The sequence below is a fragment of the Lepidothrix coronata genome, unplaced genomic scaffold (assembly GCF_001604755.1).
Source record: "Lepidothrix coronata isolate B3197 unplaced genomic scaffold, Lepidothrix_coronata-1.0 Scaffold95, whole genome shotgun sequence".
NCBI classification, from domain to species: Eukaryota; Metazoa; Chordata; class Aves; order Passeriformes; family Pipridae; genus Lepidothrix; species Lepidothrix coronata.
Window position 1 is genome coordinate 1,603,158 of NW_016690275.1, and position 144,179 is coordinate 1,747,336.

At 40.7% G+C, this 144,179-nt stretch overlaps 1 protein-coding gene and 1 long non-coding RNA gene across 2 annotated transcripts; both read right to left on the minus strand.

Annotated features, from left to right (window-relative positions):
• Positions 1 to 10,063: 10,063 nt before the first annotated feature.
• HMGA2 (high mobility group AT-hook 2) lies at positions 10,064 to 117,040 on the minus strand. Its single transcript, XM_017822211.1, has 5 exons — positions 116,183 to 117,040; positions 113,420 to 113,506; positions 105,852 to 105,902; positions 32,562 to 32,594; positions 10,064 to 13,209 (listed from the first exon to the last, which is right to left on the minus strand). Exons 1-5 carry the CDS (start codon positions 116,291 to 116,293, stop codon positions 13,162 to 13,164), a joined length of 330 nt encoding a protein of 109 aa, XP_017677700.1. The 5' UTR covers positions 116,294 to 117,040; the 3' UTR covers positions 10,064 to 13,161.
• Positions 76,444 to 91,369, minus strand: LOC108500867. Its single transcript, XR_001876039.1, has 3 exons — positions 91,321 to 91,369; positions 76,913 to 76,992; positions 76,444 to 76,602 (listed from the first exon to the last, which is right to left on the minus strand). It is a non-coding gene; the product is annotated as an uncharacterized LOC108500867 (long non-coding RNA).
• Positions 117,041 to 144,179: the final 27,139 nt, after the last annotated feature.

Sequence of the window (144,179 nt, forward strand, 5' to 3'; positions counted from 1 at the left end):
TGTTTTGTATAACCCATGAATGAAAAAAAAATCTCTGAAGGCCTGAAACTTTTCACACATCTATCATGCTCAAACTGTGTTTTTTGCATGGTCATTCCTCTTTTATCCTCATCTAATGAGAATATACCTTTGCCTTCTAGCTGAATCTCACTGAAGTCTAATCTAGGTGTTCAGATGGACCTTTAGAGCACTGGCCCCAAGCTCCAGGGAAGTGCCGTTAACTATTACCTCCGCAGCTCCTGTGCATCTTCCCTCTCTTCCTTTCAAATGAGAAGGTTCTGAAACTGTTTTGGCCTGAGTTTGATAGCCTGACTTCTTCAGTGGCATCAGGCAGAGTGGTTTCATTGATTTCCTTGAGCTACACAGATTCACACCATCTGGGAAGTTGACACAAAGGATTTACAGTAAAAAGGTACATCGTATTTTTATTATTTCCTGATGTTGTTTTATTGTTATGGTGTCAGGTTCCAGATAATGATAATTCAAAACCCTTCTTTAACAGTCATTTTACTGAGCTGCATAGTTGGAGGTTTAGACTCCATTCAAAGGCTCGACTATATAGTTTTCACTCAAACTCATCCCAGCGTGGACAGCCAGAACAGCAAGACTGAGCCTGATGGTAATGTAGGTTGAGATAAACATTGGCATTAATGAATCCCTCTGAATTGCAGAAAATATCTGTCTTGGTTTAATATGTTTAATTGTAATACTACCTATAGCTGAGGAAATCTGATTAGATTTGGGCTCAGAGTCTCCTGTGCCCCAATGCTGTCATCAGAAAGAGCAGTGCTGATGAACTTTCCAAGAAGGTGCTGGTACTTATTTGAAGTATTTGTCCTTGCTGTCTGTGACATTAATGCAGTCACTGAGCAGCGTCAGCTGAGACGGTTGTTTTCTACTTTAAAATTTAAAACTTTGGGCATATTGAACTCATCATCAGCCCACAAAGAACACGACTTGACAGGAAGAGCCTGAAGTTTACTCATGTAGGTGCTACATTCATTACAGGAAAACTGTTTTTTTAGGGAAGATAATGAAGTATGTCTTGTGTACAAGCATACTTTGGCAAAATGACTTGTGATTGAGGACCCATAAATTCTTTAGCCTACAGTGCTAACTACCCTTTCTTATTTAATGAATTGTAGGAGGTGATCTGAAGAACTATTTCAAAAATTAGAGAAACCCAATGAAGAAAAATCAGAAGATAACTGTTTTATGCTACACAAAATGCTTCATAAAATCATAGACTCATTAAGGTCTATGGAAAAGACCCCCAAGATCATTGAGTCCAATCTTTGACTGAACATCACCACGTCAACTAAACCACAGCACAAAGTACTATATCCAGTTGTTTCTTGAACACTTCCAGGAATGGCGACTCCACCACCTCCCTGGGCAGCCTGTCCCAATGCTCAACCACCCTTTCAGCAAAGAAATTGTTCTTGATGTCCAATCTGAACCTCCCCTGGTGCAGCTTGAGGCCGTTTGCTCTTGTCCTGTTGCTAATTGCCTGGGGGAAAAGGCCAACCCCCACCTTGCTACAATCTCTTTTCAGGTAGCTGAAGACAACATGTAGAAGTGGTTAATAATCAGAGGGCTGAATTGATCCAGGGAGTCTTCTAGTAATATCTCTTACCTGAGTTCAAGAGAGGCAGCAGACTTCCCTGTGAGATCAGTCCAGTCGGCACATGGGGCATATGGTTGAACATCTCCCTGCCCGTGGGAAGTGGTGAATCAATTCCTTGTTTTGCTTTGCTTGGGTATGCAGCTTTTGCTTTGCCTATTAAACTGTCTTTATCTCAGTCCAAGATTTTCTCACTTTTACTCTTCTGATTGTCTCTCTCACTCCACTGGGGAAGAGTGAGTTATGTGAGGGTTAGTTGCCAGCTGGGGTTAAATAACAACATTAACCTAGCCTTTGACGAGTGGCATACAAAGGTATGGAAATTGCTCCAGGCAATGGGTTGTGCTGGCTCAGAGGGCAGATGACTATCTATAATGACCCTGTCCCTCTCCCAGTCTGCACTCAGTTATTTCTGTGAAACTGGGAACGGAGCCTGAATCCCATTCTGGATTTTATGCACCTACACTGTGCATGTGATGAAGAAAACTGACTTATCTCCCTTTGGAGTCACATCTGGAAGAGAAGTGCAAGGGTTAGAGCAATTGCTCATGAGTAGGAGTGCTCAGCTCAGCTCAGCAATGTAATTGGAAACGACCCATATTCCCTTGTTTTTGAGCTAAGTTAACATCACTGTTTCAGCTTCCTGAACAGTCAGTGGGGAGGGATGAGTGATTCGTCCCACCCAGCTTAGACCCATATTTTAGGAAGAAATAAATTGCCCTGTGGCTGATGAAAACCTTAGAAGAGACATCTAACATTTAAATGACTAAAGCTTAGTGACACACATCTCCTCCTAAATGCAGGAAACCTGTTTAATCTGGCTACTCTTTGACCTTTAACTGAAGAAAAACACACTAACTTTTCATCAACACCAAACACTTAACTTTTTTATTTACTACTATCCCCTTGCTTCCTGGGGTCAGGTTTCTCAGCTAGTGGGCGTTTGCCTCAATGGAGAACATGTTGTGGCTGCTCTGGTGTAGGTCCTTTCACCTCCATAGACTATGAGGGCACCCACTCATTTTACTGATGCTCTCAAAGTGACTTGAACTGTCTTGGTGCATGTGATGGAGGAGAACAACTTATCCCAAAGATTTGTACTGGTGACATAATTGCAAGGCCCAGTCACTGGGGTACTCAGTGCCCTTGGAGCAGGGAAGCCTTTGAACTTCTGTCACTGGGAAACAGAGACAGATACTCAGCTAAGGTGACCATAGCCTTACATTCCTGTGCATCACCTTTCCAGAAGTGTAAAATCAAGTCTGTATATCTCAAATGCCCATTGCAAAACAGTGGGGCTGGTGTAGATGTGCTGAATTACAAAAATAAGAAGTTCTCAGATGAAGGTTGGCTTTTCTCTGCTTAGTCTCCACTGGATAGTTCTACTGAAACCCACAACAACAGGTGAAAGGGAAACCTCATGTTAACCAATTTAACACTCTATGTACAGTACAGTAGCCTCAGGGAAGGAACTAAAGTGAGGACAACTTCAAGACCAGACTCTGTGAAGCACTAAGTCCCTCAGATCCTTGGAACAGGATGATCATTATCATCTAGACTGAGGTTCCTAGACTGTACCATGCTTGTGAGCTTTCAAAGGTACTTCAGAAGAAATTCTGATCTTACCAGTAAGGGTATTTCAAAGAAACTCTGTTGTAGAGTGTAATGGAGCTGGTGCACTAGCTGTGATAGTGTGGGGCAGACAGGGAGTGGTTACTTCTGAATAGTTTATTGATCTGTTAACTCATTTTTAATTTTCTAGAGTAACTCACAGCTATGCTTAAGCAAACAACAGAATGTTAATATTATTAGGAACTGTGTGTCAGTCTTTAACTTTCCACAAAGAAAGCAAGCAAGTTTTTGTAAATAGCACAATATCTGCAGCCTTCCATCTCAAACAGCTGGTGTGAGTAAGGGAAGCAGTTCCAACCTTCTAATACTCTTTGGGATGTCCTCTGCTCAGCTCTGCATGTGTGTACGTGACTGTTTTTGAACACTTTTCCATATCCAAGCCATGCAATTAGCCAAAATTCAGCATCCTGGATGTAGTTTCCTTTAGAAAGACAAATCGAGTCAGGCGTTGCCTGTCTTAAGCTTGCCTCTTTGTGAGGAACATGCTGAGTCTGATCTCTTGAGCAGAGCAGGAACAGAGTCATACGCAGCTTCTTTGCTCATAGGTTTAGTCTTTGTAGTCAGCACTTGGGTAAAACACTCTTGCTAAGCTTTCCTCTGGCCACACTTCCCAGTGCCATTTGCCCTGCTCTGTCTCTCTTTTCTCTGCTTCTGTTTTTCTCTTGCCTTTTTTTTCCCATATAATTTACTATAATAACACTAAAATGTCTTTCACAAGGTTTTGTCTACAGAGCAGAGGTTGAGACTTTAGCTGGACTTCACTTCCATGAAGTAGATTAATTATTCTTAAAACTCGTTGCCTGAAGCAGCTCCAGTGAAATTTCACCTAACTCCCCATTACTGTTTTCTTCCTTGCCTCTGTCATTTGTATGCACCTCCAACTATTTAGCCTCATGATTTGCAGGTTTTGGTGTTACCAGAAAAGCCATTACTGATCCATGACCAGTTACTTTCAGGGCGGCATGTCCTAAAAGTGTATTTAAGACCTTGAAATTCCCCATAATGTAGAGTTCAGAGAAGTGCAAACGTAAAGCTACGCACTACAAGCTGATCTAAGTCAAGGCCTCATGAGACAAAGGAAGTAGTAGAGGTCATCCTTTCCAGGTCAAGGATAATTACTGAAAAGAATGGAAATAGCCTTGGAGTTGTTAAGGGAAAGGGGATAGACAAAAGATTAAGAAGGCTTCCTGTGTTCCATAGGAAATGAAATCTTCCTATTTTCCTTTCTTATTTCCTATTGAAATCAGGAGCTACACCATTTAATTTTGTGTATTGGTTAAGAAAGATGGCAACTGTTTTCATGTAAAACACACACACAGATAACCAAACCGAAGAGGTTTGTGTCAGATTCTGATAGAGGGAAGCCAACTTCCATTCCCAGCACAAATAATTAAGTGCTGATGAAGCAATTTCATTCTAAAGATTTTAATCAGAAAATGTAACCTTTCTCTCTACAAAACTGTGAATAATGATGCACTGAAACTTACTTATTAAAAAAATGTACTTACTGGTCTGGATAATACAAGGTTTCTGACATTCATTCTGGTCTCCTACCTGAGCTGTGTCATTGCTGTGTTGTTGTTTTAAATACAATACAACACTCTGTTCAGTGTGCCAGGGGCACAGGTAATGGAGAATCACCAGTAGCCTTTGGAAAATTCAATTTTTTTTAAAAAGTGTTAAAAATATTTAGATGCAGTTATGGTCCTGATATATAGTTACACATATCCAAAACCAAATAGAGATGCACCTTGTGATTGTAAACTGCTTGCAAAAGTGAGAGTGGGGCCACCTCCACCTCCATGCTTATATATCATGAGCTTTGCCACACACAGTTTTGTTTAGGGTATGATCCCTTTCTCCCTGCAAAGATGTAGGGTCACTTATCGACCAGGCATGGTGGTACCTCTGAGACCTGTGGGACTATAACTGGACAGTGAGGTGAACTTCAAGGGCATTGCTCATAACACAACAGCCATATGTGGGGAGATCAAAAGTCTGCATCATGGGGAGAACTCCAGCGGGTGACACTCCCCAGGTCTTGGATCTCATTGAAGTTACTGTTTGTTTGTTAGGATATAAATGCCAAACCTAAACCATCCCAAACTGAGCACATTATGAACCTTTGACAAAAATAGTCTTAGTGCCTTAGACAGGTATTAATTTGTCTTGGCCCCAAGCACAGCTAGAGTCTAGGAGCAGTAATTAATTGCAAACACCTTCTGAGCATGTCAGACCTCATAAAATCCCTATCTTAGACTAGGATGTAGCTTTAAAGACAATATTCTGCAGTTATACAGAGCCAAAGTGACTTCCTCTGTGCATCTGTTGAGCTGATTTGTTTTCAAATGTTGATTTAAATTTTACTTCTTATTATGAGATATTGCTAAAACTATGGTTTTATGGCAAATGTGTTCCAATGCAATAAAAATGTGCTTATTTTTCTTCCTACTCCCTGAACTAAGAATAAAATGCCTTAAGGGGCTATATATATTTAATAGATTTTCTGAATTAAAACCCCCTTCAATTAAAATCATAATCTTTGGTGGTCCCATATAATATTTTATAGCTGACATTCATAAATAACATAATATAATCTTGTTTTTTGATGGGACTTCTGTCTTTGCTAAGTTTCCTTTCTGGCTAATTGTTTCTGCCTGCCATTGATTTTTCAGATCCACCCAGCTTTCATTTGTTATTTTCTTTTACTGATTATTTTAATAGCATGCCTTAATGTAGCATATGTTTGGCTCCAGTTTTACCCTAACCATTATTAACAACATAAAGCTCCTCCTTTATGTGACAGTGCTAATGTTTTTAGCTGTGTTTAATTAGCCCCATCTTAGTAGGGAAGCACTTTTAAGACTTGTGTCTTATCTCCTAATGTTTCAATTTCCGCTTTTTCTAGTAGATAAAAGCTAAATGTAACCATGGGCTGCAGGTTTGGAGCACAACCATCTGCAATCTCGTTTTAGAGTGTGAACGGGCAGATTGCTTCCCACTTAAACTTCTGCCACAGTGGACTGTTATTTTCAGGGTAATTGTAATTACATTCATGTATCTTCAGAGAATGTTAATTACAGGAAGATGCTTTCCTTTTCTTGAATACTGGATCATGTGCACTGCAAGTCTGGAGCAATAAAGGAGAAGCATTAAATCACAGGTGGGAAGGAAAGAAATGAAAAACATCTCCAATAGGCCAAAAGGTTGTTTGGGTGGCACAGGGAAGTAAAAGGTGTGAAGAAAAAAGACATGTTAAACCTTACGGTCACATGGAGGTGAATCAGCCCAGAGGGTAAGAGCAGCAGCAGAGCTCATCATTCCAACTGGAGGACATGAGGATGGTTGGAGCAGCAACTCTGCTAGAGCAGGACTTGCATGACAGGGGTGTCCTGAAGCAAGGCGGAGTGAATGCATCAGGTGGTTTCGCTCCTCATGTGCCTGTGAGGTGGGGCGGCAAGAGGATCGAGGTTTCACCATCGCTAATGTCTCCTAGCCCGGCGCACAGCCCATAGGTCCTGGAGCCGGGCAGGAAGAGCATTAACTTACATTGACTCTGCTGGCTATGAACGTCCAAACAGCAAGGATAATTGGATCATGGAGTCATAGAATAGTTTGATTTGAAAGGGACCTTTAAAAGTCACCTAGTTCAACACCCAGCAATGACCAGGGATACCTTCAATGAGATCAGATTGTTCAGAGCCCTGTTCAATCTGACCTTTAGTGCTTCCGTGTCTGTATTGTTCAGACAATGTATATAACACAGAGTGGCAAACATTCATTTGACTGAGCAAGTAGATGTAATAAACTACAGAATCATAGAATGGTTTGGGTTGGAAAGAACCTTACAGATCGTCTAATTCCAATCCCCTGCCATGGGCAGGGATGGTTGCTCGAAGCCCCATTCAACCCAGCCTCAAACATTTCCAAGGATGGAGTATCCACAGCTTCTCTGGACAACCTGTTCAATAAAGCTTAAAATGGTAGTATTTCTGAATCAAGAATCCATATAGCAATACAACCTTTATTTTTACTAAAGGCTATACATTCTTGCCCTGGTTTTGGCTAAGGACAAGGCTAATTTTTTGCAGTATCTGTGAGGGAGCGGAGCCTGGAGCTGTGTGGTCATGTCTAGGTTGTTATTCCATACCACTCACATAATTGCTGGGGAGTGGAAGTAAGGGATTCCCACTTCTGAGAAGAAGGGGCACGGCTTGTGGTTGGGGTAAAAGCAGGTGTGCAGAGGGTACAGCTGCCATTTTGTTCATTGTCTCTGGGTTGCAGCATAGTGGGTCAGTCGGGGAGCAATTGTATGTCAAACACCCTCTCTTTCGTGCACTGCTGTTATTAGTATTGTCACTGCTACTGTTTGTTTTCATATCTCATTGCTGTTTCCAGTAAATTGTTCTTATCTCAGCCCATAATCTCTGCCTTTTATCTCTCTCACCATAGGGGATGGAGGAGGGGAGCAGGGGTACCATTCCTAAACGAAAGCAATGCTTAAGTACTTTCGTATATTTACAAACTAATGTGATCGGGAAGATGGTGGGACATTAAAAAAGGAAAAATTGAGAGACAAAGTTCTATATCCGTGTATGCATAGGTGCTGGGGTAGAAAACACTGCTTCATTCAGGCTTCAGGTGAAGCTAGATGCATGACAAATCTGACTTCTCTTGTGCGATCAGGGGAACATGTTGTCATTGCACTGGATTCTGTTTCTAATGATGACTAGACCAGGTGGTTTGGTTTTGTAAAGAGCTATGGACAATTAAAAAGGTGTGCAAGGCACTGGCAGTGCCAGCTTTCAATAACTCCCCCCATCTTTGTATGGATGAAATGTTACAGGAGGGGAAAACAAAAGCAGAAACTTAATATGATTCTTGCCACAGGCATCTTGGATAAAGGACACTCAGCCGCTAGACAAACACAGGCCTCGATCCTGCAGAAGCCAACTAGTTTTATAAATACAGTCTATGGAATAAAGTGTGCAGAAATTTACTGGAAGATGTCCTGAGAAGGGAAGTGGGAGTGAAGCAAGCTGGAGGAATGACTACAAAGTAGAGAGGAGTTAAGCACAGAGCAGCAGAAGTTCAGCCACTTGGCCAATCCATCAGGTCAGTGGATTACAGCTGGAACATCATACCAGATAAAATAACAAGATGAGCCAAGTGATGGCAACCACAGGGAAGACGACCACCAGGAAGACTGAAAATTGGAACGATATTTTAATACCACCAAGCAGAGTGACAAGGCAGAAGAGGAAATATAATGTGATGAATGTAATTACTCACATCTGCCTGGGGACCGAATGAGTATTGTTACTTAATGCTTTTTTTGTGATTGTATTTTGGTTATTTTACAAGTAACTGAGCCCAAAGGAAACATGCCATGAAGCCCTTGGCAAAGCAGTGGTTATCTGGCCAACAGAGATTAGGTGGAGAGACTGCAAATGAGTGAACATAAAGAATGTGTAAACCTACACATCCCAGGAAATAATAACTGGACAATCCCCTAAGGTGAGAGATGAATGGCTGCCAACACGAATCACTGGACGTGCACCACAGACTTAGCCAGATGAGGGAGGTGATTGTCCTGCTCTACTCTGCACTCGAATGGCCTCACCACAAGCCGTGTCTGCAGTTTTGGGCACCATAATACAAAACAGATACAAAGCTATTAGAGAGCATCCAAAGAAGGGCTATGAAGATGGTGAAGGGCCTAGAGGAGAAGCCATATGAGGAACAGCAGAAGTGATTTAGGTTGTTCAGCTTGGAGAAGAGTGATGTGAGATCTCATCACAGTCTACAACTTCCTTTACAAAGGGAGACAGAGGGGCAGGCACTGATCTGTTCTAACTGGTGACCAATGACAGGACTCAAGGGAATGGCCTAAAATTGTGTCAGGGCGGTTTAGGTTAGATATTAGGAAAAGTTTTTTTACCCTGAGGGTGGTTTGACACTGGAACGGGTTCCCCAGGGAAGCAGTTGCAGGACCAAGACTGACAGAGTTCAAGAAGGGTTTGGACAACACTCTCAGGCACATGGTGGGATTCTTGGGGCTGTCCTGTGCAGGGCCAGGAGCTGGACTTTGATGATCCTTGTGGGTCCCTGCCAACTCAGGATATTCTGTGATTCAAATCTATGATTCTGTGACTTTAAATCTCACTGTAACAGGCCAAGAAACCATGCAAGAGCAAATGAAGAAGAGAAGTCAGAAAAATCCTGCCCAACTTGCCTGTGACAATCTTGGGGGTGTTTAAGTTTTAATGCAGTTTCCTGAGCTCTTCAATTTGTGCTGCAGACTGTACTCAGCCACATCCTTGTGTCTGCTGCTCTGAGTACCTGCTTTTTCTAACTTAATGGCTGCATAATGGAAACTCCATGAACTTGGATGCAAACTGCAATCTTGCCTAAAAAGAGAAGGCTTGTCACCTTGGTGGACTCCTGAGAGGAGGGTCTGAGATCAGGCAATAAAACCCATATCAGCCTGGCCCATGCTATGATGTTCCCTGTCTGGAAGGTAGGATTGCTGGTCTCCAAGTACATGGTTTAGTCCTTAGCTCAGCACAGTGAGTTCCAGACCAGGAATGGGAACCTTTTGGGGAGCCTCAGAAGATGTGTCCCTCTGCTAAGCCCCCACTCCTGGTGCCCCTAACAGCAAATGCACTTCTTCTCAGGCATATGCCTAGGGTCATGGGACAAAACAAAGGCTACTTGCATGTAAAGATTTTACAAATTTGGTCATTGTGACCAAACTTTATTACTCATTTTATGGAACTGTGACAAAAGTTTAGGAATCAAACAACATGGGGATCACAGAGGCTATTATGTTTATTGTGCTGAACAGACTGTGATAATCCATTAAAGGAACATTTTCAACAAGCAAGCGATTTGAAGTACAATCATAGACAGCAACTCTACATGAAGAACAAAGCAAAAAGTTAGAAGACGCTCAAAAGCAAAAGTACACTGTAGTTAAACATCTTGAAGTGATTTTTTTTTCCTGCAAACATACCTCTCTTGCAGAAATGGTAGAAGAGTTACATGTCCAGTCATAGTTAGCAGTGACCAATAACAGCAAAGAACAGTCGTATAAAATTTATCTCCCACAAAAATAAACTATACATATAAAAAAATTTTATGATGTTCTCACTGAGTCAATGGCCACATGCAATTTTTCAGTCTGAAAAAATGAGGTATAGTAGGCCCTAAGAGGTAGTAATGTGTTTTGATTGTACTACAATATATAGAAAATGTATGATTCAGTTCATCAGAGTGGTAAGTCTCTTGGAGGTTGAAGAGTGACATACACCCAGCAATTATTTCTGTGTCATCCACCGAATATCGTGGTTTTAGAAAATGCAAAAAAACCCCCTTAAATCCTAAAAGGGACTTCCTAAGGCTTGATTCAATGCCCTTTGATGTCAGCAGAATTCCTTTTACTGCCTTAAAGTGACACTGGAATTGGCCTGTTAGAGCTACTGTATAGCTAGGATTTCTCTTTTACTTAATATTAACATGTCTAGTTGTGATACTCCGATCAGCTCTTTCTCAGCAACTTCCACTACTGAACTCTCAGTCTTTCAAGGAGGTCTGCATTTCTTGACACTGCCTCTTGGAAGAAGCCAGTAAGTAGTTATCTTTAACTGCATTTGGCTCAGTACTAAAGCCATACCAAAGGATGCCTTCCTGAGAAACTACCCAGGCCCAGTTATTAATACAATGGTACAAAGTACTGACTAGGAAAGAGAGGAAGAAGGGAAATAAAACAGAAATAGAGAAAAATGAAATTGGAGGGAGGAGAGAGAGAAAGAAGGAACAACAAAAGTCAGAGAGGGGAGAATAAAAAACCTCTACATTAGAAGCATTTAAAATAAATCTGGCTGAAACATTACAAAATCACATATGTCTAAAATACATGAAAATACTTGTCAAGTATTTTCTTACAATCTACTAATTTTTTTTTTTAAACACATATTTGTGATTGCATTATGCAAAAGCTGAGCTTGCTGCTTTCCACCTACAAAGCTTCAAGTTTCTTTGAAGGTTTTTTTTGTTAGTTTTTTTTTTTAATATGAAAGTAATTTAAAATGTGTTCATTTTCCACAAGTTATTTTACAAAAATAGTTTTGAACTAGGGATTAGTTGCAGTCCTAACTGTTTCAAACATCTCAAAACTAATGCTGAAAGTAACAAGTTCATTCCATTTAAAGTCTGGAGGTAGGTCTTTGTCAATCAATTAGTCCATTCCTTTAAACAATTCATTTGAGGTACAAACTTGGACAGTAATATTTAAACATTACAGCTAAATTTTTTCTATGTCATGTAGTGTCACTGAAGAAAATTATCCCACAAACCTCTCAGCAATTCAGTACAAAAATATATTCAAGTTAACAGTACATTACACAGAAGTCTAGCAGAGAATAGGGTAAGTACATAAAACAAAACAAAACAAAAAAAACCCCAAAATCCACACAAAGAGAAAAACACCCAAACAAATCAAGCGAAAAGAAAAACACATAGTCATGCTGAAACACAAAAAAAGACATTGCTTCCTTAACTGCAAATAATGTTGAAATAGAAAGAAAGGGAGAATGCAGATACTCATTATCTACCCAATAAAAATTTCCTGCATTGAATGTGTATAGCAGCATGTATTTATCAGTCTGTTGAGTTATTTGTAAAAAATCAGAGGTAGTATTGAATAGTGGGGTAATATTGCATCTGGTGCTAAAAGTGCTGCTTTGAATGAAAAGATGGAGAAATGCCACTGGCACAGAGGTGCTCAGTGAACCATCCTATGTCAAAATACATTGCTTAAGGTAATGCACGAGCTTAGTTGAGGTACATGGTGTTGGTTATAACATTGTGACTGATGTGTAATGAGGAGATATTCAATTCTTTCAAAATACTGGTACAGGGTGAGGGGAATTAGTTAAAACAAAGCAAAAATCTGGATTATTTTTGTTCAGATAAATGTATGATTAATTTTTAGGTACCATTCTATATGTTTTAAAACACTTTTATCGATAAAGACTTAGTCATTAATGGCATAAGAGAGTTTGGTGTCAGTCATTTTTGTTTCCACAGAAAATGCCTCACTCTATAGAGAGCCAACTCCCTGGCTTCCTATTATCCAGGTGATAAGGGCTGTTCATTTTGTTTACTACTATTTCTGCTGATATGTTTGTATCTATAACCATACAACGTATCTTTGTCTTTCTTCCCTTTTGCAAAATGAAAGTACCATTTTCGTGTTGATTTCTTTCTTCTGATTACCAGCTGAATGAAGTGAAAGATCATCTTTCATTTTTTTCCTGAAATAACAGTAAGTCTTATCAAAAAAATAAAAAATCAAGTACAAGTCTACAAGAAGGTTACAAAAGAAAAAGAGTAGTAGCTATCCTTATCTTTGGTGATCTAAAACAGGGAGTTCACTAAGCAGGGAGTGGGTTGCTGGAAGTGTCTGCAAGGCATAAGTGTTACAACACTCAGCCTTTCCTATTTCAATGCCCATTATAATGACTATGTTACAAGTTTCTTGTTTATATGCAGTGCAGTGATGACATAAACCTGATTTGGAGCTGTTCTGGACCCATTCACCCTTACTTAGCAACTCAAACAAACTATTAATAGGAAAAAAGAAAACAGTAATTAAAAGTTGCATCGTTAATCTGTGTCCCCTTTCTGTTACAGCAGTTTTTCACTAAACCTGGGACTGTGAAGGGATTACAAAGATGATTAGTCAAATCCTTTTTAAGGTTATGTGATTCCCCTCGCTTCCCCCCCCCCTCCCCTTTCAGGCAAAAGTGGAAAGATCATGGCAACAGAAAGTAAGTGGTCAAGGCAGTGTCTTCTCCCTTCAAAAGACTGCTGATGAGGTAGAAATTGCATGGTGCGGTGTCCTAGTCTTCCTCTGCAGACTCTTGTGAGGACGTTTCTTCAGTCTCTTCCTAGAATACACAAATAGGAATAATATATGATAATAATATGACCGTGTATCTTAAGCTGCTGCTTCACTGTTCCCTCATGCAGCTGACAATTACCTCCTGAGCTAATAAAATGCTCTTTACAGCTGCTGTGACACCTCAAGAAGCCACCCTGGGGAGGAGAGGACCTGCTCTTTGATCCCACCACTTTGCCTTGCCAGGTTTTTCTTCTACCCCAGGAGACGTCAAGAAAAAGTAATCTGTGCCATGCTCTGTCATAGGTCTCCTATGGCCAGCAAACATGGGCAGCTAGAAAAGAGAAAGCGTTTTGAGCAGGTATCCAATGTTAAGCTGTTGCTCTCCTTCTCCTCCTCACTGGCCCTTTTACTGCTTCATGTTTACCTTCAGCAAGCCTGACCAAATGTGATGCTCTTATCCTGATTTTTTTAATGAATGTGCAGTACCCTTCAGGACATGGGTGGTGAACTGGGGGCAATAAACATTTATAATAAAAGGGGCTGTCAGTGAAAAGTTGTTTTTTATCAAACACTGCACATCATTGCCTAAGACAGCACATGAAAAAGATCTATGAAGAAGAGGAATTTGCCTCCTCAGCCAACTGAGACCTTTGAAGAATGACCGCTTAAAACAGCTTATAACAGTCTTCATACTTTAATAGATTTGATTTTCCACATGGCTTCATTTTGTCTGGGTGGCTAACTGACACAATTTATAACTCTCTTCCTTTCCCAGGCCACTACAGTACACCATTCAGAAAAGCTTGCCTTAAAGCTTGCCTGCCTTATGCGACCAAACTTCCATTCATTAGTGTTTGAAACACCTCAGCTGTGAAGGGCTCCTAAATGCTACCATGTGTGACACTGCTGTGGAGGAGCAGCATCAAGGAAAAACACTGTGCTTTAATCACAGGCCACTGCTCACTGCAATCTTCTTTCATAAGGTTTTGACCTCCCCCCCACCTCACTGCAAGAAAAGGCTGAAAAAAAAGCTGTAAATCCAGGGAACAAACATAACTATAAATGAATGGATGACAGCTTAAAAAATATAACCATAGCAGCATCAAGCCATGAGATTTCACACTGGTTTTGTTTAGTCTGCTTTGGGTTATGTGGGAAAAGTGAAAAGTATGAAGGAAATGCTCCCTCCTCTTCCTTCATGCCCCCACTCCTGCTAAAGCTTGGGCCTCAGATATTTAAGCCAGTAGGTTTATACCTCTTGACTAGGTACCAGGCTGTGACCCTGGGGTACTATCTTGAGCACCAGACACAAAGAAAGATGTAGCATGATCAAAGCCACGGACAGAGGAAAGAGAGCAAAATCAAGTGCCAGCTGCCCTATAACACTGAATTTTCAATTAATACTTAAATTCCAGAGGACACTGATCTATCACAAGATGAACAATTTCTTCCTCACAATAACTTTTGTCCAGTTGTAGCAGGTTATATTCACAGTGCTGCAAAAAAATAAGATCCCCAACTCACAAAATGATCAAGTGAATTTTACTCTGTCCCTGGTGGCATGGGGCTGGGGGGGATCTGAGCTCACACCCCATTGAATCCAGTAACTGTTACAACATTTCAGTCAAGAATAAAAATCCTATCTTCAGGCACCTAACAGAGGGCTGATTTGGGCTGCACGTGGAGAGACAGTACAAAATATGTTGGTTTGAGCCTTGGTAATTCAGAACTCGGAATGACCGTGGAAAACCCCAGCTTTGCCTCCAAGCCAAGTATTTCAGTTAAAAATTACAACTGTGGGTTCTGTGCTCTTAACATAATACAGGTAGACATGTTTTGATATTTGATGATGATCACATGCTTAATTTCTTACAGCACTGTGGTCAGCTCTGAGCCTCTGATTATTGTTTCCTGGAAGGCAGCAACACACGTGTGGGTACAGAGCAGCAGCTCTCTTTGTTTTATGCTTGGCTTGTCAGGAGGCTACTGAAACCTGATGAACTCATTTTCCATGAAGGTAGACTTCCAATCACAGTGTAAGAAGGATGGGGGAGAGGCAAAGTATGTGGAAGGACAAACTTCAAAGCCAAGCCAGGGTGGCCACAAGAGAGCTCTTTTTAGTTAAAAAGCCATCCACTCTAGTGCTTTTTACTGTGAATCTCACAGTATTTTTTTTCTTGTAGCCCCGCTGTAGTGACAAAGGGAATTAATGAGAAGCTCTTCCTTCATGCAATGATCATGCAATGAAGGAAGAGTTGCTCTCATCTGCATACGTGCATGCAAATGTGTGTACCTGTAGTACCTCGAAGAATGAGAAACAAAAAATTAAGATAACCCACCCAAATATTTAAATAATAAACTAATTATTAAAATATATTTGAGACTGGCAGATTTCAAATTCACATCAGTCTTGGGAAAGACTTTTTCATGAAGAAAAGCTGTCAAAGGGTTCAGATTGTTGTTCATTCCTTGCAAAAGTCTAAGACAGCTCAGTTACAGATGAGTGGTTTTAAACCAAACTATCATGCAAGTTTCTTGTCAAGACAACAGATGGAGACATGATTGCTGCTCTGAAGTGCTTACAATTCAAACAAAGGGATAGTACCAATCAGACATATATGCATGGAGGGAGCCAAAGGAAGAGGTCAGTAGAGGAACTGAAAGAGAAAATACAAATGTATAAGGCAGGAAAAGAGAGGGATTTTTTGCACTTGTGAAAAACTGGTTGCAAATACCAGAAGGTTGTGCAGCTGTGATCCTCAACCCACTCTCTAGCTCTACAGCACCCATACGCACACACACTTCCCAAAAGATGGAGGGGGCTAGGCGTTTTGAGAACTGTGCAACCTGTGGAAATTGAAAACCAGCTCTGTGCTGAGTCATTTCAGTAAAGTGCATTGCTTGGCAGTCAGGCACTGGGCACCTCAGGGGAAGGATGCTTTAGCATCAGCAGGCACCCTCTAGGAACTTACAAGTCATCACAGATCCCCGTCAAGGTCGATGGCATAACCATGTATCATAGGGGGTCCCTGAGTCAAAAGTTGAAGGAGGAACTGGGGTGGGAGTTAAACACTTTGTAAATCCAGAAATGCTTCTGATAAAGTTGAAGAGAAGGGAAAAAATTAGGAAGGAAAGCATGGTCATTAGACCAGACATCAGAAATCCAAGTCACTCAGTCAGAGCATGATAGCCATGCAGAGCATAAATTCAGCAACACCACAAGAAGCTTCAGGCACGAAGCAAAGGTTTCAAGTTACATGGCAGCCTTAACTCAGGTTGTTCTCTCTTTTTAGTTGCATTCACTGTAGCATGGTGACTTGTTAATTGAGCATAAGTCAACCCAATTTTGCCTTGAAGGGCTACTCCCCTGGTTTTTTGTTTTCTGCTGCAGCAAACTAGCAAGAGGCTGGGCTAGCAGACTGCAAAGAGAAACCTGAGAAAGCTACAAACCATGTCGAATCCAGCTAACAGGGCTGGATGGCCATGGCCATAGCCATGAAGAGCTCAGGGTGAATAGGATTAACAGCTAAAGGGCAGGGTAAATACTCACATGCATAGCTCAGGCTTTATTCTTGCTTCTAAGACAATATCTCAGTGACTTCCTATGCATCTGTGTATACATCCCCATACATGTATCCTCAGGGACTGATTGACACAAGGACCTGCCACAGAAGCAGTTTTACTTGGCATATACTGTCCTTGGTCATCCAAGGGTGCCATGCATGGGTATGTTTATCCTGAGTTGCTACAGGTCATAGCATGATATTGTATGACAAACTGCAAGCTAGCACCCTGAGCTGTTTCCACCCTTAACTGCTATAATTGCCCTGTCAAGCAGGGATGATAGGGAGCTGGTGTTTCTCCCAAAACAGAGCTGCAAGGCAGCTTTCTCCAAAGTTCCTATGTGCACAGATGTTTAACAGGTCTTTTCTTGAGCGGTATCACTGGCAAGGGGCTGGCAAATGAGGACACTAGCCTGGACCCTCAACTCTCACGTATGTTGGACTCCAGCAGGAGGGAAAGGACATATGTTTTGCAGTGACTCACAGAAGGTATCTGCCCTCAGAAGGGCTACTCTGTGGGGGACTGGTACCACTGTTGTTAGCCCTGATTCAACAGTGGTGAAGGTAACAAAAAGAACCAGGAGGCAGGACAGCAGGCTTCAGTTATGAGTACCTATTTGGGCTTGCCCAACACACAATTTTAAAATATGACAACCTTGGTGGCATCTGGTTGCCTGATTATAGGAGCCTGAGGCTGTTTTAGATGCCCTGGATATCTCATCTGGTAACCAGCAGATAATCCAGAAAGGTGCTGGTCTCCTGTGCCATGCCCACCTGCTCTGTGTGGCTGCCTGTGATCCCTGCAGGCACTCAATGGGCACAGAACAACTGTGTTAAGATTTGTGGATCCATGAACCCTCTCCAGAGCTATGAAGTTCCATCTCTGCTTTATAAGTTTCTCCACTGCGGAAAACCAAAATGGTGTATACTGCAGAAATATGCAAAGTGACAACCACTAGCACATGCACTTCACAGGTTCCTGGGGTGCATTGAGAAGAGTGTGGCCGGCAGGTCGAGGGAGGTGATCCTCTCCCTCTACTTGGCCCTAGTGAAGCCACATCTGGAGTGCTGTGTCCAGTTCTGGGCTCCTCAGTACAAGAAAGAAAAGGAGCTACTGGAGACAGTCAAGCAGAGGGGAAGAAAGATAATTAAGGAACTGGAGCGTGTCTCGTATGAGGAGAGACTGAGGGAACGGGTCCTGTTTATTCTACAGAACAGAAGACTGAGAGGGCATCTCATTAATGCATATAAATATCTCAAAGGCAGGTGTTGAGAAGATGGTGTCAGGCTCTTTTTGGTAGTGCCCAGCAACAGGACGAGGAGCACTTGCCATAAACTAAAACACAAGAAGTTTCACTTCAACATAAGAAGAACTTCTTTACTCTGAGAGTGGCAGGGCACTGGAACAGGCTGCCAAGGGAGGTCATGGAGTCTTCCTCTCTGGAGACATTCAAAACCCACCCAGTTGCATTCCTATGTAACCTGCTCTAGGTGACCCTGCCTTGGTAGGGGGTTGGACTAGATGATCTCCAGAGGTCCCTTCCAACCCTAACAATTCTGTGATCCTGTGATTCATTCCTAAAGTTCAGAAGTGGCACCATCTAGAACAAAGCTGTGCCACAAATGATTGTATTTAAACTTCAGCACCTTTTCAGGTCAAAGTCACGGCCCGACACCAAGATCTCCATTTGGTGATCCACATTTTGTTGGTGCAGGCTATTTTTCTGGAAGTACAAGCAGCCAGTAGCATCCTAGTGACCTCAAGAACAGATATACTTAGTTTGGTCTTTGTATGGCCTCTGCATTCCTTTTTCTGCTGGACTCGCACAAAGTGGTTACAACAAAACCTGATGAAGAGACAATTACTGGTGTTTGAGAGAAGCATTCCCCAACCTGCAGAAGGGCAACTGGTATTTTTGTAAAAATGTTTGCTCTGTTCTAATACCCTGGGGCAAAGCTTTAAGAATAATTGTCTTTACCCCATGAAATTCACTGGCAATTCAGCTGCAATTCAGTTTTTTCACCTTTTGCTCATGAATTTCCGAACTGCAGATTTAAAAATTTGAACCCATTTTGTGAAACGAACTTCAGGATCATCGTAATGCTGCATATGGAGCCTCTGAATTTGTCAGAGCTTTTATTTTATAATGAAGTATTAGCTATTGGCACAGATTTTGCTCGCTGCTTTCTAAGCCCAAGAGGGTAAGCTTGAATAGATACGTCAAAAAGAACTGCTGACAAGAGCAACTTGCAAACTGTGGACCATTGTCTGCTGTTAACTGCTCTGAAATCTACTGGCATGCAAGCTAGTATTTTCAGAGAAGACCCTGAAATACAGGGATAGGAACAGATGGCTACTATAGCAAATGCAGGGGCCCGGACTCTGCCCAGCTGAGACACAGTGCCATCCCGACGGCTCCACAGCCAATGCACCAAACTGCCGTAGAAAGTCTTACAGCACTAACAGACACTCAGAGTGCTGTTTCCTTTGCATGAAGCTTAGGGTGGGATCTGTTGCTTTGAGCTACTGTACTCTCTGCAAAGCACAACAGAGAGCTCAGTGACAGTATCACTCAGCAGTAAGGCAAAGTTGAATTCCAGAAGCTGGATTCAGAGCTCAAATTGTTGCAGATATGCTTCACATATCACAACGTATGCATTTATTAAGGCAGAAGAGATCATCATGACCATATACAGAAAAGGCCACACAACTCTTCTTACTGCTGGATTAAAACACAATTTTAAGGAAATTATGTCAATACAGAAACTCTGCATTCAAACACATATAAGTAAACCAGCCCACAAGCAAGCAATTTCTGTGCACTGCAAGTGCTAGTATGGTAGAAGGAGCACAAATTCTTTAGCTTGGTGGGTAACAAAACAGTTAAAGACTCTGCTCAGGGTATCTGAGATACCCTGCCCTCTCTCAGCACTGTTTCTGCAGTCATAGACTAAGGCATGGGACAGCCCATGGGATAGTGAGCAGGCAGGTCCCCCTGAGGAAGTAAAACTTTTAGTACTTAAATGACACTGAATATAAACAGAGAGACAAACAGAGAGATGGCAGATGGTGGGGCAGTTTTGGGTTGAGATTTAGGGACTGCAAACCAATATTCTTGCTTTAAATGTTTAAGTTCCTATGGACCTAGTGTCTAATGACCCACTTTGTCACGGATTTGATCATAGCATGAGTTCAATATTTAGATACCAGCAAGTAGCTGCTGCTTAACTTTACTGAAGCCCAAATGCTTTTTGGTGGGCATGTTTAGAGCTGCCTAATGCTCTTAGGAGCAGTCTAAGGGATAGCAACTGTCTTTAAGGTCATTTTGACTTAGCAATTTCCTCAAAGTTTTCACACTCAGGAAGGCAATCCATAACAGACAGCAAAAATAAGAGTGTGCATGAATGCAATAGCACTGGTTTGGATTCACATGTAGACTTATTTTGAAATCCCCATGCTCTCATTTGAAGTAGATACTTCAAGCTGGGTTTTCTCTCGTCTACTAGGAAGCCTCCTCACTAAACTGTTGTGTATAGAGGACCCATTTTCTTCTGTTGAAGACACTCCACTTTTATATAAATAATCAAATATTCTGTTAAAGACAGAAAGGGAGTAGAGGGAATAAAGCAAAAAACTGATGCTGTCCTGCAGGTGACCAGCATGTGGTTTTTGAGCTGCATAGTTAGTAAGCAAATTAAGTGTGTCCTCTCCTTTTACTGCTGGAATAGCACTGCTTGACTAGCAAAAAGGCTGCTCATGGGGATTACTGGATAATCCACATCCCCAGCTGTTGGAGGAAGTGAAGTAGCTGAGGCAGACAGACTGAAGTTGCTGGGGCTGTGCTGGGATTCAGCTGGTTCAGGTCAGAGAGAGTTACCATCCTTGCATGTTTAGAAACCACTCCTACAGATCCCCTTCCTCTTCTGGAAGAAGTGTCTCACCAGGCTTGGCCAAATTTTGGTCCTTAAGCAACAGGTTCAGGTAACTGGAGGGGACCAGGACACTGTGCAGGAGGATTCCCACAGGACAGGACAGGACAGGACAGGACAGGACAGGACAGGACAGGACAGGACAGGACAGAACACTCCTCTTTAAGTTAGAACAGCTTATTTTAAATATAGATTCAAGTATCTTCTTCCTGTTAGTTTAAGGGGGAATCAAAAACATTTCTCTATCTCCTAGCTTATCTCCCACTAGGAGAACTGTTTGATATAATGGAGTGATAATGAGTCTCTCTGGTTACTTTGATAGAAAGGGCTTATCTAACACAGGATTTTTAAATCCAGGAGGGCTTACACTGAGAACTTCCAGAAACAGGAATTAGGCTGCCTGACGTTTAGATATCCTAAAAATTACCTGCCTTGGGTTCTGCCTCTCAGCTTCTCTTACAGATGGGCTTGAATGAACCTCAGCTTCAGGTGTCCATATTTGCCATGGATTTTAGAGCAGCCCTGAAGTTAATTCAGCAAAGAACTTTCTGCAAGGCAGCAGGTCGCTCAGCACCAAAGCTTGTGCGGCTGAAGCCTTGAAATTGAGACTCAGCTGTCTAAATTACGTCAGGCCAGATTTCTTAAACGCGTTTTGGCATCTGAGTAGAGCAAGTGCCTTTTTGACCTAAGCAGGTCAAAACACTTTGAAAAAAATCTGTTCCCCATGTGATTAAAAGGAGACTGAAAATCTCCAGCAAAATCTCAGTACTGGTCAGAAGAATTTTGCAGGAAACACCATTTAAAGTCTGCACAGTCCTAAAGAGAAAATGGTGTTTGAAGCAATTGCAAGTGCTATGCTAACACTGACAGAGACGTATTTTGTCTTGGAGAGCTTCAACCCTACAAGACATAAACAGTTCTGGTGGGAAGGAAATAAAATATTAAGAAAAAGAAGGCAGTGGTGCTATTAGAAACATATACAACTGAGCTGGACTAACCCCAACTTTGAGAAGCTGCTCTTAAAACCTCTTGTGGAGGCTTAAACTGTAGTGGTAAACTGCTCTGCATTCACAGCCAAAATCCGGACTGAAGCATAAGGCAAGCAGAGGCTCTAATAATAGTCTCTAACCACTAATATGTATAGTCCATAATCAGATGAAAGAACAAAAGACGACGGATGCCAACCTTTAAAAACTCTTAGACTTGTCTAGTTCACTGAAATGCTGTGGGTGACTGCGTTAGCTCTGCTTTCTTGTGGCACTGAAGATGGAAAAGCCCAAAAGGATACCGGAGCCCCTACAGGTAAACCTGTAGGAGTCTGCCTTCCCCCTGAGCCTTTGAGGTACTCGAAACAGCACCAGTTTCTGTGCATATTTTATGCTGAATGACAGAGGAAAGACTACAGCAAAGGTCTCCCAGAAAGGAGTAGGGAAACACTAGTAGAGGCTTTGAAACTGAGGTCAAACCCACATCGTTTAGGTTCTGCCCCCCCCCCCCCCAAATTTAGAACATGAAAAGAAAAATAAAATAAGGCCTGTTCGATTTTGATTCTACTTTTCTTCTCCCCCTAAAATCGACCACTTGTTACAGACGGGAAGCAACTGCCAAAAGTTATTCACCTCCAATCCTTTATCACTTAAAAAAGCATTGTGGTTCTGCCCACAGAGCCACTGGCAACAGCAGTTTGGGAGCAGCTATCTATCTGCAATTATAAATAAAAAAATAAAGCGTCTTCCCTTTTGAATCCCAGCTGAGAGATTTTGTCAAGTGATCAAACTTGTCTGAACCTTGGAGCAGCAGCTTTGAAGTAATAAGAAAGAGATTGAAAACTTGCAGCCAAGAGCCGCACACACCTCATTAGGGTCCAGACATGCGGGAAGGCCGAGCAGCAGCCGCCGGGTCCAGTCCCAAGTACCCACTGGAAAGGGGCTGTGGGAAGGGGAGATAAAAGCGCCTTTCACACTGGAAGCGCAACGGTGACATTTTTATGAACGCCAGCCCTGAGGCTGAGCGGCCCATGCCATGCTACCGCCCACCAGGGCAGCCCTCAGCAGGGCAGGGCACGGGGCTCTGCTGCCACTACCATCATTGCTCTTCCTCTCCCCGGCTTTTCCTTTCTTTTTTTGTTTCTGAAGGAGAGATTTGAATGTACAGGGCTCTACCTTGCCAGGGCCATTCTCAGAAAAGCCCTCCAAAATGAGAAACATATTTCTGAAAGACAGCAAGCTCTACTGAGCCTATTCAGTACAGTTCACATGAGACTTTCTGGTGTAATTCAGAAAATGATTTTTTTTCTTAAAAAAAGTGCAAACCAAAACAAAAACAATAAAGCTTAACAGACTTGTTAAATGCTTTTAAAAATATCTGAAGAGTTTAATCATGGATCTTGCCACACAGACACTGGCAAGGCTGTGTGCTTCCAGCAACGCAGAGTATTTAACTTTGAGAGCTGAAGTTCTGGGTTTAATTTTCAGTTTCAGACTAAACAGCAGGTCTGCAGCAAAAGGCAGGCGACAGCTCCTGAACACAATGGGCAATGGAAATGCTTCTCTTGCAAACTTTACTGATTGTGTAACCATGGAGCACCTCTTTGTGCAGACGAAAGCGCAAAATCAGAGAGTTTTGTGTTGGTTTTAATAAACTCCCCCACCCCTTCTCTTTTTTTACTGCAAAGAATTCAGCTGCTATTTTATTATGTAATGCTGCAGGCTAAAAATATAACCTAATTTAAGCCACCCTGCCAATAAATCTACAAATACCAGGTAATCAAAAAAGGGTAGCTATGGTTTAATGACATACTCTTCTTGTCATCTTAATATCTTCAACTGCAAAAGCATTTAGAGTGATGCATTTAAAGGTTTTCTCCAACTTCTTGAATATCTCTACACAATCTGGCGGAAAGGGTGAGAAAGTTTGGTCCCTTCTCAGCATAGAGCAACAACCCAACTTTTCGAGCTTGATCTACACAGTGTCCTGCTACCACAGGACAAAGCTTTTTCTTTCTCTAGGCAAGACAGCCTGATTCAAAGTGAGTGAAGCTGTCCAACTTAACAGATAGTGATTATTTCATTTTGATTATAGAACCTTTTATGGGAATTTCTTTTCCAGTTGATCACATCTATATTCTATAATCAAATCAGAGAAGGTATCCTGGTGAAAATGTGCATTCAAAACGTGTTTTCTTTTAGGATCAACACAGATTTACTGTAATTTATACCTCAATGCTAATCTATTCTCCTCTTTCTAAACATAAAAAAATACTAATACAAATTACAGTTAATGCCTCACTATATAACAGAGCTCTCAGGAGACTATTAAAGCAATGTGTGAGTACCCTAACTTACTTTAACTGTGTCTTTGCTGTTCTGATTTCAGTTTCCAGAATTGCCTCAAAATAAGCATGGGAATCAGGGAAGGGGAAGGGGTAGAAGCCATTCACTGCCCTGAATCTGATATCTCCTCAGTCCTAGAGCTCACATGTTCCTCTTTCCTTCCTTCCAGATTCAAGTCTGGTTTCAATGGAGCTCTCATTTTTCTTCCCACTAATCCTGCCGTGAGATCAACCACTGGTAACTCTGTGAGAAATTAAATACCAGGATGTGGGAAATCTGAGATCTGAATTCAGGCAGAATGCGGGTGATTCTTTTTTTTCTTTCTCTCCTTCTCTTTTCCCATGGTTGCTGTGTGTCAAATAACTCTTCAAACCTGAGATCAGAGATCAGCCCTGAACAGTGTGACTACACCGACAAAACAGAGGCGAAGCAAGATGTACACTGGCAATATTATATCCTTTTCTAATATATGCAGCAGTCATTTCTAAAGTGAGATTTCAGCCAACATTTTCTGAAAACATTCTAGCACTTCCAGAAACGTCTTACAGTGAGATCAGTAGCAGAACTTCATCATGGTGATGCTCACCATCTGCTGGAGCAGACTTCATAAAGAATTTAACATTTCTTGCATTGGGATCCCAATGAAAAACGATCCATGAGATATGGATCAACGCTATGACGATGCGAGTGCCATGAGATATGGATTAACGCTATGACGATGTGAGTGCTACAATGCCCAACAGTCAGGCAATGGTTTTGAATAGCTTTTTTCCTTCCTCAGTCAGGGAAAAGCACATTTAGTTATTTAGGTCCTATAATGATGAACTCAAAACGCTTACAAACTGCCCAAAGGTTTAGATCCTTCATGCACTGCTCATGTCTGAAAACCACCTATGTATTTCTGTAGCCTTCAATGTGAAGTACCTAGGAGAATAATTCTCACTGCGTGGTCTCCTTTGAGGCTGTGACACTCCTATACTTCTTATTCTGTCTATAAAGACAGCAGTCCCATGACTACAATATCCAATGAGCAATCTATGACCTGAACAACCCCCCAAAGAGCAGCCAGCCTATCACAGCCTGTGCTTGCCATCTGTGTTGCTTCACTCCATCACAGCAGTAAGGAACAGTACAGTGAGAGCACCAACAGAAGTGACATGGGATAGAAGCTCCACCAGGAAAAAGATTTTAAAGTGTCTGTCATGATTTTGTTTTACACTGACTATAAATCCTTCACCTGAGTGGTCCTCTCTAGACTGCAACGGAGGAGGCATGCTCATAGCTTCAGCCTATCCACCCTAGCCTTAATGTTTGGCACACGTGTCACAAGCTGACAGGCTGACCGAGGAGCCAGATGTCACCCCGGGGTAGCATGGCAACACTGATTTCAAGGAACTAAATTCATCAAATTCCACAAACGCCCTACAGAGAACTGACAGAGTAGCTGTGAAATGCTTCTTATTTTTCTATTCCAAGAATGTTATTCTGGACAACAAGCAGACCTTAAAAAATTCCCCAGATGCCAGGGAAACCCCAAAATAAAATGAGATATTGGCTTCTTATTACTTCCTTCCGAAACATGTTTAAATATGTATATCAGTTAATAAGGACTGAGTATACTACTCTTTTCCCTAGTCAAACTTTCATAGTGCTGGTATGCAAATACTGTAACTTTCTTAGCAAATTATTTAAGAAACAAAAACCTATTTTCATTGGTCTTAACTTTGATTTTCTTTGTATTTATCTTATTACATATGCACCTCAGCATACCTCATTTTTAACATAAAATTTGCAACAGAATTTATACGGCCCTGAAATGGAATGGCAAAGATGGAGCAATTTTCAAGAGTGGTTACACAGGAGGTTTGTTTCCCTTGTTTTTCGGTGCAGCAATGAGCAAGGATACAGCCCTTGAGTATCTGTTAATAATATTTAAGTCAGGAAATATGGCATCTTTCAGTGACTTCAGCTGGATGTGGAGAAGACAAAACGATGCTGACTGTTAAAAATGCAGAGCCTTTATGAAAAGCTCAGGAACCAAGCTCTCAGCAAAGAGCACTTTCTTCCTGCGCAGCCTTCTCACGCACCTCATCTTTACTAATTAGTATTTTGATTATTTTTGTTCCTATAAGTCTGCAGACTGATCATTCTGGTATTTTCAACTTTCTGTATATCACTCTGTAAATACCTTAAAAGAATCCAGATTTTCAGAGGATAGCCAAGTGCTGCTGAGAATCTTGTATGCCTGTGAAGCAAGATACCCAAGTGTTAGCAGCACCGACTCTTGCTACTCTTGAAATCTCTGCCAAAATATGAAGTATGTGTATGCAAAAATAGCACTGTTCAATTTACACTTGACTGACATTTTTAAACACTGCTCAGCCATGTTCCTCAATGGTGCTTCTCAAGTACACACCACAATCCCTTCTCTTCTGGCTATTATTAGTGAGACTTCAGTTCATGTCAAATCACAGCCAAGTTCTGAACTGAATGGAGTACTTGCATAAACACCTTGCATAGCCACAGCCATGGGGTCAAACACAAAGCCACCCTGTCCATACACATCACCTGCCCATCTTGGGCTCCTTCCACAAGCAAGGAGGGGGGAGGGAAGAGGTGGGGAGAGGGTGAAGAGGAGCCTTGCTGGCTTAGGGAAGTGTTTCAGTTTACCCCTTCCTCCTCTAGCCTTCTACCACCAAATTTTTATAAAGGTGATTTTTATAAAATTGACTTTTTGGTAATGATCCTATGGCTACTGTGTTCATTGTGTGACACTGTACTTAGTGGCAAAGTCTTTGTCATCCCAGAACTGAGAGGTCACTGTGTACCTACTCACTATCAATAAACTACTAAAATCCAAAAAAATTTGCCTTATAGAGCAGCAACCTACCTTTTCAGATCACTGCATGTATTTCCAACTTTTGACTCTTTAAAAGTGACTGAATATCTGAATATATTCCTGTTCTGAAGGGTATTATTTCCCTTTTCTTCCTTTTCTTCTAGTTTTATAATGTCTCAATTTTTAAAATTTATTTACAGCCAAATTTCTGGATGCAGCCATCTCTAAAATGTTACTCTATCATAACTATGTAATAAATGACAATCATAAATACTTACAGCCTTGGGTACATGAGTCTTACAATGATTTGCATATTTAGGCATAGCCTTATTGAATTACATTATTCAGAGTCTATTCAGAAGTTATGTCATATAAATAAGAAAATATTTGCTGTCAGAAGTATGTGACATCCCTTTCTAGGCCTCATTCCAGGTTAGTGTTCCATCTGTTCATAGAACTCATAATTGCATCTTCTATATTTTCCCCCAGATTCTTTTTTGTTTTATTCCAAAAACCTGCTCTTTTTTTTTAAAGACATCATACAAATTATTCAGTCCCTTCCTGTCATAATAAACTGATTATAAAAAAAGAAGACTGAGTATGTCTTCCTTTTGAAGTCACATCATGCAGTTGCTACCATTTTGCCTTGAAAAGAGAAAGAAGGCAAGGATGTAAAGCCCAGTACCCTCCATGAGATTCCATTTACTGCATCCATGAAGAAAGCAAGAGGCTTTTCTGATTTCCCATGCTCCACAACATACACTCGCTCAGCCTGTGTTCACATGGTACCAAGAACCTCCAGTACATATAAGATGGCCCCTAGTGCTACCTTGGGGAAAACATTCAATATTTGCTTAAAAAAAAAAAAAGGCAATAATGAAAGAATGGTAACTTTCAGAGGATGTTCTGGAATGGCCTATATAACACATATGCACCTATCTTATGCTAAAGTACAAAATTCCATGTACTATTGGAAAAGAAAGTTTTACCCCTCTGGGATCTGAATTTCAGGAGTTCCCCTGGGAACTTTCTGACTCCCCATATCAGTAGATACAAAAAAAGTCCACAACACACAACACAGCTTGCTGGATGCAGTGGGAAGGGCAATGAAACCCCAGGGCACTAGCTCAATTTCCAGGGCAGAGGTTTTTCAATATTTCTACAGTCAAGGTTCAGTGGAGTAAGGCTGCAGTATTCCCAGTTTGGCAGGACACAGGGTGGCCTTGGACAGTGGCACTCACTCTCTTGGATGTGTATGTGCACCTTGCTTGGGTGCAAGGGATTTACCATCCTGTCAGTGACACTGGAAGCTTCTTTTCAATCTATGGAAGTGGGTCTCTTGAGTATTTCTACCGCGTATCTGTCTGAGATTTCCCAGAAGGGAAAAGGCTAAATTCACATGTGGTGGCTAGCACGTAACAGAACGCCTGAAGCTTGTCCAAGTGCAGATTTATTGCATGGCAAAGAGAGGGGATGAAGTATTTGAACCCTGGGCCTACTGGCCAGGGTATCCCAGCACACTGGACCTGCCACACAACCATCATGGGTCCCAGGCTCAGCTCTGCTCACAAAGTCTGTGACTTTTGGGCTGCATATGAATGTGCGAATCACGGATGTAGCTCCTGGGCTGCAGAGTCTGTCTGATGCTTTCAGCATTTACTGTGTCCTACATTGAGTAGACATATGTGATGGGTGCAATTTGAGGTGTATATATATTATGACTAATTAACATGCATAACTTTATTGATACCAAGATTGAGAAATGAGTAGCAGGAAAAAATATAGCAAATCTGCATCTTCTTTCCTATACAAAATAACACTTTTAAATGTTTATTCTTGTTGGGATTTGATTTTTTTTTGATGTTGTTTTAAAAGCATCTACTACATTTTGCATTAGGTAGAAAAGTATACTTTATGTGTTCTTTTGGCGTACACTTTTTTGTGCACGTTTTTCTATGTACACTTTATGTGTACTTTTCTGACTGATACAATCTTTTTTCTGATCTATACACTGTCCTGCTGACCTGGTATGCTGTCTTTTGGAATCAGATATTAAGGATCTGTGAGGATCTGAGATTTTAACAGATCTCCGAAAGAGATTATAAGATTTTCAACGGGCTGTTCTATATGCACAGTGTTTCTTCTTTCCAGAAATGATAAAAATAAAACATATCTTGTTTCCAGAAAACTTTGATAGCTTCAATTATGTTTCCATAAAAATATCTATTTCCTTTGTATTACTTAAGAGTGCAACTCCCCCATATAGCCGAGTCTACAGCTGCTACAAATTGCCTAAAAATGAGGAAATGGAAAAATTTCTACTTGGATTGTTTATTTTCACACCTTGATAAGAATATTACTACATCTTGATTGTAAAATCTGGCTCTACATTCTTTGGGGACAGGGAAGATTTCAAAGAGTCTTGTTTTGAGATTTAGGCAAATATTTATGTGAAAGTGCTAAACCTACCAATGTCATGCAGTCTGTCTGGCTATTTTTTCTTCATTTACTCAAGTAATTGTGAGAGTATGCATCAGTGATCACCACAAAGATGTGTGTAGACCACAGTATTCAAAGGTTTGTATTAATTATATGGGTGTTTAGATTTCCAGTGGATTTTACTGGTGCTATTTACTGTCTGTGTGGTGGTAAATTCTGAGAGCTCCGGGAATGTTTTAAAGATATTGCAAAACTTTATACAGGCATCTGTATGGCCCCAAACTGGACAGCAGATATCCATAAAGAGATTTAGAGCATGGCAGAGCCCTGCATGATGCTTAAAACCTGGGAAATGGTTATAGGAACAGAGCTGTTTTTCATAAAATGAGAATTTTATCTGGTCCTACTGCTTCTGTATTTTAAAAAATTACACAAGCCCAAGAGATATAGATGCTAGCAGCAATAAAAAGAGTAATGGTGATGTATGCTAACGCTCATGGAAATCTTTGAGAATACACCTACAACTCAAAGCACATGAGAGCACTTGGGATGAATCCTGATCAAGAGTTTCTGCCACTTGTACCAAGGGAGGCTTACCATCACACAGCAGTTCTTGACTGCAACCTCTTACAGTCCCCAATGATGAAGACAGGATACATTCCTAACTTAATCCAGACTGCCACATGGTAAAGCCATCTGGGAGGATATTTTGAAGGAAACAGATGGAAAAGGAAGAGGTTGCTCTGAATGTAGTATAAGATTTACATTATCCTCCATGAACTTCCATGTAGTCCCCATGTTTACACAATTTATCACTATTTCCTCAGACAGCTCAGATTAGGAAGCCTGCATTAGCTCATGTTCTTGTTGTTAATTCTCAGTCTGAACCTCCCTACTTTAAAGGGAAATTCAGTAGTATAAAAAGAAATCAGAGAAAGGCAACAAGACTTGAGTGAAACCCAGCAGCATGAAGTTCCTGATCGTCTCAGGAATTACATTGTTTTACCTCTCCTTCTTTCAGCCTGAGGACAACACTGTCATGGGCATTTGCTCACAGTAATAATTTTTGTTCTCTGCCATGCACCTATACCAGCAAAGCTGCAATTCTGTGCTACCATAAGCATGGGAGCAGGGTCTATTGATACCAGGAAGGGTTAAAGACATGTCAATAATTTCACTGAACATCCTTCAGGCCAAGGATTAAAAAAAAGAAATGTTCTTTGTGTAAAGACATGGCTTAAAAATAATTTAAAAAGTGTTATTTCACTACTCAGTTGTGACAACTGGAGAGTTGTAAACAGCCTTCTCTCTCTTTTCATGGATTCTTCTGTGCCTCCTTGCTTTCTGCACAAACACTTCCATTATTAATGGCAATGTCAAAGGACTTTCTTTTCTCCCTCTCTCTTTCTGTCTCTGACCACAGAGATGCTGCCAAGGCACTGCTGCAGGAGCGGTGGCATCCTGGTTGAAACACGCTACAGCATCCCCACCAGAATCAGTGCTTCAGCAGAGGGACAGGAAAATTCATACAGGGAACACCGGTGCTTTGGTTCAAGCGCCTATGTCACTTTGCCACCAATTAAATCTGTCATTACTTTGTTCTCCTACCAGACGACAGAGTCCAGGTCCCCTCTTTGTCCTCCTACACCCCAGACCAGCCTCAGTCTCTGGCATTTCTTACTGTCTTGCACTCAGGCTTGCACGACTATTGTTCAAACAAAACTTGCAGGAGTAATGCCCAGGGATCTTGTAGACCTGGTGGCACCACACAGGCCATTGGCAGCTATGGTTTCTGCCAGGCTAGGCTTCAGGCACAGCCACCAACTCTAGATCCCTTCTTCCTGCTGACCCCAGTAATATGTACTAGAAGAAAAGGCAACACAAACAGCCTCCTGGGAGTCTTTGCCTCCTGTATTTGGCCTCCTCTGCACAGCAGGGTTTAAGCCTCTGAGTCTCTCAGGTGCCACAGAGGAGATAACTGGCTTTGTGCACTGGCAGATTTACTATCATGTTGTAACAGGAATAGCCTGATTGCAGCCATAACATTTGAAGGATATAAGCGAGACCAGGGAGGGGAAGTATCTTTTATTAGAACAACTTGTGTTTTAAATTGTGTGGTATAGTCAGAAGGTTATACACAGTAAGTCCCTCAGAACTTACACTGTGTGTCTTGCATAAGCTGGCCCAACAAAAGACATTACCTGTCCTTGCAAAACTGACCTTACTTGAAAGTACTACTACATTCACTCTGTATGTTATGTCCACCATTCAGAGACACTAACCTGTGCATGGATTCACACTGCTGAGACTGTCTTGATTTCTTTTGTAGAAATCTGATTCCTGCACATGCTTTGGAGAATTACATCATTTTACCCCTTCAACTTATGGTTAGGATGTTTTCTGTTTCTTATGTAACAGATCCTAATTCAGATTACAGTGGATATTACAACAATATACACTGTACAATAATGTATTAAAACCATAAGGTGGAAAAGTGAAAGTATTATTCCCTTCTGAAAGCAGACCTCTTTCCAGAAAAGCTATGGACCCCTTATGCTCCTGACTCAGCAATCATCCATCTGCATGGAGATACAGCAGCACAGCCCATGGACTCTGGAGACCCAAGGATGGACTTGCTCTCATGCCCACAGGCTTTTCTGCTGGTGCACATGTAAGAGTGCTAGAGTTAGGTTCTTGGGGTTTTTAACACAGGGCAGACTGGGAAAAGAAAATGAAGATGACTGTAACTGCAGTGTTTAACTGGTTTCACCTTGCGGCTTGCATCTGTCCAGAGTGTTAAAGAAGAATAATACCATCCAATACAAAAAATTCAAATGTGTTAGTCTTTATGACGGATCCAGTCTAGTTACAAAGTTCAGTCTATTTTATTTTGTGGATTTAGGGAATCTTTAGACCAATGGGGAGACTGGATTTATGCATATGCCCCTCCTTGCTGTAATGCAGTCCCCAGCTACCTATGTTCAGGATACACAGAGATATCTATCACATGCTGGACTCACACCATGGAGGTGTGCACGTGTGTCTGCATTACCATTGCAAGGTGAGACATGCAGAAAGAGGACAATTCTAAGCAAGCACCATCCACTGCTTCCCCTTCTCTTTCCCAAGGGCCATCACGTGAATTGCTCTGATGGTTGTGCCTAGCAAGCCAACAGCTTTCCCCCAGCTCATACGACTGATGTACTTCCCTTCTTTCTTTACAGTAAAGGAGACCAGCTGAAATACTAAAAAGCTATTTCACTTAGTCTAAAGAATTTAAATTAGCTTTTCTTACCTGACCAGGCTTCTTTTGAACCACTTGTTGAGGCTGAAAAGTAAAACAAAAGCACAGTGAGAAACAAAATTCCCTGAGAGCACTTAACCGTGATTTCACAAATGCTAGGAAAAATGTTTTCAGCAATAGAAATAAAACACAGGCAAAGCCCACATTCAGAAGTGGAAAGATGTACATACCCAGCTCTCACACCCAGCCTCTCCTACACCTATCTTGCTCTGAAGTAGTTCAGATTACCATGGAAAAAGAGGAGTATGTTAAGTTTGTATCATTAAAACCAAAGTGAAGTCTAATTTAGCGTGTTACATCTTTCAGTTCTTCTATGGCACTGCTAGATTTCCTTTGCTCTATTAACTTACCAGACCATGGGAGTGGCCTGATTTTATAACTGTATTTTTTTGTCTACACTGATGCAGTTCTCTCTTACGACACTCTCTCAGCCATGAGTGGAGTGTCCTGCTGTGGGGAAGCCCTCTCTCTTGGTCGTGAGCACAGCTGGGGCACAGCTTGGACAGAGAGGTGAAGGACACATAGCCCCATTCCTGAGCCATGGCTTCCCACATGACCAAAGCCATCCCTGCCAAAATCAGGAGGCTGGGGTGGGCAGTGGTTCCGGCCTTGGAAGCTCTGGTTTCAGAACTTTGCATGAAGGTGATGCTCAGGTGCTGACCCTCTTGAGTCTACTGATGTGATTTTGGGACTGCCCATCCTCAGGCAGGTTGGCTGTATCCACCTGCCTATGCAGGACCTGGTGCCCCAGTGGTTCCTCAGCAAGTCTCCCTCCTGGCTGCTCCCACCCAGGACAGGGAAACATGGTCCTCACACGAGTCAAGAGACCCACCAAGGTGCCAGTGCGCTTCATCCCCACCTGGGGGAGGAGGAGTACTAATTAAGGAACAAATACAGACACGCTTAAAATCCACCACCACTACCCATATGATGTGATGATGCTTGTGGGTGCTAGGAGCAGCATGGAACAATAAAACCACAGATGAAGGATGAAATCCTGACACAGAAAGAACAAAAGAGCTTTTCTTACTTCAGAGAGGCAAAGCTCCTGCCTACCCCCCTTCCCTGCACTGTTTTCAAAGTCTATGAATCGCACCCAATGATTTTCTTTCTGCCCTTCCTTCCTGCTTTATCCCAATCCCAGCCACGATTTCAGTGCCTTGCTTGGGCAGAAGCCAATATGCTGTCCCTCTGCATGGCCAAAAACCTAATTTTCATGACAGTGTAGTAGGAAATAACTGGAATATTTCTGAATAAGCAGTTCAATGTAACTGGCCTTTCAGAGCAATATTTCAGTGGGAAGGATCAATGAAAATGTAAATTAAATGTAACTGATTCAATTCAGACTGCCCATCACAAGCGTCCCATTTTAACAAGAGATGCTCTGTTTATTTTCAGTCTTTTTCTAACTCAGCAGAATCCCAGTGCTGTTATATTTTTGTATCTGTGCCTCAGGCTCCAAATTCTGCTCTCAAATAAATATGAGGAAAAAAATTACATGACAGCTGGGTCTGTCTTTAAACTTCAGGGCGGACCCTCTTTTTTCCATTAAACTCCCTTGCAATGGAGCAAGTATTATCAAGGCACACGTTTTATTGATGGCTTCTCCAGGTGGACTGCAAGCCCTGAACTCGATGGACATTTGCTGCCCTTGGGCTAAGGAATTATTTGTTTCAAAGGAATCTCTCATAATTAAGGAACTTACTGAGCTCTTCTGTAATCTGCCACCAATGCTTTTCCACCTTATTTTCTTTTTTTTTGCCTTCTGATTACACCTGTGCATGTGTTTACTCCCAAACCACATGAAATCCACAGACATTTTTAGAGGCTGACTGTTTTCTCCTACTCAGAAATCCCCATATATTTTTGGCCATGCACTCTACATTCATGTGACTCTCACACACTGTGGCTCAATGAAATCTTCTGAAAGAGCTGCCAGCTCACCAAATTTTCCATGAATTAGGTCCTGTCCTGACACTTCAGTGAGAGGAAAGACAATGTCTGAAACAAGGCCAGCTCTGGCTTTCTGCCTAGTATGTGTCACAGTAATTCTACCAGCTGCCTTTCTATACAGCAGTTCATACTTTTCAGACCACCAAAAAGCCCCTTGAATACTTTCAGTGATAGCTGGGGCTTGAGCTGCCAGCATGTTTTTCCAGCCTCTGGCACCCAGTGGCTCTGGACTGGACCTAGAAAGGTTTTTGTGTGTGTGTTTGGTTTGTTTTGTTATTTTTGTGAATGGCTTCCACAGGGGACTCCGACTCCAGCACAGTCCTATCCAGCCATTCATAAAAAGCAGAGGGAAAATATTGTACTTTGCCCAGTTGGAAACTGTCTCTCATACTGACCAAGGCTTGTAAGAATCTTAGTCATTCAAGACCTTTGCTATCATACTGCTCCTTGGCAGTGCTTGCTTACTGCCAGCTAGGTTTCCACTGGATTTGGGATCTGGAGTTCAGTGTGTGATATGCTTTCTCCCTTAAATGGAAGCAGCTCAGCTATGCAAGTTCAGAAGCAGGGCTTAGTCCCTCAGCTGGTATTAGTGGCACACACCACTGACATAATAGGAGCCATGCCCACTCATGTCACACTGAGGGCTATGGCTTGTGGCAGCTGAATCACTGCAAGGGCCAGTTTTCAGGGGCATTGCTTTTCCTGCTTCAGCCTGGCTGTGTGGGAGAGCTAGTTGGACAAATAAATCCAGAAAGGTCCAATCCTGTAAGGACTGCATGCTTACTTAGGTCACCATGCCCAGAAGAACTGAGGTGTAGAGGAGTAACAAGAAATTTCAAAAGTACCTCTCTCATTTCTTTAACTGTTGTGGATGTGATGCCTTTGGAACCTTTTTGACACACTAGAGATACTAATGCCTCAACTCACTAAACTTTGTGTTCACTGAGTTATCTTTTTGGAGCTTCAAAAGAAACATCTCTGATTTACAAGCGTGTTGCAACTGCATGTTCAACTAACTGGAAAGAAAGAGAATCTGCCTTGGTTATTGAGAAGACTGGAACCATAAAATACCCACAGACAAGAGACTTTAAAGAGGTGCTCTGGAGGAAAATAAAGTTGTACACAAGACACGAGAGCTCTGAACTATTCTGTATTCTCCCCGCCAGGAGCCTGCAGAGTAACATGGCAGAATTTCTACTCTGTCAGAGGCTCTCTCACTAATGTCAGTGATCCTAAGTAAGGAGAGGTTCATGCAACACAGCACTTTCACATTTCATTTTTATCCTAGGTTTGAAAAACAGCTGTTGTACATTGCATGTATATCAGCTGAAGTTCCATACACTTCAAAGCAAACTTCAGGGTTTTTTACAAAGCCAACATTAAATATCTTTCTTAAATCTACATGAGACATAAAGAACAAGTGACAGTGTTGGAAAAATCCTATGACCAGGTCTTCAAATATCCATCATGCAAGAACAAATCCAAAATACAGAAGTATTTCTTTTGCCGGGTTTTAAATATTAAGTATGTGAGCTAAGGTAAAAGATAACAATGTAGAACTTCAGGCTAATATTCCTAACTTTGAACAGAAAAAAACCCACAAAACACCTGAAAAGGAATGTATAGGAAGTTTTTGATTGTTTTATCTTTGCTGTAAGTTTTGGATGCTCAAAGTCCAACTGTCTATCTTCTAAAAGACACTTCTTCCACTCCTCCTTTGTCACCACATCCCTCTTTCTTTTTTTTTATTTTCAAATTCTGTTACTTTACTCTTTGTCACTATCTTAGATGCATCCTTACAGCCTACCATCAAACAATTTCCTTGCATTCTATATGAGAAAATGTATATCATGTGATATATTAATATTCATCTTGTACCAGTGGCCAAAAGTTGTATCAAATTCAATTTGTCACACTTCTCATTCACTGGAGTCCTCTTATCCTGTGACTTTTCATAATATTAGAAAGCTAAGGAAGGAAAAGGGTAGATATGGGTAAGTCTATTTCAACTACTACGAGCAATACTGGAACATATTTTTAATGATCAGAGATAAAAGCACCGGTTTGAATGCAAATCATCTTCTGACTGCTGTGCCTGAAGCTCCAAGGGCAAGCTGCACACTCACAGTGCTCCTAGATTTTGTATTTGTGTCTTCCTCCTCAAACTGAGTATTATGAAAATGTCTGACTGATGCTTCTTGGCAACAGTGATTCTCTGTTTTTTTCCAACAGCCTGACACAGACATGACATTTCCATGGAGGTAGCTCTGCTGGTGAGACTAAATGACCATGGTGTAAACTACTATTCAGTTAAGATGACATTTATAGTGCTGACAGCTCAGAGATCATTAAAATAATTTCATAGGTCACTCAAACACTTGTAGTTCTAAATTAAAAGATGAGTAAAACCATATTTAGTCCTTTTGTCTACACATCTTTGAAAAATCAGCAAGTTCATATTATATCTGTTGAAACCAATATAATCCAAAATAAATCATGTCTTACAAGCAGTTCCATATGAGAGCAGAGTAACTACCATTTTGCCCTACAGCTTTAATTGGTTTGAGTCCAGCCTTTTTCTCCCTCTTCCAACAGAGTGATACAGCCCTGGGACCAAGGGCCCACACAGCCCACCAGAGAACCCTCGCCTTCAAACAAATCCACGTGCAGCTTCTTGATCATCAGCAGGAATCTACCCCAGATTGCATGGGACGATGTGCCTCCCATTTGCTCCTCAGGTCAAGGTATGCTCATGGGTTGCTTAAGAAATTATCTCCCTTTTGAGGCAGTAGCAGAAATGCTTCTTTATCCCATCAATAGTGATGGGGGAAGTCCACTCTGCCCAAGTAGGACTAGCTTGTGTTTTGGAAGCACGGGTCATGAATTCTCCTGCCTCCATCACATGTTTGCAGTCAACTGGCAACTGTGATGTCTGTGTATGCACACTGCTGTGGGTCATCAGAATCTAACAGCAAAACCATCTGGCCCTTAGAGTTCAAAGGATATTTCACAGTTCTCTGTGCAGTCCCATAAATGAGGCTAATAGTAATCTGTGGAGAATTCTGGCAAAATCTATGGAACTATTCTTTATTTCCTATCCCACTTGGCAATCCTCTGAGTTTTGAATACCAAATACAATGTCAGGTCATTAAAAAATATTTATTAGCTTTTAAACTGACCTTCCTTGACTGATGTTGGAAAAGCCTGCAGCATGTCAGGAGCTGCACCAATTAGTTGATAGTAAAGAGTATTTCTATTCCATTTGTTGAGGAGAGCAGAAAGCATGAGAGTTTTCCAAGTACACAAAGTGACTTTTAATAGTCATTTGACTGGTAACAAAATTTTATATTTTAATTGGCAAATTCAAAACACGCTCCTTCAAATAACTCTTTCGGTAGTCTGAAAATTCAGGCAAAGGCACATATATCCAGTTAGGTATGTATATATCCAATGGAAGTCAAGCAGCTGATTTCATCAGGGTTAGGATTTCATACGTTTTGTTTACAGAAACCTACCTTCACTACAAATCATCTGTGAATTGCTACATTTGCAATGGTTTTATATTCTGAGAGGAATAAAACAGTGAAAGGAATTTATTAAAGAATCAAATTCTGTTTTCTTTTATGCTCATATAATCCATTACTTTTCAGTTGCTTTGACCCAACCTTCCTCCCACCATTACAGATCTTCATAAGTACAAATTTAATGATTAGAAGGGGAGGGGAAAACCCATCATTTTTATTCATCTGCTAGCTGAACTGTTAGTTCAAGCACAACAATATTCTGTTGAGCTTATCAAGGATATAATCAAAACTCAAAGCACAGTAGCTGTCAGTTCAGTGCTCTTGATAGATTTTTATTAATTCTTATAATGTTTCAGCCAGTATTGGTTACATTTCTATAAAATATTTAGGGTAATGCAGCTTATGAAATAGCCATTTAATAAGCCTTATATCTGTGGTTCAATACTACAAGCAAAGTTTAAATTGGTGTACTGAGCTAAGATCAATACATTTTGTCAGCAGGAGGATCTCCTGTTGCTGACTGCTTGTGTTCAGAGTCATCTCTGCATTATTGGGTTCCCCTGTTTCTTCATTATCATCCATCATGTACTTGATAAGCTTTCCTGATGCATTTGGCTTAAGTTTAGTTTGGCATCCTGTGCATTTGCTGCTAAAATATTATGAAACATTTTCTGTCTTTCAGAATAATTCTAGTACATAGTTCAGTATTGAGGGTTTTTTAGATATACACATAAGGAAACATGAGCTGGCTCTTTTGTCTGGCAAACGTCATATGTGTCTGTCTATTTATAACTCCTTACATATAGTCTGTCGACTATTGAGAAAGCCAAAGGGGAGTTTTCAGTTATTTTTACCTATAGTGTAAAGAAAAAGCCCTACATTTTAGTAGACAGAAATAAATTATAAGTTACTCGCAAAGAAACCAAGCCCTCATTATTCAGGGATACAGTGATTGGAAACTACTTAGCTTTATACCTTGCAGACCTCTCCAGACAAATAACTATTGTGCTATTTATCTCCAGACTATCTTGTCTGTTTGGATACAGCAACTCCTGTGTTCACCATGCATTTCTCTTGGCCCATGTGGAAATGATTTTTGGTCACGACTAAACAGGCTAGATTTGAATTGATGACCTAGAGGTGGAAAGCACTGTATCACATTACCATCTGGTTCCAACTTTCGTTTTAGAGTCTTCTCTCCTTGATCAGGCACCTCCTGCCATATGGACTGAAAACCCAGGGCAGTTCCTGCTGCAGAGGCCATTCTCAACAGAAGCACTGACGGCTGCATGGAGTTGATCAGAGCTGCAAACTGTCATCAGTGGAATCATCTCTGGACCTGACTGCCAGGAGCTCTGGAATCCCCCTGACCTTTGCACTGGTCTCCAGTAAGGCAATAGAGTAAATGGCACTCTAAAGTTCCAAACAAGCCAATCTGCTGCAAAATCTGCTGCTGTTTGGAAAGTGAACTCTAAACTTCAGTGATTTTGCTCAAAATGTAACTATTGTCAGGTAACATTCGTCTTTCTGATCTCCTATGTTCATTCTTTGCCTCATTTTAAGGTCACAAAAACCTTCACTCATTTGGTAAGTGTCCTCAGTAATTTAGGAGTCTGAAAACATGCACATCCCCATTTTCCACAATGAAGGCTTATATACAAGTAATCAGTTTCATTTCCAGGCCTATGAAAGCTTCTGCCAACAACTGGCCCAAGCTTAGAGGCAGGAATGAACAAAGAACTGAAGTGGCAGTGATGGAAAACAAGGGGTAAACTGCTCCTCTGGGCAACACTGGGACTACAGCAGTGTCCCAGCAGTATCAGGTGGCAACTCTAACCCTAACCTTCTCCATGTCCGCCACAGTGCTGCTGCAATGGCCATGCCACAACCCAGACCTGCACTTCATAAGAGCTCCTGAAGGAGGATACTGGTGCAAATACAGCATGCACTTCCCTTGGCCCTTAGGCACCTTCATCACCCTGGAAAGGCAGCCATTCGAGCTACCTTGAAGGTAGTGAGATTCGAGCTAAGGAGTCTGTGTCCTCCCTTGGGTAGTTCCCAGTGGCAGCCTGTGGCATGTTTCTTCAGTTTAGTTGCATGCTACAAGAGCTGCAGCCTCCAGAGATTTGCACTTCATGTTTTAGCGAGGCGCATCTCAACCAGAGGAGGACAGCGTCAGAGTGGGCACTAGTTAAGGCAGGTGCAGGAGACTGTGATCTGCATAGAAAACCTACAGACTTCACCAATAGAAGAAAACAATCCAGTTCAGGACCTCATCCTGGCTTGCATACATACCACCTTTCCTCCTACTGCACGGAGCCATGTCTTCCAGACTGCCTAGAAGAAGGAGCTCTGGGTTGTGCTCCTTCCTTAACAACATCTGTTATGTGGCAGAGGACAAGATGGCGAAGGAAAGAATGCTTCCAGCTGCATGGCACAGAAAACTGTAGGGCAGTACTTGACACTGTCTGTGTTCAGGCACTATTCAGCTCACTGAGCACAGACACAGCTCTAGACATTGTTAGGAAGAGCTATCTGTCCCCTCATCTGCACAAACTGGGGTAAGGATACAAGGGATATAGGCAGCCTTTGGGCACAGTCATTTCTACCCCTTCAGGGATGTAAACAAAGCACCTTGTACAGAGCTTATGTGGTCAGCCCCAAGGGCGGTCTAAGCTCCTGCAGGAGCTTCCTCTTCCCATCCAACCCATTGCCTCCGTGACCTCCCATTGCCCTGTGATGGCTGGGCAGGGTTTTTCTCCAAAGAAAAGGCACATAGCGAAGGAAGGCCAATCGACCGTGCCTGGCTGATTTTCTGCAGCTGAGGATCTGGCCTGAGGCACTTCTCTTGAACTTCTTTGTCTGAGCAGATCCATTGGTAGCCACATGGCTGGCTGGGGATGTTTTTCTATGTCTGGGATATACAGATGTCTGATTTCTGTCTCTCTATTGAATAGATTTGACAATTATTACTGCCTCCAGGACACTGATGCTGCTAAGATTGTCTGTCAGAGTCCAACCAGAGACTGCTGATATTCTGGCATAGTTTCACAAAGAAGTCAGTGTCCAAAACAGAAATACATTTTCCACGTACTTGAAATATACCAGGGGCTTGGTGATGAGTTGTTGTAATTAATCCACTTCCTGGCTTGATATATTTTGGGATCATTCTGGTGTGTGGCATGTTAAATACTGAGCTCAGTTCATATTCTTATTTTTTAAATGGAAATTACATTCATTAGGTTCAAAGGCCTGACTTCTAGGCCCTCCCTGCAAAGCAAAAAAACCCGCCACCACCGCATTGCATTTCTAGTGTGATTTTACTCTTAACAGCAATTTCATCACATGAATCATTGTGAAATCCATGCAACACAGTATATTTTAAACAACAGTGGCAAACCCATTTTCTCTTTTATCTAGCTAGAACCCATTTAATAAAAGATCGCAAAGTCAACATCTACAATATCCTATTGTCAGCCTCTCAACAGCATCAGAAATATGAATAGTGTCTGAGTACACATGCTTCCCCTGGTTTGAGAGTGAAAAAAGGGGGAAGAGAGGGAGCAAGAAAGAGATTCTGTTCTTGATAATCGTGGTGTAATTTTGAAGTTGTTCTATTTATGTCCCTGGACAGACTCTGAATTTAGCCCAGTCTAGGAGAGAAGAATGCGACCATAATTTTACAGGACAATTACCTGACTGTCTAGCTATAGTTACTTAATACCCTTTTGGAAGCTACATATGACCTAAAGATCCTACTTGTTGCTTGGATCTAACAATGTGAACATCAAAGGTTATGTGTGTAAGGTATGCATGCAAATCTCCTGCAGATTTTTCATAATAGTATTGAAACCCGATACCAGATCAAGAATGCAGCGCCTGGAGCACCTTACTACAGCCCCACTCTCTAGTACAGCTTAAAGTGGTTTCCTTGCTCACAGAGCTCCATCGGCCTCTTGGAAAGTAGCCGGTTTTTAAATGTTAGGGTTGCTAGGCAGGGCTTGTGAAGATTTTACCAAATGCAGGTTATTTCAGAGAACAGGACTGATGGATATTTCATCTCACTTCCTGAAAACTCTTCCATATTTTGTTGCTTCTGTTGCTGAAGTGACAAAACCTGATTTTTCATGTTGCAAAAAAACCTCAACTAAATCCTGTCCTTGGCTAAATTCTGCCCTTGGTTCAAACCAGTTCCAGAGTCTACTCTGGTAGAGGTAAGTGCTTCCATCTCCCAATTAGTTACATTTTATTGTGCTTGGAACCTCGGTGGCTTGGGACATGCCAAAAATATACCAGTTGGTAGTATCTGTGGCTAGGTGGTCATGGCAGAAGAGGTGAAAGCAGCTTGCTGGATGAAGAAGAAGGAGAGCTGGTCTCCAAATGGTTCGGTAGTTGGCATAGAGAGGCATACCTTTTCTGGGAATTAGGTACCCTGGGTAGACAGAAACTTGATTCTGAACACAATGTGCCTCGGTGAGATCAGCACCAGACTGCTTAACAGCAGCTGCATGATCATTTTAGCATTGGCAGCAATGTGGCCAAGGATACTCTGCTACTTTAGATATTAACAGGTAAGGGTAATGGTGCAGAGCAAGGTCTTTCTGCTGGTAGTGGCTCCCAGGCACCTAAATGTCCCCACATTCTATGGCCATGACTGCCTAATCTCAAGCAAGGCTTTCTCTTGAGATGGGAGCCTTAAGAGTGTGCTTTGAGGCAAGCCCCACGGACACCACAGGTTGCTGTGAGCCCACTGCTCTCCCAGGCAAATCCCATGGCCAACAAGGAGGCCACCAGCGAAGGAAGGACAGCATTTGGAGGAGGGGTGGAGAAACAACCTGGGTCAGTGTGTGTACACCTAGGTGCTTCTGGAAATCTTAGGCTAGTAGGGAACAATGCCAGGAAGTTTTGGTTGGGTTGCACAGTGGGAAAGATCCAAAGGGAGAGGATGGAGGAATGAAAGTGGCAAGGAGAGATGGCAGGCAAGAAGGGGACCAAATTCACACCACCTCCTCTGCTTACGCACAAACGGGAACAAGGTCTTTGCACTGCCCATTATGTGGAAGGAACTGAGAGGAAAAACAGAAATACATTGTTCATATTTCTTTTCGTCCACCAAAGCACACAAGATGGCTGTATTGTGGCCATACTTTTTGTATGAAAAGTTTAGCTATAAATATCAGATAACTAAAAGCAATCACAATATTTAAATATGTAATCTTATATCTGAATATCCTTTCCATCTCTGCAGATCCTAAAGTGATTTGCACACTTGAAGTGACATGGGAACCTTTTAAAGGGATCTGTTTCACTCTGCGCTGCAATGCAGCCATTTCTGGGATGAGGGCTGACAGCAGCTTTAACAGCACAAGACAGCGTTACATACAGTTGGGGCATGAGGTGAAGAGTAGCGTATCCAGTGTATGTGGCAGGGGAGGAAGGATGTAATTATCCAGACTTGAATTTAGCTAGTACACCAGGCTCAAAACCCCAACTCTTTTGAAAAGTGCCATGGGAACTCTGATGACCACAAGTGGTCAAGGCCTTGATTTTACATCTCATCTGAAAAGCAACACCTCCAACAAAAACCTTCTTGAGTACCATGAAAAGGTATTTTTCCTAAGTGAATCAGAAATAAAAGGGAATCTCAGCACAGCAGCCAGGTGTCCTTGGAGGTATTTACTTTGTTTCTCAGTTAGCCTATATAATCTGATAGCCACAGGCACTTGAAGAAAACAAATCTTAGATGTTCTAAAGGGTGAGCCAATATATTATATGTCTTCCAGCTATAAAGTTATATATATGTAGGAATATGCTGCAATGCCTGTTCACAAGCAATTTAAAATCAGTTATCAGTCTTTGCTTTAGGTAGGTGTTGGTTTTGAATGCACTTGAGAAAACAGTATTATGTACATAAGAAAATGTTAGATGGATTTCACTCAAATGAGATACATGAAGTGCAGACCAGTAAACCTAACAGTTTGCCTCCTTTATAGGAAATCAAAAACAAAATTGTGAGTTTTAACTGACAGCAACAGATTGTCCTATTTTCAAAGAAAAATCTAGTTAGCAGAAACACAGGTATGTTTGTTCCTGACCACATTGGAAGCTTGAGTGAGCATTTGTCTGCTTTGCTGGACACATACAGGTATTATTTAACTCGTTACCCAGCTATTTCTTTATTTAATAATACTAATGCTATGAATTATTACGTATTATGTGCTTACGCCCTCAAAAGCAATTGAACTTAATGTTTAACATTTTCTCCTATTTCCTTTCTGCTGCTGCCTTTTCTGTAAAAGGAGTGTTTCTGCTTTTAGCCAGATTCATTGCCTACAGCATTAGAAAAAACCCCAGCAACAAACATACAAAATCCAAGCCTTCTCTTGCTTGTTACTTTACTCAGTTTACTATGCTCTCATTGTTTTACTTTAATCGATGGAGCTTGATATCATAATAATTTTCCTTAGTCAGTTCATAATATCAATTCTCCTGTAGGTGAGAAACAATATCTCAGGAAATAGCACCTGCTATTCAGGAATATCGCAGGAAATTTACATTTCCACTTTGTAAAGTGTTATTATTTTGGACTGACAACATTTATTTCATTATTCCAAAATATTTGGGTCCCTGAAAGCATGACAGAGAAACGGGTGTCCTAGCTGGTCTCTCACTAGCTTTTCATGGTCATTAGCGATTAATAGTGAGAAGACAAAACAACTCACTGCTGAAAGATGTGTGCCTCACAGGCAGCTCTCCCTGTTACCCTTACAGGAGTATGGGAGTGACTCAGCTGTTTCATCAGTCTACTCCTGCTTGGCCAGCCCTCCTTTGCAGCAGGGCTGATGTCTGAGTGCATCCTTTCTTGCTAGGCAAACAGCACTGAAGAATGAGGTGGTGGATGCGGCCAGAGGATTTATTTCCCTGAAGGAATACAGGATGCTTGAGCATGGTTTCTGCAGGCACTTGGATGTCTTCCATCTACTCTTTTATTCATTGAGTGTGAGAATGCAGTATTTTGGGACCATGGGCAGCAGAAGGAAAGCTGCCCCCAGCTAGATACTTGCAAGCCTTGCCACGTTCACAACAGCTGTAGCAAATAGCCCCAAAATAAACATCAGCCTTTCAGCACTTTTTCCCCCGCAGGGGCATTTTGCGGTGACCACCAATACAAACTCTAGCAATTTTACTGCCTTAGCATTCTCAGCACAGCCATGAGGTTGGGCAGGAAGGAGGGGACCTGTCAGAAGGAAGCTGCAATCCTGCTGCACATTTCTGATCCATTTTCTATACCACAAGGAGTCCATTCAGCTTTAGCATCCTTCTTCCCACCACTTCAAACTTATCTTTGTCTGTTTTGTTTTCTCCTTCCAAGCTTACACTGGTGGGGAAGAGTCACGCCCTGCAGTGCATAGCAGAGTACCTGCTTTGAGGAGCTGCGGCTGGGGCAGTGAGCGGTGAGGCTGCATGTTACATCCCCTCATGCTCGTGTCAGGAAACATGTGCTTCTTGAAATAACGGGGGGAGAGGGTTGTCCACAACAGCCCATTGTTTCTCCCAAGGAGACCACCCTGCCACCGAGAAACATACCAAATGGTGAGCATGAGGCAACTGGACTGAAGGTAGAAATATTTCTAAAAATGGCTTTAATTGTGGAGGTCTGTTGATCTCGCTCCATGGCTCAGGAGGAAGCGTGACTGTGGGAACATTCTTGCAGTTTGCCTCTTCTCAGCTAAGAGAACACATCCCAGAGAATCACTGCTGGGAGGAATGCCTTGAAGCAATTTTTTGTATGATGGTGTTTCAAGACATATCTCTATTTCAAGCTGCAGCACTGGAGACTGCTAAGGGAGGGCATTGAGTATTACTGGCTGGTTTAAAGGGAACTTTCTTTTTGGCTGGCTGCACGAATGAGGTGCAGCATAGGCGTGCATTCATCACCAGCTTCCCTGAATTAACTGTCCAGCCCCATGCACACCAGGGAGCTGCACTGCCATGGCCAGCACAAAGCCATCCTGCTGCTGGGGAGCTCCGTGTTACACAGTGCCAAGGGTAATGCAGATTCTTCTGTCATGGTGCAGGGACAAGACTGAAAGCTGCTGCTATGCCAGCAAGTCTAGGCTGCAGATGTGGCACTGGCACAAGCAGATCCAAAGCTATCCAAACTTGTATGAGCTTAGTTTGCTTCTCCTGCCCAAGAAGAAATGCAAAGAGGTATAAAGTTACCATTCCCTTTTCCAGATAAAAGGACTCTCACAAACCAGCTAAGAATTTTCCCCCCTTCAGGGAGTCCTGCCCAGGTACATAGATTCAGCGGTCAGTGTTGACGGCAAGGTCTTTCTGGCAGAAGAGAGCTGAGAGCTAGCATTGACTCAGAGGTTGCTTGCACAAGGGCTGTCTTTTAAAACATCATAGTGATAAAATTATGACTGTGTTGAGAGATGCTCATAAAATGCTGAGTCATTTCTTACTCAATTAAGGAAGATGTCACTGAACTTCCAAGGAGGCCTGAGTAGGTTGCTCCCCTCCACGCTGTGCTGAACTCAGAAATATCAATCTAGGTGACACTTTGGATGACCAGGGCTGCCAGTCAGAAAGTTTAAATGGTAAGGAACACCTCTCAACAGGAAGAATCAGTGATGAAGATTTGGAAATAACCCTTGCAATTACAATTAGCTGTTTGGTACCTTCTGCCTGGAAGTTTTTGTGCTACTAAAAAGTTATCTAGGAGAGATGGCAAGAAATGACTGCAAACCAGTTAACAGTCACCTTCAAGGCTTATTTAAAAGTCAAGATGAGGAGAAATGCCAATGTTTAACATTTAAACAGAAAAATGTTTAATTTTAAAACATTTTATGATTGCTAAATCAATATTAATACAGAATATAAACCATTTTACAGCCTCCACACAGGACTCTGTTGTTGCTCCCTTCCCAAGTAGTCTGTTTTTTGGGCAGATGAGCACTACCAGTGGAAGGTTCAGAAATGCTGGTCCTAACATATAACTCCAGAGAGAGATCTGATACCCTTTCTCAGACGAACTGCCCAACGAGTTCAGTGAGAGTTCTGCCTGAGTAAAAATACCAGGTTTTGGCCCATTACCTTCAAATGGATAGAACAGTTTATTTGTGGTTTGAGGTACTTCCTCCAGTCTGAACTTTCAGTTTTCCAGACTGAGCCAAAGAGGTACAAAGGGGGTTTCCCACGATCCCCCAGGTTGTATGTGCACTCCAAAGTGATCCCAAATTATTCTCTTGACTTTTGGGACTTGTGTTTGTACCTGCGACTGCTGCATTCACTGAGTAGAAGCTGTGGGTAGAGATGGGACGTCTTGACAATGAGCTTTAACTGAGTTGAAAAATAATCTTTCTCCAACGCTAGCCTCCAAAGACAAAAATATTTTTTTAACATTCTTTAGCCTTTATTCCCTCTGCACACTACACATGTTAAACTACAAATGTTAAAAGGCTCTTACAACCTACAGATGAAAACCAGGACAGGACAGGGCAGGAAAGCAAGATTAAAAACAATAGCCTATGGCCATGCTTCCACCATTTATTTCTGTGACTTTGCTGCAACAAGACCATCCAAAAAACAGTCAGAGAATATTCACAAGCAAACCTCACATGAGTCCACCAGGTCCTGCTAACACCACACAGCTGCCACCCTGTCCATTCACAGAATCACAGAGTATTCTGAGTTGGAAGGGACCCCACAAGGATCATCAAGTCCAACTCTTAAGTGAGTGGCCCACACAGGGGATTGAACCCATGACCTTGGTGTTATTAGCGCCAAGTTTTAACCGAGTTAATCTCAAATTCAACTCCTTACACATTTGAACTTCATTCATTCATTCATTCATTTGAGAGAAGACTCTGCAGTTCCCTTCTGGCTCCCTCAAGCCCATTTCCATTCTAGAGAGCACCCCCATGCTGAGGGCTGCAAAGCAGTCCCCAGCTCCCCTCCTTGGTTTCCCCTTGGTCCTTGGGAGGGGAACATGGAAAGGAAGTGGCTCTGAGATGTATTTTACTGATGGTTTAAAGCATATGGTCTGAATGCTCTGAATGCCATGGAAGATTACTGTCACATGTCCTAACCCATTGCCTATCTGTTGACATAGTATCACCTTTCATAAAATGCTGGATACCATTTTTCCATCAGCACTGCTCCAAACACAGGAATCACAGGCAGGACACAAATCCAAATAAGCCTTATATGCTAAATAAAATAAATAACAATCAGCCCCTTAAACATTTCCCCTTTGAAGGAATTTTCCTTATTTTAGATCAAACAGTTCCTTGGCATCCATGCTAATTTGTACTTTCCAGTGTCATAAATAACTAACACAAAGCAAGAAAAATACTGATTCAAAATAGCCAGATTTATATTTTTAAATTCTAAAATATATGCTCATGTCAGGCCTTGTACACTGGCACAATTTCTGAATGAATGCAAACAAAGCAAGATCCGCTTGAATGCATCCGACCCCCTAATGCATACTTTGCATAGCTCCAGGTCACTGGACCCAGACCAATTTACACCAGTTCAACAGTTAGCCTGCAAGGTTCACATGAGTGCGGTATGTCTGTGAGTACCTTCTTCCTCCCCTCTGCCTGAAACTTGTGAATGGGTTCATATCATGTATCTCGGTACACCTCTGAACTATCTGGATTCCATTCAGGTCTTGGACAGTTCAGTCAAGCTGGAAAATCCACATGCACCTCTGCTACCTCCCCTTGCTCCATACGTAACCCCCACAGATACTTCCCCAGACTGAAGGAGAGACATCACCTTTTCATAGGAAAACTCATTACTGATACGCTACTTTGGCATGGACTCTAAAATGTTACATTTTGGGGTTTTCTATGAAGAAAATATCTTCTGAAATGAGCAAGTACTTTCAGTTCAAAATTTTTCATCTGAAACACAATTTTCTGATAATATTTCAACAGAAACAGCCTTGTCAGTAGCTAACAAAGTTTTATACTCTGCTGTAACAGAGCACCTCTGTGTGCTTCTACTCCTGAAACCCATATCATTCTCAATCCCTACAAATTTTAGCTTTCAATATGGCCTGCAGGTCCATGGATTCCATTCACTGACTGTGACTTGAGTGCCCTGCTTTTATTTTCTCATCACCTAAGCAAAGAGGAGGTTAGCACATATTAAACCATCGAATTTGTCTGCTCACAAATAGTCTGGACACCAGTACATTGCTGCGCTCCCAGGGTTTAGACCATGTCAACTCTGCAGCCCCCAAATGGCCTGTAGCTAGAGAGTGGTGTGTGGGGGCTGTATGAGGTGTCTGTGGGGGCATCATCCTGCTTGTAGGTCATTTATTTACATCGAATTATCAAAAGTAGCAAAAGAAACTAAAGGAGAATGAAGAGCAATTAAAAACTGAATTAGTGGCATTTGACATCTACATCCTTATATTTCAAGGCATCCAACAAGTATTGAAGGCCCATAAGTCACACTGAATCTTCCTTGCAGGCCTCCTTTGTTAATAACTGCCTAAAAAGTCAGGCATCCTCTTCAAATCAACAGAAACTACTAAAGTGAGACCAGATTCCCCCTTCACTTGACCAGATTACGTTCCTTTAAACCTAGAATATCACTGCTGACTACGTAAGACCTCAGCCTCCTTAGTACTAAAGCTGACTTTGACGAAAAGATTAAACAAAAATTAGCAGTTCCTGTGAAACAAAATATTTGGATATTACACAGAATTAAAAATCAAGCCTTGGTTTGCTTCCTGCCAGTTGGACATGCTAGACTGAACATCCTTTTTAAATTCCACAGGTAATAAACTTGCACTAAATGAGGCTGGTCTCAGCACAAGTCTGTACTGATGCCAGGCCCAGTAATCTCTTTCATCTGTGCTGCTTTGCAAGCACTAAGGCTGCAAGGCATAGGGGTTCATGAAAAGACCTGCTTTATAGGTTCACTGATAACTTGATAGAGTTGATAATGCAATTATTGCTTGCTGGGAGCCGATAAACAGATTTTTGTAGTAGTGGCAGAGTAATGCCAGAAATGAGCAGGCCAGTACAACTCACAGGATGTGAACTTCTGCTTCCTAGATGAGTAAATAAAACAAATCCTTCTCCAAAGGATGTGCCTGTAACCCAGGCTCAATGGGGTGGAGGCGCAGTCAAGATAACTACAGTGGCATTCAGGTAAGGGCTGAGTGCGTGCAAATATGGCAACAAAAGGCCTCATGACACAGGATAACTAGATATGCAATATGAGAAGCCTAGTCATCTTTTCCTGATGAGACAGTCTCCAAGGTGGGAAGTGACCAGTGGAGAGGGAAAGTGAGAGCCAGCTCTGAATCTTAAGACAGGCATGCTTTTCCCACATGAGGACAACACCACTGCTGGCTGAGAACTTGAGCTGCCACTCGCACAGCTCTGCCATCAGCATGCACTGCAGCATGCCTTCCCTTCCCTTCAGACAAAAGTGGCCAGGCTTGCTCAGACCAACCATTTAAACTGATTGAACTAATCCCAGTGATTTTGCTTGGAGCAGATTAGGAAGTGCTCACAGACAGCAGCCGGCTATGTGCGGTCCTCCACTGGCAAGGGGTAGCTAGGACAACTTATCCTTTTTCCTCCATTGACCTCACCCACTCTGTACCATCCAGGCAATTAGTTCTTGCCAGCACACAGTTCTGGAAAGGAAGAAGCTTTGCTTTCAGATAATTTCTACTGCTTCAACAATGTGAATTGTCTTTATGGTAACACCAAACTGAATAAAACACTGAACTGAGGCACAGTTTTTAGGTTGTAGTAATTAACAAAGCCCCAAATACACCAGACACCAGAAGGTGCCATTGCCATCACCTAGTCTGACCTCCTCCACAACACAAGTCTTAGAGCTTTGCCCAGCAATTCTTCCATCAACATCATAATTTCAGGGTGAAGTAATGCATATCTTTTAGAAAAACATCCAACTGTGATTTAAAGACTGCAAGTCTTGAAGAATTCACCACATCCCCTAAGCAAGCGTTTGCCATGATCAATTGCCTTCTTTCTTTCAACATGTATACTTCACGAGCATATAGGAACTGAAAATGCAAAGGGTGAGTGAGCCAAGTTCTGGTGTTCTGGCAGGAGCAAAGAATCAACCTCCAATCAGTTTTATGAGGTTATTGTAACTGCCTACCAGAGGTTATACTATCTTTCTGGAAGATCTTGTGCAGAATTTAGCACAAGAAGAGCATTTTTCTCTCTTTGTGAGAACTTTTCAGACTGTGTTTCCCTCTCAACACTAAAATGGACTTGACAAATTATATGATTTTTGCACAAGGTACATGATCTACAATAGCCACCATGACGGTAACAATATCATGGCTCTTCTCTGGTCACAAGACTGGTTTGCCTGCCAAGCAGCTGGGGCTGAAAAGGCAGCTCCTGAAGTTAAAAGAGATCATGGTGCTATCAATCAAAGAGCACATTCTGCTTTCCAGCTATAGCTCTAGTTCCTCCATACAAGCCCAGACAAAGGGTATGCCATTAACATGAAACCAAAGTGACTTTGCCTTACAATCTGACAAATGTCATGCTAAAGGTCAGAGAAGTGGCAGTTGTTTGATGCAGCAACTGGTATTTCAAGTATCGAGGAAGAAAAGTTAAAAAGTCCTTTAAACGATCAAAAAAAGGCTCATGAAACAAAAACACCAACACAATGAATTGGTTTCAACTGAAATGGGAAATTCGTTGAAATGGACCCTTCCTCTTAGGAATCTCTGATTAAACAATTTACTGTTTCTGGACGAAAAAAAATAATCCTAAAAAAATTCCAAGCCAGTTCCAGTCAACTCTTACTCAGGCTGAAACCCACACTAGTGCATCTCAAATTTTGCTGCAGTTGTAATCAGAGCCCTGTGCATAACACAGAGAGGACACATCTCCTCACATATAGTTGGTATTGCTCATGAACAACACCTCTACAATTGAGAGGAAAAGGAGAGGTGGTGCTGGGAACTTGCAGCAACAGTGGGACATGGTTGCTCACAGCCCAGCTGCACAATAGCTGTGGGCAGGAGGGAAGCAATGAACTTGGAATGAAGTCCAAAACAAACATGCTGTCATCTGTTCCTCTCTTGAAGAAGACCTGAACTCATTAGCATCACTGGGATCTAAGGAGACAATTGTCATTGGGCTCTTTCTGTAATGCCAGGTTTTCTCTAATGTAAATCTTATCTTCCACACAGAGCATGTATTCTCCTTCAAGTTTTTTTTTCACCTGGAGAAATCAGGCCACTCAAGGGTATGTTTATGAAGAAGACCCTGAGCAGACCCTCATCTGCTAGTCCACTCCATCCAGCAGAGGCAGAGGTCAACACCTTTTTTCAGTGTATTCAAAGAGGCCAAGTGGCACAAGGAAGCACAGCCTTCCCCCTCCTCGTGCTAATATTTCCTATACTTCACGGGAAGGATAGCATTTTATTTGAGTCACCACAGTTTTCAAACAGTTATTCTTACCCTTTTCCAGTCAAATACATGGGAAATAGATCTGCAGAAAATGTGAGCTTGTGGCTGGAGACTGACCTCTGGAGTGACCCCTTCATGACTCTACTCTAGTCTCCAAGTGAATGTTAGAAGGACTTCACCTTCAATCACTGTTAACTGTGACCTCGTGACTACATTTACCTGCATCAATTTAGCTGCAGGCCTATCTCTTAAAGTTCAGCACTATAAAAAAACAGATTAGACACAATCAAGAATTAGACTTCAAAGACCTTTAGACTGTCACATGGAATTAACATACTGAATCACAATTAAACTATGATTGGCACTTCATAGCACTAGTTCTCTGAGGACAGCAAAACTAATTCTTACAGTAGACTTGGAAAAAAAGACTCTATTATTTAAAAGTACCTCTAATATCTATACCACTCAAGATATTCTCAGGAGGTATGAAATATGTAATTTTGAACATAAAGTTGCTTTCACATTATTTCATTATCCCTACGGTATTTTTGGCAATGAGTGTTTCAGTAGGTGAATTTAAAAAAAGAACAAATACAAAATAACGTTGTCAATGCACGACTGGAATTACAGCTAGCATCCCTTAATCGTGTCCCACTCAAACCATGCAACTCCGAGTCTACATGGCCCACGGCTGAATCTCCCACCATGGGCATTAAACGCTGTAATATGTTTAATTAATTCACCAAAACGCATGAAGGTCCTTGGACACCACAGTGACTGGTGCCAAGTGTTTATAGTTACAGCAACTGTTAATAAAACATCAGGCACTTCAGTTTTGGAAACTGATATGGAAGAGCTGAGAGGCTCTGGGGCCTTGAGATCATTAATATCTTCTGTCTCCTTAAGGTTAAAGAAACTGAACTTTTGTCAAGCCAGTGCCTTGAGTCCTTTCTGTACTCTCTCACTTCTCTGTAGATGTCAAATTTCCACAAGCGCACACTGTCAGGTGTGGTCCCATTGCAAACACAGGACTTGGAAGCTGGTGAAACACACCCAACAGGTCCTGAATGGGGCATGACCAAGGCAGGCATCCCACCAGATGTCCATCATGTCCAGGCCAGACAGCCTGGTCAGCTTACACAGCACCATAGTCATTCTCACTCCATTTTCCCCTTAATCTGTCAGATGCAACCTCTTACTTTCATTCACATTCATTCTCTCTTCAGAGCTGTCAGCTGGGTCTCTGGAGGCTTTCCATTCCTGTGACTGTCAGCTCAGGCAGCCTTTCTTGTCTCCCAGGTACATCAGAAAAGCCTTGCCTTCTCTGATAGTTTTGCCATGAGACCAAGATGGATAGATGGATAACCAGATGAACAGATGAAAGAAAAAGGGAAGATTTAGGGAGATTTCTCCAAAAGAGCTACCACTAGGCCAAATTACAGCAAATCTCTCACATTTCCTCCAAACTAAACAAGCCCATCAAGTGCTTAAGGTTAAGGTTCTTATCTGAAAAAATGAGGAGGGTCTCCACAGTACCATAGAAAGGAGTTACAGGCCACAATGACTTCACTTGTAGCCTGTTGATCGAAGTTTAATAAGAGGTCTCCAACATACTTGCAGTACACCCAGCTTTTCCCCCAACATTTTCCAAACACAGTGTTGTTCAGCAGGATGAAAATTTGAGAAGTTATGTGCAGCACATGGAAGACAACGTGCTCGTTTCCCTTCTATCTGATTCTTCCCTCTTTTAATTTTGGAGATGAAAATTCCAGCAAAAAATTCTTTTTTTCTGGAAAAAGATTGGGTGACTTTAGTAAATTCTGAAACAAATCCAGTTGCTTATGTTCACTTAAACATTTCGGTATTGGTTTAAAATATAGATAATTTAACAAAGTAAGTGGTGAATGTGAAAATTAATTGGTTTGAAACTGTCAGTTGGAAACGGTGTTTTTTGAACTCAGAATTTTAAAATAAAAGGTTTTTTAAAAAAAAAATTGCAATTTTTTTCTCAAAAGGAGCTGTACTGCTCCCTCAGGCCATTATTGTGATATGTCATCAGAAGGCGTGTGAGACATTTCAAAGAAAGGAGAAGTAGTAGAAAAAGCAATGTGTTGTTTACATTTTATTGGGTCCCATCACACCACAAAGTCAAGCAGAAACAACTTCAAAGCAGAGATGCAGTTCTGCCTTATCTCTGGTTGCTGAGCTTATTTTTTACAAATACAACAACTTTTGTATCACCTCTGTGAGTTTAGAATATTGCTTTTCACAACATACCCATTACTAGGACAGTATAGCACTTTTAAACAGTGACTAAAGAGAAAAACATCCACATATATTGTCTAAAGACTACAAAGTCACCATTACCAATGGACTTCAAAAGCAGAGGCAACTTTGGCTTTTACTTCAATACCAAAGTGAGTCCTTTCATAACTTCTTTTCCCTCCCCTCCTTGTTTGAACACTGGTTGTTGATGGAATCGAAACCCATTGATGGGAATGAAACCCATGAGAGTGAAGATGGGATTCAGGATCCATTGATGTTTCTGCTGTGATGGTCTATAAGACTCTTAGAGAAAACTGCTAAAGCTGAGCTGTTTGTATGGGTTTACTGCACCTCCTGGGGCCAAGCACATGCAGTGAGCTAACCCACTGTCTCCTGAGGTGAGCAGAGCAGGGAAGACGGTCTCAGAGACAAAAAAGAATGCATGTTCATATAAACAAGTAAATGATCAGAAAAAAATTAAAGGAAAATGGAGAACGGAGGGGAACAGAGAGAGAGCGGGAGGCAGAAAGAACTGCACTGCCCTACAAGAGCAGCTTTGTGATTCCTCTGGTAATGCTACTCTGTTTTGTTTATCATGAAAAGAACCCATTAATGCTTCAGCCCCATCAAACAGCACACCAAGTTCATGAATGGCACCTATCAGAGCCCAGGGTAAATCCAATGATTAGAGGGAATTTGCCAAAGGCCCTTTGTAGCTGAGAAAAATGCCTACTCCAGAGAGGAATGCAGAAAATTCCTGGGAGGACAGGCCCTCCTTTGTTGGCAGTCCAGCGGTATTCTGGAGCAAATAAAGGCACACAAAAAACGGGATCTTAGATGCAATGAACATTTGAAGAAACTGTTCAAAGACCTCCTTGAAACATTCACACGTCCCCCCCTTTCCCAACTCTACTCATTCTGTTTAGGATGACCAAACAGGCTATAATCAAAACACTACTGCTTCAGGTTTTCATAATAGAAATGTCTCCCGACAGCAACAGCTTCACTTAGTTTTTTTCTACTGCTTTTCCTCCAGTTAAATCTTTTGTTGACACAAGCTTTTAGGGGCCCAGTTCTCAACCAGTGCAAATTGCTACAGATCCACTGAAATAAAAAGATCTCTGCCACCTTACAGCAGTACAGAATCTGACCTCAGATTTAGCCCATAAAATAGAAGAAATGTACCCAAACACCAGAATGGGCCTACAGTCAGTGGAGAAGGTACCTGGACACCTAATCTCTGATTCATTCGTTAATATCAAATGAATATGCATCACCTATGAGCTATGCAGGGGCAGCTAAGACTGTTCTGCAGAATGAAAAATTTGCCCAGTTAGATTAATTTTAAAAGTATAAACACATCCTGGCAGAAATTAAACCCACAAGATCGGACAAGACAAGCATTCACTTAGCAGCTGAAAAGGACATGACATATGGGTGTTGATTCCTTTCAGATTCACACGGTGGATGCTTTTTACTTCTCTTAAGTTAATAACTTGTTCATGAGAAACACATTTATACCAGAAAAATTATACAGAGATCCAAAAATCTCAGCCAAATATCAGCAAAATTATATTAAACCTGCAAGTTGTTATATAATGTTGGTCTGTATTTGCTCACCATGACCTTTTCAACTACATTACAGCAACACAGTTTTTGTACTAAAATAGCCCCACACCATACTAGATGTACAGAGATGACATTCTGTCTGCCACAGGCAAGGTTCTAATCTCACTTACATCAGTGTAAATCCAGCATATTTACAACAATTTCACTGAACACCAGTGAAAGTGAGATCAGAATTTGGCCCTATGCCTCCTTCAGTCTATTTTCTTCCAGAGAAAATAAAACCATTTTTTGTTATTTCTTTGGTGTGAAAAATCAGATACAAATTTTATGGCCAATTTAGAAAACCTTATCTGCTTCTGAAATCTTGAATTGCATAAACTGCATGTAATCTTCACATAAACACATTCAACAAACACGATTTCCTCCCTCCTCACTTCCTATGGTCTGAACAACCTTAATGCCTTTTTTTGTTCACAATGTGCACTTAAACACAATATGCTTCCTCACAAACATTGTTAACTACTTTTATTTTTTGTCCTGCATTAAAGAATTTGCTGTGATGATGGAGTGAAGGAATATTCATTCAGTTGGAAGGGGGCTGTGTATGTGGGCATATGCTCCATCTGTTTGTGTGCGTGCATCTGAAACCTAATAAAAATATTATTTGCAACTTTTAGAGGGTGATACTTTAATGTTTTACAAAACGGGCATGAATTGTTTGCAAAGGTGTTTCCTCTATGGCTCTGCAAATGTTGTTCATTTTCCTCTCTGTTTTAAAGGATATTTTACTGATCCAAGTGGGTTTACATCCATACAGCAGCACAGTGGCATCGAAGGCATAACGAGCCGGGTGTACAAACAAAGTTGGGTTGTACAGAGCACCACCTCGTTCTGCAGTTGTGTGAAAAAAAAAGCAGTCATGTTACAAGAGCTCTTCCCCTTTGTTTTTTAATGAATGAAAGCATCTGAAGCTTTCTGCTAACAGCTAGGTTCTGCTTTCTCCTGAATATTCCCCTGAGGGAGCTGGTTAGGGAGCTCTAGCTTACCTCAGCATCAGTGGTAGCACTGCCACTGTAACTGACTGCAAAACTCCTTCTCTGGTAGGAAAGGGAGAGCTGGAGTCTCTCACCCTCATTCAGGCTGACCTGTTTTCTTCAATGGGATTCCCCTGAGAATAAGATACCAAACTGCTCTCCTGGGTGAGTTGCCCTAAGAAGGGATCCTTGACAACAAAAATGGCATTAAGGCGGACAGGCTAGAAGATATGTGCCACACATCCCCCCCTCGGCCCACACTTAATGTAGACACTGAGTGAAACAACAGATCTGAAGATACATCATTCCTCCAGCAAATGGACACCTACAGTGTCCATTAAATGCAATGGGAAGTGCAGATATTCAGCATCTTCCAAGGTTAGGCAGTTGGCTATAGTGAAAAAAGAAACAGATTGAGACATAGTCTCCCCAGCATAGTTCTTTAATTGTCATCAGCTGCATAAATCCTAGGAGCATCTTCTGTAAAATAAGTATCAACTGAGAAAACTGGTCATTGGAGAAGTATGTGAAGCCTGCAGAACACAAGCACACACGTGTGCGCACTAACCTCCTCATGCAACCTTGATTTATTGAGCCTCTGCCTAGCAGATGGCTGACATTTTAAAGTAGCCTCCTAAAACTACAAATCTGTTTGTCCGTTTATTTGTTTGTTTTCCACCAAATGGACCATAACAATTTCAGTCATAATCCATTAAATCCAGGCTAGCAGGGTAAATGACTGTCACTGGAAGCCTGACTTGTCACACTGCCATAGAGCAGAGTGAAGTCCTGGGCTCTTCCTCCGAAGCCAAGGTGACATCACCTCACACATGCTCCATTTTGTTTTGAGTTCCCTTCAAAAACATCCATGAATGACACAGTGATTTACTTGAATGACATAGTGGTTTACCCGCTGTCGTGCACCATCAGGATCCCTCCCCTAGGGAGAAGTTCCTTCTCTACCACAAACTTCCTCTGTATCTTTGGGAAGAGGCATATATCCAGGCATTTAAAGATATCTTAGGAAAACTAAAGACACAGACAGATGTTTGCAATAGTATGTCAGCCCAAAAAACCTGTGTTAAATCTGTGCAGACACCTTGGCCATTCAGATGTCCCAGCTCAGCCAGAAGCACAACCTCTGGCACAATGGGTGACACAGAGGCTTGGACAGGAACAGTGTGAAATCACCCTGCCTAAGGTGGCTGATGGGTGAATCACACATAGTAACACAGCAGTGATTTCTGCTCTAAAGGAAAAAATAAAGACTGGCTGTTTAAAGAGAGGATGTGGTTCAGGAGATTTTGAACTCCCCTTTAAATCAAAGGTGGAGTTATTTACCACTGCAAACAACCGTTAAGTCTTAAGCCATTAAATCCTGTAGTGAAACAAGGATTGAAGCAAGAAATAACTGACCAGCCTAGATTCAGAGGCTGGTACGGATGAAAAGAGAAGTGGATAGGCATCCTGGATGCACCCTGGAGGCATCCCATGATTTCTGGGATTGGTTCAGTTTCTTTCAAGGAGCTAGGTACCGCTCATGTCCATTCTTCTCCTCCAGTCTCTTGGCAAAGCAACCAGAGCCTACAATAACAAGCTAAATAAAAAGAATGCTTGTCCAACAAAGGTAAGAAGCAAAAATATTTACAGAGGAGAAAGGGCAAGGTGTCACTGCCTCTTTCTGGTTACTGCTCAGCATTGCCTCCTGGTTTCCAGTTTAGACTTAGAATTGAGAAGGAATTATTCCAATAAAAATGGTAGTGCCAAATCGGTATGAGACCAGAAAGAAGACTGTGGTTTATCAGAGCAGCTTCATGATGAGGTTCTTCAAACACCCAAAGACACTGGCACCACTCCTAAAACACACTGGGAACCTCTGAAACCCTCACTGTAAACATCAGATTTTTCTTCCTCTTCTGTCACAGGGAAACAGGGAGAGGGCAGAGCAAAAGGAGGATAAAATGAAGAAGTATCTGGTCCTAGCATACTCTGGAAGAGCTGAACTTGACATTTACTTGGCTTTCAGAGCTGTGGTCGGTGTTCACACCCAGACTTGGCAGCTCAGCCCCAGCATGGGAGGCAGGAGGAAGCAGTCACTGTCAAGGTCAGACAGAGGATGTGGTGATTGCCCCTCTGAGCCGCCTGGGAGTTCATCAGGATATGAATGTCTGTGCAGGAGTAGGCACTGCTTCCAAAATGAAATCTGGACAGTGTTAATTTATCATGTCTAAGCCCGAGGCCTGAAATAACAGTTACCAGCATTTGTGGTTTTGTGTACACTTTGAAAGTTCTGGGTAGCTGAAACTGGCTGGCTTTTTTCAAGAATTAAAGCACTTCTGACCTTCCTTTCAAATGCCCTCTGTAAACAGTGATATATATAGGCACACATTTACTGGTTTTCTGTAGGGGGGAAAAATGTGAACTTAACATAAAGTGAACTGGTAAAGGGAGGGCAGGGGTAGCTCCAAACACAAAAGGTCTTGCTCTGTTTCTTAAAGGTTCTCCTGTACTAACAGCAATTATAAAGTTCAGCTGTAATTTCACCCTTCATTCATACAGGACCTTGTCTCACCTTCAGCAGGAAACAGGGACTGAGTTAGGAGAGCCTGAATATAATAGAAGTCTGTGGCTGTAGTGCACTGCTGCCATCAATATAAATCCGTCATAAACACACTCGGGGAGGAAGAGGAACTTCCATACGCTGTGGCCTCTACATTTTTGGATGCAGATGCAGATTTATGGCACATGGGAAGCAATCAGCCTTTGGCCAATGTGGACCTTGTGAGTGTGCAGGGCTGTGCAGACTGGTGTTCCTCAGCTGAATTGCACTTCCACAGCTGTGTTTGTAACCACCTCCTGCTGGACAGAGGAGCTGGGCTGAAATAAGGCTAAGGAGATGGTCTTGTTATGATGAATTTTCACAAAAATGTGGCCTACAAAAGGAAAGCTAGAATTTTTAAGCTGTACTGGAACTGATTTGTTACACAGTCTTCAAACTGCCACCCTGCACTTCCATGCATATTGAATGACATCTTCTGTTGCTTTCATTCCTATGTGATATGTGAATGGGACACACATGCAATCCAGGGCTAAGAGGCTATCCTGTATGAGGAAAGGCAGAAGAATTGGGACCAAAAGTCACCACAATTCCAGTACAGCTGTGTTCAGCAACCTTTCAGCAAACTACTAACTCCTGACAAAAACTAGAGCCCTATCTGGAAGGCAGTTACATCAAGTGATTGCAATAAGGTGATTACTCTTCTGAATCATGGTATCTTAGGAGTGTTTTTGCATAAGGGGAACTACAAATGAAAGCAGTTTTGAGCAAACTGAAAAACAGCTCAGTGTCACTAATAATTAATGAAAAACAATTTTTCCAAGTCAGCCTAATAGAAGGCTTCCTACATGCAACCAGTAACTGATTAAGTGAGTGACTCAAGCAGTAAAATCACAGTTAGGCCTATTTTCTTCATCCTGGAAGGCCAAGTTCAATATTTTTCCTATGAGACATGCCTTACTATAAAAAGAATGTGATGTTTGAACATGAACGTCTCTGCTCTCAGTGCTGGCACAAAAAGCCTTTCCTACCCCTCCTGCCACATTTCAAGAGTGCAGGATGAATCACAATCATGTGGTTTACCTCCCTGCCAAATTCTTTTCTTCCGCTACCACTGCAAGTTCCTCCCAGACTGCTGCCAATAGTGGCTGTCCCCTAGCCAAGACCCCGGGGGTGAGTGTCAGCGGGAGAGACAGGGCTTCGCTCACCCAGCCTCCCTCCCTTCCTCCCTCCCTCCTTCCTTCCTTTTCCTCTGAGGACACAAGGAAGCGCTTCGTTAGAGACCTGTAATCACGGGACTAGTTAGTTAAATAGGTGGTGGAGTAAGGCAAAGGAGAAAAGGAGCAAGAGGGAGGCTGAAATAGAAGGAGAGAAGGAAAGGGGTGTGTGTGAGGCTGGCTGGATGCTGCAGCCTGCACAGCGCTGTGAGGTGGCTGAGCACTACATCCTCCCTCCTATCCACCCATAGACACACTCTTCATCTGTCCATCCCTCAGCCAACAGTACAACACTGCTTTCAACCAGGCAATGGAAGCCCCTTCACAGCAGAGCTCTGAGGCTGCCTAACTCCATCATGGGCTGTCTTCTGAGACTGTAACATCAGGGCCCAATCTATGGTGAATGGGAGAGTGGGAAGAAAGGTATTAACTGAGAGGAGTTTGAGGAATATGAGCACATAGGTCACATCCTTTCACTGCAAAAGGAGGCTCATGCATTATTCTGTTTTGTGTACCAAGGTCATGATTTCACCTGAGGCAAGAATAAACACACTTCACATGTGAAGGAAGGGAGGTGTGCTGCAATGAAAGCACATGAGGTGAGGGCTGAGGGTATCTTGCAAGACCAGCAAGCACCCACAGCAGGGTGCAAGAGCAGCTCTCACAGCTTCATCTGAGCTGCCCAGCCACCAGCTCTCCTGCCAGCCAAGCTCACAAACCCGTGCCTCTGACAAAGGTTTTCACCTCAGCTACAGAGATGAATGAGAGGTTCTGTGCCCTTCTCTAGGGTCTTTGCTACTGGCATTGATTTTATGCAGAAGGCATCCAGGAACTCCACTAAGGGCTGACAATACAATCCTGAAAGACGGTTTTAAGGAAAGAAAAAAGATAGTGCATAGCACTTGCAAGTCATCATCAGCTGAATGTACCCACTAGCTGTTATTGCGTGCCTAGAGCACAAAGAATACAGTGAGTACTCCTGGTAAAAACAAAATTATGGAAAATCCAAGTACTGTTTAATGCAGAGTTTTCAAACAAAATAATCCCGCTTTTCAAATAACGTGCTGGTATTATTTACCTTTGCAAAAATCAATGCCCACCTTAGAGAAAATATTCCCTATTTGTGCAAAGAATGGCAATGACAGCCCAGAACACTAGACATACAAGCAAGATTGGAGATTCAGGATCAGAAAAGGTTCATTCTTTAAGGCACAACTGAAAGCATCTCTACCTGGCCTTACAGACTACTAGCTTGTTTCTAAATGACTGAAAAATTATCAAGAGTAATGCTTGGCCACAAGAAAAGTTTTACTAATCTTGGATGTTTTTACTTGCTTTAAGTTAGTGAAAAGGTTCTAGTTCAATAACACTGAACTAGCTTTATTTTTTTTTCCAAATTATGCTCTGATACTTATACTCAAGCACTGTCTCCATCTCTCTGATGGCACTGCACTGATTTACACAGAACTGCAACCTGGAACTTTTACAGCTTACCTTGTGCTACAAAGAATATGAAACTTAAAACACGTACAGTAAATCTAGACTTATATTATTCTCCCAGGTTCATTCATTGTCCATAAAAGCAAGAAAGGAAAAGCACCCCAACGGATATTAAACTCTGGAATCTCTGAGCTCTACTGTTTTGTTCTGCATACGCAGCATTCCCACATCCAGACGCCCCAGACTCAAGGACATCCCAGAAGTGAATGTTCACCTTCCCCAGACATTGCAGGTATGCTAACAATCCCCTTTTTTCTAAGCCTGTTCCCATACCTTAATCTTTTAAATTGAATTTAATACCTAAATCCCATACCCATGTCTTAAACTTTCTCTGCCAAATGTTTCTAGGGTAGGTTTTTACTACCAACCGTCTGCCTCTGGGTCAGTTCAAAACAGGAACTGCAGGCACAGTCAAGTTTAAGTGATGCCATTTACCCTCCATCTGCAGCAAACTAACCATACACATGTGGCTGGCTACTGCAGATCAGCCAACAAGCAAAACCGACCCTAGATTCCACTCCTTCTGTGAGTTTTCTCTATGAAGTAACACACAGAAATAATCACAGCTCCAACTGGCTTTGTGGAAAAAAGATGCTGAATAAGAATACATGAAATGCCCAGGGTCAACTCTTGCTCTTTTTCTGTAACATGAGCAACCCATTAACTAGATTTTCCATTTTCAAAGTATTCCTTATTATGGTGCCAAGGCAGAAACTGCTGGCTCTCCACATAACAGAAAGGACAATCTTTGAGAAAATGTGCTGTCAGTTTCTGAAATACCTTCACAATAATCTTTTCTTCCAGCTAACGAATAAAACTTTTCAAAAAAAATTACTTTTCTTGCATGGAATAGGAAAGTATAGCTTTATAACAAAATTTAAACTTCTGAAACACACTTATAGGAAACAGAAACAGCAAAGTCTATCAGGCACAGAATGAAGCGCTAGAATATACCACTAATTCACTTTCTGCTGTTCTACACAGAACAACGGTATTGTCATTTATAAAATGCCCAAAAGATCTACACATCAGAAATGTGGTACATGTAGAAGATATTAAATTTTTCACTCTTGTAAAAAGCACTTCCCCAATGAAAGGTCCAGAGAACTGAGAGCAAAAATACCAGTTAATTTAGAAGAAAAAGAAACCGTTTAAAATGTGAGTCAATCCATTTAAAATGAATTATTATTAACTTTCCCTAGCTACATTAATCTATCCTATTCTAGAATTTTCAGAAAACTGAATAAATCATTGTTACCTCTGCCTTAATGGAAGAAAGCAGTATTTGCAGGCACCAATAAATTCTCGAAATAAAAGTGTCTGACTACAACAAGATCAAACTATTCATGTCAGAAATATTCCCTTCTATTACTCTCAATAGCAAGTTGCTTTAGAAAACACAGCAGATTGATCTGAGTCTTTAAACTAAAGCTAGTCAGTGGCTTCACTAAGGTTAGCACAGGGCACAGCACCTTGGGTGTACCTTGACCGCCATGCTGATCACATAAGTTGGTAGTTCAGAATAAGTGTGTGGAAGAAAAACTGAAAGATTATTTTTCAGCTTCAGCATCAGTAGGTACTGTTCCCATGGGGGAAGGCTAGGGTAAACCTGTTTCTATCAACAAGTGTATCCTTTCAAATCAAGCAGTCCCAAAATGATGACTACCTCAATGAACAGCTTTTCAGTAAGAATTGCATTCATATTGCCAGCTCACATTCAGCATCCCAAATGTCATTTGCAGGCTACTTCTCTAGAGGATGTTTTCAATTACTTGGCTGTTCTTCTTGCTTCCCTACCCTCTCTGCTTCTCCCAACTATTATTCAGTCCCCATAAAAGTATTTCTGTTGAGGCTGTAACTTGGGCATGAGACACACCAGTATATACCCCATCTGCACATGCAGATGACTCAGATTCTCTCATTACAGGCTGTTTGTAAGCTGCTTTTACCTCTTCCCAGTCAGAAGAGATTTCTAGTTAATTTTTGTCTGTACCAGAGCTCAATTAAACCATCTAATCAACTTCATCAGTTCATATCAAGTTCATTTATCTCCACCTAAACTTGACTAGTAACTGCCTCAGGGTTTTCCTTCTGGTGGGTTTTTTTTGGTTTCGTTTTGTTTGGGTTGGTTTTTTTTTGTTTTTCTAATGAAATCCCTGTTCAAGTTTAGAGAAATACATGCCACTTTTTCTTTGGACATTAAATAAATCTAATGCCTTTATTGCAACTGAAGAGGAAGGGAAGGTCTGGGACACTGCTCCAATACTATTCAATGGACCTATCCTTAGCACGCACGGTTGATGTGATGGGGTTGCTTTGTTTTGTTGCTGGATCCTCTACAAACACAAGCCATTGGCAGTTCAGTCAGCAACATATGAGAACGGGCTTCCTCTCCTGCCGTACTGTTCCTGGCTGTTTGAGCATGAACAGAAAAGGTGGACAGATGCCAACTGGCAAAACAGATAGAAATAGCAGTGCATGATTCTAATATAAGCAGCAAAAAGACCAAACATCTCTCTCTCTCCCATTGACTAAGGTTCCTTTTGGCAAACAGCAGCAGGCTTTTGCATGCTGATTTCCCGCTGGTCAGGAAAGATAGCTTTAATGACGTATTGTACAGTCCCTGGCACTGCTGACGTACTAGGGTAGTAAATAGAGGGCAAAAGGACTGATCAGCTACTAGTCAGCTCACAGACACTCCCCATCTCGATTTTCAAATGAAATTCCACATAATTGGAGGACTACTCAGACCAAATTGCATGCACTGCAGGAACACATGGGAAAGGGTGTGCACCTACAGGGAAAGGAAATGTGTCAACAGCAGTGACACAGTAATCCTGGCACATTTATGAAAGGCATGTTCACTGGGATTCACATCCTTTCTTCATTAACAGACCTTCATTAATAACTGCATGGAACCTGCACGTGTTTCAGCATGTACAGAGCAGGGCAGTGGGTGGACAATAATATTTTAACAGTTTTCTTTCTTCTATTCTTTTTTTAGTGTCCTGCAGGATATTGGCAGCTAAAAACTGAAGCAGACCAAGGCTGAACTTTCTAGCACTTTGCAATAAGTACTCACAGGTTTTTTTTTTCATAAATTATTCTTATGATTATGATTGTTATTATCATTATGACCATGAGTATTACTGTGTTCTATGTTCTTTTTCTGCATATGCCTAGAAAAAGGCCACACAGAGAAAGGATAATGCCCTGATACTCTTCGAACCTTTAATTATTTTAGATTGTGGGAGCTCCTCAGCAACATGTGGTCTGTCTATGTTTAGCAACCCTCAAAGGATCTCATGAGTTTCTCCTCCCCTGAATTTCTCCAGCCTTCACTTGAACTCTCATGAAATGTTAGTATCCAATGCCCTTTGGCAAGCAGTTCCACTGATCTACAACCTGCACTGTGAAGAACCATCTCTGCCTGTTCTGAAATAGGCTACTGCTGATTTGATTTGATACCACTCACTCCAGTGTTAGAAAAACTAGTCAAGAGCCAATCCTTACCAACTCTCTCTATGCCTCTCGTGACTTTGTAGACTCTTCTAAAGTCATCTCTCTTCCAGGCTGAAGAGTACCAGCTTACTCAGCCATTTATCATTAAGCAGCCACCAATATGGCAGCCTCCTTGGTCACCCTTTGGGCTGCCCTCTGTTCTACTACTCACTTTCTAGGATGAGCAGACCAGAACCACATGCCTTATTTCTAATGACAAGCACATTAGCTTACAGATTCCAACTTACCTTCAACTTGCAGAAAACAATTTTTGGTGGGGACCTCAATACACAGCAAGTCTAATCATAGCAACCAGTACCCTATAGCACCAAAAGTGGTCATGTCATGGTTAGGCTTCGCGAACGAAGATTTGGGAAGGGCTCTACCCATGTTTGTTACAAGCGCGCTGGTGGCTAAAAAGGCCAATACGAGACAGGCATGTCCGATTGCAAAAGGCACAACAGAAAGAATCCTTAGGTGGTATATTCTGCAAGGCACCAAAAGTGGTACCACCTAAATAAAAAGGTTCTCTGAAAGATAAGTCAAATCTAAATACACATCTCTACTACTACCTTGCCGTAGTGGAAACCAGTTCAAAGAACAGTTGGCTGAAAAGGCCACACTACATTAGAAATCTCATGCTTTTTGCTTGGCTATGTAGGTGAAGAAGGACCAGGGTGGACTGAGGAAGGGGAGAATGGTGTGTTTTGTTTATAACTTGAGTGATTTGGAAGTGTATGTGTTTTCCTGTGCGCAGTACCTAGCTCTATCTCTAATGATCTAAAATCAGTGTCAAAGGTTTGTGAATGGGTTACAGAATCAGCAATGGTACCTCCCATTGTTAGCTGTCTACATTTTTTATAACCACTTGCATACTTTTGGTCAACCACTGTAAAATAAACAGTCCTTCCCAAATGTTTTTGTTTTCTTTGACAGCACAGCAATAATTCACTTGGAATGCTGCAGAATATAATAGCACTTTAAAGCTGTTGTAAAGCTGCCTTTTTATGATTTGAGTTGTTTTCAAGGAAAAAAGATGCCAGAGCTACAAGCGTATATGAAATTAGAAGATGTATCATGTGTGCATGTGCATGTATGGATGTGTGTGTGTGGGGCTCAAGTGGGAGACATTATTTTAAATAAGTCTCATTTTGTGGGGAAGATCTGATCTGTGTCTTTGAAAAATGACTCAATGCAACAGCCAGAATAACTTCCGCAACTACCAAAATCTGATCAAGATGACTGGAACAAGTCTCTTTCAACATGAACTCTTAGGACCTTATGTTTGCTATTCCCTTTGAGTAGAAAAACACTCTCCTAACTGGACATTCCATCTGACTTGAAGAAACATTTTACAGAGGGATAATTATATGACTGCAAATACAATTGGCAATTATACTCCAGGTCAGTACAGAAACCTGTGAAAATGACATCAGTCAGTGCCTGTTATCATGCACTACCAAGATGCGAGTGCATGTGACCACAGATGTTTATAATCACCCACCATCAGCCTATTTAGCTCTTTTTTTTTCTGAAAACCCTTGTCTCCAGCCTGCACAACAGAGACCCTAAATTGTACTGTAGAGGGAACAGGAATAAGCCCTACATTAAGTTTGCTCTTGAAGGCTCAGAGGTTATCAGTTTGGCCATCACACCTGCATTCCTGACAAAGAGTTGGAGACCCAGAGAGGCCTGGCCCAGCTCAGTGCTTCTCCAGCAGAGAGCAGTGATACACTGTCAGTGAGCTCAGTCCTGGAAAGCAGGGCAGCTTCCAGAGAAAAGGCAAAACTCAAAGCTGGCAAGCTTGCCAATGGGAATGTCAGAGGAGCTGAACTTAGAGAAACAGATGAAAATGTGGAGTCATCTCAAAAGAAAATCATTAAGAACACCTGCAAAGGCAGAACCTGAGCCAGCAGCCCTCACTTCAGTAGAAAAACTCACATGAGAGATGTGATCCTTGCAGCATTTTGCACTGTAAGTCCAGTGCAGAGGGCATTTGTACCATAAACTCCACCCCACTTCAAATTAGTATCGAATATTCTCCAGCAACCATTGCTAAAGATGCACAAACCTGTTTGAGTGATATCAAGAAGACACCAAGCTGCCAAGAGAATAGGCACTGTAATATGACCAGCTCAGGTTATGAGCAAGGCAACATTTGCAGGCAGAAAATGACTCTTTTTTAGACCTGCCAATACTGACTTAAAAAACCCAACAAGCTTGTCTTAGTCTTTGTCCTGTATATAAGATGCACCACGTATTACAAAAATAGGCTTACACATATACACAGGCACATCCACGCATATTGGCACTTCTCCATTTACACCTTGCGTGTATTTTATCCTTGTGTATATTCTCTGTATAGCCACTACCAGTAATAAAAAAATGTCAAAATGTCAACCCCTCTTAGGCAATGAAAGGTACTGAATGTTAAATTACAGATTTCAGTCCTGTGGTCTGAGCAACAGGCAGATGATTGCTTTAACTGTTCCAACTCCAAAGGAACTGATCTGGACCCCTAGAAGCAGGCTTTCCCAAGCAGAAATGTTTTCCTCTGTCCCATGTGCCAGTAAAATAAATGTTTGGCTTTTTGTCTAAAGATGTCAAAATATTTCATAAAGCAAAAGACTGGAATTACCATTCCTGTTTTACACATGATGAAAACTGAAGCACACGAAGTATACTGTCTGGACTTGAAGCCAGTCAGGCAAGTTTTATGTTGTATGCTGATGCTTCCCAACCTCCTTGTAGTCAGGACACCTTGCCACTGCTTTTTTGCCTACATCTCCTCAGCTCTCTGCCATTGCCACCTCAACATCCCTCACTATTTCACCATTTCCCCTCTCTCCTGTCAACATCAACCTGCTCTCTCCTCCCTGGCTGCTGCCTCATTTCCCCGCCATCCTCCTATGACAGCAGCATTGGTGGGGAGGCTTGTACTCCTTGCATAGCTTTCAAGCCAGTGCTCCCCACAGTACCCTGGCTCAGCAGGAAACCTAGTTTAGTGAGAGTCCCCTCCTTGTGTGAAGCTGATTTAAACCATAATTCATCTCTTTTGGCTTTGTGTCCCACATACAGATACAAGTCTGCTCTTAACATGAAAAAAACCCACAGAACATCCAGTATATCACACAAATTGTGTTCTTTGAAAAGCATTGCTAGTTCAGCCTTAATATTTGCAGTATAATGGAATTTACGGAATGGGTCAGGTTGGAAGGGCCCACAGTGGGTCATCTGGTCCAGTCTCTCTGCTCAAGCAGGGTTATCCTAGAGCACCTTGCAAAGGATTGCACCCATACAGTTCTTGAATATCCCCAGTGAGGGAGACTCCACAACCTTTCTGGGCAATCTGTTCCAGTGCATGGTCACACGCACAGTAAAGAAGTTCTTCCTCATATTCAGATGGAACTTCCTGTGCATCAGGGTCTGTTGCCTCTTTTCGTATTGCCTGGCACCATAAAGACGAGCCTGGCTCCATCCTCCTGGTACCCCTGCCTCAGACATATAGACATTGATAAGGTCCCCTCTCAATCATCTCTTCTTGAGGCTGAACAGGCCTAGTTTGCTCAGCCTTTCCTTATAAGAGATGCTCCTTTAGCAGCTTTCTCCATCATCCTATGCTGTACTGCCAAGTGGCATGTTTTATCTGTGGATCACTCCAGATGGTCCTGTAGATCAGGATAAATGGTAAAGAAAAATAGCATAAATGGTAAGAAAAATAACCATGAAAGGAAAAACTAAGGACTTTATTGGAAAGACCCTTCGCCACACACTGATCTTACATACTCCCCTTGGAGCCAACATCTTGTTTCTGTTTGAATTTAAAAATGGAAAAAACCCTTTCTATTTGTCATCATTGTCCTGAAATTTAAGTTTCGCCCCCCTGGAAAGGTAAAGAGGTGGGGGGGTTTTATTGTTATTATTATTTCAAAGAGAGCTGATATTATTTCAAGGACAGCCTCTGTTAGGGCTTTTTGATATCCTCTCAACAAGAGAGCTTAAGGATGTAATGTTTGCTTTTTCACAGGTACCTGGAAGGCATAATATAATCAAAACACTCCTCTGTACACATAGCAGGAAAAAAAACTCTGAACAGATTGTTGTCTGCTCCAGCAAAAATTCTGGTTTTAATTGATATTGTTTGTAGCTCACTGCTCATCAGTACCAATATGATTCATACTGGCACAAGCCTCAAGCCCTTGTGGTGACCTCTTGTGCTTTCAGGAGAAGCAAGAAAACAAATTTCTTTCATAATATTGAGGAAATTTGATTAAAAAAAGAACACCCCCCCCCAAAAAAAAAAAAAAAAAAAGCAAAAATTCAGCTAGAGTTTTCATTCAGGATAGTGAGTCCCAGGATAGTGATGAGATGCTACGTCTGTGACAGCTCTTGTTACCAAGCCCATAAGAAGTAAAGTGATGCTTTCAATATCCATAACATGTTCCACCTTCAAGGAGTGGTTCTGGTACCAAGAACTTTAGGCCACTGTCCTAAATTGAGCATTCAAGGACACAGTGGGGGAAGAAGGACCAGAGTGGTACCTTTCCCAAAAGGCACACACAGAGCAAGGTGAATTTTAGAGGACTGGCTCAAATTAAGTAAAACTATGCTTCACATTCATCCTGGCAATTGTGATCTCCTGCCCTATGAGAGACTCCTTTTGAAGTGATCCAACATTGGGGCCATGCTTTTGGGCAGCAGCAGCAAGGAAATCAGTGCTTATCACACCTCAACCCGGGTTCCCCAGCTAGGGAAGAATGCAGGCTGCTTCAAGGCTTGGGAAAGTGCAGCCCTGCTGTTTCATGTCAACATTCCTCCCTCTCTGCCTTTCCCAAGGTCTCGGCAGAAAATCCTTTTTTGTTCTTATCAGCTCAAACAAGAACAATGAATTCCTCAAGCCCACAAGAATGTGACAAGGTGCCAACAAAGCCAACCAGGAAGGTGATGTATGGTCTATAGGCTGCAGCTTGAATAAATTGCTTTACAAACCCATGCTGCAAGGAGGGAATTGAAACAGCTTAGAGCCTCTATTTCTAGTTCTTCCCTTCAAATATTCACCTGCCAAGTATCCCATATAAAAGCAGTATGTGTGATGCTAAAACACCACATGCCCTTTGCCTTTGTTACCAGGAATAACTGATTTAACAAAGCATCTAATCAAATTGATATTACAGCAGTATAGTCTACACAGCATTAGTGAAGGTAGAGTTGCAGTTTCCATTATAAACCTCTAAATGAGAGAGTTTACAACTGACTGTAAAACTGGCTCACTGGGTACAACTTGGTGCACACAGCTGTCAGATAGGGAGCAAATTATTTTTACCACATTTCAGAAATAACTGTTTGGCTTTCTTAAAATCATACTAATGTTTTGTAAAAATACTGAAGTTACCACATCTGGATGCTTTTTAGCATATATCTTCCAATTATACAAAGAAACACCGATATCCTAGTCAACTAGTCTGACTGGGAAAATAAAAGAATAATGACCAACATATTCAGTCGTAAAAATGCAACTTAGGAGATGCATATTTTGGATGAGCAGGGATTCAGATGTCTCACTCTGAATATGCCTTCTAGATAGAATTCACATAATGCTCGACACTGAAGAAATTATAACTGTTTCATACTAAATTACACACATGACGGTGAAAATTCACAGCCCAGACAGAACGGCAAGCAGGTGTCTAAGATGCTCAGCCCAGACATGGGCTCTTCAGGAGCCAGTGACTGAAACAAAATGTGCCTAGCCTCGCTGTGAGTTATGCCTGTGCATTCCCACCTGTGCAGATGCAGCTCCCACAGTGCATGTGCAGGAGATGCTCAGCTGTGTAGGAAGCAACTGGTTAGCTCTCTGGAGGAGCATGGATGTTATTGCTGGTATGAAGTGCACAGCTTTGGTCCTAGGGAGAATACCTTCTGGAAGAACCACCCGTGATTCACCATAAAACTTTCTGATGTATCAATAAGATTGCCACATCAATGGCACAGAATGGCTGCAGAGGGGGAATCCACCAGCCAAGGCTCCCCGTGGGCAACCATCCTGCACCACTGTTCTTGCCAAAGGCGGGATTCTGTAGGAAAAAGCGGCTTACAGCTTGCCAGTGTGGATTTGTCCTACCTCCTCAACCCTGTACCTTAGCACTAACCTATGTAAGTACGAAAAACTGTGTTGGTGCTACACCTCTGGCATCCAGCTGTCTGCTTGCAGCTCCTCAACATAATCCTAACAGGTGCCTCATTGGTGCAGGGAACATCTTCACCACAGATGGATTTTTCTTATTTTACATCACCTCAGCTCAGGAAATGCACTACTTGGCAGTCACTCCAGTACTGCTCCTGCTCCATCACCAACCTCATCTACATCCTGTCCCACAAGTATACATCCCTGTCCCTACATCCCTGTCTTGCTATGTATCCTCAGAAATGAAAGCACCACTGTATCTCCTGCTATTAGACTGTGGCAACCAGACTTTGCTGGATTTCCTAGGGTCTAAGTTGGCTGTGTTTGCCATCTAGTGAGTGAGAAACAGGGTAAGGAAGAAGAAATAACATACCTGCCTAATGGAACGTGGTGCTTTTCAGGTGAACTTTTACTGCTTGTGATAATAACTAATAATGCACCAGCAAATGGGCTGCAGTGTACTGAAAAAGCTGCAACATCTCTGTAATGAGAAATCTTAGTATGGCTCTGGATTACTTCATTTTCCCTAACAAATGGGGAGAGAGAGTCGGCATTGCGTGAGGCTCCATCATACTGGTCATCTCATAAAATAGCTTCAGCTGAAGCAGGACTTGGTCTTCCATCTTTAATAGATAAACTTGCACATCTTTCAAGAAGCAGTTTTCTTTAACTAAACACACGTGTGTGCGTGTGTGTGTCCCAAAAAAAACCCCAATCCAAAATCCCTGCTCTAAATTCTTATTTTATACAATACACCAAAGCATTCAAGAAAGTAATTTATATGCTGGGTTGAAAAGGCTTATTTGGAACTACTGCAGTCTGCTGAGTATGCATATGGGTCAAGAAAATGTCCTCCTCAGAGATTCTCACATAAAACTTAGTCTAGCAGAAGGGGAAATGCTTCTTTCTGACATTCACCTTACCACTTGTACTGACTGGAGTAGTACTTGTGAGTGTGGATCTAAGCCTGGAAATACTCACGCATAAGAGTACTCCTGGATTATGCCAGTCAAAACCATCATTCCAGAAATGCAGCATTTCTGATGGGTGAGGTGTATTGACAACAGAGATGAGACATGGCACAGAGCCCAAGCTCATTCCCAGACACATCATGACCAGGCTGACCTCTGTGCTGACCTCTGTCCCTGCCTTGGTGGGACTTGATAAAAGGCAGGGAACAGGAGAAAGAGGGGAAAGCTGGGCTACTGGGGCCAGCAAGGCAGGTTATGGAAGCAACAGTTCTCACCAGGAGCGGACAGGATGCTGAAGAGTAGAGAGGATGGAAATGAAGGCTGGTAGAAGAACAGTTGGGAGCTACCACTTTGAAAGACTGGTTCACTAAGCTTCATGATGTGTCCTGTGGTAGTGAGTTTCTCAAAATCTCAGATGCTGGAGTCAAATGCATATATAAAAATACTAAAATACATCAAAATTAAATTATTTTTAAAGGAAAAGCTCAAAATCCTGAAGGCAAATATAAAATCAGCTACTTTTAAGAGTCTCTTATGATTTTCAGCCATTCTCATGAAGACTGGTGTATACATTCTTTTTTAGAAGAATTTCTGTACAGCTATAGAAATTACATAAAGAAGGCACTGAGGTACTTTTCAAAACTACATATATAGTTTTTATACAAGAGAGTTTTTTATGTTTTAAGAGAAATTACAACTAAGGGGCAAAGCAGAGGAACACCAAGGAACAGAAACTGTACATTATCACTATACATTTATATTTAAATTTCACATGACTTATAGTGTTGAGTGTCTCTATCTGCTTTACAGTCTGCTGGCTCAGCTAAATGGAAATTACCAAAACATAGAGCCCTTTCAAATAAAGTATACAATTTTACTGTACTCAGTTCACTTTCGTCTTTTAATTGTAATTCAGACCTTACTAAATTGTTCATCTACACTACATAAAGATAAAAAAGCCTAAACCTCCCTGAAATTAGCTCCAGTTTTCTATTAAAACCCTTTTTATATCAAACTTGAAGAACAGCAAGGGTATTTTACCTAACAGAGACAGTATGTTAATCCATTTCACCTCAACTGCACAAGATGTTAACACATATTACAAGCAGAGATGCTGTTTGGCAGCCTCCGTTCTCACCTCATAAAACAAACAAATGAATTTGGCACAGTTTGGCACAAACCTCAAACAGCTCAAGAAAGGCCCCAAATGACATAAAAGCTGATGTGACAGGCTGGGGTTGAATTGTAGTAAATAACCTCGTCAGCACTATCTCCTGCGCCTAACACACGCATATCCTGCTGCAGCATCTTATTCAAGTAAATAAATATTTGTATACCAAATGAATGCACGTTTTTAATATAAACAAATGATGCAGTATGATTAATTAACGATTTCCCGTTCTGAAATGGTGTCAAAAAAAAGTCAACTGACCACCTAACAAAATTACAGCTGCAAAGTAACATTTAACAAAATCCTATACACAGTTTATCATGTATTAATTTTGTGATGTCCGAGAGAGAGGAGAATCTAATTTTCCATGTGACCTAAATAAGCACTTTCATCTGAGGAGAAGAGTGATTAAAGACCTAATCCTGCTTGTCGCCAATTTGAAATCACTTTGCTTTCAGAAGGACTTCCTTCACTGCCAACTGACAGTACTCAGCACCTGGAGCTCAGGGATGTCACCGAGTTTCCAAACAGCTGGAGCAGGGCTTCAGAGGTCTCCAATAATGAAAACAAGTGACTGGCAATATGGTATGCTTCATCCTCTCCTTTCAGTTACAGTAATGCCTCGTTTAGTTGCTTGCTACTATCACGCTATTAGTAAAATGTCTGTATCATTATTCAGATCTCAAATGCTATCTTTTCTCCATATCTCTTCCTAAAAAAAAGAGAATGGGCATTTCTGTTACACTATCAAGGCCAGTATCCCTTCTGAAATGGTTGTCAGTGAGGGACATTTAGGGAAGAGTGTATGAGTAAGACAAGCACATAGAGATATTTGCCATAATGGTACCTCAGTTTTCACTGATTTATGGCTCTGGGACTTCCTGAACATAAGCTCTGATATTAAATAGCCCAAGATAAAAATGACATTCTTTGAGCCTATCCAATTAATCTTTAAATCCCCATAAACACTTCCAGTTTCTGGAACATCCTGTAATAAGGTGTTTCAATATGCCTTGTATGATAAAGCATCTTCTCTTGTTTCTTTCAGATCTACCAGCTACTACTTCCATTAAATGTCCTCTGTTCTGCTACCAGAAGAATGATAGTGAACATTTTTCCTTCTGTGTGCCACGACTGATCTTTGAGACCTCCTAAATGCATCCCACCCACTGTCACCTTCCTCCTGGTCAAAGAGCTCTGCTCTGTTAGATTCTTCAGCTGAATTCATTCTATACCTCTAGCTGTTTGGGTAGTTAACAACTCCTGTTGCTCTGAGGTCATGCAGCACATGCAAAGTCACTCTGACTTTGTCCTTTACAACTCAATGGAGCCGTGATGCTTTTCCGATTATAGCATGAATTCAGGCATCCTAAAAATCCTGCAAGCCCTTTCAGTACACTGCTCTAGGAAGAAGCCTGTTCCTGTCTTAACTTCCCAGTCACATAACTTTGCCCCAAAGATGAGATAAACTATATGGCAATGGCTTGAAACCTGGGGCCAGCTCATTCCTTTTGTCTCTTTTCTTCTCTGGCTTGTTGACCACAAGCCTTTCCTTTGGCTGTACAGAACACAGCAGATTTTGGAAATAGCTGCACTGGAAGTGCCACACACCAAGTCTCTGTCCTCTGCTGCAAAACATCAGCTTAGCTGCAACCTTCCTTGGGGCCTCTGGCTTCCCCAAAAGTTCAGTCTGCAGAAGGCAGAGGAGGTAAGGTAAAACTGGGGACAGGTATGCAGGTTTTACCTTGCTCTCTTTATAGTCTACCAAGATTAACAAGGACAAAAAAAAATATACAGCCTGTGGCTGTTTCACCACATTACCAGCATTTTCAAGATTCTCGTTAAGCATGAAGAGTACATATTCTCACTGTTTATTTTTGTTTATGGTTTCTTTGCTTTTTAAACTAACCTTCTTAAATTCCCATCAAGAAATCAGGCACTGCATGTGCAGGTTCAGCTAAATTAGTTTTGCAGCAACCCACCTTTGCCCTGGGCTGCTCTAAATTGCTCCTCACAACATTCCAGTTGTTTTGGAAACCCAGGATCTGTCAAATGGTAACATAGTCTTCCTGCTGTTAAACTGTCCCCTTCAGCCAAGGAGACAGTAGCTTGAAGGATCTGGTTTCTTTTCTGACAGCAACTGGACCTAAACTGGAATTAGAGTAGAATTTTGTGGTGAAAACGGAATCAGTGTCATCATATTGTCTCTGCATAGAACTCCAGGTAGATTTGGACACTTGATAGATTTTTACATCCACTTCAACATCTGCTATTCTCCAGAAAGTTAAGAAAACAGGGAAACTAAACAACAATTGAGCTACATCAATATGACAGAGGCAGATACTGCCGTTGTTGGCACTGTTTAATGCTTTAATTAACTTAATTATAAACATATTTTTTAAAATGTGTAACTGCCCCCCAACTTTATCTGGAATCTCCACAAAATATTACATGAATCTACCTTGACATGTTTCAGTTTCACAAATCACTTTTCAAAGGTTTCATGTCTACAGTGCAGAAGTTGATGCAGGAGGAACAACCCTAAAGATAGCAGGAGTGTTAGATTTCAGCGCTGTTCATGGTTGCGCTATTTATTCCTTTCTATATCCCTTTCTATATTCCTCTGAGCAAACCAGTGAACGCTATTTTTGCTCACTATAAAAGGAGATATTACTGCCTTGTATCTATTCCAGTTTAGGTCACAAACCTTTATGAAGCGCTCAGACTTTACTGCGATAGGTACAGACTATGTTTCCAAATGTTATAGGGGATAAAAAGTCTGGTAGAACATGTTAGAAAACATCTTTAATTCATGCAACCTTCCACTGACATAAACCAGAGAAGGAGGGGGGAAAAAACCCCTTCCTATCAGGTGGGGAGAGTAACTGTGCCATACCGCAGAACATGCTCTAACCCAACACTTCCCTGCCATCCCTGCTGCCAGCAGAATTTAGCCTCTGCAAAGGAAAGTAGCTGCTACTCTCCCTGTAAGCCCTGGAGGAGAGCTACCATAGAGGTACCTCTGCTACCCCATCTGCCCGGGGACCTGCCTCCTTGCGTGGCAGTTCACCTTCCAGCACCCACTGAGGGCATTCATTTCTCAATCATGTAACTGAAATTCTGTTTGTGCAAAATCATCCATGGAGTAAGTCAACTGATGCCACAGACTTCTACCACAGGTGTATCTGACTTGTCATTTTGAAAGGGTGCTTTTAATTAATTTATTTGATTTTTTTTGTTGAGTTGGGTTTTTTTTGGTTTATTTGTGGGTTGGTTTTGGGGTGGGGGGGGTTGGGTTTTTTTTTGTTTTCGGTTTATTTGTTTGTTTTTAAAGAGGAAGAAATGAATCATAGAATCATTTAGGTTGGAAAAGACCTTTAAAATCATTGAGTTCAACCATAAAAAACAGCAGTGCAGTAGGTATTATTTTCTTCCTCTGCCTGTATTTATTACATCTCACCTCATGCTATTGGGATGAAATTCAGTAAATCCCAATGTGATTTCTACCACAATATTACCTGAAATTCAGCATATTCACAATTCTTTCTATCTAATAAGTACACTTCATCACGCTTAACTAACACTGAACATTTGGAAACGTTTGAGTATTAATGTGGAAAGTTTTTCACCTACAGAACTTATTTGCAACGTGTTAAAGGTTTTTCTCTCTCACAGACACACATAGATGGGTGTATATATATATATATATGATAAGGGAAAAAGAGATGTAGATACGCTGTTAGGGAATCGAAGATGTGCTGTAACAGGACAAACTGTTCCATACTCATGTTCATTAAAAATACTAATATTTCTATCCAGTGTTCAGAAAAATTCTCCTGCAGTATACTACCATATACTACCATATCTAAAGCAGGTAAAGAACTTACAGAAAGCACACGGAACTTACTGCAGTCTCTCTGCATATAACAGAAATTATAATCTTTACTTGTGTTACGTAAAAAGATGTAAAAGTTGGGAGACATAATTCCAGTATAGGGGTCCCAGATACTTTATACGCATCAAAACACATATTCTTCTTTGTAGGAGATGCTGGAATTACTATTTCAGCTGAAATTTCTTATTATTTAAATATTAACTATAGTATAGAAGCATACTGAACTAGAAATTAAGACCTTAAGAGCATTTGCAGTGAGTCAGAATAAAAATCTATTTCTAGAGGGGTGCCAGCTCAGACAGTGGCTAATAATGGATGCTGAGGAAAGATACACGTGGCAAATATGGAATGACATTTCCTGCATTTTAAAGTGGGATACAGCATTAAGTCCACTGAGTTTAAAAACACTTTCTGTACAGTCTGTAAAAATCCTTCTTCTGTATTTTACTTTTTTTTTCCTTTTAATTTGCCTAACATTTTTGTAAATCAATTTACACATCTGACATAAAGAATTTCCATGCTAACAAACTCAACAATTTAACTGCATTGTGTGAAAAAAATACTCCCTTTTGCTTGTGCTTACCTAAACAATTTCTGTTTGTCTTCTAATTGTTAGATTTTGGGAAATAATAAATAATTATTTTCCATTCATGTTCTATACAAAATTAATTAGATGTACAGGTCTCAGTCCTGTTTCTTCTTAAGTTTGTCTCTTATTTTTGAGAAGACCTATTCTGTTTATCTCCCCTTGTGAGGAAATAATTCTGTATTTTTGAACAATCTAACATTCATCTGCACTTCTTCAGATTGATTATTATTTGTAGTGTTCAAATCCATTAAAAATCCAAGTGGGTCAATGCGCTATGTCAGAATTATGTTTTACATTTTATTCTCTTTTCCTTTCCTAACAATTATTAATATTTTATTCCTTCTTTTGACCACTGCCCTAACAAAACTGGTATTTTGCAAGAACTATTCATCATGACTCCAAGTTCTCTTTTCCATTCAGCAATAAATACCTCAGAGGTCACCTTTGCAAAAGCAGAGCTGCTTCTCATCACCTTGAACACAACAACATAAAGCATTGCCTGCCATTGCATTGCCAAGCCTTTAAGTAGCATGAGTTCCTTTTTTAACTGTTCATCATCTATTTTAGTATTAACTAATTTTTTTATCATCACCAATTCATAACTTCACACAATTAGTTCCAAATTATTAATTTTGAGCAGCATAGGTCTCAGCACAATTCCTATTGGAAATATACAGGTATATTGTCAAAGTAGCCCAGGAGAGAACCTTCTCTCTCATTCCCTGACACTTAATTCCTTTAAAGTACTCAATGAATAACACTGAAATTAACTATTTTGGAAAACAAGACACATCACACTGATTGAACCATTCCTGGCCACACACTTACTAGTTTTCTTTCAGAGAACTGCAACAGGTTTGTGATACACATTCCTTTCTAAAAAAAAAGATTACTGACTTTTTTTTTTTTTTTTACTTATTGTACCTATCAATATTATACTTATCCAAGTTTCTATAGTTTTGGGGTTTTTTCCATAGCTTATACCTATTTGCCTGGAGTGGTGATCAGACCTACTGGCCCATAGTTCCAGGAGCTTTCTTGATGTCATAATGGCTGCCACCACCTTCTCTGAGGTTAAGCCACCCGCCCTATGCCCTACAGCTACGACTTTACTGTAGGAAGTTTAGAAATTTTGTATTTCAGTTTGATCTGACTTCTTTGGAGAACAGTGTTTGTTCCTGACAATTTGTCACTACTGATTTATTGATCTGTTTGAAAACTCCTTCACCTGTATTCCAACACTAGACAGCTCCCCCAAATCCCTCCCTGTAAAGAAAGGTTCTGATGTGGAAATCTTCTTAAATTCTTCTAAGACGCCTAAAATTTGTGTCGCTCTACTCCTGTGGCCTTGCCTTACTTGAGCTCTCCTTTTACTTGTTCAAGATTCATTGTCTCTACATGCTCTTCAATGACTTCCTGTTTCCAGCATGTATGAAAGTGTTTTTATTAATACTTCCAAGCCCTTACCAGGTTATTCCTCAGACCCTTTTTAGTCCTCCTTCATCAATGTATTCCATTTAACATGCTTCACATTTAACATATTTTCTTGTCTCCTTCATTTGGGCATGACTTCTACTTTTTGTGAACTATTTATTTAAAATTCTCCTCTCCACACATCTCCTTAGAAATGGCAACCTCTTCATAATCCTTTTAAAGTAATTTTGATAATTGGTATATACATACTTGGAACACTTAAGATGTCTGTAAGCAGTCTTCTTGTTGAATGAAAGTCACTTCACCCTATTGACCCTTCCTTTTAACCTCACTGGTATGTTGTACCTACTTACAAACTCAAATATGACTGAGAAGAAATTACAGTGAAGTAGAAGAACAAGAATGATTCAGTAGGACGTCTTTGCCCTGTATGACTATATGACTGTATGAATTTTATATATGCTCTTTTTGTATAAGAGAATTTGAGGTTCCTTTTCCCAAGAACAAATGAAATGCTCTTTGCTCTAGAATCATGCATTCATGATCAGACTCAATGACACATGACTGTGTATTTCTGGGCTTTAAACACTGGTTGACTAGCTTCCATTAAATGAGTCTGTGGAATCAGAATCAACTTCTCATAAACACTATTACTCAGTTCAAGTACACATTTTTGAGGATTTCAGAGAAAAGACTCCAGAGACTATATTTAAATCTATCCTTCAACAGCTTTAGGCAAACAGGTAGAGCACTGTGGGCCAACCTGCAATTCTTCTAGCCATGATCAAATTTTTATTTGCATGTAGAATACTATTTCAGAGGCCATTTATTCATCACCACCTTTAATTAATACCTTTAATTTCATTAAGATATCTATATTCTAAACAAGTATTTTTTTGTCAATACTGTTACTCACTGCTTTTCTGTATTAATCAAATATTTGTATCATCATTCACCTAAAAAAACCTGGGTCAATAACCACTTTACAAGAAAACTAATTTAGTGGCTCTGGGCTTTTTGCTGTTACTGAAAGAGCCTGACTTCATTAATTTTTTGGTTGGAATTTTGCTTCCAGAAATACCTGTGAGGATTATTTCAGAGGTTCATTTCCTAGTTCTTAGGTGTTTAATTGTCTAATTTGTAGATGTGACCAGGTAGTTAGTGTTCTAAGTACTATAAATGGCAACCACAAATATTTCCTGAGGTGAATTTGTAGGCAAAAAAAGGAAGGCCATTTTTCAAAACCATACTAGAAATGTGTTTTTAATTGTAGTTAAAAGCATCCTCAGCAGTTCTAAAATACACCTAGAGGTGTCATGCCCAAAATGGCAAAGGCTAGGCTCATAATTGTAAGACATTGGCTATGTTTAGTGAAGCCGCAAATGTTATGTGGTGACAGGTACTACTTTAGGCTCGGCCTTTTCAAACTTAAATTACTATGGACTGAAAAAAACAGCTGGGCAAACGCACCTAGGATCTGTTTGCCTATTTGTACGTCACTGCATGGTGTCTCTTGTGTGTATACCCATGTAATAAAAGAGCAGGTTCTGCTTCTTCTAACTACACAAGGTTAGAAGACAGTGAGTCTGAGACAAATGCTACTCTGAGATACTCTCTTTCAATTTCTGGTAATTTCAATAGCATCACAGGTTCTGATCTATCATCCTCAGGTCATTATCTTCTGTACATTAAAAGAACTAAAGGCAAAGAGCATGCAAGCTAGACATATATAGTCAAAAATCTCAGCTATATAGACATATATAGTCTGATACAGTCTTCCTTCTATAGGATATTTGGGCTGCACACAGCACTGACATCAAGACTCCTAAAAAGATGACATCTGATTATTGAAAGTGACTAGTAACCCTGCTGGCAGCACCTACTACAATTCTGGTGGACCACAATGTTGCTGTTCTTCAGTTTTCTGGTGACTTATCCCAACCTATACAAAAATCCCAGAACAACAAAACCAACACTAATTTTAAATAGTGAGTGCACCCTGCTGGAATCCTCAATTAGTATAAAATGTAATACCTCGTCGGAGTTATTGCGGCTTGCTGCAACTAAGAAATCTCATGAAAATCCTTCTCCACCTCCACTCACTTACAGCCTGGCTTCTGCCAGTAGAACTTAGCACCTTTGCATAAGAGAAGGTCAGAGTAACATGGACCTTTAGATTCTCTTAAACACTAAACTGTGTCTATAAAATCTTTCCATGGGAATAAAAATCCACAATAGACAAAAGGCATTTTGCCTGGTTTTGTCTTGGATAGTAATGAAAGGAAATTACAAAATCAGCACTTGAATACAGAGGCAAAGCTTTCTTTAACTTCTATTTCTTTAACTTCTATTTCTTTAACACAAAGTCCCATCTGTGGAATGCTGGAACTGGGAAACTGAAAGTCTGAATCAATGTAAAGCACTTAATTGTCATAAGATGTGAAAGTGAAGGGTATCTCTACTATATTTCCTGTCCTGGAACCTTAAATGGAACATATGGCACAAGGGGGTGGAGAGCCTGAATGTGAAAATACAGATAACAGTTCTCTTTCAGAAAAGACCACGAAGAGTAACTTACTAATCAAATGGTGGTGGAAATTCACAGCACACCAGATATGGACAACGAGTGTCAGAGTTTTAGCAACTGCTGATTAGTTACGGAGACCTAAATTTGCTTAAAATTGTTGCTTATCTGGTACCCATTAGGGTTAAACACATTATAAACAATCAACCCATCTCTACAGAAAGGGAAGGAAACAAAGACAAATTGGAAAACAGTATCTGGACTCTTAGTCAGCCTTTCCAGCTGATATTATTAAGAGAGAAGTATGTTGCACTGCTGAGTACCTAAGATAGGAATGCCATATAAATACTCCTTGAGTGATACTAGTGTGTGGTTTGCTGGGTGACGATGCTAGAACAAGTTCTGAGTTATTTCCTTTACCCCTTAACCATGGACACTAATAGCAGAAATATTCTGTCTCATTGCTCTTATATAGAGTTCTCCTCCTACACCAACAATTTAGTCAGAAGACAGGTCAGTGGGCAAAACATGCTCATGACTACTTCCTCTGCTTCAGAGACACTTGCCAAATTGTAGTGGCAAAAGTTCTGCATTTGCCTTTCGGGCTGAGTGGTCAGAGACTCTGGAAACAAGCCCATGTGCAGTGGGACAGTTCTGACCACACTGAGCTCCTGATTAGGCCGTGAGCATTGTCTTCAGGACTGCTCAGTACAGCTTCCCACATGAATAATATCTTTAACAGTAGATAGCTTCACTGAATCTCCATCTAAATACACAAGTATAAACTCAAGAATTCTGTGAGTTGATACTCACAAACTATGAGGTTTCCTCTAAAGTTTTGCCTTTTTTACACCACTCAAACTGTTATTTAATCTGTGTCCCTCCTTTGAGCTTCCCTCCCTACTTCTGCTTCCTTAGTATCACAGAACCACAAGAGTCTGGACTGTGAAATACTCCTCACCTCATCTAGTCCCCTGATTGCAGGAAAGCCCACTGACTTTCTACTACATTTTCGTATAATGCAATGTAATATCCTGGTTTTTTTTATCCCTTCTGGCTTTGTTCCACTTTTCCTTTATTTTATGTTGTACAGTAGATTACAGCCTATCTTTCTTTCCATTTGTCTTTAATGTCTGTTTCCTCTTTCCTTTTATCAGGTTTTTAACTGTCTAGAGGGTACAACTCCCTCTTTATCTGTCCTTTCAGCCTCTCTTGCTCTGAAAGCATGTTGCCATTTGCCCCTTTTCTTTTTGTGCATGCTCAATCCCACAGTCCATGGACTTTCTGGAACTGTCCACAGTCACTGTCAGATGCTCTACCTCAATTTTTTCCAATTTCTGAGAAGAAACACGGGTCTAAAGAAAAGGCATAACAAGAGACTAGGTGTTGGGAAAAGCTTTTAAAAATACAAAGGTAAGGAAGACAGGGACAGGCCTCACAGGAACAGGAGGCTTTAAGCAGGAAAAAGCAACATGCTTTCCTAGGGGGTAAATGTGTCTCACTGCTGAACTAGCTGAGACAGATAGAAATTCATTGCCAAAAAGAAGGTGATTCTACGGATCATAAAAGAACAGAAGTATCAGAAAGAACATCATAGACTTCTCCCATTCTCTTTCCCCATAAACCTAAGAACAAGCTAAAGCAGGGAAATATGTGTGGACACCCATTATTTTGCTTAGGTTTCCGTAAGTTATGGCATCTTGCAACGCTTTATGTTTAGAAACTCTGAAATGTCCATTTACTTTCAAAAGTGTATAAGAATGTCACACTTCTGTCAGGATTGGCCCTCTGGGACATTAAGAACCCAAGAAAGAGTAAAGGTGATCAGTGGTTGCATGGGCCACCTGACTGCACATCTGTGAAAAGCTGCAGCTGTAACATCAGGAGAGACTGAGGCAGACCTTGAGACAGTGCTGTAGATGCTCTCCTAGACTGCCAAAGTGTGGGACTGCGTCTGCTGGGGTGTCAACACAGCAACCTGGCACGTTCTAGGGCAGCAACTGAGATGAGTGGGTTGGATTCCACCAGAGCAACAAAAGGCAGTGGGGAAATGAAGCAGCTGATCTTGCTATGATGACTCCTGATGACAGGAGCGGTGTATTAACAGGCATAGCTGAGCTTAACTCCAATTTCCTCGCAGTTTGGTAGCTCTTCTTTAAGGGACTAAAGCAATTTGCTTTCCAGTACAACCCCTGGGAGGCCTAATACATTTTAGAAATACATTTTTAGAAATACTCTTGATATCCAAATTAAATTTTCTTTTGTTCATTTTTTTCTATTACAACAACTTTATCTGTTAGTTTTTATTGGTCCTTGTTCATTTTTATATTAAATGTGCCAAAAGTGCTGGACCTCTGCTAACAGCTTTTATAGGATAAAGCAATAAGCATTTCAGATACTTTTCTGCATATTGACTCTCGAGTTCTTGATGGGAAAAAACCTCCCAACTTTAATTGCAAAAATCTTTGCATCATGAACTCCATTACTAACATCAATAAAAATATCAATAGTAGCAAAAGCAAAAAAACCCCCGAAGCTAGTGTACTGAATAAATCATTGCATTACACAGGATACGGCATTATACAGGATACTTTACAAGAACATATTTTTCTACTATTTGCTACTTGTTTTAGAAAAAAAAATCCTAAAGAAACAAACTAAACTCTATAGCCACATCAATTTCTACTACAATCCATCATTAATGATTTTCCTATGAAAGTGAATTTTCAGGCCTGCTTTTTAACATGTGCAAAATTCCTTCCTGGAGAAGAAAGCTGCAAAAATAACTGAAAAAGAACTACTGAAAAGCAACTACGTATCCTTGGGGATTTTCTGCATTGATTTTATGACTCATTACTACTAGTTCATCTATTCCTGTTGTTATACTCATTTTTATTACATAGAAGGAAAAAATTTTAAAGCCATAAAATTCAGTTACTGCTCTGTGAAGAAGGTGAATTGCAACAAGCTAAGACAACTCAGCTTCTCCTCTCTGACCTACAAATGCCACTTAAAAATAGATGAAAAAAACACTTGGAAGTCTGCCTGGAGAGAAATGGTTTTCTTGTGAAAGACCTTGTCAAACATATTAAAATCAAGGTTTTGGACTTTAGCTGAACAAACAGCTTTTATTGCTTAGCTCTGCTAACTGCATTCTAGTACTTAAGGACACATTTCGGTAGTAATAGCAAACTGACTACTTTACATCAGCACCTCATGACTATTCAAATATCTCCACTGACCACCACAGAAGGCAATGTTAATAAAGGTCAAAATTACCATCTATCTACATAATCTCCTGTAAGAACTGTGCTGTAAAGGATCAACCAGCCTAATTGTTTAATGTATTTGCAAAAATCTGATTAACCCACACTAAAGTCAGAGAAAACTCTTCCACAAATTTTAAATACTTGATTCAAGCCTGAGAGATGAAGGTACAAGGGTTCTTTATCAAATATTTTAGTTTGATATTAAATTATTTCCATTCCTTTCAAGAGTACATTAGCTGACTTATTAAATCGACTAGTTACTCATTTCAAATTACTTCCTCAGTTTGTGGTACTAGGAAATGACTCTTTAACAAATATTCTTGTATCATTGCTCATTCACTCGGTAAGATAAGTTCATGCCTTTTAAAACAGCATATCAACTTGCAACTTTTAAAATAAAACCTGAGGCAGCAATTAGCACTATAAGCATGCAAATAAGTGAAAGACAGGATTGTTCAATTCTGATTATATACCTAACCTTAACTCTTTTTACTAACCCTGCCAAACATTTACTTTTCATATTTATTTTGTAAAGTGCTACATTATCATTATTTTCCTGAAGGAGATTAGTTGCTGCTCAACTTCTTTTTCCCAAGCACTTCAAGAAAACCAGTGCACATCAGTGAACTAAATGGAAAAGTCACAGGGAGCTGAATGCCACATGTAGGGCATGCCATATTAAATGCAGTCCGAGCTGCATACACAGAGAGTGAGATTGTTTGCCAGATCATTAAACACGGCTCTTGGTGCATTCGATACATTTTTTATATTTTGCACATAGCACTCCATATTATTTATTCCATAATTTCAGGATTTGTATCACATCATTTTCTATTTAGAAAGACAACATTTTGGTGTCTAAGAATGCAGAAGTAATTATTGATCAATGCTGCTGGGTATTATGTAGGACTTCAGAAGCAAGACGGACTCCTTTTTTTGCCAAGAAACATGAAATTAAATAACTTTGCTATCACTGGGTACAAAACAATGATGCCTTCCTCACAACCTGCAAGTTGAACTTGACCCACGGACAACTCAGTCTCCAGGCCTGAGCACGCTCCCCACACAGTCAGGCATCAACAAGAGCTACCACAGTGACTCCAGACAAAACATAATCCATCAGATGAAATGAAGTCAGAAGGTTGGCCATCTCTCTTTAAATGATATCCTGGTACACATTCTGGATTCAAAGACAAGCTATCTAAGGATAAAGTAAAAATCTCAGTTAAAGAAGAGAAAAAGAAAAAATGACAACTAAACACAGAAAAAAACCCAAATTATTTCACTGGGGAGGTTAACATTTTGTCCCCACTAATGTCTGCCACAGCTATAATGAAAAGTAACTTATTTAAAAAAAAAATGCTTTTACTATTAGGGGTCACTACTGCAGTGTCTCTACAGGAAAGGTCTGTGTTGTGAGGAACGAATTGTGGTTGTGAGGAAAGGGACATGAGGAGGAGACAAAGTTGACTGATCTTAACAAAGTGTTTGCATATTTTTCCAGCTTTGAGAAACAGCATATGGTGGGGGTTTGAGTTGTTTGTTGGGGACTTTTTTCCAAGTGTAACCTCAATTTTCAGTCTCTCAGGCTTAAAAACATTAGAATTGGAAATTTTTAACTGCAATATTATTTTCTATATTATTTAGTATTTTATATTTGTATATGATTTAATAAAATTTAATTTTATGCACAATTTAATATTTTCTATTTCTGTTATATTAATGTTTTCTATTCTCTATATTAAAAGGTATTTGCCTTGGAACTTCTTTGATTTGAAAATATGCATGTCTGTCTGAGTGCATACGTATGTAGAAAAATTGCTCCAATACAGGCACTTCAAAGGACCTCACAAGCCTCATACAGGTTGATCTGTTCTTTCTCATATGGCATCCAATTCACACAAAGGGTATCTCTTTTTGACTTCTCATTCAATATTTCATTCTGACCAAATCAGATGTGACTGATCCTTACATGACTCCTCACCACAGCCACTCACAGCCTCCTGACTTCTTCAAAGAAACAAAGGCATTATTCAGCTGTTACAAAAAGACTGCAGGCCCTTAAGTATTTTTGTACGTTATATAAATATACTATAATGCGTTCATCAGCCATGGTTGTTTTACATATGTAACATCTGAAGAGTATTTAGCTGAATGAAGACTAAAATGCCATAAGAATCCCATTAGTCTCTGGGAGTTCTCTTCACCGAGGCTAATGGAATACAATACTCATTTAAGAAAGAGAAGCAGCTAAGAAGAGGCTAAAAAAAAAAAAATCAAGCCCAGAACATGAGACTAATCTCAGGTTTTTTTAATGTTTAAACCTCCTACAAACTTGTTTGTCTCCAATCCTAGCTCCACAAGCTTCAGGAAATTCAGTTTCTTTCTTAGCAGAGATGTTCTGGTGCTCAAAATTAAATAGAAGCTACTTACTTGGAGGCTGTGAGTTAAGTACTCCCAGCTGTGGGAAGCCCCGATGTGCAGCACGGCTGCAGTGGAGGTGGGAGTTTGAAAGATTCCAGCCTACTGCCACTCATCTCTGCCATTTGCATTAAGATGTTTCACATTGTTGCTGGTGTAATCATTCCAGGTACAGTTACTGTGAAACTGAGACTAAAATAACTACCAACATCACGGCTTAGTGCGTATAAAGGTGAGTGACTTCACGACAACTGAATCCTGCAGCAGGATTTCAGAGTGCTTCAGGACCAGGAATGTGAGTGTGTTTGCATTTATCCATTGACAATCACAGATTTTCTAGGTACCTGATAAATACAACAGGTCTTCTTATTATCCTCTTTGTCCTTTCTGGCATGCAAAAGCCTCAGCGGATACCATCTGTTGGTGTCTGCACATTTCCTCACAAAGCTAAAGGATTTTCTATTTTATCTACACAGCCAAGGGAATGCAGTGTCTACCAGAGTAAATATTTCTAGGAGTACTATTCCCATATATCAGGTTTACTTAGCTGAAAGAGGATTGGAAAGAGAGGTTTACAGCAACCTGCAGCAGGCTGGAAGACGGGGCCCAGGAGACAAAAGGGAAAACATGATAGGCGACAGGGGAAAGAAGAACAAAACAAGAACCTTACAACTAGTCTTCTCATTTCTTCATGGCATGGCTTTATATTCGGACCACAGAGGCAGCTCAAGGGATGGCGGATCACCTCTCATCTTGACTCATTAGTCATTAAGGAAAAGTGATTAATCACCTCAATCTATCCTAGTTACCTGAATATCACTCACACAAACCTAAAACAGTCCATGTCCCTGAAAAGATGTCAGCATCACTGCAACATCCCTAAAAGCTACTTCTGCCTTGTGTTTACTTCTATACAAACTTAATTTTCAAGCACCTGAAGAAACTGTACTGCAAAGTTACCAAAAATGTCTTAATTTTCAAAAGGGAAAAGGTATCATCTTGACAAACAGTTGTAAAGGCTACACAGAAATATGATTAAAATGATATGCATAATACACCGCACTCCCCAGAAGGACTGTTCTATCTCTTCTCATCAAAGAGAGCAAACTTATACAGGTCATTTCCTCAGGGTGGATAAATCAAGAGTCAGCAGCCCCTCCCAAACTGTCCTGCTGCTCAGGAAAAGCCCAATGCATTTGTAGTTCTTACTCTAATGCTAGTTATGACAAGACTCTGCTGTCTTGGGAGCAGCAAACAGAAAATTCCTGTAAGAAACCTAGTGCACATGACTCCAGTAACAGGCCATGGCTGGGCACAGAGGATATAATTATTAAAACTCCAGGAAGCAAAGAGTCCCTGTCCAAACTCTGAAATGTTAGGGGGAAAAAAAGACAAATCCTAGGGGAAGTATGCCAGAGGAACTAAGAAATAGCACCTTTGGGAAATTACAAGGGAAAGGAAATTTGGAAAGTATTTAGAGTTTTAGAACAAGCGGCCCACACAGAAAGCCCTCCTGTTGTTATCAGAAGAGGGAAACAAGTATGACAACGATGCCTGAGGAACACAAACAGAATTAAATAAAGCAAGACCTAATGTAACTTTATTAAATGCCACGCCAATAAACATGAGTCCTGTCTCAAGGTCTGATATGGGAAGAAGCTGAAGAAAAGCATGGAGAGAGGAAAGCATCTGCTGCCCGTTTAATGAAATCTTCACAAACCTTTCCAGGTGCTTTTTGATAAACATGCCCAGGCACGGGGTAGGGGGAGATCACCACAGGGAGATGAAGTGGTTGAAGGGTGACAGGTACCCATCTGAAGTGAGCTGGGGCCATGAACTCTGCAGAGAGTCTTGAACCAAGGCCAAAGCATGGACATGGACAGGCTTCCATCTCTGTCAGGAGCCAGGAAGAAGTGTAAGAAACAAAGCTCCTAAAGCTGCTGTGATATATAAGCTTTCCCAGAAAGCTGTCCAAGGAAGAACAAGGACTACAGGGATACGAACACAAAAGGATGGCCACAGGAACTACTTGGTTGTTATGGACTCAGTCAAGCATCTCGTTTCTTGTTTAAACTAACAATTCCAATGTACAGAGGAGGAATTAAAAATCTCTCTGCTTGGTGGGGACATAAGGCAGACATTCCTGAACGCTGAGGACTGTCATGACTCCTTCAAATGGGGTTATGAGCCCCACTAAGCAGCAGAAGTGAGCTGTAAACCCAAAAGTGAAGTTGGAGGTAGGAAACATCATCAAAAAGGTGCGGGAACTTCTGGTAACAAAGGCAAGATTACTGCTGCTAGAATTTCTCTGCCGTGTCCCTTCATTCCAACAGTGAATGTGATGAAGTTCATCAGAAATGCTTGCTGCTGATAATCTGAGGAAGCTTATGCAAGAAACTCATCATGGTTGTCGCCCACACATGGATCACACTCACAACGAAGTTCCTGAGGATTCAATAGTATTGTTGTTCAATAGTAGTGTTGTTTTGAAACAACACAAAAGTCAGGAGGTAACTTCATTCTGACAAACACTGCAGCTTTAAATAGCAACTTCAGCATTTCCAGCAGAGAATAATTTCTTGCAGATTCATGTATTCTTATGGCCTTCAAACAAGACTACAGCCTCATAGCAAATCCTAACAACTGTTCAGCTTGAATCACCTCTGTTGGTATTGCGCATCATCCATTTGGGGATTTTTACCCAACCTTCTCATTCTTTATTAATAGAGTCATTTACCTGAAACCTGTTTCTTAAGAGTTTGTCTGTTCACTCTGCACCTGCAATCATAACCTTTGTTTAAACTAACCTTTGTTTTCAACCTCACAACTAGTTGCTGTGGAAATCATTATGATGTCACAAAAAATAAGGGTTAGTAAAACTGCAAGGGTTAGTTAGGAAATAAACAGGTTGAACAGCTGAACTGTTAAAAAAGTTTTACTGCAACTATTCATTGAAATAAAAAAAAAAAGGAAAACAAAAACTTTCCTCCAAACCTGATCTATGACATATGTTTATACAGTGCTGACATGGACCAGGACAGAAGAATTTTCCTTCAAGACTTTTGGTCCAGCAGCAATGTTCAAGAGAATCTACTGGCTGTGAATATATTTGCTGCATCTTGCTAAGATACTTCTAGAACACACGACCTTACTTTCAGACTACTGCAAACCTTATGCTTCTCTCTCATTCTAAAAAAAAGAACAAAATAACTGTTCTGTGGCTAATTTGTGGATGGACAATTTTTTTTTCCCTGGAAAGTAATGCATTTGGCACAGTGGTAAAAATAGCTCCTTGGTGGACTTCAGATCAAACGAACTAAAACCTGCTCCTCATGGCACCTACCTGCTGCAACATCCATCAGAGCAACTGCTCTCATGCATCATTGCCACGAGATACCCTAATCCTCAGACTGGTGAACTCTCTCCCTTTGGCAGGTGACAGGGCACGAATGAGGCTGGCCAGCTGCAAGGTCAGCGTGGCAGTACAGGCATAAGCTTGCAGCTGAAGCCTTTGCCTGATGGGGTCTGAGCGAAGACCTTTCCCATGAGCTCACTGACCACTGCAACCTCTCTCTCCCAGTCTGGCAGCAGCCACCTGAAGCAGTGGAATGGCAAAGTAAGAGATGGATAACTTAGGCACTCACCCTACACTAAAAAACTCCTAATACCACCACATGGGACACAACTGAGCTGACAGCTGGTGAGATCAGATTCAGTCCAAGAACCTAGGAGTGAATATTTCCCACTGCTCCAAGTCTTACAGAGTCTTAGGCTCTTTATTCATTCTTTTTGCCTGTCTTCTACTCTTTACTGTAAGACTTTCTCAAAGATTACCTGAAATTTCTCATCTTTGTCTTGGACTAGATGTTTATTTTGTTAGATAGCTCCCAAATAAATCCAGTCAGACTCCTTTTTAAATTAAATAAATGCCCTTTTCAATTTTTCAACTGCCTTATCATGTTCAAATTATTCAAAATGAGAACTTTTTCAAAGTTTTTATCCATGACATTTATGTAGCCCTGAATAAGGAGAGCAGGTAAGCTAAGTATTCAAACATTGACCCAGAGAAGACAAACAGAGAACGGAAGCAGCTATGTTCACCCCTGCTTCTATACTTGTGAGAAGTGTCTGGAATGCTCACATCACAAAAGTGCAAAGAAAGGAAGGAATTCCTCCCCCCCCTTTTTTTTTTTTTTTTGTTTTAAGGTCACCAAAAACTTTTCTGATAACTAACAAGCCAACAAAAATCAGGAAGATAAATAAATCACTAGAGTTCTGCCTCCCAGTTATGATTACACTCAACATAATGGCTTTTGGGGATGTGAAGGAAGGTGTGCAGAGCTTTGAAATGCACAAAGCTTGCTCTGAGACATTACTTAATTACTATTCAAAATTTTAATCATGCAAAGAAAACTACAATGATGTATAATTATGCAAAAAATCATGATGACTCTAACTTCTCTCTTAAATACCTTTCTTAGTGATTCAGCACAACAGAATTAACAACCTCTTTCTTGGAAACCAATGGCTTCTGGTTTGCCTACAGAGGTTCTGAGACCTTCTACTTCCTGAAATGAGCAATGAAAGATATAAAGTAGCTTTCTGCTTGGAGCAAAATTATTATTAAGGATATAATTTTGAAACGTTTCTATGCTCATGTGTGAACTTCAGTTATAACATAATTTCTCTTTGTTGTTCTCTGTGCAGTGGATATTGTCTTTACCTAAGGAATTTGTTCTAGTTGAAACAAAAAGTACAATGTACAAAACCTTCTCCCTCAAGATATACTGCAGATTAAAGGGCAAATTCTTTCCCTTACTCAAAATCATAATCAGTGGCTTTTTGTCGGCATAACTAAAAAAGGGTTTCCAATTTATATATCACCATTTACAAGTCCTTGGAGACAAAAATCCTGACTTCAACCAAGTAAGTTGGAGCCTCGCTATTGGATTCACTTCAGTGGAGTCACTCCTTTACACGGACTCACCTTTAAAAGAATTTGTTTCAGTAGTAATACACCATTTATATGTGCCTACCTATGAACACAACTGAGTATATCCTTAATGAAAGTTATACACGTGGAAAAAACAAGATAATTCAGGAATTTCCAAAACCACATCTTTGTGTATCTTTGAAAAATTTGCTGAAGGTTACAGTACAGAGGTGTCCATATCCCACTTTTCAAACAGTCCACAGAAATGATTAAAAAAAAAAATCGACTCTTAAGAAGAATTACTGTTTATATGGCATACAAGTTTCCTTTATGAATAAAAAAAGCTTCAATAAAAATCTTCTCTCTGTACCTCTGTACAAGTCTACTCCACCTGTTACTCCTGCAGTGACTGCTCAAAACTTACTGACATTAATAACAAATTTATCATATTCACAGATCGATTCAAATACTATTCTTGTTATGTGAGAGTCACCATCAAGTTTCTGTTGAACATGTATAGATCTTCTTCCTCAAACTACCTTGGTTTTGTGCAAACATGGCTACTTGCACAATTTATAGGGCATGTAACGAAGCAGCAGACACGCTAATGTCATGTGTCACCGGCAGACCATTTGTCTGTCTACCTATCTTGATCACACTTACTTGTAAAGCTTGACAAAACAATTGCTTGGATGGTTATTCCTGACCTGAATGGGAAGTTCGCAGAAGTACCTTGAAAACTGCATACACCTCTGACTTCTCTGAATAGCTTATGAATGTTAATGAATGTTAATGAATGAAAGAGCACATGCCACGTCAGAGAAAGCCTTGTTTCCTCTACATTTTTAATACTGTGATCCAAGTACTGTATATACTTTGTCAATTGTGTGAGTTGTTTTTTTCAAGAACCAAACAGACAATTGTACGTGGAAGGAGAGTTCCCAAGCAGATTTCTCAAGGCGTTTAGTATCATTAACAGGAAACAATGCAGCAGGAGCAGCCAGAGCCTGAATGGGTTCTGTGTGAACACTAAGGAAACCCCAAGAACACATTAACACAATGCAACTTTGATAAGATTGTAACAGTGAAGCTCACATATGTGTTTGTATTACATCTTGGAAAAGGCTCCAATTGCTCTCTATTAAGATAATTGATATAACAGTCAAAAAGGATTAGGGTAATATATTAGGTAAAGACATGATTTCTGTGGTATACAGGGACTACCAGTCTGTTTTTAAGATCTCAGCAGTTACTCTGAACAGACAGGATGTAAAAACCCTACATTGTGCCAATTCACTGACAGTCTTAGAAGCTCCAAAACAGAGACTGCCACTATTGGCCAATCACTTTCAATCAAAACAAACTCATTTCTGCAGACCAGACACCATTCCCTGATACTAATACAGATACACAAGTAGTACATTACAAAAAATTTAATTTATCAGTACTATTATTTAAATGATCATAAGTAACACCAAAGTCTAACCCTGCAGTTCCACGGTTCAGCAGCTGTCAGGATTGACAGACTTGAATAAAACAAACTGAAAATAGAGAGTTTAAAGAAGTAAAAAGAAAAAGCAGAATAAAGACATACATATTTATTACTAATCTCCTGAAACCGCTATGGAAACAGCAAATATACAGATATATAACTCAACTGCCAATAAACCCCCCAAAACTCTACAATACTTGCAATAATAACAGAGAGTACAATTTGAACTGGTAGAAGAAAGAATTAAAATCACATGCAAATAGATTGCAGCAAGCTGTTGCCAACAAAATCCTAGCATCCATGCTATAAAACACACAAATAACGTCTTATGTGTGTGGAGATTTCACTAGCACAAGCTTTGATCCATCTATTCCCTGTAACTGTCTATCTCTGGATGTTTCTCAGTTGCCTAGTATTTTCTTACTTAACCTGCAAGCCCTCTGCAAACTGAAGTTTAATTAGCTGAACATGCTCAAAAGTATTAGTCTCAGGTAGAAAGCCTTACCTTCTCACTAAAATGTAATTGCATTTCAAGTTTCAATTGACAGCCACCCAAAATCTAGCTCCATCCCTGGAGAAACCTTCAGAGCTACATAAGGCCAGGACAGAGCACAGCACCGTTCATAGCGTTCATGTGCAACCTGGCCATAAGCATCTCTGAGCAGGACTGCTCACTAATGTCTATTAGTAAACATGATGAAGATTTAAATCCACACCTCCTATACAAGTGTCCTAATCACAAACTCCTGAGTCTTCCTGGATGAGAAGCATTCTCCAGCCCTTCTCTTGAAGCTGAAACGCAATGCAGAAAAGCAGCTCCAAAATAAAAACAAGAAAAAAAGTGGTATCTTTTGAGCACTAGTTAAGGTCAGTTTTCAAATTGAGACAGAAGTGAGTTCCAGGCTATCTTCTCCAGTGTCTGCATTTTAAATCACACAAAAAGCAGCCCTGGAGATGTCATCTCAGATCTTTACATGCACAGGTTTCCTCTTGTTTTCTTTATCTCCCATGTGGTTCCACTACTTTTAACTGCACTGTTGACTAGAAGCCCTGGGTCTAAAGAGTTGTCAACCCAAACCAGCTCATGGCACATCACTTCTCTCGGCACACAGGTTCAGCCCCAGCTGAGTAGCATCTATGGTCTCTCAGTGCTTCACCTATTATCCTATTATACTAAAGATGGACTTACAGTCCTCCTCCACAAAGTGTCCATCCTTATGATAGGGCTAAGCAAATTGGTCCCGAGTAGCATGAGAGGAAGTGACACATTTCTGTTTCCCCATAGACAGAGTGGAAGGGTGGATGTGTTAATTCCATGTAAACTCAGTGGACCACCTGGTAGAGAGGAGGAAGCACATAATCTAAGGGAATGGATCCTTCTCTACAGTCCTTATAAGGCACCTATGTCAAGCACTGATTGTATAAAAACTAAGTAAGAATGAGTTTTGTCCCATGAGATTATATCATGCATCCTCTTCCATGACAGGCTCCTAAAATCCTACTGAGGCAGGCTGTAACTTGGGTGTAATGGATTTCCCACAATGTCAGGCTATGAAAGAAAAGGGATGAAATCCAGAGATGTATGTGTCTGGGAAAAAAACCCACCTTCTCCTCCTGTCAGCACAGGTTGGTCAGTGGCTGCCCTTGTGGGGCAGCAAGATTTCCTTTTTAAAATGAAATCACTGCAGCATCAAAACAACCGAGAAGAAGTCGAAGAAGGAAATCATATCCCACCAACAGCCTCCAGTAACAGCAAGGCTGATTAGCATCTTCTGTGCAACCAGAACCATTCTGAACAGTGAGCAGTAAAAGAATGCAAAACAAACAGTGATATCAGCATTATCAGCCTCTACTCCACAATTACTTACTTCTCAACATAGGCTTTATCATTCAACCTGTCATCTTCCCAGGCTGTCCTGGTTTCAGTTGCAGGGTTCCCCCAAGACTGAAAATATCTGGATTCTCTTGGATCTGAAAAGATCTTGTCACTACTGCAGCTTTAAACCATTAAACTGCATATCCCAATCTGACTATTTAAGCAATGCAGCTTATGAAGTCACAATTTTCAAATATTAGGGTCTTGTCCCTCTATTTTATTTTGGTTTTCTTTTGCAGTCTGATGAATATCTCACATAGGCCTTGGGACAGAAGAACAGGTATACTTGTAAATGCTATTGTAAACTATGCTTCATTTGTATTTTAAACTGGAACTAGCAGAAAAGAAATTCAAAACAGCACAGCCAAAAAAAAAGGTTTTTTTCCTCACTCAATGTTGTGTGCTATAGAATTAGAAGACAACTCCTGGTGAGGATATTTTGCAGCTATTTACTGAATGAAGCCCACTTTCTTGCTGAGAATCTAGCCTCATACCTAAAATGTAATACTGAACTGTAATTTGAAGTGAGGCTTAGTCCTAGGATTAAGGAAGAAGAAATAACAATACTTGCACTTAAAGCATATAATTACTTTCATTCAAACACCTGAAAGTACTCTCCAAATATTAATTATCACAGTACTAGCCTCCCCCCAACCCTTCTAAGAGAGGATCAACTGTGCATTCCTCTGGTATCCACATCACCTGTTTGGGTCTGTAAAGAATGCAGAACGAAGCCAAAAGTATTACCCCTCTAATTATTATGGTAACTCTTAATCGATGAGAGTAAATTCACCCACACAGGGACAAAAATGTGATATTTTCCTGTAATCTACTGCACTACAGGGGCCTGCAGTATAACGCAGAATTAAATTAAATTGTATTAAATAAGATGCACAATTCATCAGACATTATAAGGAAACCTAGTAGTCTTGACTCTGAATCTTCTGTCCTGTATTACATGTTAAATCACAGGTTTTCATTCCCTCTGCAGCACTACATTTTAAGAGCACAGGGAACAGAAACACCATCTCTGGATGAGGTGACTCGGAATGGCCCTGTCCCACAACTATAGCTCAGGTCAGCTAATGCAGAATAGAAAAGTAACCATATTTAAAATATTCAAGGAACCAAGCACCTACGTTTATAATTTGATTGGTATTGGAATTCTGTGTAATCAAGGTACAAAGAAGAGAGAATACCATCAATATGCATCAAATACCTTTCAGGTTTATATTTGGGATTGGTTCAAAACCCTCATGGTCCTAAATCTCTTCACTCTATCCTGTATACAGAATCATACAATCACAGAATTGTTTAGGTTGGAAAAGACCTCTAAGATCATCGGGTCCAACCATTAATCCAGCACTGCCAAGTCAACCACTAAACCATGTCCTTAAAGCATCACATCTACACATCTTTCAAATATCTCCAGGAAGGATATTAAATAGCTTACTCCTACCCCTCACTGCCCACCAGCTGGACTTATGCTAGAGATACCAAAATACTCACACCTGAGTTTACAGAAACAGGTAAAAAAAGCATATATGGGTTTAAGATATAGGATTGAAAAGTGTGTTTCCCTCCCTCCCTCATCCAACCTGTTCTCAAGCAAGCTTTACTGGAGGAGGATGGCCTTGAGCTGAAGGCATAGGGCAGGCTGCCAGGAAATCTGAGTTCTATTCCTGGCTCTCCCAGAGATTTCCTTGGGCAAGGCAATTAACCTTGTGGAGTACACTTTCAATGGAGGTGGGGCCCAGCTTCTCTTTTTGCATTCATAGCATTTTCAATAGCGCAAATGGAATTGTAGGAGCAAGAATGAGTGCCTGTACTTTTCATAACCTGGTATGTTTTCTCTGTCAGGTATTCAGATGCACAATTGCCAATAACTACTAGTGAAAAAAACCCTAAGAATTCAAAAATCACAGGTGCAAGAAAGCTTCCTGATGTTGCTGTGAACAGCCTCAGTGCTCAGTTTCCTCCTATATAAAATGGGCAATGAGGCTTATAAAGTCAAAGTATATAGCCAAACAGAAAACTAATTTTTAGAGTCCTTGAACATCTGTTATCTGAGATCATAAAAAGGAAATAGCTCAGAATTTCAGTTTGCCTTTCACTAGAGATGCTAGTGAAATGCTTTCTGCATTTTTTGCCTGCTAAAATTTCCTCTCTGGACCTCAAACAGAATAAAATATTTTCCTTTAAGGAGTCTGAAATGTCAGCTGAAGTAAAAATATTTTTTAGTTAAACTGGTATCTTTTAATATACGTTAACTGAAGTGGAATTGAACTAGAGAATGAGTGAAATATCCTTTTGGTAGTATAAACGCGTTTTAGAAAAGAAATATCATGGCTAAATTTTCTGTTGTAGTCTCCTTCAAATAAATGGTGCCACATCTATTTATACCAACAAGGAACAGGACTCTGAAATTCCAAGGAAGGACACTATTTCTTTAGACAAGCTTCTAAAGAAATGAAGACACATACCTCTCTGAACACTGGTGAGACAGAACATATTTTTAGTGACCTTTTTAATGCATTTGGTGCAAGCATGTAAGATTTTTTTTTTCCTTTCCTAGAATGGTGAATAGAAAAAAAACCACAAAAGCAAACAAAAAATGGCAAAAAAAAGAGCATCTGTTAGTCATAGGAGAAAAGTTCAACAACCAATGCTTTTGTCAAAATTTTCAGGTTTTGAGAGATGATTTCTTTTACAGATCATCTCAACTGGAAAGTAAATTTATAGGTATAAAGCTTTTAAGGCTTTCAATTCATGTCCTTCATCCACTTCTTAAGTTTAGGAATTTTAAAGGAGAGAGGTCAATAGTCTGTTTTTCATAATTATAAAAGCCCCTTCAGGCTCTTTAGACAACTGAAACAACAAACCCTCTCAGGTGATTTTCTTGCCCACACAGATGTAAAACATGTTCAAGAAAGAAGGTATTTTATATTACCAAGTTACAAAATAGCATCTATGATCTTCACAAAGGAGCTAAGACAATTTAGAAGATTAAATTAACAGCAACATATGCAAATTTTTATGACATGCTTCAAACGAAGCAGTAACACCTCTTATATTGTGGTCAAAATTTGTAAAGACTCAAAGTAACTCAAAGCGACGTTATTCTTCCCTATACAAGAAACCGAACTTTTATTTGTACTATCTTCTATAATTACAATTATAATTTCTATAATTACATAAATAGTAACTTTTTCATTCATCATCCAATACATGTGACTTCAGTTTTACCTCAATCATGGTTTGCTCCAAATTGACCAGGTAGTAACTAATTTAAACAAAAACATGTTCTCATAACAATAGAATCTCTATCCTAGCTTAGGGATGCATGGCTAAGCACCACATCAAAGGGGGGAATCTCTCTAGACAGGTTTTGCTATCTAGAAATCATATATGTGCCATTTCATTTTCTAGGTTGTCTTCCATAATGTCAAAAGATTGCTATCTCCAGATGAGAATTCACTACAATTATAACAAAGCCTTCTTTAGGGCAGGATGAACTATCATCTCAGAACATCCTTCTCCCTCTCTACCACCTAGTGAAGAAGCCTGCATGACTTCAAGCACCTCCTAGACCATGACTTCATATAAGACAAAAATGACTGCACTGCATGAGAAATAAGAAAAATTAGTTAAATGGCTTCACATCACAGAGTATGCCACTACCAGACATAAACTTGACTTAGAAAGTTGACTTTGGTATGCAAAGGCTCAATATGGTCAAGAAATATCGTCAAAACATTGATCAATTCTCTGAGGCAACAGGCTTCTCTTGATACATATTTCTTCAAAATTCAGAAATTTTCAAAATCTTACAAGTTAATGAGTATTAGAAGTCCTTGCCCTGCCACAGGCCTTTTGGAACTGCTGGCATAGAAACATCTTGCCAATTCCATGTTTAAAGTTTGATGTCTCATCTATGTCAAAATTGCACTGGGAAATAACCCGAAGAAAAATTTATTATAAAAAAGCATTTTTGTAATGATTTTTTAAATGTGGTTTGGCACTGCTTAAACTGACATTCTGTATAAAGTGAAATTCTGCCCTCATTGAAAAAGAAAGCTTCAAAAATTACTATAATCATAGAATGGTTTGGGTTGGAAGAGACCTGTAAGATCATCTAGTTCCAACACCCCTGCCATGGTCATGGACACCCTTGACCAGACTAGATTGCTCAGAGCCCCATCCAGTTTGGCCTTGAACACTCTCAGGGATGAGGCATCCACAGCTTCTCTGAGGAACCTGTTCCAGTGTTTCACAACCCCCACAGTAAAGAATTTCTTCCTAATACCTAACATAAACCCACCCTCTTCCAGTTGAAAGGCATTCCCCCTTGACCTATTGCTACAGGCCCTTGTAAAAAGTCTATCTCCAGCTCTTTTGTAGCCCCCTTTAGGTACTGAAGGCTGCTCTAAGGTCTGCTCAAAGGCTTCTCTTCTCTAGGCTCTCAGCTTGTCTAGATGATTGTGACTGGATCAGATTAAGCCTCTGCTTAAGAAAATTAAGTTAATTTCTGATTATATTTCATCTTCTACCAACCTGAAATGTGCTATATATACTATCTGCCAGAAAATAAAATTACTGAAAGAGAGAGAAATTTTCTGATCAAGTCACAGTTGTTATTTAGGCATCAGTGATGAGATGCACAAGCGGATACTTCACACACATCCTGCATATCACTGGTCAAGAAAGTCACTATCTTCTGCTGTCACAATCATGCAGATCCTATATCTTCATCTATCCATCCTTTAAAACAGCTACATGGCATGGCATCAGCCATCTCTTCTCCTCACCCAAGTCCTGCTCAAGGCTATAAAAACTCTGAACTGTTCCTTGGAGGGTTGGAGCAATTGTGCTATGCCATGCAGAGAGCCTGTGGCTCAGTTTAAACAATGCGGAAATGCCCAAAAATTCTACCTAAAGACATAACACCAACACTGCAAATTAAAAACAAATACTCTTTTAAGCATCAACTTCAGAACTAGGTTTCAGGTTTCTCCATTAAACTGATGCCTGAGAGCACTAGAAGCCTATGAGATTTCCAGAGCTTTTAGATGTAGTTCTTTGGAACAAACAGCAAAGTAATTGATTACTTAGTCTCCCAATCTACTCATAAACCTTCAGCCCCTTGCTTTCAGTGAAATTACAGGCATACACAAATTAAATAAATAAAATAAAAAAACTCTGATGGCACTTTACAAAGGGCTATGTGAAGCCGTGAGCAAAACCGTTGCTGATTTCACAAGCAGCAGCATCAGACCTCAGTGGCAAACACCTGGCAGTGATGAAGTCAATGACAAACCCTTCACTGACTTTTGGGAATGTGAATCTCCAAGGCTATGAATTTGACTTTATGCCTGTGCTACATAAAATAATTCTGCTAATAAAAACCAGATTGCTTCATAGCCTCTTTCAACCATCAAAGGCTATAGTCCACAATTTGGACCACAGGAGATAAAAAGGTTGGTGCTGAGGACCTAAGTTCCACACTGTGCACCTTTCTAGAGGTTTTTATTTCACTCTAGCCTAGTTCTATGGGTTGAATGTCTACCAGACTGCACTTCTGCAGCACATCCTCCAATTTTGTTTCATTTGAAAGTAGTCCAGCCAACAAGCTCTGGGACTGCTACACAATGCATACAGTAAGTGGGGAAAATTAGGAGATGCATTTCCAAAGCACACTCATGACTTGACCTAACACACTAATGCAGATACATCCAAAGAGCCCAGAATATATTAGTGCAATAAAACGTCTAAAATTAAGGAGTACCAAGGTCCCCATGAAGAGAGTTAATAGGTAATAGGACTTACAGCCTTCAGTGCATTTCACGTGTGCAGCAACCTACAGTGAAGATCAGTTTTAAAGCAGCAGGCACTGTGTTTCTTCCAAATATGTTCATTTCCCACCTACTTGACCTTGTTATCTTCAGGACTTTTATTCAATTAGCTCTCCACATTTAGAAGGCTTTTCTATGTAGCTAAATATTTTATTTTCAGAAGATTTTGTTGATCTTTACTATCTTTTCTACTGTCTTCTTTCCTTTGACAACTTTGCAAAGTACACATTATTGCATTAAAAAGATCATCTGATGTCTCATATGCTTGCGATAAATTGGGATCCTTGCCCTCTTCACTTGGGCTCTCCCTCCCCCTTCTCAGTTTTATACTAGTCAAAAAAGATTCACTTCTCTTCTAAAAAATAATACATAAATAAATATACTGTGAGTCACAAACATTAAATACTTAATTTGAACCAGCAGAAAGACCAGCTACCGGAATTCTACAGTGGTCTGTTAGCTCATATGTCTCCGCATGTGCATATTGAAGGAAATAGCAGAAATAATACTTTACAATTTGATGAACAACATATGACAGAGAACCTCTAGCCTCTCAAAAAAAGGGTTACAAACTTAGGAAAATACCTGTCATGTAGAATTCTGCCCTCTCCAATAAAAAAAAAAAAAACACCACCTACATACTCCGTACTTTTGCTGATACTGAACTGTCATCATTAAGGCTTGATACAGAAATAAATTGGATTAAGAAGAATATAATCATTAATTCAACTGAAGTATGGGTGATAAAAAGTGATGTTTTCAGAGTACATGTTGGATGTCTAAACAGAAAGGATGATTCTGTACCATCTGCTTTCAGGCAGAATCCTCCTTTGATTTCAAATATAAACTTTGCTTATAGCTGGCACCATAGTGGCTTATAATAATTTAACCACATTTCTCTTTGGAGGAAAATATAACATCACTCTCCATTCTGTCATGCACAGAGAAGGAACCCATGAACTTAATTTATACTGGAAAGAGAGAAGAAAGAGAGGAGGGAAAAAGCATATTTGATTATCATGGTCTGTAGAATTATCTCAATGCAAGCTGCAGATAGGAGAATTATCTCCGAAAATCACAAGAAGCAATCATATAGTTGGAATAAGAAAATAAAAAGACTACACTTTCAACAGGCACAACAGCAAAGTAATACCCAGTTTTAAAATACGCATTAGTTTAAAAAAAATGAACAAAACTGTTGTAAGTATTGGTCTCACAGTAAAGTAATGCATATATCTAGTAGATAACTAGTAATTCCCATTTCTGCAAATCAGATTCCTCACCTGACAAACAGCCCATTCCATACTGAATGCTCCACTGACAATGCCCATTCTTTCTTCCCCATGAAGATACAAACATAAAAGGGAAACATTCTAGCCTACAAGATGCTACAAGCGCTATATTTAGCCCTTTTCACTGAAAACTCACCTTAGTTTCTGACTATGAGTGCTTGGAAGAGAAAAATCTTTTTAACACTTTAGACTGCTGCCTTTTCCCTCTTCCCCAAACCATTTAACCATTCCTATTCACCTGTCACACATTCCTAATCCAGTGGGGATGGCCTGTCTGTTATAAATTATTTACTCTTACAGACTAGAGTCTGTTTTCCCTGGGATTGCACCCAGGGTGAAGATCAAGCAAGCAACACTCAGCATCCACATGTGCAAGGTTTGAGCCAGACGGGAGGAAGCAGACAGGAACTGATCCATGTTTTACTGTACTTGGCATTTGCCTTCTGCAAGTTGCTTACAAGAGGATCACCAGCACAGGTATGTTTCAATACACGATCATTTTTTCTAATGCCAGTGAGCTTCTTCATATACCTGAAAACTGCCTGACTCGAAAACTACAGGTATAAGCAACTCATCTAGTATGCAGTAGTCTGTTTTCTCCAAAGAAATATCCTGGGGTACTTTATCACTGGACAACACTATGGAACTATTAGGTCTTTAAGTGACTGTTAAAGCCAACTTTCCTGTGTTCAGCTGCTGATACTATTGAGTACCTCAGCTGTAGTTTTCAGTACCTTCTGGTGTTGTTTGAGCTCTTCCAAGCATATACTTTTACAGCTCTGTAAAAGCTATGCAAAAGAACTGAACAAAATGAGGGGAAAATGACAGGACTGCAGAGAGGAAAGAGAATGCAGAGTGAAATAAGGGATTAAAATTGAGAGGGTGGGGGTGGATTTGAAAAAGAAGTTTAAAGAAGAATGTTGACCAGCTAAAGGGAAAGGGAACTGGAAAAGGGAAATCAGAAATGTTAATGTGTGATGGAGCACACAGCCACACCTTCATATCTTCTAATATCCAATCATCTTTTCCAAGTGACATCCCAATCACTTTTCTTATGAAAGCTCATGCATAAGTAAAAGACATGGAGATGAGAGCTGCACTAAGCAGACCCTCATTAGCTGTAAACATCAGTGAAAACACAGAATTTCAAGCATCCAAGACTGAAATATTTACACGGTCAAAGAATAAAAACACATGTGTCTGATAGACACATCTACAGACTAAATGGGGCCAGGGAAAGTGGAAACTTTTAATGAAATGTATTACCAGTCACTACAAATATATGAGGCATGAAAACAGCTCTGAATGGAAAAAATAAATTCTAAGTGCAAGTATCCTGTTGTTCATCTGTAGTCTTTCTTGCTGGATTTAAGGAATATATGCATTTTTCCAGGCAAGGTAGGACAAAGACATTTTGGGTTTAAACATTATCTTGTGCACACTACATCTGAATCTTATCACCTTCTGATGTCTGATAGTGCTCCTTTAACCTTTGTTACTCAATTACTGAACAAGTTATCTCATTGTTACTCTCTTTTGAAGGAAGAGTTGTGCCTCTTTTCATGCTGATAAGAGACACATAAACATTCACTCCCAGCAAACATTTAATTGTAAAGTGTCTTGAGCAAACTACTAGAGTCTAAAGGTAGGAAGTTGTGGTTAACTTCTCTGCTTTCTTAACCCTTTAGTCAATCCACCAGAACAGACACAGAAGATGGATGCTCTTTTTTTACAAATGAAATAGAAATTATTGTTCTCTAAAAGAATGGACTTAATAACATGGTTTATAATACCGCAAATAAATCTGGAAGTGAAATACTTACCCATTTTCTGGGTCGGCCTCTGGGTCGCTTTTCACCAGCGGCTTCTGCTCCCTGTAAAGGGAAAAGAAACACAGCATATTTTATACCTCAGCATTACTTAACAGCCTCAGTAACTAGGAATTCCTTTCCTGTAACATTAGCTACAATTATATCTCTTGGGTGGCACTAGGCCTCCTGCCTAATCTATGTGTTTTCTGGTAGAATGTGATTGTGTCAGTTTTACTGACATTTCTTAGCCAGTGTGGCCAGGTGATGCCTCACCAGCACCCAAGGGTGCCCCCAGCCCTAATCCACACCGTGTGGAAGGGCATGGAGTGTGGCCACACACACACACAGCTGCTCAGTGCCCACAGTAGAGCCTGGTGTGCCTGAGCCTAGGCCAGCCATGGAACGTGCAGGCTGAGGATGGGGACATAGGGCAGCCTGGAAACCTGAGAAACCCCAGAAGCATCAAATCTAGTCTTTCACAGGCTATCAAAAAGTACTTGAAGTTACTAAATTAAAAATACTGCCTGTTTCAAGCCTGGTCAAAACAGTTTATGGCAGCTATCATTCCTTTTTTAGTCTCATTATGTTCAGGTATGAAATGGATTAGACAAAATATCACCATGAATATGTCTATGTTCATAGTGGGAAATAACTTCTCTACTTTTCACTTGAAGTTTTCCAGGTAAAAGCACATCCTTAAGCTGTAAGTGAAACTTTTACTGTCCAAAACACACCTTTCCTTTCCAGGTTTAAGGAAACGGCATGGAAGGGTCCCCAAAAGTGACAGCTGTATTTATGGAAGCCCTGTGCTTGTTCCTAGAACTCAGCGTAAAGAAAAAGTCCTCTTACAGACTCTTCCATTAATTTACATTGTGACATTGTGAATAGTACTACAACTAATACTAGTACTTATGCACTACACTAAAATACATACAGAGTTTAAAATGAAAAATTCAGGTTATTTTCTCTACATAAGCTATGCCCATCCATACACTCCATCAGGTAAATAATCCTGTTCCACTGAGGGTGATGAGGATTTTGCCACTACCTTTAGTCAGGGCAGAATTTGCCACATATGAAGTCCCCAAGAATGAAGACTTCTAGTACACGTGAATTGCTTTTCTTTTCCTCCAGTTAACTGTGTATTTGATTTGCCCTTAGAAATCAACTGTGCCATTAAATAAATCACTTCCTGGTCAATCTCTGTAACATATACTGTAACCTAATGCTGTGTAAATTGGATCTCTCTAAAAGAGAACCTGAGCTGAGGAACTAGTGGAGGAATCTCTACAAAAAAACTGCCCTGTGAGTTAAACACAATTACTTTGAAATAAATACCTTGCCAATAAGAAAGCTGTGAAAAATAAAATTCACACTCCTAAAGGGCAAAATTATCACTCAGACTTGTTAAAAGAGTAAACTTGAGCTTTAATCGTTTATACCAGTGTTACATGTAAGGTGAAACCCTCTTATGAGAATACTTGTTAAAGTGCATTTACTATATCCTGTAGCTGTCTATTTCAGAGTTTTGTTTCCTGTAAGTGTTCATTTCTTTATACCTTGTAACATGATGGATGCAAAAAAAAAGATGTGATTTAGTTTTGATAAGCTTTAGCCCCCTGCATCTATGTTTACTTCATGAAACAGTGGACATAAATTTTAAAAAAAAATATTGGTTAAAATTGTTCTTAACAAATCAACACCTGACGTGATCAAAGCACTAATGCCATTTATTTTCTTCTGTGTATTACCACATCTGAAGGAAAGATCCTTTTCCAAAACTCTATTAAAACCAAATTATTAAAAAATAATTAACTTTTTGGAAACAAAAACTACTTTGTCTCACAATTAAAGTTCCTACAAACCTGACACAAATTGTAACTTCAACTACAGCACACAATCTAGTTATCTAGTCTCTACAAACAGAACATGAGAGATTTCTCTGAATAACTAATCTTTGCTTCCTGCCATAAACTGTTACACAGTGTTGCCACTTGCCATGAGCAGTGCTGCGCTTTACCACTGAGGAAGGTCCATGACAGAACTGGCTAGTGTTCCTCCTGGCTAGTTTGGATATCAGTTTGTCAAGTGCTTGGGGACCTTTCAATTGAAAGGCACTAAATTCCTGCTGTATATCACTTCTACCTCATGTTAGAAGAAAAATATTTCCATAGTTTTTATCAAAATTAAATCTTTCCCAGAGGTGAGCTGAGCAAACAGTCATCAGGCATGCCAGAGATGATGTTTTGGTACAGAGCGATTCTGTAAGCAAAAAGCAAGGTTTTCACAGACTAAACTGCAGAAAATGAATGACAAGAACCTCCAAAGTGGATGTTTGTATCTCCTTTCCAAGAAAAGAGAAAGACAAAACACTTCTGGAACAACCAAAAGGAGTAGTGCCAGTACAGTGGTAATGATAAAGTCATGAAGTTTAGGAAAATATTCTAACTTTTTCCCTCTGGATTGGTTTTTAGTTCGCATTTTCTCCAACAGTACAAGACTGTCTTTTAATTTAAGCACTTGAAGAAATGTTTTACTGCAAATCAGATCAATAATACCATGTTTCTCCATATAATTTTCAATTAAGAGAAGGAACACATAAGTGCCAAAACACTGCCATTCCTCTGCACAGGTATTTACATCATTAGAAACATACCAGTCTGTTGGCTCTTTGCTTTCATTAAGTGTTGCCTCTGAAGCTAGGGGTAAATCCAGAGAGAGTGCCAGGCCACTCAAAGGTGGTGTTTAGTCAGGGGTTTTTTAACATTTGGTGCTACACTATGAGGCATGACCTTGCTCCATACAGCTAAGACGTGAAATCACCAAACTTAAAGAAGGGTTGGGTATGTTATCAAACACAAAACATATTCCATGAAAAAATATGAAATTTCTTATAAACAATAATATGAACACAACAATTTCGGTATGTCACATTTTAGGAACAGAATTAAATTTATTCTTTATATCCACTTTTAAGAGCATGATCCATATGGGAAATGTTTTTTATTTGTCCCAGGTGAGAAAGATTACCATTCCAGTTACTGCTGTCTGGAAGCGAGCTAACAGTTCCTAGGCAGATTTGCAATCCACCTACGCCCTGTACCACAGGTCTATCAAACCCTGATTACAGATAGCTCCAGTCAACCCTCGGACTTGACTGCCCATCATCTCTGCCTCCCTGTTGCAAAAATGTGCTGTGCCCAGGCAGAAACTGAGGCTGTACTACTGAAAGCAATTAACAAGACAAGACAAGTATAAATAATTGAATGGCTATAAAGCGCTCTTTTGGGCATCTATCCATTGTCAAGGAAGACCTCAAGTGCAACAGAATCCAAATCTGAAGAACTCTATCCACTTTGCAAACTGATCTGCTGGGATCTCAAACAAAATGTGTCAGAGCTGTAAGTCAGGTGAAATAAGCGAGAGTTTGGGAGGAAGATCACCGTTAAACCGTGTCAAAAGACTTGCACAGAAACATGTCCCTCTCAAAAAAACCCCAGTCATTCGGTAAAAAAAAAATACTCTTAAAAAAACCTTAGGTATTGGCTAAACGCTAAAATATCACACTTTCCATGTTCTGTTTTATCCACTTTAAGCAAGAGTCTTTTGCTTTCACCATCTTGCTCAGAATACCTGATTTTGATATCTCTTCTTTTTTCAGTGCAATAACCATGCTACAATCACTTGATAAATCTGATCGTGTTTTCCCTCTAAACCTGTAATGATTAGTTTGGTGAAAATGAATGAAGCACAGAGAAGCCAACTAGATTTTTGTGAATGAATTTAGGGCACAGTTCTGGTCACATGCACTTCTCTGGTTTGGTGGTTTTCTGTTTGTTGTTTTTTTTGTTTTCTTTTTTTACCTTTGGGCTGCTTAACCCAGGGACATGCACTTCTACATACCAAACTCTGGCCATGTGTAGAGACAGTAGCAAGTGTAGTCACACACAAGATCACAAGTTCTCATTTTCAGAAGATGATCTATCAAACTCTGTAGGTATTTTCAGTGAATCTCAATACATTAATAACTACAACAAAACTCAACATATTTTAACTGAAGGTAAATTTTACCAAAGAGCTCTTACCATTAGATATTCCTGGGATATCCCTTGACAATTTCTTGAAAGACAAAAACATGGTATCTATCGCTTCTTTTTTAACCTCACAAATGTGTTTCCTGCTTCCAAGTAGGAGAGTATTTATGCCTATACAGTATTTTTGCCAAGCCAAACTACACTAGCTAAAGAAAGAAAAGCCCTTGAAAGGGAAATGTGATGGGCTGGGAACCCAGTTCAGTATAATACATAAAACTCAAATACAGAACACCCGGGAAATTAAAAAGGAAGATCCCCACTAGCATCTTCCTGGAAAACTAGTTGTGCTTTAGGGGAAAAAAAAAACCACTTCACATTTTGCTATTTTTTTACAAATATTTTAAATTAATAACAGAATAACTTCTTTAAAGACGTAGACTGCAATAACAACCCAATAGTGGGGACTCAAGTGCAAGGTGATCAGGAATCTTTTTGTATCTATCTCTTCTCATCTGCTAACACATTCTGTTCCTTCTGTTTGTGAAAATTAAACAATTGAGAAATGGTTTGGTCTTCCATAAAACTGCAGCTTACCTTCTGTGTCCAATTTATAACAAGTTAGGCATGTGTGACATGCAATTCTTAAAAAAAAAAGGCATATTACCTAAAATTAGAGTAATTGCCACATTATTAGCTGTTAAGTTAGTTTTGCAACATTCTGTATGCATTGTCAAGTTTCACACTGCTAATTTCCTACCAAGCACTTTGTTTTCAGATGCCCTAAGGCCAGTTTACTAAGACCAAACATAAGCTCTGAAAGCTTAAAAAAAAAAACAAAAACAAAAAACCCCAGAAAAATCCTGTCTACCAAGAAATTTTAAATACACAACATTACCATGATTTCAGGGTAAATTGTCCATCAACTGATTTAAGGGTATTTCCTTTCTGAAGTATAGCAAAACAAAGCCCCAGTTCTGGAGTATTTTTAACTCACTGCCAATGTGCAATACATTTTTAATTGTGATGTGTAATGCTTTGCAAGAGAACACCCAATCAATTAATCATGAGTGCCTTCTTATGGCTGCTCGGTGGGTTCTCCTGGTCAACGTTTATCTAACATGTTGTGAACACTCTAAAGCATTTCAATGAGCTCCCTTTGAAACACACACTATTCTTTAGAAATTCCAGCAAATTCCAGTTGGTGTATAGTACACCCAGGTTCAAATGTAGAGGGGCTTAAGCTAAGATAGACAGTCCTCCTTCTCAGAGTTGAGACAGGCTGGAGAAAATCTTAATAAATTTATGTATGCATATGTATGTGTAAATATGTTTAGCACAAAATCAAACATATAGCTCACTCTTTTTAGAGGTGATACCATCACCACCAAATGAAACTTTCTTACAGTGCCAAAACATTCCCATGCATATTACTGTTAAAAAAACTATTGGAATTAATATTACATTAAAAGATACTTTGAGATGCCTGGTGAGAAGCCAAACCATTTTAGAGAGGGTCAATTATCAATTTGGAAAAAGAGTTAAAATATTTATTTGAAATGGGATCCCAGTCGCTTTCTTCCAGTAAGGCTGTATAAGTGTTTTATGTTTTAGAGGATTTATCAAACATTTATATACTTTATCTACAAACCCAGAAACCAGTAAGACTTGTAATTACATACTCCTCAAACTTTTTTTATTATAAAAAAAAGATGTGGTCTTTGGTCAATTTTTTACATTAGCAACACCCAAAAGGGTTTGCTTTAATTACAGCAGTAACTTGATGCATTCTGAAAATCAAAATGTTATAAGGAAATTGCTCAGTTTGTAAATCAGATTAAGAAAACACAACTATGTACCAAAATCATCTGGAAAACTTTTGACTTGATAAACCTACACATATATGAATGTTTTAAGTTATTTTCCATTTATAGTGATTTCCAAATTACTCATGTAAATGAAACAATGTTAATATTTCTTTTAGAAGACTCTTTTTAAAACACATTTCTATGAATTACTTAAAATCTAATCTTATTACAAATATTTCTCCTAGAAAGCCAACACTCCTAGGAGTAATATTCAAAATACTAAAGCTCACATTTGGATTTGCTAGACTAATAAAAAAAAAATGCTCTCTCTCTTCTCAAGAGTGACATTTAAACTATTTCAAAGTACCTCTGAGGAACATTTTTACAGTATAAAGAAAAAAAACCCAACATTTTAAGCACGTTACCTTGAAGAATGACTTTGACATATTTTAAATACTTAACCTGTAAAGCATTTTTTAGTAATTCGTTAATTTCTTGATAGAATATACTGGGGGTTTTTCCAGCCCAGAAACTAAAAAAAAAATTAAAAAATCTGAATTTAAAGAGTTGGAAAATTCACACAAATGTTGAAAACATTTTAGACAAAACAGACATGAAACCATAGTCACCTCCTAATGATTAGATATTTATCAGTAGTTGCTATAGTAATTTATAACACTGAAAACTATAAACTTAATTCTGGACAGTACCATAGGCAAATGAACCATAATTAGATGAGGACACAAATACCTTTGACACAGGTTTTGTCACAGACCTCCTTAAAAGATACTGATACCAGTAAGGTCTACAGTTCACTACCAGATTTTGTAAGCTTTTGTTTCCAATTTAGTACCTGTAAATTAGTGCTAACTGCTGTATAACTATCAACACAAACAAATTTCCCATATTTGTTTTCAACTATATACAACTATTTGCCTTCCCTAAAATATTTCCTAGAGAGTGGTATTATTTGCCTTGACAGTATAGGTTTTTAATGCTGTGCTTTCCCCAATTCAAATAAAATTAAGTCACTGTATTTGTGATGTAAAGTCCATGCACTAAATACAGTGACTTCAGAGAGCTTCTACTATAGCTAAATGCATTCAGAACCACCAGAATAAAAGTTTACTCCCATCATCACGCAGAAGTAGTGGTTCAGAAGACTAATAGATAGCACTTCCAGTAAAAGTCTCTTTGAAACTGATTACTAAACAAGATATAGCAGGCTTTTACTGTAACTCACAGTTTACTTTAGCATCACATTTTAAAGCTGTAAATTTCAGTATATGCACTTATTTCCATCAACACATAATTGGGTTTACCTCTAATTAACCTATGTTTGACAAAGCACTCAGCTTTAATATACAGATTTGGTCTGTAGTAGTAACAACTGTAAGTGGGCAAGAAATTAATCTTCCTCTTACAAAAATTTTAATGAAGAAAATAATATCCTTAATATTGATTTCCTTACTAGATACAGGATATCTCAATGGTTTCTCATCATATACATTATGTTATTTCACTAACCTGTACACTACTCAAAAAGCAAGATGCCCTTATAGGTTCTGTACTTATGGTCTTCATGTCAATTCTAGTTTTAAAAATGCAAAATTCATGTTTTATGTAGCTTCCATTATTAGAAGGGTTCCAACCTCACAGTTCACAGCCTAAATGATTGGATTTTTTCCTACCAGCTGATGAAATAACAGCATTAGTAACTCTTTCTCTTTAATAATCTCACCTTCTGAGCTGCTTTAGAGGGACTCTTATTTTTGCTTCCTTTGGGTCTTCCTCTTGGTCTTTTAGGAGATGGTTCACCAGTTGGTTCCTAAACACAAGAAAACATGCTATTGTGGCAAAAGGCAACAACTAACCCAGAAGATCCGAAGGATAAACTATAACAGAAGTTGTTTAAAACATATGAATTAATAGTATAAATAACATAATATTAAAAATGCAACATGAAAAATTAAACAACTCCACGTAAAAAAAAAACCACTTTTGCACAATAAAACAGTTTAACTTCCCTTATAATCACATTAAAAAACTTTGAAAAGTTTGTATATTCTAACGTAAGTTATAAGAGGAAACACATTTTTTAAAGATAGCTATGATTTCCCTCATATAAGAATGGTTATTCACCAAATAATACAGTTACCCATTTAATTGCAATTGCATTTCATTATAGCAAGATAAAATTATAACATGTAGCTTGTAGCACAAACTTTCTTTGGGAAAAAAGTTAAATACCGGATTACTGTAAAGTAAGCTGAGACTATTTCTCCCTCAAGGCCACAAATACTGGGGAGGGGGGATTTTTTTTCTGTTGTTCTGAAGTCGGCATTATATTCGCACCTATTCTAAAAATAATTCATTTGTATTAAAATGCAAATGTAAAAGTTTCTTCAAATATGAAACTAGTAAGCCAGAAAAACTCAACCAAAGAAAAATCTGAAACAAAACCCCAACTCTAAGATGAGTTGACAGGAACACTGATTATTTTAGCTATTTTCTTAACTAGTTCCTTTGCCCGACAGTAAATATCCAGTTCTTAAAACTGGGTATGAATTACTAAGAGTTCGGATTCCAAATATTTATTCAGCGAATCATAAACACTATAAAACTCTTCCAGTCTTAAATATTATACATTTCATTCAGGTTACAGGATGTGGTAAAAGTAATTAAATGCAGTTTGCTAACTTAAACCAGTTTAAACCCCTTCAGCTTTTATAATTCCCAGGTAGATTAAGAGGAGGCTGGTGAGAGGACTCCCCAAGTGCTCCAGCTCAGTGGTGAGCCTCGCAAGCACTGCACATCTGGGCTGAGCACGTTGAAGGAGACGCGCTTTTCTTTCACTTCCATACATTCAAATGCTACAGGAGAAAAAAAAATAAAATAAAGAATACGGGAAAAAAAAAAAAAAAAGAAAAAAAAACGGACCCCTGGCGCAAGTCTGCGGGGCCGGAGGGTGCCGGCTGCCGAGGCTGGGCGAGGGCAGCCAGAGGGTGAAGCGGGAAGGGGGACAGAGCCCGCAGCCGGTTCGGTGGAGTGTCACCGACGGCAGAGCGAGAAAACTGGGGTCTCCGCTTTTATGGCTTTCCAAATAGTACTTTCTGTGCAATTTAAAGGACCATACCGGAGCGGGGGATGGGGGGTGGGGGGAAGTAATGCAGACGGTTTCCCCCGGCTACCGGCTCTGCTCCTCAGCTCCCTCCGTGCTTAAAGCTCCTCGAAGGTTCTCGTGGCAGTGGGGCTGATGCCAAATGAATGGGAGTAAACATGTTTAAAGCCCGCGGAAGCTCGCTTTAAAATGAGCTCCGTGGACAGCCCTACTCCTCAATCGTGACTTCCGAGAGAGGCAGGGAAAAGGCTGCGGGCGGCTTCGCGCTGCTCCCGCCGAGCTGCGGGAATTAATTGGTTGCATCCGCAGGCAAAATCCCCCTTCGGCGGCGGCGCCGGAGGGGCTGCAGAGCGCGGAGGCTCTCGCCGGGCCCCTCACCCCGCGGCGGGGGCTGAGCGCGGCCCGGCAGCTCCAAACGATGCGACAATGGTACTTCGGGAAAGGAAGGGAAGGTGGTGGGGGGGAGAGGGGTCTGGGAATAATGCACGGTTCTAGCAACCTTAGCCTGGATTCAGGTCTTGCAAGTCAAAAAGAGAAACCCAGCGCGTCCCTTTCGGGGCCCGGGAGGAGGCTGTAGGTGCGGGTGCGAAGGAGCTCCCTCACCCAGACACCCGACAAGCGTTCCCGTCGCCTCGACCTGTCTGCAAAAGCGCCGAAGCAAAGGCAAAAGGTGTTGCAAAAGCAGGGCAAGCCTCCTCCGGCTACTTCCCCCACCTCCATCGACAACGGGGGCACCTCTGCATACGATGACGGGGCGAGGGAGGGAGATGAGGAAGGGGGGAAAGCCGGGGGGCGGGGGGGGAGGCGAAAAAACCTATGCGACTTTCTAGACACCCTCCTCTCCCCCCAGCCCCAGGATCTAGGGGCAGTCAGGGGCTGGGCTGGTCAAGATCGGAGGCGGCAGCAGCGCCCGGTGGGACCCGACACACGCACATGCACGCACACACACGCACGGACTGAGCTATTGCGAGGGCTGAGAGAGAAGGGACAGGAGAGCCCCGTTCCTTGCTCCTCGCTTTCGCAATTTCAAAATCAGCTCGAAATGACCCAGCGAACGCTGGTTGGTCGGAGCCGCGCTGCTCCATGTTCCCCATTTACATTGAAAAGCCCCAGCTCGCTCCCTGCACAATAGTGAAAGTCCCGAGGAGGCTCCGAGGCTCAGCCACGAGCAGGCAGCGCCTCGCCGCTTCGGGCCCCAGGGTCTCCCCGCCAGAGCGCCCGGCGGAGCCCCTCGCTACGCCTCTGCACCACCTCGCCGGGAAGCAGCACACAACAAAGCCCCCCACCCCGTCGCCAGGACTGCTTCATTTGCAGCACAATACGTACATGTACATGCCTACAACACTACAGATCTACGTCTCTACGTTTTTATACGATACTGACTTCTGTTTGTTTCCTGGGTCTGCCTCGTCCTCTCTTCTGAAGCTCTGCGGTTGCAGGTTGATCCTGGGCAGCAGTGGAAGGCTGACCGGGTCCCTCACCTTGTGCACTCATCGTGATTTCTGCTGCTCAGCCTGAAACCAGTCTCTCCAAAGCACCTTGGAAGGGGAGGAATCAAAACGAGCTCTTGCTGCTTTTGCTGCTCGCTGCCACCACCACACCGGACGTCCTGGTGCTGCCAAAAAGGAGAAGAGAAGGGGAGAAGGAGGAGGAGGAGGAGGTGATGGTGGTAGTGGTGCTGGTGGTGGTGGAAGAGGAGGGGGAATTAATCTCTCTTACAATTTAGGAATGATTAGTAACATGAAGCAATTCAAAAGAGGGGAGGAAAAAAAAAAGGAGAAAAAGCAGAGTAAGTTGCAACCCTGGAAATAGGAGAGAGGGAAATACTCCGAGGGTAGTCGGGAGCAAACCAAGAAGGGGGGAAAAATCCTACAAATTGAAAGCAAGTGGTGGCTATCGCGCTTAGATCGGATCAGGACAAATTAAGATAAGACACACTGAAAATGGACTGAGAACACTGCACAATCTTGCCAAAAGCATGCACCCTGGGAAGATGGGGATTTCGGCAGCAGCAGGAGCAGCGCGCAAAAGGAGCGATCACTTAAAAAATAATAATAAAACGATTTGGGAGATTGGGAGGAAAAAAAAGGGGGGGGGCGGTCCTGAGTTCGTGTCTGTGATGCGAGTTGCTGAGACTGGAAATATTATTATGCGAGTCCTGCCCACGGACTAAACTAGGATGAGGGTTAAAAGAAAAAAAAAAAGGAGGAAAAGAAAAGCCACTTTTACCCGTGGGTGGAAAAACCAGGAGGGGGCTGTGCGGAAAAAAAAAAAAAAAAAAAAAAAAAAAAAAAAAAAAAAAAAAAAAAAAAAAAAAAAAAGAGGAGGCAGAGCGAAAACCCGGCGATGGGGGCCTGGCGGCCGGCCAGATAAAACACGAGCAGCACGGCAGCCGGGGCAGCGGCGGCAGAACGCGCCGCCGCCTCACGTGTCCCGCACCGGCCTGGCCGCGCCGCCACGGCAGGTTTAAAGGGCCAGCCCGGGGTCTCGGCGCGGGGGGGTTCTGCCGCTCCGCACACACCGCACACACCGCACACACCGCGGCCGCCGCTGCACGTGGGGCCCTGCGGAACAAAGGCGGCCGCGCCGGGGACGGGCCCGCCGGGCTCGGCCCCGGGCAGCGGGGCCCCCTCCCGCCGGGGCGGCTGCCAGGAAGGCGCTGCTATTGCGGCACAGGCTCGGCGCCTCCCGAGACGGCCGCGCCGGGGTAAGATGTGGGCGGTGTAACCCGACAGCGGGTCGAACCTGTCCTGTCGGGAGGGTGACGGAACGGGGAATGACCTCTTGCGGAGTGCCCTGCCCCATAAGTAGTTTTTCCCATAAGCACGGCGGGGCTGCAGGCGGTACCTCTTCACAGACGCGGTAAGCAGGGTGTCCAGCAGCCGGTGTTAGGTCCTCTCCCGTGCAAGCCATGCGTAGGCGCCCCTTCTCTGTGGCATAAGCAGACGGCCACAAAGGCCAGGGAGGACCACGCTGTCTGTGCGTCCCCCAAAGAAAACGGTCGGACCTGGGCTTCATGGGCACCTTGGGCATTTCCTCCAGTCCCATACATCCCTCAAGGTCAGATCGCATCCTTCCTCCCCTACTCAGAGGTGGACGAGCACAGGAGAGTCCTCAGAAGGAAATAAAAAGTTGCATTATCGTATATAATACTGAAGAGGGCAGAGATACTGCTGCAACGCTCCTTGTACTGGCTATGGAAATACAGCCAGTTGTCTTGATACCTTATAAATTCTTAAGTCTATAGATAAATAACATACTCAGGCAAAAAGTTATTACAGTAAAACATACGCAGTCATTGACCAGCAAGGGCTGCGCTGAGGAAACAGCTGTTTTCTGAGGAATAGAAAAAGTACACTACAGACAGATGGGCTAAAGAAAGAGTAATCCTAGAATACTTCTTAAGGCTGAAAATATTCCCAAAGTGTTCTTAATCCAATCATAAGGCTCCCAAAGCCTGCTTCCCTCCCATCCCCAAAAGCAACCAGCTATGGAAGATAGACACAGTCCACCTGTTCAATGTAATAGCTATAAAAAAAGTCTTGTAGTCCCAACTACACTTCGTACAATACTCAGTTATCATCACACCATGAAGCAATCCACAGGGCCCTACATCTATTCTGGATATCAAATGATAAGCTGCTGTATGAGATCAGGATTCCAAGCGGAGGCTGTGAAATCTATAGTTTAAAGTGTAGCAGCACATAACTTCTATAACATCCATTAATCTCTTTAAAGCATATTCATGTATCCATTTCTCTGAAATTGGTACATGAAATTGGTAAAAGTCTGTAGCTCCAAAATGGCCATCTCCTCACAGTCATTCTATATGGGCTATTAATACTTCTACTAGTCTTCCTTTCAGTAGTTTTAGTAACTATACTGTAGTCCAAAGATTTTTTACATACAGTTATAAACAAATAATCTTCATATGGAAGCAGTGTTCCTAAACTCACTGTTTGAAAGCTGCTCCAGACAAAAAAGGTCTTGACGCTTGCACTATTCCCAGCACAAGAGTTTGGGTCTTTCTACAATCTGCCAGCAGATGCACCATCATAAGAATTAGTACCCAAGATCTAAACCACGATGGGTCTTTCATTTATTTGAAATTGTCCTGATTACCTTCTTAACCAAAAGTCCTTAGATTAGACCAATGTGATAGTCCTGATGGCAGCTCAGGAGATAGAAAGCTGTCTAGACTAATAAAAAAACTCGGGTTTACATCATGTATATTCTGAGTATTTTAACAGAGGTAAACAACGTGATATCCAGAACCCAGAAAGCCCGGCTTCCTCAACTGGCTGGTAGAAGCTGAGGAGCCAGAAACAGCTCTTGGTTTTATCCCAGGTTCTTTTCCAAAAGAGATGTGGTAGCTGTTCCTTCCACTGTTCCAATCTATTTTCTGACAGTATAACTATATTTGCACTATATTCCGTGCAAACACCAGTGAATACAACTGTATAATTAATTTGAGGGAATCGTGCAAAGTCAGTGGAGTAGAGGTGACCTACTTTCCACCAGCTTTGGTCTGAGATTTAAGCTTTGGTCTATCAACAAAAGTATTAATTGTCAGTGCTTTTTTTTCCTTTTCCACCCCAAAAGCATTCATAATAAGATAGGAAATTTATAGGCATAAAATAAGGCCTGGTTTCACTCTCCATGGGTTTAAAAACTCAGGAAATTTCCAAAGAAATTAGAGGAACTTCCTAGAAGATTAAGAAGAAGACAGTGAAAAATAAGGTGCAGATTTTGTTACCTAGCCCAGAACACTTGGAGGCCATTTGTTATTCTGTAGTCAGTGTGGTGGCTTGTAGAGGGTTAATTGTCTCTGTTTTGAGACAATTTTTTCAATTGTGTATTCTAACAGCAACAATAATATTTTGCATCAGAACAAAGAACCCAACATTGCAGGAAAGTATCTTTTAGGAAGACAGAAAATTACAGGTTAAATAGGCCTTGGAGCTTATAAATAGCACCAATAAATGGCTTTCCTTGCTCACTTCTTCATCACCTCCTTTCTCAAAAGTCCATGGAGGCCGAAGAATCACAGCCTATAAATCAATAGGCTCATGCTGTGCATGGTCATGGGGAGATGTCACCTATAGATAGCAACCTAACATAACCCATACGTAAGTATAACTAACTTCCACTAGTGGAATTCTGTGGGCTTAGATGGTCTCAACTGGCAGTTCTTTACACAAGGAGAGAAGGTTTTTTTTCCAAGTTATAACATTTCCCTGAAGGTCTGTGATGCAGACTGTGTGATAGAAAGTTTGTCACCAACTTTACAGTGCTTTCTCACCATGTGTGTAAGAGTGCAAAGAGTCACGGCACCTCTCTGTTCTGCTCAAGGAGGTCATGTTTTCTCCACCCTAGTTCTCATGGAGTATAAGATACTCAAAAGTGGTAGTGATAGTAAGTTTAAGACCTTAGCTCAGGGAGAGCAGCAATATTTTAACTTTGAAAGGTCTCTGGCCACGGTGGGAGAGCAGATGGTAAAATTTACAAGGATTTTTCTGCTCATTTCCTCAGCTTTTCAAGGAGCTTACAGCTCTACACTGCCTCAGAAAGCTCCTTAGAGGAACAGCCTTGGTCTACCAGTGCTAGAGATTGCCATGTCTAGAGGGGTTTTGGGTATTTCACTTTTGTGGCCGAGCAGCCAAAGATATTTGTGTACTCAAAGGCTACACTGGGTACTCAACGAGCTGGGAATCCTAATACTCTGCTTCTAGAGAAACAGTCCTCACAGGAGAAGTACATTTTGCAAACATTGTCTGTATTTCTGGGAAAAGTTAACTTTTGTTTTCCCTTGTTCTTTTTGAATTGGCTCCCTCTGGTCTTTGGGGATGCAAGACAGAAGAGAGAGGAAACTTGAGTGCACCTATCAGATGGGCCAAGGTGAATCACCACTCTTCCACTCTTTTCATCTAGCTGGTGGGACCAACAGTGGTCTGCTTCATAATCAGCAACCTGGAGATGGCTGGGAGAATGCTTTAGGGAAGCATGACTGTGACTGACAAACAAGACCCAGAGAAGAACATTAAGGCTCACTCTCAGGCCTTGCCTGCACTGGGGAATTTTCTTCCCTCCTCCAAATTCCCACCATTGCCAATATGAATGCAGCTGCACAATTGTTAGAGATGTTGGGAGGCATAATATATGAGTTTTCATCTAGTCAGACATTTGCAGCACTGTGTCAATTAACCCTCCTCAGAGCAGGGTTAACTGATACAGTGCTGAAAATGGCTGCTGGAGCTGAAAGCTGTTTATACTAAGGTTCCCATTGTTGCTAACTCTGGTGCAGCTGCAGTGGAATAGGCCCACATGGGATTATTTGTTAACAATTCTCCAACCTAAAAGCTACTTCAAAATGCAACACAGCCACCTTATGGGCCAAAACATGCTTCCACTGTACCTCAACAGCTATACATGTAGGCAGTCACCATTCATAATAGGATTTCTTTCAGTCCAGAAGTTACTTTTTGCATTTCTATATGAAATACTCAGTACTTCATCTCAGCAAATCAGTGTTCCTGTTCCCTCCATAGAACTGCCTCTGCTCATTAGTTCTCACTAGCTCTGGGCTTGAAGATGTGTCTTGAAAGAGCCAGTTTTCTGGTAGTGTCTTTTCATTGATTCATACATTCATTAATTCAAAATAAAATTTGCCCTTTCACTCACAGAATCTTTGAATTTGTTTTTGGTTTTAATTTCTTAATGCAGATTCAGTTCTTTAATTTATGGCTGTAGTTTCTTGTTCATTAGCAATTTTGCTTTTTTATTGTTAACAAGTAAAACCTGATTTACGCAGAAAAGCACGATGAAGACTCTAGCTNAAGTTCTATTTTGAATGAGCAGAGTTGGCAGAATCAGTCCCAAGTGTTTCCATGTGCTTTAGGAAGCAGTTGTGAAACAGGCTGCTGAAGTGGGTATTTCACCTTCTGCTGAGTAAAACTAATACTTCTAAAAAGCCCCTCTCTATCCTTCTCCCACATCCATGTCTAACACTAACTAAAACAAGAAAGTGTTGTTTGGCATTTGTTACACTTTTGAACAACTATTTATCAGACAGATGCTGGCAGTCAGGTTTTTTAAGTGCAGTCTGCAAGTGTGAAAATGTTGAAGTCCAGGCTCAGCAAAAATCTCAGTGAAAAACTCTAGCTCACTAAAACCCTTGATTAATGACAAGCAGGTTTCAGTTCATACACAGCATTATATGCAAATATAGAACACAGCTATTTGCAGAATTCTGGGCAACTGCCTATGCCTGTGAATATCTAGAGAGACTCAACATATCTGCCCAGGGAGATGGCAAAGGGGCAGACACAGAGGAGATGTAATCCACAGCCTCCTAGCTGTGAAAGTGAGCAATAGAGCTCAGCTTAGGGCACTGGGATGTTGAGCAAAAACTGATTTGGCAGAAACTTGGATACAGCTGGATATTTTGAGAAAGGGGAACGGAAGTGGCTCATTCTTCCTTCATCTCTGATACTGCTGTGGTGACTTGTTTTTCCCTCCCAGAGATCCCTTTGGGCAAAGGGACTGGGTACAGTAACTGAGTAGCCTGCAAAGCAGGTGTGACAGCTGTCTGTGGAGGGAAAGAGCAGCAACATACTGACTACCCCTTTAGCTCATATTGAGCTGTGGGGATGCATGATAAGATTCACAGGTCACAGTTGTCATACAACTTGGCAAACATATTTATATGTTTGCTTAAATGGTTTTCATTAATTCCTGAAAGGTTCTTATAAAAATGCTAAGCAACTCCCATCCAAAATCCCAGTGGAACTAGATTTCTCCTCTCCCATAGCCCCTTTCCTTTTCCCTTCAGTATTAGGCTCTTGCACATGGTTTTATATGAAATTCAGTGATTAAAAGTACTTAAGACTGGCTCATTTTTCTCTGCAATGAATTCAGTTATTTCCTTTTTATACTTTCCAGAATTTACTATACCATATCTAAGTATTGGCTGCAGTCCACATGTTTTAGATCATTCTCTATAATAGTCCTGTTGTTATAGAATCCTTTGTGTGTGTGTGAGAACGAGAGAACATGCATATGTGTTGGAAGCAAGGCAGGGTGCATATAATTGTTTGGAGAGAGAAATCAGGGTATATCAATTCCATAAGGGATTTCTGAACTGATAACATGAAAGTGATAAAAATAGTGAGCACTGAAATTATAGATCTCCACTTCATTGCCTTGTATATGTGATAAATAATACTTCTGATCCCAACATGTTACTCTACTATATATATTTTAACAATAAAATTACTCATTCACCTTTTGTTGCTATATAATTTTAAGGATCAGATTTATTGTTGCCACATGTCCTTATTTTTACTTGTATTCTAAACGTAGATCCTTTGACCTGAGTTGTACATGTTAGTCAATGGTAAGCTACATGAAGATGAAACTAAGGGAGCAGTGGAAAGTCCTTACTCATTATACCAAAAGCTCATTATCTGCTGAAGACAGAGAACATACACATGTAGGGTAAATTAGCGATACAGGGGGAAAGCAGAATTTAATGCTTCATTTGACAAATCATAAGCTTTAACCAAAACAAATAAAAAACTCAACTCACGGTGTCATAATGTATGGACAGAGTTCATGAAAATGTAACTGAGAAGTGGCTCTCCACTCCCAGGACGAAATGAAATTAGTAGCCCTGTTGCCGTGGGCACCTTTGACTCTTGCCTGTGACTCCACACATAGAGGATGCATTTAAGTGGTAAATGGACAGCATCAATCCTACTGCATGTTTATTCCCTACATGGACTGATTTTGTGCCCAGTAAGTGTGCCTTAGCCTTCCAGATAAACCAGTTCACACTCACAGCAGGCTGGGCGTCCTCACAGTTGCATGTATGGAGTCACAAGAGCATGGCAAATTTGCTCCCAAATTTCTTTAAATTTCTCATTGCGGACAAGTGCTAAGACAGTCTGCCGGTGCTGTAAATTCAGACCTCTTTCCCATGTGGAGAAGTTCTCAACCACCCAGAACAGAAAAGATGCAAAACCCCCTGCACTAGCTACTCCACTCTTGTCCCACTCTGTAGGGCCCTGAGTTGGAGATTAGGCAGTTACAGGGCTGAGTGGATATCATATTGTGGAATTAATTTTACCTAAAAAGAGTATACTTAGTTTCTATATTTTTTTTTTGCCCCACAAGCTAAGATAAATTTCTGCTTTGGTCCATTAACAATACTTGTATTTTTAATCAGAATTATTTTGTACTATATTTTCTTTGGAAATAACAGTAATACAGTTTATGTGAAATACAAACAAATGAGGGAACGATTTTTACCTAAATGTATGAACAGCATTTTGCAATTTGTCATTGTGATATATTTATCTTTTGAACTTTAAGTGAGCTCAGCTGAAAAAAATGCTTTTCTTCATCACTTGACTGGAAAATATATAACACCAGAGAAGTATATTGCTGTTTCAGTTTAGAAGTTAGTGGCTAATTATAATTTTCCACTATACTTACTTTCACAAAGTATGGAGTAAATTATTTACATTACAGTAAATTCTTAGTACATATTCCAAAAGGTGGTAAAATTGGCATTCTCGCTCAAATTAATGGATATTTTGTGAATGAGCATTAAGACCCTTAAGATCTTGTGCTGCCTGCTGAAGCCTTAAAACCACTGTAATATGGCTAGAACAAAACAAATTTGTTGAAAAAATGAACTCAGAAGGAAGGAAAAGAAACTAGTATGGAGCAGAAAGACACAGACTGGCCAATGGAGTGACGACAGTTTAAGCAGCTGAAGATTTGGGTCTGCTGTCTGTTTTGACACCCATCCCCTTCTAGAGGCACAGCGTATGCTAGCCACTGTGCATAGTCTTTCTAATCAAAACTTTGCACAAACCCAGAGGTGCCTATGTTTTCCAACCAGGCATGGTGCATCACTGATTGCAGTGGCAGCGGGAGCAGAACAGTGCAGGAACTCCATGCCCAGGCTCCCCAGCTGCACTGGCTTCCCCACACCCCTGCACAATTCAGTCAGTCCCTGCTTCAGCAGGTTGAGCTACCTTAGCAAACAGGGCTGCCGGGAGCAAGCTGTGGCCACAGCAGCAGAACTCTTCAGCCTGTGCCTCACTGCCTCACTTTCCCTGGATGTCTTGGGAACCAGGAGAGCTGGCTGCATGCTGGATGAGCGTTCCCAGCAATGGCAGCTGCTCCCAGCCGCCATTTTGCCCAGGGGTCATTTGCTTGTCACATCTCAGACGTTTAGCCCCCATGTGATGGGAGAGCAGCCAAGCAGCCATCAGTGAAGGCTGGGGCCGGGTGGGAGCTGTGGCTGCTGCCAAAACAACTCATCTGACACACAGCCCGCTCCTTACATGCTCCAGCACTGTACCCAGGAAAGAAGGCTATGGGAACAGGCTGTGAGCCTGATAAATTGTCCCACCTGTCACGAAAGCTGGCATTCCATAGGGTGAGCATGTGTTTCCTACAGTGTACAGTCATCATGTCTCAAACTGTTGCGTTTCTTTCATAATTAGGTTGCTTTTTGACCATTTTCCCTGTGTGCATATATGGAATGCAAAGGAGGGTCCAGGTCTTATAGCATCAGTTGGGAGTTCGGGAAACAGAGACAACTCCTGTTCATTCCTGACTGACCTTGGGCAAACTGCGTACACACAATTCCTTGGAGGTGTTTGGATGTCTACCTCACACTGAGCCAAGCAAGTCTGTGCCCAAGCAGGAAAATGCAGATGTGAGTATTCCCTATCTTCCAGGGCCATTATGAAAAGACATTTCTGGTCTAAAAAAACCCTAAGGTGATGGCAGACATTCAAAAATCATATATATGAGACAGTAGTGCAAACACTGAAGAAAAGCTGCATGGCAAAGAAACATTTTTAGATGTTTAAGTTGGGGCTCAGAATTGGTAAAAAGAGGTTTAACAAATCTTAATACTTAAAAGTCTGTCTGAAAACATTCCTAGACTTTTTTTTTTGAATAATGACATTAGCAAGAGTCCATTATATAATCACAAGAAAATTAAAACTCTCCAGGGCATAATCTTAGCTGTGTAATTAACAGAGGTGGTTAAAAGTACAAAGTGAACCTGAAGCAAAATTTGTTCCATAACCACACCTCATTGTGTTTTTCTGCCTAAGTCTGTCATAAATGGAGATATTTATTACACATCGGCAATTTAAAGTATGTATTACATGCAGTGTTATATTTTATTTAGTTTTAAAAATTTAAACACACATGATGACAATCTGTGTTACTATTTAAACATGCCTGAGGGGCCAGGGCTGCACATTCACTTTGTGCTTTAGGTTATATTACAGTTCATTTACTCCAAAGTTAGAATCATTTACAGAAGTATATTGTGTAATTAGTGTGCCTAATTTCAGTCCATGGAGTTTCACTGGTGTGAAAGAACAATCAAGCCTGTATATTCATTCATATTTATTAGACCAAACTTTGTAATCTGTCCTTAGAGCATCATTCCCTCCTCTGCTTTCAACAGCAAATGGCACTAAAATCTCCAGAACTTCACAAAGCAAAAGCAGTTATTCACTGTCCTTGTGATTTTCTTTTTCTTTGATTCAGTATTGACTCAAATGTATGGGCAGAAATGGCAAGAGATAGTGCACTCGTTATACGCTTCTTAATTCTGTCTTCTTTAGGTTTGCTTTCCTAAAGAGACTACCCTCTTGGACTAGCTCCAGGGCTGGCTTTGAAGAAATCTTTCACAGAAAAGCTTTCACAGAAAATCATCTTGACCAGGATCTGCATGGAATGATGTCCCACTCTAAGCGTATGTATTATTTCCAGAAGATCCTGAGCAATTCGCTTGGCCAATGAGGAAAAACAAATGTAGTTTCTTCCATGCAAGAACTTTGATGAAGAAAAATGCTACCTACTAGTCAGCTTTTCTTTGTAAGCTGTTTATCCAAAGTCAATCTCTATCACAATTTTTTAGTTATCACATTCTATTAACTGTGTGTTAGGGTAGGACAAATTTACATCTTACATATCTAAGATACGTATCTGCATTATGAACAATTGATATTCGTATGTTTTGGCAAAGAACCTTAACCTTTAATACCAGCCCTGTCAAACTTTTCTGTAGTATTTCATAGTATGGATCACCTGGGAGCCCTGACTGATTTCTAAAAAGCTGCAGTAGCAAATATGAATGCTCCAAAATGAGTCAGGACCATACCTTCAGACTAAATTCAGGGAACTATGAAGTCCAGTAGCACCTTCAGCACCTTCAGTGCTTACCTGAGAAGTCTTTCAAAGTTTAGTCTCTGCCTGACCAGTCAATGTGCAAGACCTAGCAAGAGCGAAAGAGAAAAATGCTAGCAGTTCATGAAGCCTCTGTCTCTGTACTTCTTCTCATCAAATATAAGCAGCAGAATCAACCATATTCCTCAGAAGAAAAAAAAAATTAAAACGCTGTCTGAGCTTAACAGGAAAAGATGAAGATGCTTCCACTGACAGAAAAGCTAGAGTGGGATCTCAGCAGTCCTCTACTCCCCTTAGAGTATTCTCAGGCTGGTCAGGCAGTAAACATACATATAGCATAGAATCACAGCATACATATGTACTCTCTTGACCATTTGATTGTCAGGGCCAACCACACACACGTAAGGGACAGAGGATATTGAGGGAGAGGTAACAGAAGAGGGAAGGGACTACATCTGTGGTCACAGATGCTGAAAAGGGCATATCAAGAATAATGCAGAAAATTGTGTCATTTATCCCACTTACGAGACTACTTGGGATTTAATGACAGTATTTTTCACACACTTTTTTCTTGTGTTTTTGAAGTATGACTCCCTTAGTACTAGAGGTCTAAGTACCTAACTACTTTACTTAACTGATGGAAGGAAAAAACCCACATATTAACATAGTAGAACCCTCTTAATATTATCCAAAAATAGCTTTTCCATACAGTAGTTTAATACACAGCATTCCAGTTGCAGTTCTAGGGTATACTTCTCTTTGGCTATGTATAACTAATGCCTTAGAGATTCTCAGCTCACCTGTAGAATAAAATTCTACATTACCTGATAGGCTAAAATGGACACCAGAAATTTAACACAGATTGTGGCAGAGTATTGTTTATCCTACCCATTAAAGGATGATATTCTATATTTATGGAAAAAGATAAGTGTTTTAGTGTGAGAAGAGAGTGTTTGCAGGGTATACATACCTGAGTTTGGACCACTTTCAGTACAGAATAGCCAAAAGCAAGCCACTCCAAATAAGTACCAGTAAACTATATGCAACATACACAGTGTGTCCCTAGTGTCTACAGGTATAGTCTATAGAAATACATATCTCAATGAAAATACGAACTCTGAGTTTAAGAAACAGAAAGTTACAGTTTTTCTTCTTTGTCCTCAAAACCAAATGTTTAAACTTCTGTGAGTCTAGTAACAAATGTTTTAAATAGAAGCATAAGTCAGGGTTTCATACAGAATTTTTTTACAACAGAGTATCTTAACTAAAGGTTAGAGTAGGTGCTACATCCATATTAGAACTGGAAAAGTAGTAACTGTATTTTGATTTCCGATAATGTATTAGGTAACATTTGTGCAGTACGATCTGAGAAGGTATTAGGTAACATTTGTGTGGTAACATCAGTACAGGTGCTTCCACTGAGTTGAGCAGGATTCTTGGAATGTAAATTCTAAGGAAATCCCAAAAATCTAGACGCCAGATGTTCAAATGTTGGTATATTGCAAGTGTGTATGTCCTTTAAAATAGAATATAATTATCTGGAATTATACTGTTTGACAGATTGAACACATTCCTAAATGCGTGAACTTTGTGTAAAGAAAATAAATAAATTAAAAATTGATGGGACATTCATACAATAACTGGCATAACTAAATAATGGAATAATAGACCTGCATGATATATAGTACTCTCCTATTTCCAAAAGTTTCTCTCACTCATACCAAGACAGCTTATTTTCCCTGAGAATTCAATACTTTATAGGCTCAGTACTTTGGCCAGGAACCAGTTGACTACGTAATTCTGTTCTTTTCAGTAGAGTTACTCACATGCCTAAAATTAAGAAAGAGATTATATGCTTTTCTGGACAGAATGCAGAGTACTCCAGTTCTTTCCAGAGTATCATTTGCAGGCTGCATATATTGACACTTAGAATTTTTTGTTGTATAGGGCTGCATAGAAAAGGTAGAATCAAGAGGGAAACTCATAAGACTAGGAAAAAAGACTTGAAATTGGTCTCAATTTTGATCCAAAAGTGACCACAAAACTGCTTTTGCAAGATTCTGCCAGTGCTGCAGTCATCAAAGAAATCAACTGCAACCATTTTAGTTTTGAAGTGCTATTTATATTGCATTACATTAACATTTACTGCAATCTGCAAGGCACTAGTAATTTTGCAGGGACTTGAGAGTCTCAATACAGAGATGGTGTGGAGAAGACTGCAGAGTACTGGAATATTTGGGAAACACAACTTACTTTTGATGTCATGATTTGATAATTTATTTTGTTCTGTGGGAATAACAAGCTTCTCAGAATTGTATGCTTTCTAAAGAACTCCTCGTACAGTCAGCAAAATGGATGGCACTCCACCAGCAATCATGTTAAGCCCATCCTTCTAAAGAAAAAATCCATTAATTTCAACCATATTTGAAAGAACAGTCAAAGTCTCAAAAATGATTAGGCTCCTACAAATAAATAAGGGGGATCTGAACGACTGCTCTGACAGAGGGAAAGTTGGGCAGAATTCAGGTGTAATATGTTAAATTTGACAGTAGCCCTTTATCCATTCAGTAGAGATGATTGACTGGTCATTCAGAACATTTACTGTTCCAAACTTGCTGCAAAACTCCTCTTTTTGACTGGTAGGGAAGGTCAAATGTGGGATTGTTCATAGCAAAAAGGAGGAGAGAAACCATAGGACAACCAACACCCACAGGGAGTGTGTTCAGACTTCATTAGATAACCATAGAACAGTGTGCATGGTTGCTCCAGATTTAGCTGTCATTTAAGACTCTGGAGTGTAAGTGGATAGATACAGAATCCAGCAGTAAACAGAGCAGCAGAGTGTGGAAAACAGTATGAATTAAGCAAAATGGGATTCAAGTGATCAGTGTTTATAGGTAGGAACACTAGTTGTAGAAAGTACTTTTCTCACACTGGAAACAATAGAACAGTACACACCAAAGAAACATTTATTGGATACAAAAAATACAATGTATTTCTTGTATAAAAAGGAGATATAGGGAGTTATTAAAATGGAATATTAGAGAAACCAAACCACATTTATGTGCGAATTTCCTCTAAGAAATTTTACAGTGTTTGAAAACTAAGATTTGTCTTTTAGAAACAGCAGTCAAGTGTTCTAGTGGATTTCCAGAGAACAACACTCTGGGACATGATGGACAAGTAGAACATAGTAAGTGGGTAGACAGACACATGTGCAGTTACTGGTGGCTCTGCCATGAAGGTCCAGTAGGTTCTTCATGACAGGTCTCATTGTGGGATTATTATTACCACATATTCCCCTTTTCCCATCAGTTTTTGCATTTTTATTTATTTCTGGAATTCTGCTCATGTTCATGAGATGCTCTTTTGAAAGATGATGCCTCAAATACAAGCAGGGGAATGGTAGCCCAAAGACATGTTCTTTTGGATGTTTGACTTCTCTAGGGTCATGTTTTGCAGAGAGGCATCTAGAAGAAGAACTGAGACTCCTTCCTTCATTTATAATGTCAATGGTTTTAGCAAAACAGTGGAACAAATTCCTTAAATAAAACAATACTGCATCTCTCCTGACAGTTCAGAAGACATTAATATCTTGGGGCCAACATTTAAAGTTTTTACTTTGTTCTTATTCTTTCATTCTTTGGGCAGAACTCCCATTTATTTCAACAGCTTTGCCTAAGGAATGACCTCAGGATTCACCTCTTAGAAAATACCAAGTATCTTAAAGACAATCCTAAGTGCAACTAAGATCCTTCAGGCCCACAGCATTCCAGTGTCTAAAGGAGAGATCATCATAAGTCTTTAAGCAAAAAATGGAAACATCATTATTTAAGCCTGGAAACACTGGTTAAGGGCAACACTTCTCTGCTTTGATGTTCTAGAAAAATGTAAACAAAAGATGTAATTTGTGAGGTTGAGAATTGATCAAGTTTTCAGAGAGCAAAATAGCCCTACAGGAATCTGGTGGAAGTATCTGATATTACTGTAGGGAAGAAATTTGATCTTATTTTAAACCTAATTAAAGCTTTCTGCATCTCCACAAAAAAACCCTCTAAAACCCTGGAGATCTCTGATGGTTTACCCTCTGGGGAGAACACACAAATATGAATTTTAATAGTGTCTTTTGGTAATGTGGTGAATAAAGACAAATTGATTACAGCAGTCTGGAAAAAGCAGGTGATGCATTACCAGGGCCACTGGGTTCATGTTTTCCCAGACATGGTGAAGGCCACCCAGATCGTAAAAGAAAGCTGATATCTTTAAAAACTTGCGTTCTGTGATTTGGGGCTTGATATGGCTTTCTTGTTTCCAGATACACTGAATTATATCAAAAGAAAAATAAGAGGTATGGTCCAAATTCTGTTCTCATGTACACAAAACCAAACCTAGGCTAAAACTTCTGAAACCAATGGGTTTGCTTCAGATTTATACCCAATGGAGGAGCAGTGCTGTCCTTCTAATTGTAATGATGTCTGTCATCATTTAGTATCTGACAAGCAATGTCAAACCAGCAGAGTGTGTAGGTCTGAGAAATCCAAACTCTGAGATAACTGTTTCTGCATAATTGCATGAAATACCAAATAGAACAGTCCTGTAGAAGTCTCTTATGAAGATACTTGAGCCTGGTCTCAAAGGACATGGTTATTCAAATTTTGTTTCCAAGAGAATACTAGACATGCACCTTGATGGGACATAAACTGAGTGTGTTGTGATAACCACAGGCTCCTTTACCTGTCGTTCTTTCTAGACCATTTGGATTTATACTAGGACAGTTAGATGCAGATGTATGAATAGAAAAGACAATTCACTAACATGGATGAATATTATAGCAGATGGTAAGCTGGATGGCAATCCTATTGTTCAGTTATCTAGATTTGAACTTTGTCTGATTTTGCTGATTAATATTTGGTACATATCGATATACACACACCAGTTCAAGTTTGCACGTATGGATCAGGTTGACATGTGATCTCCTTTCAGATCTAGACATTTTTCAGTACCGTAGGTAGCCTGCAGCCTGCCAAAGAGCCATGAACTTGCTATGCTGAGGAGCCTCACTCATTCCAGTGTTCCATGATACTAGCCTACGTTTGGAAAAGAACATGGACCAAATCCAGATAGAGACTGTCTATACAGACATGTGGCCCTGGAAAGCTCAGCTGCATCTAACTGAAAAAAATAAGTCACCTTTTTCTGTGCCATGAAAAATCCTGAAACTTCTCATTTTCCACATGTGCAGGGTTGTCCTTTGTCAGAGCTACAAATGAAGTAAATCTTTCAAAACAAGCACAAAGAGAGAAATCCTGAGTTCTCATCCTGTCTGTCAGTACCATTCATATTTCTAACAACGTTAAATAGTCCTCAGCTAAACTACAGCAACTACATTGAAAACAGCAAGTAGAACTTTCTCAACCACTAGAACTAAGTCATGCTTGGCCTTAGACTCTTATTTACATTTTGCAATGGCACAAGCCTAACAGAAGAAATAGAGACAGCCCATTTTCTCCCTCATTCCAGTAGCCTTTAATCCGGCAGCTGGATCACCCTGCTAGAAGGCAATTCTCTTGGGTGTGAATCCCCACCAGCAGAGCCAGGGATTGTCCCAGGTCTCTTGTGTCAGAGGAGTGTGCTCAAACTGTTATATCAAAAGCAAAATGGCAAGGCTACCAGAAATGGAGGCTCATTTCAGAAGTAAAATGAGCTGTGTTGAATTCCTGAAAGAAAAGATGCTGCTAACCTCATTCAAGAAGTGGCAGGCTGTAGATGCAGAGTGAATAGAAACAGTTCCTGCAGACTTTACGAGGTCCACTGGGAACAAGGTATACAGATTTACCTATGTTCTTAAAATTTCTTAACTGGAGAAATTCCAGGCTTTTACAGCAGCTCAATTTGTTGGCTCCTTTGGAAGCCAGTTTCCCCTACTGCAGAGGGAGTCTATGCATCTACAAAAGAGCCTGAGGAGCAGGCTGGTGTTGCAAGAATTAACTTTTAGGCACCTAAGTCCTCACTGGATCTGACCTTATATGTCTGTGAACCATTTTGAACACTGAACCACTAGTCTAAATTCTTTATGTCTTGCTGGGCAGAGTGGTGCCTGCATACCTGAAAGGATCTAGGTCATTTAGATTGCATTTACAAAGGTGTGCTGGCTTAGCTGCACTTGGGTGCAAGTTGAAGGTCTAGTCATTGTCCTTTGTCCACCCAAGGAACCTGTGATACAAATAGGCAGATTTTTAATTTTATTTGGTTTGCTTTTTTCCATGCAAGGTCTGAAATTACACAGGTCTGCAATGGAGATTTTTCTTCTGAGTTGCAAGCCAATGACATGCCTTTATATAAATACTATTTTTTGGTCCAAATAGGAGCTAAAAATGCTTAGCTGCTATACTGCAAGTTAGTATCAATCTTTTGATCCAAAGGTCCTACCGTATGTTTTAAAATAATACTCCATTATGCAATGCTCAGTCTGCATCAACCTTTCTCCTCAATAAAATATAATATAGTCATCCACCTCTAGAACAGCAGAATGCTTTCATCTCATAATAAGCATCAACGCATGGTAAACGAGGAGATGACAGTGTTTTCCTACACAACAGAGTGAGTCTTTAACTTGAGAAGTCAAATCAGGAGAGGAGACTGCTAGGCACACAAAAATTGTGTAAGAACAGATGTCTTTTCTGATAGATTTACAAGACTGGGACTCACTGGCTTCAGAGAGTGACTCAAAACACAATCAAGACTAACTGAAATAATGTTGTGTAATATCTGTTTGTCATAGATGGTATGATTTTACAGCTTATTTGCAATCTGGCAGAGTTTATACAATTAAAACAATGATTGGTTAATATAGTATGACAACAAAAAACAACTCAATAAAAATGCCCCCATGACTTAGAGATGCAAGGATATGCATTTCCCACAGAGTTGTGACAAAGAGTCTGTGAATTATGGGGGGTTTCTCCTTTTTCCTTATTTTGCTTTTGAGATGAAACATTGACTAGTTTCTCCTATACCCATTCCAGCCCTGGATAGCTGAACTTGTTACAGAGCTAACCATAATATGCTAGCATCTTGGCTGCCATTGTGTAATGATATTGCCAGAAACACTGACAAAAACCTGCCATATCATGGCTTTGAAAATAGCAGGATGTAACTAAGGAGCATGCATACTGATGTGGAGTACAGTCCCATCTCCAAGGTCAGCAGCTGATGAAGGATCACAAACCCAAACAGAAGGAAACTAGAGGTCACTTTACTGACATAAAATGCTTCTTGTGCTCAACTCTTTAGATCAGCCACTAATAACTTGCATTAGAGTAAGTTCAGCTTCACAAGTTGAGGGTTTGTCTCTCTACAGCTCTCATTCTTTGTTCACTGTTTTAAACTGAATATATATGGTTATAACAATCTAGTTGCTTTGTTTGTGCTTGCTAAGTTCATGGTCTGAAACTTGCAGCAATCAGTTCCTTTAGCTAGCTGTTTACCACTTTAAGTCATACTGCAAAATCCCTTCACAGTTGAGTGACCTTCAGTTACACTGAGTAAGCAGAAGCAACTTATTTGTCCTCCCTGCATTGTTCGCTATTGCATGCAACCTGTAAAAAGACACACAATAAACAGTTCCTATCTTGTCATTTGCCTTAGCTGGATCTCCCATCTGACAGACACTCTAACATTACCTACCCATCTATACCCTGCTTTCTTGCCTTTACAGCCCAGAGTTCAGATTTGATTGTCATATCAATTGCTTCGACTAGCTACAATAAAGGGAGAAAAAAAAGCCACACAGCTATAACTACATATTGCTCTTTCAAAAAATGTGACCAGCTTTCAAAAGCTATCCAACACTGTCAGAAACTCACTGATGTAACAGTACTGCTGCCAGAAAACTACCAGGAGCAAAATCTACCAACTGAAAATATTAATGAACTTTACTTTAAGAGAGAGAACCAGAGACCTGTCTTCAAAGACAGCAGCAGAAATAATACAATTCTGTAGTATGGTTTTCATGTGATGAACTAGCTGTTCCAAAAGCCAGTATTCTTTCACAGACTGCCAAAGCTGACTGAAGGAAACATCCAGTCAGAGCCTATAACTTAGTACCAGTTTTCCAATTGCTTGGGCAGTTTCTGACTTGTACAGGTAGCAGTAAAGAGCAGTGGATTCAGATTTCACAGAGCTCTGGTTAAATCCAAATATTGATGAGGGTCTCCTGAGAATACTTTGTGGGGTTTGCATATACCTTTTTTTTTGTTTTGACAATACCGGCAATAATCTGCAAGGAGTTCTTCGCTCCCTGTGGAAATTCTTGACTGGTTTATGTTTACAGAACCAAAATCAGAATCAGTGAGAAGAGAGGGAAAGCATGGAAAGTTACGTAGAGCACAAAGAGCAAACAGGGAAGTACCCACCTTTGCTGGTACTAAACAAAACCTTATCCATTAGCCTTTGTTTAGTCTTCCTATGTAGCATATGCTCTGTCTTCTCTCATTTTTTGCAATCTAACAGATGAGTTAACCAAGGGGATCTAACTCTATAAAACAGGGAATTCATTTTAGCAGGTTGAGTGAGTTAGTTGGCTGGTCGTCCCATTGGAGCAATTTGCTAACAGCAGGAGAGTATCCAGCAAAATGTAGTTCTTCACACAGACCTCCCAAGTTGTCCCATCTCTCCATCAGAAAAACTTTTGTGAGGCCTGGGGAAGGGAGAGTCCTGTGAAAATAAAAATAAAAATGCCATGTCTAGGTGGAACCCTGGAAAAATTCCACAGAAGAATATCTCATTATGAACTCTTTCTTTACACACTGTATAGCTAATCTGAAATATTAAAGAGGAAGACAATATTGGTGGGGAAAGCAGAGAGGCTTCAAGTAAGTGGGATCTGGCTTCATTTGCTTTCTCTTTTTCAGACTGTCTAGCAGATCGTGGGTGAGAGACACAGCTGCTGTGCCTCATTTTCTCCTAAGAAAATAAAAATTAATTAATGCTACTGATATGCCTCCCAGAACCATTGAGAGATTATTTACTAGTGTTTATAAAAGTCTTGTAAGGAAGAGCAATGTATTTTTTAAACAAATAAAGTAAGTGTGGCACACACTCCAAATGGGTAGTGCAATACACAGGACAAGGATTAACCTGTAAGCATAATCCTTAACATTACTTGGTATGATGGGGAGTGTTCCACTCTGAGATGCTATCTTCTTGTCTGCATCTTTTCTTCAAAATAGTTACACTATAAAATCTGTGTCAGACATAAAATCTATCTCAGATCAGCTGACTGAGCTACTCATTGGCAGGAATCAAATGTGTTTGATTGGCAATTGTTTTGAAGGTTTCTATACCAGAGAGTTGTGTTCACTCTAGTCAATCCTTAAAGCTATCAAGAGGAGAGCTGCACAAAGACATATTTGATGCTGTGAAAATGGTTATATTGGCTAGTGCATCTGACTCAGCTTTCAGGAAAATAAAATGGTTTATATAGGCGTGGGGGAGAGAATGACTTAGTGCAAGTTATGCACCGAGACTATTAAGCTGTTTGTCTCTGTGTTTCTTAATACCTGGTTTTTGTCTCCAAAAATGCACACAGGAATATTTTCCTTATCTGTAACATAAGGATATGTTACAGTCTCACATCAGTTATACAAGTGGGAATGAAAAATACCAGGTTCTCACTATTTCTTTGCTCTAATGCCTGTTTCAATGGAGATATGAGTTCTGGGAGCACTGTATGACTTAATGTTGTTTTTTTTTTCCAGCAGTAATGATAAAGAAGTAACATGAAAGACTAGCCCAAACAAACTCTTTGAACTAGAAGATGAACCAGATAACATTTTCCAAATCATTGCTATTTGTGTTGCAAATTTTTGGCAAAGAAGTGCTCCCTTGAGTTCCCAGATGCCGTATTCAAGTGGAAATCTTAAAGACACAACCCAATGTATGGGAAATGTTTAACGAACAAAGAAAATGGGCAAATAGCATCTATGGATCAACATTCCTGAGTGCAAGGACCTTTTAAGTTAATTTTGGTTAATATTTAAGTAAAAACTTTGCATACAAACTTGCCAGTATGTATGTTAGTCAAAATGTATTGTGCTCCCCCCCCCCCCAAAGGTTTGCCATTCCAGGTCTGGGGGAGGGGAAGGGTGTCGAGCGGGTCGAGGGGGTCCCTAGAGTGGCGGGAGGGTGAGCGGGGCAATCCTGTATGAAATGTCGCAGGTGAGCAGTGTGCCCGAAGATATGTGGTAACACAGTGGGGGAAGGATAAGGTCAGGGTGGATAGTGGGCTCTTTTAGAGTGATGAGGGTCCCGGCCGGGGTGGGGCCTTGAAAGGCACCCCAGCCTTGGATGGGTACAAGGGCCAGAATGGTTTGTTTGTTTGTTTGTTTTTGGCTCACCTGCGGCTACTGCCCAGGTTCGGCATGTTCTGGATATATTTGCTTTGCTTTGTTACATCCTGAAAGGGTGGTCAGGACAAAGGGTTGTTCCTGGGTATTTCCTTGAGATTGTATATAGATAGGTGATAGTAAAGTAGGAAATGAAAGACTTGCCCAAATCGTTCTAATAGGAATGAAGCCTGTGTACCCCTATGTGGTTGCAAGCTATGCTGGCGATGGTACATGCCTTCGGTAGGGTTGCCCATGCCAGACAGATCAAAACCGTAGGGCCAGATACAATACATTCTTGGGCAGGATGAGCTCGTTAGCCTTCTGGCAGTCATCCTAGGAGAAGGACAACTCTAATCCCAAACCCGGGCAGATGAAGCTCACTTAGCCCTGTAAGGCCATCCATCTAAGAGAAGGTCACTCTAATTAAACCTACGTCCTGAGGACCTCGCTGCCATTGTCCAAGCTCGTTCAGCCCTGGCAGATGAACCTTAGGATTAAAGGGTGGGTTCAGTTCCGTGCATACTGCATCTCACCTAAAAAATCCATTGTGCAGGCTTGAAGGCTTTACCCACATTCATAAAGCCCTGTAGCGACAGGCAAGGGTTGAAACGGCAGGTGAAAGGTGCACTGGAAGCCACAGCCCCAACCCTGCATGCAGGTGGTTCAGGATATTGGTCATTTGAGACTGACCGGAGATGACAGTCTCTTGGGGCAGCACCCTGAATGACCAAGCAGCCTTTTCAAGCTTGCTCCACTCAGAGAGGGGCCTAGAAAAGGTGGCCTAAACAAAGCTCATCTCCGCCTTCACCCAGTTGGTTAACTGCAGGCCAATGAGCATCTTCTTCCAATGCAGTCACACAAAGATCAAAAGACAAAGGCATACACCTGCCTCCAAAGGTGTACCTAAATTAAATCTAGCATGTTGGAATATCAGAACCATGCTTGATTCTGCGGATAGCGGACGTCCTGAGCGACATTCTGCCCTAATCGCCCATGAACTGGCTCGTCTCACCATTGACATTGCTACTCTCAGTGAAGTTCGCCTTCACGAGGAAGGCAGCCTCAGAGAACATGGTGCCAGTTACACACTCTTTTGGTCAGGTAAGCCCAGAACCGAAAAGCGTATCTCTGCAGTTGGTTTCATATCAAAAACTCTATTGTTCCTAAACTCAAAAATCTGCCGACAGGTCACTCTGACCGCATTATCTCCCTACGCCTTCCACTACACAACAAGCAACACGTCCTCTTTAGTATATATGCCCCAACTCTCCAAGCTGACCCTGCTGAAAAAGATAAATTTTACACTGACCTGTGCCGCCTTACCCAAAAGGTGCCTGCAGATGATAAGATCATTATCCTTGGTGAGTTCAACGCCAGAGTAGGTAGGAATTTTGAAGCCTGGAAAGGAATATTAGGTAAGCATGGTGTTGGAAACTGCAATGATAATGGTCGACTTCTGCTAGAATTCTGTGCGGAGCAACAGCTCACCATCACTAATACTATCTTTCAGCAGAAGAATAGTCTGAAGACAACCTGGATGCACCCCAGATCTAAGCATTGGCACCTCATTGATTATGTCTTGGTGCGACGGAGAGATGTTTGCAATATCCACCATACCCGTGTGATGCCCAGTGCAGAATGCCAAACAGACCATTGGCTTGTGCCCTGTAAACTCAACTTCAATCTTAAATTCAAACCTAAAAGGGGCAGTATCCCAAGGAGAAGACTCCAAGTTAACAATCTCCAATCAGCCACAGTGAGAGACAGATTCCAGACAAACCTTCAAACTAGGCTGGAAAACCATTCCATAGATTCTACAGATTCCTCTCCTGAAACAATTTGGCACCATATTAAAAACAGGATCCTGCAATCCTCTGAAGAATCGTTAGGGTTCTCCTTCAAGAAGAACAAGGACTGGTTTGATGAAAACAATCAAGAGATCCAAGAATTGTTGAGGAAGAAGAGAACCGCTCACCAAGCACACCTTGCACTGCCTTTCTGTCATGCAAGAAAAACAGCCTTTCATCTCGCATGCAGCAAGCTCCAACAGAAACTCCGTGACATCCAGAACAAGTGGTGGATCGATCTAGCTGAAAAAACTCATTATGCACAGATAGAGGTGATCACAAAGGATTCTATGAGGCTCTGAAAACAGCATACGGGCCTACATACCAAGTCCAAAGTTCTCTACTCAGCGCTGATGGTCAAACGCTTCTAACAGATAAAACCTCCATTCTGAATCGATGGTCTGAACACTTTCAGACTCTTTTCAGTACCAACCATGTAGTCCAAGCAATTCAGTCCATCACACAACAACTGGTGAAGTATGAATTGGATACTGCCCCCACTTTGGGAGAAACCCTCAAGGCCATACAGCAGGTGAAAATCAGCAAGGCAGCTGGGGTTGATGGAATTCCACACGAAGTCTGGAAACATGGGGGCCTTGCACTCCATGCTAAATTTCACAAGTGTGTGGTGCACTGCTGGGAACTAGGCAAACTACCATTAGACCTTCCTGATGCAGTCATCATCACTTCATATAAGAAGAAAGGAATTAAATCTGATTGCTCAAATTACCGTGGTATTACTCTGTTCTCCATTGCTGGCAAAATCCTGGCAAGAATACTCTTGAACAGACTAATACCTGCTATAGCAGGAATTCTTCCTGAAAGTCAGTGTGATTTCAGAGCCAACAGGAGCACCACAGACATGGTATTTGTCCTCAGACAACTGCAAGAGAAGTGTAGGGAACAGAACAAAGCTCTCTACATAACCTTTGTCGACCTCACCAAAGCTTTCGATACTGTGAGCAGAAAAGGTCTATGGCAGATTTTGGAATGTTTAGGTTGTCCCCCCAAGTTCCTTAAAATGATCATCTCACTCCATGAAGATCAGCATGGCCAAGTCAGATATGGCAATGCGCTTTCTGAGCCCTTTCTAATAACGAATGGTGTGAAACAAGGCTATGTTCTCGCTCCAACCTTATTCACAGTCTTTTTCAGCATGATGCTTCAAAGGGCCATGGCAGACCTGGATGATCAGGACGGTATCTACATTCGATTACCGTACTGATGGAAGCCTTTTCAACCTAAGGCGACTGAAGGCCCACATTAAGACCTTAAACCATCTTGTCCGGGAGCTACTTTATGCTGATGACACCGCCCTTGTTGCCCACACAGAAGCAGCTCTGCAGCGTTTAACATCCTGCTTTGCAGACGCTGCTGAGCTCTTTGGGCTGGAAGTCAGCCTAAAGAAGACAGAAGTTCTCTATCAGCCGGCACCTCAGGAAGTCTTCCATCATCCCTGTGTCACCATTGGTGAATCAGAGCTCAAATCAGTTCAGCAGTTTAATTACCTAGGTAGCCTCCTCTCTTTGGATGGTAAGATTGACGGAGAGATAGACAACAGGTTAGCAAAGGCATATAGTGCCTTCGGAAAGCTTCATAAAAGAGTTCGGCGTAATAAACACCTGAAGAAAAGTACAAAGATCAGTGTTAACAGAGCCTTAGTGCTGTCTACTCTGTTATACGGATCAGAATCATGGGTCATCTACCACCACCACCTGCCTCTCCTAGAACGATTCTATCAACGCTGTCTCTGCACAATCCTAAACATCCACTGGTCAGATTATGTGACCAATACGTCTGTTCTAGAACAAGCAGCAGTCACAAGTATTGAGGCCATGTTGCTGAGAACACAGCTGCACTGGGCAGGGCACGTCTCAAGGATGAAGGACCACTGCCTCCCTAAGATGTTGCTTTCTCGTGAACTTGCCACTGGCTGCCACAAGAGAGGAGCCCCAAAGAGAAGATACAAGGACTCCCTGAAACAACATCTCAGCCTTGGCCATATTGAGCAACATAACTGGTCTACTCTGGCCTCCAATCAGGAGATCTGGAGACACACCATCTATAACGCTGCTGATGCTCTTGAGAAAGCACACGGGATCACTCCTGAGGAGAAAAGGCAATGCAGAAAGAATTGTACCTTGCTGAATATACCACCTAAGGAGTCTTCGTGCTGTGCCTTTTGCAACCGGACGTGTCTATCTCATATTGGCCTTTTTAGCCACCAACGCGCTTGCAACAAACGTGGGTAGTGCCCTTCCCAAATCTTCGTTCGCAAAGCCTAGCCATGAAAGTGAATGATGAAAGTGAAAATTGTGCTCCCCTAGAAGGAGCCAGGGAGGGAGAATATGAACTGCAATGTTCCCTGGGCTTCTGCAATATTGCAGCTGCTCTCAATTAAAGTGAGAGGTGGTTTCTAGGGACTGTATTTATGGTATTTATCTTCCAACCATTTTTTTATTATTTTGCAATGATTTCATGAATTGCAATCACAGCTTAATAAAAGGGGTGTTACAGCAGTGACCATATTGTCTGCATATTTCTTCTGTTGAGAATCCCAATACACATTATGTTACTGTCAGAGATTTAAGGTACAGTTGTCTATAAACTACCAGGACATAAATAAGGCTTAAATAATTAAATCCACTACAGCCACAGAAAACACTCTCTATTGAGGGATGAGAGGACAGAAAATGTATGCGCTTTCAAGAGCCTAGAGAAAGACACCTGGCAAACCACTGCCATTAGGTTATGCCCAGTGGGAAAAAAACCCCACAGACTAGCCTTGAACTTAAACCCCTAATTTTCAGTGCATAAAATGGGGTTTCATCCTGCTGCATTATTTTTTTCCATCTCCTTTTCTCTGAAGTCAGTGGGGTACTTGCATCCTACTTAGTGACCAGCTTGAGCATTAACATGCAAGGGCTAAAAAGGGACATTCTGTTTATGCAGGATAACATCCACTAATGCACTGATCAATTCTAATTCAATCCCAAATATTTTCTAAAAACAGGTCTATTCATATTTGTCTATTTTCTGTTTGTCATGTGAAGTCACTGGTTGCGGCATATGGTGAGCTGTCAGAAGACCTGTGTTATAGCATGTTTTGAGTTTCTTCCCTAAGTCTGGATCATTTTTTTAATATTTACCAGCTTTGGTGAAAGGGATAGTCACAGCCAAAATTCATTCCCTTCATTCAGTCCCTTTCTCTTTTCAGCACTGTCAAATTGTTACCCTTCCTGTCTGGGTGTATGGTACAATGAGGTTGCTCTATCATCTGCTGACTAAGGTGAAAATACCCACCTTATGCTTATGATGTAGGATAAAAAGGAGGCCCCAAACCAAGTATTAAGAATTCTGTTATCCACACAGCATCAGCCTACACTGCCAGAAGTTATCCCTTCAGGTATTATCCTGCAGCTCAAAAAATTCAAAGAGTGGGGATCTACCGCCTATCTGGGCTATAGCATGCTCAGCCCCATGCACAGAAACTAGAACAGAACTATGTGAACAGAAATTAGACAGTATGAGTGCTTGCAGACTCCAGAGGGCATTGGTACTTCTGATGAAGTGATCTTTACAGGCAAACATGAGGGGCCAGAATGATCATAGTTGGTGGGTCTGAGTTTGACAGCCAGCTCATCCTGTTCTTTGGACAGCACCACATATGTCTCAAGAATCTAATCAGGCTAATTTGCTGCCAGGAATATAATGTTGATTAGAGAATGTGAAGCATAAAAATCAAGACTCCAAAGCCTGTAATAGATGCAATAACACAGAAAAAAACCACTTTCTGTTGTGATCTGCTTTTAAGGAATAGCCCTGCCAGCAAACCGCAGAAACATCAACAAGCCCATCATTTAACCAATATGAGCTTTGTAATCTTGTACTAGTTTAGTTCACAGAGTTTTAAAGAAAAGTGTTAGTCTAGAAATGTTTCCCCAATAGAAATATAAATTATCCAGAACATTTGGTCAGAAGATAGTGTAGTAGGTATGCCCATATAATAAAACATTCCCATTTTTGAATGGTTGAAAACACTCTCTTTTCACATAGCAGCCACTACAGAGAAAAAGGTAGTGATCACAGGTTACCAGTCAGTGGGGAAGAGAGTAATCTTTCCAAACCTAGCAGTCCAAGGTGATTATCATTAGCCAACTTAATATGAAGATTACTTTTTAGACTTTCATGCTGCATTATTCTCTATTAATATTGAAATAATAACTTCTAATTACAGCACAGCAAATTACAGTTGCTCCTGTGCTGTAACTGAAATATTTTGGAACATGAAATAGTTGAGAATTTCTATATTTCCAAAAAAGGGCCAAGCAGCAGGAAAGGCAGGCAACAGTTTGTGGTTTCAGATGGCCCTGTCCATTTTTATTTTAAGTACTTGACTCTTTTGCAGCCAATCCTTGTTAGCATTAGCAGACTACGTTACACTAGTACAGTGATGTTGTAGAAGAAAAGTGTCAGCATCTCTGAAGCAGCTGAAGTAGTAAAAATAAAAAAAAAAAGAGAAAAAAATGGAGATAAATTTGTGTCAACAGATGTGTTTTACCACTAATGATCATGAAACCATGACACAGTTTTAATTACCCAGGCTTCCCTTTATTATAACGGCCCCATAAAATGCTGACTAAATAAAAAATAACATCAATATACATAAGATGGAAAGCAGATGGCTGGGATTTTTGAACCAGAAGCCATTGCTAGAAAAGAACAAACACTTTTGAGAGTCAGTCGCCTATTTGTCTAGATATATTCTTTTAAAACATTTTACTACATGGTTAGAAGGTTTGAAAGAGTCAAACGCCTGAGGATTGTGCTAACAGATACAGAAACATGAAAGAGTGACTTCCCTTTAAAAATGGTGGTCCAGATGCTGTTCTATACTAGAAGGCACAGAGGAGGGCAGGG

Excerpts from the sequence above, each read along its gene's own strand:
- HMGA2 (XM_017822211.1), bottom strand. The coding sequence starts at position 116,293 with ATGAGTGCACAAGGTGAGGGACCCGGTCAGCCTTCCACTGCTGCCCAG. Across the intron at positions 105,903-113,419 it reads CCTCTAAAGCAGCTCAGAAG|GGAGCAGAAGCCGCTGGTGA; the intron begins GTGAGATTATTA and ends TTCCCTTTACAG. Across the intron at positions 13,210-32,561 it reads TTCAAAAGAAGCCTGGTCAG|GAAGAGACTGAAGAAACGTC; the intron begins GTAAGAAAAGCT and ends TGTGTATTCTAG.